The 122,153-nt window shown below is 38.2% G+C and overlaps 1 protein-coding gene across 8 annotated transcripts; it reads right to left on the reverse strand.

Moving 5' to 3' along the window:
- Positions 1 to 24,965: 24,965 nt before the first annotated feature.
- MEF2C (myocyte enhancer factor 2C) lies at positions 24,966 to 103,282 on the reverse strand. 8 transcript variants are annotated; one of them, XM_009696059.1, is made up of 10 exons: positions 103,085 to 103,282; positions 90,601 to 90,804; positions 61,336 to 61,479; positions 54,237 to 54,423; positions 53,054 to 53,101; positions 38,224 to 38,396; positions 36,910 to 36,933; positions 35,837 to 35,966; positions 34,807 to 34,942; positions 24,966 to 26,516 (listed from the first exon to the last, which is right to left on the reverse strand). In XM_009696059.1, exons 1-10 carry the CDS (start codon positions 103,136 to 103,138, stop codon positions 26,195 to 26,197), a joined length of 1,422 nt encoding a protein of 473 aa, XP_009694361.1. In that variant the 5' UTR covers positions 103,139 to 103,282; the 3' UTR covers positions 24,966 to 26,194. The 8 variants fall into 8 exon arrangements, with proteins under 8 accessions (XP_009694361.1, XP_009694360.1, XP_009694366.1 ...); XM_009696058.1 differs by lacking the exon at positions 36,910 to 36,933 and adding an exon at positions 61,137 to 61,274 and having other exon boundaries at positions 61,420 to 61,479; positions 103,085 to 103,138; XM_009696064.1 differs by lacking the exon at positions 36,910 to 36,933 and having other exon boundaries at positions 24,966 to 26,420.
- Between the last annotated feature and the right edge of the window lie 18,871 nt (positions 103,283 to 122,153).

Below are 122,153 nucleotides of genomic sequence, written 5' to 3' on the forward strand. Positions count from 1 at the left end.
AACAAAACCAGAAAAAGCAGGAAAAATAACAATAACAGTAATAAAAAAGGCAGGCGGAAGGGACGCAGGTAAGGAAGGAGGGAGCAAACGCACCCTTGTGCTCGCCCATGTCTGTGCTCTGCGGGGAAAAATAATAATAAATTTAAAAAAAAAAGTCAGAATAAGCCTGAAAATGAAGGAGACTTTCTGCTTTTCAAGAGTTGTCCGAAACTTCGGAAAACCACAGGGAAATGTGGGGGTGGGGGTAGGGAGGCGTGCACCCTCCCGCGGGTGCGGACTGGGGCAGGTCCTCCTGGAGCAGCCGGGGACCAAAGCGAAAAATAGGGAAATAGGATGGAAATTTGGAAACGGCGGAATGCGAGGGGCGAGGAAGGGGAGCAGAAATTTTAGGGAAACGTGGTGGAATGAGAGGGTTCGCACCAAGCGTGGGTGAGGAGGCGGGGACGCGGCTGAAAAAGATGTGAAATGAATAGAAAAAATCACTGGCGGTGGGGAAAAAAAAAGTTGTGTGTTTTTTTTTGATTTTTTTAAATAACTTTTTTCCTTTTTTTCCTCCTCATTTTTTCTTTTATTTTTTTGATTAGATTTTATCCTCTGTTGGACACAAGCACCAGTTCTGTCAGCCGGGGCAGATTTCTCTCCAGTCACCCCCCATCCTGTCCCGCTCGCCCCGGCAGGAGTTCTACTGCTTTCCGTGGGGATGCCTGCCGCAGGGATGCAGCAGCAGTTCACAGTTTGTTGAAAAATTTGTGGTGGTGGGGGGAAAAGTGGGTTTGAAGAATCAAGTGGAGTTCTCAACATCGTGTAGTGACATTTAAAACCAGTGGGACCCAAGAGGAAAGTTGATTCACTGAACCAGACAGCTCTGTAAAGGTAATTAATAAAATCTGAAAGAGACAGTTTATTCCAAGCTTTATCGTAACCACAATTTATAAGCCCCCAACTCACCCAATTCCTTCCCCGTTGCAGGTAGGGCAGAACTAAATTTGGGAAAACAATACCAGGGGTGGCTCAGGATGAAAAATTGTGACTTGACCCCCTCCCCAGGCCCAATCCTGCCCGCAGAAAGAGGTGAGAGTTTGCAGATTCAGGTCTCCGTAGGCGAGAGCTGTCTCGGTGTAATCTCCGCTCGCCGTCCTTCGTCCGTCGGGAAGCACAACTTGAGGAGCAATTCCCTTTTGTCATCGGCCACCTATTCCGTCTTCCATCGAAAAACACGAGGAAAACTAATCCTGGAAGGGAAATCCATGTTTATTAACGGAGATTACCTTTTCTGAGGGGAACAGGCCCCTCGCTCTCAGTGACAGAGTTTTGCTGCTACTGATAGTAAAGCACCAAGTTTGGGACATTAGCAGAAAACAGCTATTTCAGATGCCAGATGACTCTTTCAAAGATGTTTTCATTGTGGCTGTGCTGAAGAATCGGGGTCTTGTTTCTGCTGCCAGGCCCCACTTCCCACACAGCCCTTTTCCTGCTTTGCTTGTGAGTACTCATCCCAAAACATGTAAAAAAATAGTTTTTCTTCTTAAATTATTGATGTGTTTTTTTTTTTTTTGTTCTGTCTGAATTTTCAGACAAACCTACAAACATGAAAAAAGTTTTATCTGGTATCCAGCAGTTGACATTCAAAAGTCAAGTACAATGGAAATAAAGCTCGAAATGCTTGAAAACCAAACCATCTTTCATTTGCCTAAGGATTGTTATAATCAAGATTATTTTCCGGGCTGAACTTTTCTTCGTTCATGAACATGGGTACAGCAGTCTTCCTTTGTGACTTCATGTTTAACAGTTGTTAAATACAACGGTTAGGTGCTCAGTTACTTCTCCTGAACTGTGCCCATCATATAATTTTGAGAAATAGAAAACAGACAATTAATGCACCAGAATTCAAAGTCCGTTCTCTGTCAGACACTTTTGAAAGAGTAAGATCAAACTGGACAGAAGTAACGAGTTTTTTCCCCTGCTGCATCCAGAGCAGTAGAGGTAAATGTTGGACGCTAGATGTCAAAAGGCTGTGTTAAGGCTTGGAGCTACCTCCCCTCTTCTCCACTCTTAAATCTAGTTTTGAGCATCCCCAGGTTTTCTATCTATTTATAATTTCCTTATAAAACAAACTGCAGGCTCCAATACAGACATTCGCTTTCCCAGCCTGAGTCACTCCAACACATGGCACCAGCACTACTGTTGTTTCTGTTATTTAATTACCAATCAAGTAAATGACTATGTTACAAAGGTACAAATATGAAATATCAAAGTTAAGTTTATGCTTCTTTTTCTTTCCGTTCATTTCATTACACATGTTTTGGGCTATTTGTCTTTTAGAAATGGTGAGCAATATTGAGATTACGTATTTTTTATTTAAGGGTTAAAAGGTAGAGCCAAAATATATTCAGTTTTTCTGCCCCATACAGATGTAATGCTATGACCCTTTCTTACAGCATATTGGTATCCTGAGAGCTTCACTTTCTCACCCAGAGGGGATCTTGTAAGGTCACTGCTTCTCTAAATGCAGTAAGGCCTCTTGACTTGTGGCATAAGCAATCACAAAACTCCCACTAAATATCCCAAAAGCGAGAGAAGATCTTCAGTCCTTGGAGTATCATCCATGGCACTCACTAGAGATGAGGAGCACAGACCAGATGGTAACTGTAATGATTTCAAAGTTAATACAAGCACTTTGCAAACATTTACGAGATTCAAAAATTTATTAAGCACACATTTCAAAATTCAGGTCATGTATTTTGTGATTTTACAAAGCAGAAGAAAGAGCAGCACCAGTTTATGTATGAGGATGATGGCCAACAGAAACTGAGTCTATTGGAGAGACTGACTCGTAACGCCTTATTTCAGCTGTGAAGAGGTGAATACTTTTGTTGATGGAATTAGCTTCAGTGGAAGAAGGAAGTATTTTAAACAAAATCACAGCTACATTGTCTTTCCTACTCCCTGATACTTGGTACAGTTCAGATTTACAAATATTTGGTAGCCCAGAAACCAGCAGTTAGTCACTCTCTGGAGTATCAGCTGAGTATTCCTGTAAATACTATTTTTTTGGCTGCATCAGATAAACCAATATCTACCTACTAAATTTCCAGAAGAGATTAACTGAAACGAGCACCTACCCTCAGCAAATATATCTTTTTGCTTTTGAAAACACTTTTAACAATAAACCAATAATCCTTTCAATTTCCTAAAAGTGACCGCTTGCCTCCCTCACTGCCCCTAAAAAAACCTCAGCCTTTAAAACTGGAGCAAAAGAATACAATTCGGTAAACAACAGCAATTAAAACATAAAAATCAACTTGCAGTCTTTGCTCATAAACAGGAAAGAGCCAGATAGTCAAATAGTTATGTTATTATTAGCAATTTTTTCCTATGGAGAAATTAATGCACTCTGGTAATAAGCAGCACTACTGGAAGACAGTGCTGAGTTAAATAAGTTGTTTTATTACCTTGCCTATTTAGTAAAGGTAAAAATGAAAAAAACCAAACCTACCCTGTTCACAGAGGGGCATTTTTTCAGTCATAGACATTTCCTGCTACACACATTTGTTCTCATAGCCTGACTTCGATGTTTTAAAATGAGTTTAGCATGAAGAACAGAGCTATTCAGGCATCCCCGAGGAATCCTTCATTTCTACTTTGAACGGTTTTATTCTTGGCAACCGGGCAGCAGTCTTCCTTCACTAACGAAATTCGGTATCGTTACACTATACAACTGTGTGTGACTTGGAGGGACTGACGAGCAGGGTCTGATGGCCAGACCCAGTCTGTCCTTGGCATCTGCAGGGGTTTCCAGCAGGGATGGTCACTCAGCGGAGGTCTGTCAGAAAAGCAGACTGAGCAAGATGTGGACATTTATTCCCTACAGCAACAGAAAGAAATGACCCAACCGAGTACGTATCACACACTTTTTCCCCCTAATACCTAACAATTAGTGATCAGTTTGTGACAAGCAACCTCTTGCAGTGTGAGATTTGGGGTTGTTTGCAAACCCTCTCCACCACGCTGCCAAAAGAGGGACGTGGCGTGTGCCGACCCTTATTTCCTCCCGACGTCCTTCTATGTTTCCTGTTCTTCTCAGATGGTGCTGATGGTTGGGTTCTCAGTTTAAAACAGTTGACATTCCCCTTCCTTCCCTCAGCATATTGCGCTTGTGACAAAAGGCAGCTTTTCACTACTTCCCACCATATTGTAGCCATTCAACAGCAAAAACAACACCCTCCTCCCCTCACCCTGCCCCACTGAATTGTCCAAACATTGATTCTCACATTTGCTATTGCTAGGTTATTATAACATGTTTGTTTAGCATTCAGCATGGGATTGCTTTCCTGTTGCCCACAGCTTGTCTGGAAGTCAGAGGTGACGCAGACTTTGTGTCCCAAATAAATCACAATGTCTGTCCTTCGATCACCCTTCTTGCCCTCTTCCATGAACTATCGCGTTTCGACAGCCAACTGCTCACAGTCTCCCTCTTCAATCTTCACCTGTCCCAGCTAATTAAGTCTACATTTGTCTTGTCCAGTTCGCTGAATCTACCTTCAGTCACTGACAGATTTCTCCTTAAGAATTCTACCACCTCTATTACACACTCCCTGATCTGCCTCTGTCTTAAATACCGAGTCCTGCCTTCCTTCTAAATCCTGTCTCTCAGGTTGCTTCACCTTCTGGCTTCTTCTCGCTCAGGGGGCCTCTATTTAACATTTCTTTCCAGCTACGCTCAACCTGATGAGCTCTTAGTGCTAAGACGTTAAGACCATCTTTAGCGGCATAAAGTGCGTAATATCCTTAACTGACACTACAAGTAAACTTGTTTTTTCCCAGCAAATTAAACAGAAAAACACTGCTCCCTATTGGTTGCACACACAAGAAAAATGGCAATTATCTTCAAATGTGAGTAACAGGATAAAACTGACAGAATTGTAGGGATTAGAGTAATAGAAACAGCACTGGGTCAGGTTTTGCTTTCTTGCTGTCTTCTATATTTAGGTAGTATGTTTAGTCCACCATATGAAATGAAGATGAACAGTAAGATCTTGGCTTTCGATCATGAGATCAAAGATGGACAGAGAAGACAAACCCTACTTCATATGAAGTCACTCTGCGAAACCCTTGCTTCCTCATAAAAAAAGAAGGATGGGAAGCGTACATACTAAGTGTTAAAATTACTGTTCTCCAGTAAGGTCACTGAAGGCTCTTCGTAGTAATTTGCCTTTTTGGAGGCCATGTCAAATTCAAGACGGCTGTCGGGCACTAAGAACTAGCTGCTTTGCCTTGAAGTCCACTGACGCCATTGCTTCCTCAAGGAAAATGTGCTTGCAGAAGGTAAGTTGGAGTGATGCACCTCTGCCTTTTTCAGCATGAGGGAAAATGTGTGGCTTTCCTAATCCATCCTTGAGCTGATGGAAAACAGAGGCAGCATCGTGACCACCAGACTACCACCTTTTCAGTGTCAGGCAATGCAGAGAGCCATCTGCTTGTCCTGTCACCAGAAGGTCTCTTAACACGATGTTCCAATCCTTTGTCTTTTCAGCAATGTATTGATGAACATTGCAGTTTCACCACTTGGGAACTGCAATAGTCACAGACGCAAAGTCTCTTAGTTGGTTTGCTAAGCAACAAATCCAGACCACAATTTGCAGGACAGAACCAAAATGCAGGCAAAGTTAGTGGATGCCATATCTAAAGCTTTCTTTAGAAAAGTTTTCACTCCTCACTCTCATTTCTTCAAAATCCAAACTTTTGCGACTGGCAAAATCAGCTCTGGAGATTTACACTTCAGTCAACAGATCATCTGTTATCCACCTTCCTTTTATCATCAATTTCTGTAGACTGAAGATGATCTTTTTTGACGGTGCTATTGTGCAAGTGCTCTTAGGTGGAAAAAAAAAAAGGTAATTTGTTCCTTCTTTTCCACTGTATCTTGCTTGCTCTCCAACCTTGCACAAAATCTGAACTGTTGACACATTTCATTAGTTATTTATTGAACAACAATATGGAATAGTTTTGTTTGTGTGCTGTGCTTTTGGAACCATAATTATTGTCTCCCGTGCCAACAAAGACATAGCAAAAAATCTCATTCATGATACATTTTGAAATGAATAATTTTCTAGGACAGCATCATGCTCCCTGTGACCAAAAATTGATGCTTTGCTGTGAAAACTACCTGATTTTGTACACAAACTTTCAGGTCTTTTCAGCCTCAGAACAAGGTGATACTGACTGCAAAGAACAGAAGCATGGCTGTTGCAGAATTGGTGCTCTTCCTGTGACAATTTTTTTTTTTTTTTTAAAGTATATCAGATTGAAGCTACTTGGGACTATTTTTCAGCAAGATCTTGAGTTGTTGTGAATGATGATTAATTTTCATTTCTCAAAAGGTGTACACAACTGCCAGTAACAACACTCTTTGTACTACACAAAGTACCAAGAACAGTTCTGAATTGGTCATGATAAAGTTTCTGTCTTTCTGTATAGTCCTAAATTTTTTTAGAACATCATGTTACTCAGGACAAATTAAATAATAATGAATTTAACATCAATCATCTGAGACAGCATAGCAAAGAGACTGATATATGATTAACCAAGAAGAAACTGAAGGATGGCAGTGCAGCAAGTGCCAACTCACAGTTTTATGGAAAAGGGTTTTAATCAAAGAAACATGACTTTAGTTTTTATGCGATCACTGGGTTGACTCGTAAGAGTAACCGCATAGTTCTGCACAGTGGTGTTTGATTTAGCAGTGCATGACTCACTGAAGACTATCAGGCTATTAATAAAGCACACTTTACTATGAATTAGGAACTGGTCAACCAATAGACCTTAAAAAATTGGCATCAGTGGAAAAACTGTCAAGTAAGTGTCGTTCTGACAGGACTCCCATTGATCAGTTGATGACTCCGTTCTTTCCAACATTTTATCAACTACCTGAAACTAAATAAAAAATCACAGCTGGCAATACTTGCAGATACAGAAGCTTTGGACAAGAGAGAAATAATGTTGGTTATATGGGAGTCATCCAGCTTATTCTAGGTTTGTAGCTAATTTGGGTCAGTTGAAGCATTTTCTCGTATATGCAAGTGAAATGCAAAGTCATGATCATGGGACAACAACTGCAACCAGCTGCAGGGTGGTGGTTCTTTTGAAAACCGACAATCTCGTAGGGGTTCAGAATCAAGAGGCAGCTCAACAGTAATTCTCATCTTGAGACTGCTGAACAAAGACTAATCTGTTCTCAAACAGAGATAAGGAACTACTGTGTACAGAAAGATCATTTCACATTTTTGTACAACTCAGGAACGGTGTGTCACAACCAGGATGCTGTCTCATGTTCACACGTTCTCAGGTCCGCCTTTTAAAACAGAAGCTGAAAAACGGGAGAGAACGCCTAAAAACTATTTGAATGCTGGGGCAAACAAAAGCCTAAGTCAGGCACATAAATGTGTATCTGCCTATCAAAAAAAAAAAAAAAAAAGTCTTGCTTACATGATATAAGTAGCTTTACAGGCAGAAATATACCGAAGGGGTCTTCCTTGGAGGAGGGAAAAAGCACAGATGAAAAGCTGTATTTGTCAGGAGTAGGTACATATCTTGAATGGACAGAGGACACCAGCAGCACAAGGGAAGAGAAGAGCTCTCTAAGCCTTGCTATCCTGCCTCAAAGACGTATTTTAGCATGTTAGTAAGCTTGGTGTAGGGTGTCACGTGAAAATCTACAGCCCGTAAGACACAAGAAGTCAGCTGAGATGATCTCAGGTTCAGTCCGGTTTTCTGACCTGGGGGGGGGATCGCTTAAAACCACCTAACTTTAAAATACCGAATTTAGGAGGCTATTCCCTGTAGGTACTCAACAGTCACTGGAGGGAGACAGAGTCCTCCATGAGAGCATTTAGGGACTTTTCAGACTTTTCAGACAAGCATCTTTTTTTTTTTTTTTTTTAACAGCTGTATGGGGTGTCCAGAAAGAGAACAATTTCCTGATGCTGATGGTAAGGCAGGGGTGATGTGGTGCTGATGTACATACGTTGCCTCTCTGATTCATACTCCTCAGCAGCTGGAGGCACCTGGAAAGCAGTACTTACCCACACAGGGAGGGGAACAGGACACCCCAAAAGTATTGTCCCAAGTGCCCCAGGAAGCAGAGCGGTCTTCAAGAGCAGGTGGTAATTTGGGTGCAGTGTGTGAGCAAAAGCAAACAAAGACAGCGTAATTGAAGGGATAAGCTCTGTTCTGGAACAGCGGCAACTGTCAGCACGAATGGTGTGCCTGGTTATTTGGATGCCAGCTCCACAGCATAAATTTCTGGGTCAGTAGTGTCAGCCAGCCAGCCTGTGAGGCTCGGTTTCATCTGTCTCTGTTGTTTGGGAGGGAGAGGTGGTATTCTGCTGCAGGCAAGGGGAGCCAATGGTAGGCATCCAGCAAGAATCCAGCTTTTCTTCATGCAAAACCGAGATGTAAAATTATCTTCCTGTAAAAGCAAAAATTCCAGCTGCCAAACCACATGGTCCTCTATACAGCAAGGAAAATCAAAACACGCTTATACTGATGGAGAAAAATTCATAGAATCACAGAATCATAGAATCATTCTGGTTGGAAGAGACCTCAAAGATCATCAAGTCCAACTGTACACCCAATGCCATCATGCCCGCTAAAACCACTAAACCATGCGTTGAAGCACCACATCTAAACGTTTTCTGAACACCTCCAGGCATGGTGACTCCACCACCTCCCTGGGGAGCCCATTCCGATGCCTCATGACTCCTACAGTGAAGAAGTTCTTCCAAAATCCAGCCTGAACCTCCCCTGGCGCAACTTACCTGTGTTTTCAGAGTACAAGCAGCCCATAAAGAGGCATGACTCTCCTCCTCCAAGCAGCCTTCATTTTGTGCGACACACAGATCCCCAGGAGCTTCCCCCTTCCTCTTTGCTGAATCATTCACATTCAAAACACGATGTTCAAAATGCAGTTCACAGTTTGGGGCTGAGCCTGCACAGTACCTTGGGCTGCCTGATGACCACTCCAGTGCCAAGGACACAAACCAGTAGAAGTACGGTCCATGGCTACACTGGAGCTGGTAAACCATGCCATAAATAACTGACCTGGTAACACTAGCTCACATCTTGCTCTACCCGAGACTCACAGCTCAGGTCCAGGTTCAACCGTGATCCACAAGACAGTAATGGAAATGGTAAAAGAAGGTGGCAGCGGAAAGAAATCATCCCTTTGGATTTCTGCTAGACCATCTCCCTCAAGATCTCTCTTCAGTATATGCTATTGCTTTCTAAAATTGGACATATTTCACAGAATCCCAGACTGGTGGGGGTTGGAAGAGAGCTCTGGAGATCACCCAGTCTAACTCCCCTGCCAAAGCAGGGTCACCTACAGCAGTTGCTCAGGATCGTATCCAGGTGGGTTTTGAATATCTCCAGAGAAGGAGACTCCACACCCTCTCTGGGCAGCCTGTGCCAGGGCCCTGCCACCCTCAAAGTACAGAAGTTCTTCTTCATGTTCATATTTGAAGAGGAGGGTCCTGTCATCTTCTTTTAGACCTTCTTCACTCTCTTTTCTTCAACTGTGTTGACATCTTCCAGGTGACTCAGTCTTCCCAGCTTGGATTTATTTTTTAGTGCCACCTCTGTCCCCTTCTCATGTAGAAACTTGTCAAAACCTGTCACCTCTCCCTGCACATCAGAGGATGGTGGAAATATGGCACTGCACTGTTGTAATTCCAACTAGTGCTGTACCGTGAGCCAGCTTCGTCCTGAGGAAATGCACACAGCCATACACGCTCAGGTTTTCCCCACAGAAATGGTAATCCAGGTTGTTAGTTGACTGCTTTATTTCATGACATAGAACAATACAAGCAGGTGAGCAGCCTCATATAGATTTTCCCTGTGTCCAGCTTTTTTTTGATAAGGATTGTCTGGTATGTTATCTTAAAACCATGCCCTTACAAACACCATAGTGGTAAAAGAACGGAGTCCGAGTATAAACTTTTACCTGCTACTGCATTTGCACAAAGGTAGGGCTTTTGTATTCTTATAAACACTTCTAAACACTTATTTTTAAGTTACATTATTGTGTATTATGAATGATAAATTTAACTAAAACATAACTATATACCTACACAAAACGATATACTTAATTTGTCTTATTCAAGCTTTGTAAATCATGGAAAATATTGACCATACAGGGTTTAATTGCAAACCCGGATATAATTATGGATGCTCTTTGAAGTCTTTTCAAACACATCACGGGCTTCTCTGAAGAGAGAAGATAATGTAAACTCAAAAAAAAATTGAGTGAGTATGTAAACTCAGAAACTGAGGTTTGTAAACTCAGAAAATCTCTACATTCAGAGATTTAAGGTCAGAAAGGACCGTTGGTATCACACAGTCAGATGTCTCTGTTTCCAAGCTGTAACAGATCGCGCAGGAAGATAACGCGAGTGATATTTTTACCAAAAGCTTGCCAGCTGAGAGCAGCAAAGCAGCAGCACTAGCAGTTTTTATAGCTGCTCTGCCCGACGGGAGCTGCCGTCCTGTGTCTGCGGGCAGAGCTAAGGCCGTCGGGACTATTAACAAGCTGGGGTTTTACCTTGCAGATCCATCAAAACACAGAGTTATTAAACACAACCAGAGAGAAAAAAGCGCATGATTTCTTCCAGCAATGCTAAATGTAGGGACTGTAGATGACACAAACAGTGGGGTAGTCTCACAACACCCATCCTATTCTCCCCCACTTTCACAAGTACCCGCTCCTGAAGAAGAGAAGAAGAGGAGCTCCTGCTGCTTGCCCAGGAGTTGGGAATGGGAGCACTAAGGAGGGATGCAGACTTAAGCTGCCATCAGTGCCAAAAAGCTTTAAAATCACTCTTACACTGCTTTGCCACTTTTCCTTTGTGAAACCCATACATCGGACTCGGGGATTAGCAGACGAAGGGTCAGATTCCACTTTTATGGCATGGCTTAGACTAGCAAAACCAGCAGATGCCCAAATGAGATGCCTGGGTGCTGCTGCACAGAAGGCATTTTATCTGCCTGCAGCAATGGTCAAGCAGCTCCCCAGGCCCCTACTGAACATTAGGGAAGTGCCTTTGGACAGACAGGTCCTACTCCAAAGCCCGCTGAAGGCAACTGGGTCCCTTCCAACAACTTTGGTGAGCTTCAGTTTGAAATATGGACTGCAGACCTGCCTTGACAGTTCAAACAAACTGGTCATATAGCTGTGCAGGGGTGTCTTGAGAAAACAGTTTGATCAGACTTCTATTTAGTATTTCTTTGTCTACGAAGCTGGACTGATAGTCAGAAAGTGGTGCCAAGCCACCACATCTCTCTGCTCCTTTGCAGAAATGGAAGAAACAAATTCTAGCAACAGAGAGGTTTCTCCATCTCAGCACGCAAGCCAAGGCGAGTCTGACATCCTCCCTCACCCAGAACACGGTGTGTAAGTTTACATTCGTCTTTTGCTTACTTGGGGATTTGCAGTTGAAAAGGTCCTGAATGGATCAGGAGTCTCTTTGACACAGGAGAACACTGAGATACAGATAGAACGGCTTGCCTAGGAGGAACTGTGGAATATTTATTCATTTAAATTTAAATGGTAATTAAGGTGAAAAAATTGTTGGACAAGGCTCTAGGCATCTAACACACAGTCAATAATAATAATATAAAGTCCCAGCAGCAAAAGTAATGATTTGAAACAGTATGTTAGCCAGGCAGTTACAAAAGCTTTGCTGCAGTCCTACATCACTCCAGGAAGAATATTCCCACTGCTCTCCAAAAAAAACTTACTGAACAAATGTCTTTTGCAGTATGCCCAGAAAAGCAATAGCCCTAAATCATACACATTACACAACAGAGAGGAGGTTAAGACTGTGCAACCTTAACTTCAACATAACACCCATATGCCGTGGCTGGGCATGCCTTTGCAAACTCCCAGCCTTTTAATGAAGACTTTTAAAAGTATTTCTGTCTTGTTGCCTGTCCATTCACTAACTCGGTTATTAAATTTTTAATCTCCTAGCATTCAGAAAAAAATACTTTGGAATTAAAGGGAGACAGAGTATCAGAAATGAGTGGCAAAAAAATTAATTTTGTCTTTAAAAGCATTGCAAAGCACTTTCGTGCCTAAGCTTGGAAACAGGAAGCGTTTTGGTTGGGTTTTGTTTTTTTGTTTGTTTGTTTGTGTTTTTTTTCCTTTTTTTTTTTTTTCCCTTAAAAAGACAAAAGTCAAGAGTTTGGTAGACAGTTTCTTTTGCTTCTGTACCACACAGGAAGGCAGACGGTGCAACACTGAGACCCAAAGCACTTTGTTAACTGTCGGACAGACACTAACACTTCGGAGAGGGCCCATCCACTGACAGACTGATCTGGCACAGTAAGGAGACCTGGATAGTAAATCCCTGTGTAAAGTCTGTGTATCACAGCCCTTACACAGGGGATCTACATGGGATCTGAATAATCTTTAAAAAATCTCCTCTGCTAGACCCGTTCTGGGTGTCTTCTAAATCCCCTGCCTTTCAGCAGAGGTATCTGTGGATGCTACCCCACCATCAGCTGCCCAACCCTCTGTGCCGGTGTACAGCTCATACTCCTACCTACGAGGACTGAGTCATCTGCTTTAATACTGTCACCACTTTATATACGAGCTGCCCTCCAGGAACCCTACGTGACGAATGCTACGTGTGCCTCCATCACCTGAATACCCTACACAGCAGGGCAAGTTGCTTCCTTCGCTTTGGGCAATGTGAGGACAGGATGAGATTTTTCTGCCTGTTGTAGCCACAGAAGACAGTTTTACACTGTAAATTAAATCCGGTCCTTCTGAGCCTGTGCTGTGGGATAAAAGAGCATTAACCTCAGGGAAATAAATCTCCCAGGAGTGAGGCTGAGCCAAGGTGCTGCTGTGCAAGGGCTGCGTGGCCTCTGCATCCCTCTCTGCCTGATAATTTGCATTCACTAGCTAAGGGGTTGCTAAACATAGTACAGTGAGCAAAGCGTAGGAGTGAGACCACCTACCGATGGAGAGCACGGGTGTATTTGTTCTCCAAAAATCAGAGGAAATTCAGGGAGGTAGTGGTGAAGTATGAGGTTCCTTTAAAGTAACTGGATCTAGTCCAATGAGCAGAATTGGTTTTTTTGGGTAAGGAACAGGGGTAACTGCCTGGGGTCACTGGCTGCCAAAGAGGAAGATCAGAGGAAATCCAAATGCCTGGGACATGAAAAGGAAGGGTCTTCCTGAAGCCTCTCTAAGTCTAATATTCTGCGTCTCCAAAAAATAGGACAGAAAAACTGTATAGGAGAGACGGGTACTTCTCCCTACTGGCAAAATTAGCTTCTTTATAATCTGGTAGGGTGGAGAAATCTGCTGCCATTCAGAAGGTGGGAAGAGAAAAGGTCTGGCTAACGCTGTCTCTTCAGCAGCTATTCATAGATTGTTGAAAGAGACTGATGTTAGCGTTAGCAGAAAAACTATCCAAGCTTAGCTACGTGTCCTGACCCCAACTGGCAGCATAACCACAGAAGTTTCTCAGAAACAGCAGTTGATCTGTTTAGCTTTGTCAGAGGAAATCAGTGTGAGTGGGCAGCTCACACTCTCACAGCTATAAAAACTTTTGTGATAGCAGACTATGTTGGATAAAAAAGATCTGCTGAAAAATTAGCCCTGGTTTAAGACATTTTTATGGTCTTTTATACAGCATTATTTGGCAAACAGGCCAAATAATTATGATGAAACTGGCTCTCCACAGGATAAATATATTATCATGTCCTTTCTTCCAGCTTCTGTCTCGGGAAAAGTAGTTTTTCAGTTAGTAAGGAACCAGAGGGGGGATTTTACAACTTAACACAGAACAAACCTTTTGGCACAACCCAAGCGATGCTTGTTTCTGCAGCCGCAGTGGCCTAGAAGCTGAGTCCTGATGCCCTCAAAGAAGCATGCGATAAGAGCCTTGGCTGAGCTGAGGTGACACTTTGGCTTTTTCTTACTGTAAGCATCCTCACTAGTGTTATTTCTCAAGCAAAGTTTTCTTAAAATGTTAATTTCTAGACACAAGAATACTTTAAATAGCAGAATATCAGGTCTGCAGGAGGAGATACTAAATAAGAGTAGGGGAATTAACTCCGTTCTCTCTCTGTACCTTGTAGTCTTCACTACTGGTCTTGTGCTCCACTCCAAAAGCCTTTGATGGCCTCTTGCACTGTACAATCTTCAGACAATTCCCCTCAGCCTCCTCGGAAATGTTCTTTCCCTCTCTCTTTTCAGTCTTTTCTGGGGGAGGAGATTTCTTGCCATGGTCAGTACCCCACTCCTGCTCAGCCTGCGATTGTACATCACTCCAGAAACTCCCTGCTCAGTCTCTCCCAGTGAAGGCTTCCTCTCCGTGTTTTTCCAGAAATAGTAAGAAACACAACAAACCAAACTGGTTGGCCTCCCAGACACAGCCTTTCAAACAAAGCATACTGCATGCACACAGCCAACTGCAAACAGATAAAACACTCCCTTCACAAGGTGTACCACCTATAAGATATATGATGCAGCAGCAGAAGAGAGAGCCCAGTCAAAGAAATCATCTTATTCAAGAAAATGACTTCATTATACAAAAAACTTGCAAAATCTCAAAATTACAAGCAGTTCATTAGAGTTTCCATGTTTCTTCCTTCCAGACCCTCATTCACCTGTTACTCAGCCTGTGATTTTCAATTAGAGTCTTCTGGCACAGAGTGCAAGTAAAACCAGACCGACTGTTATCACTGAGCAGGTGAACATCTCCCTCGTTATCCTGGCTCGAAGAGGGAGCCTTGATCTGATCTGAGGAGGTGAGGCTACGCTGGCCTGACTGCTACTCCCCAGCATGAACAAGTGGATGGGAGAGGGACCGAGGCAATTAGTGATTCTAATTATTATTAATCACTCAGGAATGGACAAGCTGAAAGTGCTGAACCCAAAGTAAAATTGTGATCCAAGTGCTGCTAAGCAGCTACATAGAGGAGCAATGAAACTCGCACTTGTGCAAAGATGTCCTCAAACTACTACGTATTTTCACAAACCCTTTCTTCATGGTGAAGAAGTATAGACTTGCGTGTGTAGACACACATTTAAGCAGCAACGTGTAGACTGACCACTAATCCTCAGCTTAAATTTTCTGAATAAAATTACTTCTTTCACTAGAACCATATGATTAACTGTTTCTAATATGGCAGTATTCTGCCCTAAATTCTGCTAAGTTACATGGAAATATCACCAGAAAAGTTAAAAAGGAACAAATTGGTACCTCGTATGCATGGCATATTAAGAAAAGGGAGAAATCATGACAAGTCAGGAGAAATTTGGGGTATCACTTCGCGTAAGGAAATATTCTGAAAAATAAATCCATACAGATATGCTATTACATTAAATCATCTCTCTTTTCTGTCTCCCATCTTAAAATGTGTCAGAAGGAGATAAGCAACCCCTGAGGTCCAGCGTAAAAGAAATGTGCTTGAGAATCTTCCTGCCAGACGGCACATCTAAGGCACTGCAGCAGAAGGGGCTGAGGGAAGAAAAGAGATTTTTCTCCTTTTGCTGTTATCCATCAGCAAGGGGAGAGAGGGACAGCTGAACGTTTGTTATGGCCTTGCCTTCACTGACTATGCAAGTTGTTGGAGCACCTATTTTTCTGTGGCCTTCCTGTGACTACCTTTGCCTAAAACAACAGTTCAATTGGCACTGTATTTCAAAGATGCTGCTCGTCTCGCAGTTCTCTGAAGCAGAAAGAATTTTGTTTTCTCTGAGCCATACTGACACAATGATGGGGTTTTGTCTCTGTCTTCACAGCATCCTGAAAGCATCTTAGAATAATGCGAACTGAAGAGAGGAAATACTAGATATTTAATACATTGAGTCAGGAATTTGATTGCAATATGTAGCTAGTATTTAACAGGTGAGAGGCTCACAAAGGACAGCAGTGGAAAGAAATGTCAATTAAAAGCTCAGGAGGTGATTGGTAGGTATCTGTTGCATGTTGGAAGAAGAAAAGACCCCCCACATTGTATCAAACCATAATATACTTCATGTACATCCACATTTCATCCTGTAGAAACAGGGTGAATTAGCCACAAATACTTGTTTGGGAAAACCTCTCCTGTGTTTTCAGGAGGTAGAGTGTGCACTTCCTCCTCTAAATTCCAAAGTTAAGAAAACAGTAGCCTAACGCCTCAGAAATTCTTGCCCGGATCACAGTCCTGCGTTTGCTGATCAGCCATCGCTGTTCTTCCGAAAGCCTGGCCTAAAGCTATGCTGTTCTTCCTCTTTTCAAGGTCCTTTACCTTTAAAAGGGGATTAGAAAGCATTGCACTGGTAACTTCCACTACTTGATCTGCAGGTTGATTCTAGTTCTGCAAACTCCCAAGCAATTGCTGTTTACACTTGTGAAAAACACTGACACAGCCATATGAAAAGCTAGATCAGGACTAGCTTTACAACTATTTAAACGTAACCTCTACTTTTTAACCATTCAAATTTAGAACAGCTGGGATTTCAAACAGATTTCAAAAAGATGGCACTGAAATGATGTTTACTCTTCTTGTATGCTTTTTGATTTGTCCAACTGTCTTCTGCTATCCATCTTCTATCTTGGGAAAAAGTGTGTTTTTCTGCAAGAATCAAACGACTTGACACACTGAATTGTTCAGCTAATACTCAAAGAGTATAAATAGAGGAGAAGACATTGCAGGAGGTTGTGTTTGACAAGGGCTCAGTCTCTGCCTCTGCATGCTAAGGTAATACAAGACAGATTTTTTTAAATGATTGTTATATTTATGCTGCATCTGTTATGAGCATTTCTCACGAGTTGCTAAATTACTCTCACTAAATGATTTTATGGTTAGACTATTAATAAACTCGACTAGTTCACAGTTTCAGAGATACAAAAACCTTTTTGGAAACTCCTAAAATACCTCAGTCTACACTCAGAGATATCAGAGGGAATAGAAACCATCATCTGACATCCCTTAAGTACGATCCGTGTAACATATCCACAGAATTTTGCTCAGGAGTTTCTGCACTTAGCTCTGTAATTTTGACTAAACTGCAGCATATCCTTTGTTAAGTTAGTCAGTCTAGATACAGAAAACAGAGACTACACAGGGATGGCTAACCCAGCATATCCATTTGCACACTGGTCCGATGGGACACTTGCAAAGGCCCTGATATGAGCACATAGAATATATTTCCCGATAAAGCTGTTCCGTGGAATTTCCTGTGTAGCTGGGTACCCCAACAGTGAACAAAGATTTCATTATTTAACCTGTGTGTATAAGTGTTTTCTTAATTAAAGTTTGATGCTTAATACTGGCATATTTACATAGGCAAGCCATTTTTTTTTCATGGTGGGAGCACTTTGCAGACAACTACAGATCTGTCTTTTTGAGCAAAGTTCTGGTGCTTGGTTGAACAGCAGGTGTGTGAAATTACAAGCCCAGGTCTGTATTTATGTCACCTCTCTCTTTTCATGTCCCACCCCCATACTTACACACTGATATTGTCTCATTCCTGTACATGCACATTAATGATATCAATCACGCACTCATGTGTCTGTAATTTATGCAGTTATTCATTTTTCCTGGCTGCTGTGGAATAAATAAACAGGTGCGTGTTTACACTTAAGTCAACTTGGTGTGCCTCGCAATATTGAAAAAGCAAAGCCATACTAAGTGGAAAGGCCTGACAGTTTTAGCTCTTGCTTTATTATGCATGCTGACTGCTTCATTTGTTCTGTATTAATTTCTAACATTGTAAAATCAATATACACAGTCTGAAAAAAAAAAGAGTTTGCAGGGAAAAGAAGGATGGCTATATCATGTGATCTCTAGACACAAGAACTGTCGTATGGGATCAGATTAAAAGTCCATTTATCTCATTATCTTCTCCCTGACAGTGGTCTGTGGGGGGGTTTCAGGGGGAAGAACATAAAAAGAAAAAAAAAAAAAGGCATATATGAATACTCCCCTAGAATACCTCTCATTTTCCAGAAATAAGCTGTGGAAAATCTTCCTTTACTCTAGCTGGCAAGTCTAAGTGTATCGTCGTGCTTCACAGGACAAATGGAGCTACACCTCATTAACTTACCTAACCCCTTAGGAGTTCTTTTGGCTTCCACCATGTTTTATGGCCACGAGTCCCTCTACTTAATTACATGTAATGTAGACATCATATGCCCTTGTGACCCTGCCGTCCAATGGTTTCTTTGGACGTCCCTTCCTTCCACTATTTTTGTGAGAGAGTACACAGTAGTTTCCTGCAGATTTGCTGTCTCCATACCATTCACATAAGGATATACTCTTTCTCTTATTTTCCAAATGGAAAACTCGTGTTTTATGTAATTTATCCTTCCAAGCAGATTTGTGCCCAGCTCATCTTATTCTATATTCTCTCTAAGGTGGAGTAATGTGTACCAGATCATGGCTGCCCACTATAGGAATACCACTGCAAAGGATGTCGTAGTGATGTTTTCTAGCTCTCAGTTCCTTTCTAAAAAAATTCTAACACAGTGTAAAAAGTTGCAAAAAAAGTGACTTGGGCCTCTGCCAAGGAAAGATAAATTTACTTCAGATGACTAAGCGCCACGTGTATTATATTTTCACAAGTTTATTTTTGAAGGTGTAGGGTGTTGCGGTGAGGCAACAGCCGCAGTGCAATCTCCTCCAAGTTTCTGTCTTCAGTTTTGCTGAGTGAAAGTTCAGTATCCATAGTCTGAGAGTACCGCTGTAAATCAGGCTACTTTTCCTTGGCTACTGACTATAAACCAAACATACTTAAGCCAGGAACCTCTTTTCAGCTTTTGCAAGTTAACTAACATGTAATACAGCAAGTTAGAACGAAAGAAAGTAAAGTTTTTCCCGATAAATAAGTGTCAGAGAGAAACAAAACAGCTGCATTTCAAGCACCATTCTTTTGACATATATTCAGATATTTAGGCACAGAAACACAGAAATTTATCTTTTTTCTTTTAACATGAAATTCCTTCTTTTGTGACGGTTTTCTCAGTGGTTCAAAATGCAACACGGTAAATGCAATGAATTGCATTTCTGCTGGCCGGGCTGGTGGTGTGAGTGCTGTGCCTTGGCTTGTCAACTCTCTGTAGATCTCATTAGATTCCAGATGCTTCTTCCTTGTTTCCTCCTTTTGTGTTTTGGTGATACCACACACTTTTGTACATACTTGTCACGAGACGCTGTGTTTTCAGTATGAGTCTGTACAACCTATCCTGAGCAACATTGCTAAATACAGAAAATAATTAGCTATGTAGTGTACCATCATAACAAAATCATGGTTTACACCAATGATGTTTATCATACAAATACACTACCTTGAAGTTTTTTCACCTTTAAGTTTTTCCCATACAGTGAAATGATCTATTACATCACTTCTTGTCTTCAGTCAAAGAAGAGAAACCTTCATAGCTAACAGTGATCAACCAGCACCCCCCAGAATGAGGAAACATGTTTTGCAGCCTAAAACAACTTATGGGTCATTGTCCAGACAAATACAAACGGCTACTTGAGACTGAAAACTCCGGGCAGGCTATGAATGAATCACAGACAGAAGCACAAAGACAAAAGAGGGTAGAATGGACAATTACAGCAGTGCACTTTGCAGCTTTCAGAAGCAATGCACTCACTTCAAATTCATCATTTGCACAAGTATCCTCATGTTAGCTTTAGAACTATCTCTAGCAATCAAGGTGACGCAGAATGGAACCAAAGCATGCTCCGAAATCTGCTGGAAGAGGAGGAAGAAATACCTTTGTCAGTTGAAATACTACTGTTAGCCATAATGCCTGTTAACTACACTTAAAGTTACGTTGGATGTGTTTACATGAACTGCAGAGAATGCACTATTATAGATCTACCTATTGCAGGTGCTCTGAATACTCAATGTAAAGTATCAGGTGCAGTGGATGAATACAAAATAAACGTAACCTCAGTTTGCTATGGCTAAGCAGCCCGAGCTTCCCAAAATCAGACTCCAGAAAACTGGAGTTCCGTTTATACGTGTAGGTGGGAACATTTATGGAGCAGGTAAAGCCTTGCTGCATTGATCTGCATTGGTAAGTTTCCATTGAATTATGTCAATATAGGCATGAACAATGTCTTTTTGCTGTTTATAGACTACAGATCTGACTGATTGTTTTAAAAGCATTCCTCCTTGCTGCTCCTTGGACCCTCTCACTCCCAGTATTTTACCTGTGGAAATGTAGGCATTGCATTTGAGGAAGGGTTAGGTGCGAATGGGTCACATCGAAAATAAGCAAAGGTATAAACAGAACCAACGGTCTGGGCTCTCTTTTGTGAGACGTATGCAGCAACTGTCTCCACATAGTTTTCCAGTTCTAAAAAGATGCTATGATGATTTTTGCTAAAGAAACAAAGAAAAAACTTTGGAGGGAAAGAAAACACTTTGGATGGAGAAGGTATGTGGCTTAGTTATCTCAGACTATACCCTTTACAATCGCTCTTTAGGATGACTTACATGAGCCCAAAGTGAGAAAGGCTCTTTAAAGAACCGGTGACCTCCCACTTCTTTTACAACATACAATTTTAAAAGTTGTTTATAAATATAGTTCACAGAATCTAAAGGAAAGTAATCAGTATGTTTAGAGCTATTTTTCTGGAGTAATAGATAACAAAACAGAGTATATCACAGCCTCTATTGCTAAGTGATCCTTTTCCAATGCACGTATAGCATTATTGGTATTAATCACACAGAAGACTGATTGCAGGAGCAACGACTTCCAGACAACGAATTTTCTAAGATTTCAGAGAGTATTGCCACCCTTTGACTGCATTTCCAGAAACATTCTGCTTATCCTTGCCAATGATGACAAAAAGTGATTTACTTTAGAAAAACATATTATGGAGTAAAACCAATGACATTTGATCTTAGTTTTAGCATCTAATTATTGTGCTGTGTCCAACACTGCAATACTAGAAACGTTTCTCTTCTTTCAAAAAAAAGTCATTAAAAGCAACAGGTAAACAACAGTGCAGCTGTTTTCTTTCATAGACATATTTAGAAGCTAGGCCTTCTAATGTTATTTTTGAAATTGCCACATTCACGAAGCACCTTGAGTTATTAATAGCTTGTCTCACTCTGGCATGAAAAATCTCATTGAAGTAAAGTGATCCTTGTATTCTTAGACTCCAAAACCATAAATGTTAGCAGGGAAAAAAAATTAAACAACAACAAGCAAAAGTACACAAAAGGGAACAAATTAATTCTGACGCAGTCCCTATAAAGTTATCATGTTAGAGAATATATATAAAGCATAGACCCAACAACATATGATTTTGACATGCTTTTTTTGGTAGGGTTTTTGCATGGTTCTCCCCACAGGTAAAACTTACAGGACACGTATACACGGGAGTCTGGATTCCCTGTCAGTGGCTAATTACCTAAAAGCCAGGCATTATCTCACCTAGCTCCCCTGCTAGCTCAGACATCAGATTTGGACTGTCTCATTCAAAATGACAACTAACTTCCAGAGCAGTAATGGGGTTTCTCTGACTTGGTGGGATGATGTGTGGTGGGGCATTAACATTTGTGAGGCACCGAGATGCTCAGGGTGCCATAAAAAGGTGCTTAACTTTCTAGCACAAGTGACAGGCAACTGTCAGTTGTTAAAGTGCTGATTCTTTCATGTGTTACAGTGCAGAACAGTGAAAACGGAACATTACTTAAATTAATAAAAAAATGCACCACAGACACCATATCACTAAGAAAGCCAGTAACTTTACTGATTTGTCTGCAAAATACAAATTATACCTTATTTCCAGCAGGAGAATCTTTTGAAATTTTCCCATTTTTGTTCACTACAGACAGCTGAATTAAGTCCCTTGAGATACACAGATGTGGTTTAACTTAGTTATAACATCTTGTCATCTAGTGGCGACAAAGTCCAGCTTATGCCGCTGTGAGCCTCTACTTTAATATTTGTTGCAAATGCTTGTATGCTCCCATTTACAAGCTATTTTGTTATCACCATTGTTTTATGGAAGCAAATCCCCATGAAAGAGAAGGAAAAAAAAAAAACAAACAAAAAAAGGATACAACAAACCATCTGAAGCAATCCAAGTGTAATGCCTGCGGTAACCCAGGTCTGATATTAGTTACTCCACAAAAGACTCTGGTACTGCATTTTTTTTATATTTTAATTTTTTAATGAGTTACTGAACTGACCTTTTTTGAATCAAACTGAGGTACGGATCAGTCTGAGGTATGAGAAGGGATGGTAGAAATGCAACACCTGATTATGAAAATAATCAAACGGATACTTTTGATGCAGAAGATCTGTGGCTCAAAGCTTGGATTGCTCCACATCTTTGGTTAAAATATATTAACAAAAGCCTTTTATTACATCTACAGTCTGAAGCATTCTAACAGACACCAATGTTCCATCAGTCCTTCAAGAGACCTGTAGTGGCAGGAAATTAATGCCATATAACTGACGACATCACAGCAGATGGCACAAACAGGAACAGATGAAGTATGCCATGTTTAGGCAACAGCCTTTATTGAGGTTTCAAGTGGCTTTAAAAAAATTACAAAGCATTTACCTTCAAGGCGAAGGAAGAAGGAAAACAAAACAGCTCTGTTAGGACTATAGATAAAAGAGGGTATATAGGATAACACATACAATACAAAAGGGTTGACATCCTTGAAAACAGTCTATGAGTTCTTTAATTCTTACGCTAGCTTTACCTGAAAAAGATCTGAGGACAACAGATATTTTTATATTATTCATTAAAAACTGCTAAATTCCTCTTCTGGGAAAAATATAAGCCATTTTGTTATAAAACACAACTTTTGAAAAACACTGAAATGACAAAAGCTTTACTGCGAATGGCTCAATGCATACAATATACAGGTTGTGCAGATAGGGTATATCATATAATTGTCACCAGCAATTAAACACTAACTGACAACACCTTCTAATAGAGGTTAGCTTAGCTATAACAATACTTGCAGATGTCTAGAATGCCACTTCAGGTGTTTGAACTTACAATTAAGAATGTTGCCTAAAACATTATATAGCATGGGTTAAGGTAAAGTAAATGTTAATACTCTTTCAGGGCTCTGCCCCAAACTCCTTAAATACAAAGGAATCACACAATAAACCCAAATTAGCTTTGCAAATACAATAAATGGTAAGGTACAGATAAAGGAACAAGAAAGGTAGACAGTTATAGTTTACAGAAAGTGACTTCACAATCAAAGTTGTGCTTCTTATCATTAGATCAGTTTGCAAATATGCATTATCCCCCACAATTTTGCCAGTATAAGTTAGTTGCCCTCTGCAGCAAGAACAAGAGGGATGACTGGCATTTATTTTCACGTGATTCTGTTCTACTTGTGTTTATACAAAAATCACTGTCAGAGTTAATATAAATTGCCCAGGCAATACTTTTCACGCTACTTTCTGCTTAGTTACTTGCAGTAATATATTACACTGCATCTTCGTTAAATATGATATCTTTCCTTTTTCATGCGTTGCTGAGGCAAATCGCAAGGTAAACTATTAATATGGCTATTCTTCATATATCAATAGACCAAATCCCCTTCCCCACTGACAAGTTTCTACTACAATACTGATAAGGTTGTATTTTTTCTTGAAATGACAAGGTACATTTGTGATATATTTGCATATTTTTGACACACCAAAGTTTAAAATTCTCGGAAGAGAATATGAGTATAGGTTCATCTGAAGGTGAAGAAAGTGGTTTCAAAAACAGGTTTTTTGTGTTTTAAAATTAATTATGGGCCCCATTTTACCTTTTTTTTTGTGTTTTGTTTTTTTTTTTTTTTTTGTTTTTTTTTTTTTTTAAAACATGCGTATCTTTTTCTTTACCCTGCAGATTGCTACACAAGACAAGATGGACGCATTAGTAGCACAGTATTCCGCGTAAAGATTTTCCAGATTATGCACTAGCCCCTGCACGGCTGAGAGTGCCTGTAAGGCAGGCTTCTATAAAGTCATGGTAAGTGAAAAGCATATGTCCTAATGCACACTGTAGTCTGTTCATCATCGTCTACTACAGAGAGGTACACTCCGTCATTGAGCAGTGCACAGCAACTGCATGTACAGGAGGGAAATAAGAGTGTGGATTTCCCTTAACAAAATACTCTGTGTTGATACTTAGCTGTTGCAGCTATATCCTTCATCATAGCGTCGTTGTATGTAGGTGAGAGTTGGAAGAACTCTTGGAAAAAGGAGAAATACAACAGTTTTACCAACATTTTGCTTAAACACTTTTCCCCTCCAACAGAAAGTTTACACTGAAACATTTGAAGATACCATTTTCGTCTAATAAGCAAGAGGGAAAAAGAGGGACTTCAAGAAATTATACCTTCCCTCTGGTCAAGCTACTTCAGTCAAAGGAACAACATGAGGCAGGAGAAAAGGCGGATGCCATATGCTGGAGCAAATCTGGCTGTGAGTGCGAGTACACAGGGAGCGTTGCTCAACAACGTGCCCACTGTGAGATGATGTGACAGCAGATGTCCGTGGGAACCAGGGACCTGATGGCCAATATTGGCTGTGTAAGATCAATCGCCTATTGAATGGTCCTTTAATTGACGATCTCGCTAAGAATTTTAAACCTGTGAGAGAGGGGAGTAATCTTTATAACGGCATGTTTGTGCCAGTCCCTCCCTTTCACTCTCCCTACTGCTTTTGCAAATATTCACCTGCACTCAAGTAACCGACAGCCATTAGAGCTGTACATCCAATTCTGACAGGCAGAATACCAGCTTCATTAATGAGAAAGGGCCAAGTTATGCCACTTTGTCATTTAATCCATGGAAAACTACAAGATACGCAGGACGTTAAGTAATAGAAGGGCCCTTAACTTGTTACAATGCACAAAACAGCATGAAAGAACTAATCAGTATATACAATGGATCGCAGTTCACCCAACTGATTGTAAAATGCTGTATTAAAATGATTTACGTTGTTACACCATGGGTAAATTCTAACTTTTTACAGATCAGTCTTTCAACAGCTGACTTCGATCCGTAAAATGTATACCCAGTAAAAGAAAACTGAAAGAAAATAGTTAAATGTGCAACTGCACAAATATAATTCCCCACTATTAAGATAACAAAAACTTTTGCTATTACCATAATTATTATATATATTAGAAAGCTATACACAAGCATGTTAATTTCACAGATTTTTTTAAAAGATTCTTAATATTTTATATAATTAGAAATACACATTTCAAAAACAAAACTTCTGCAAAGAGAAAACAGTTATCTTGGTTAGCAAAGCATGGAGTTCTTCATGGCTTAGGGTAGTGCTTTCTATACAAAAAGTCCTTTTTGTTTGTTTCTTCAGGACTGTTTAAAAGATTAGCGAAGCTATCAAGGGAAAAAGAACACATTTTGGCTTAAGGAAACTACAAAAGCCACAAATGCTTTGCAAACTCTGTCTTACTTTTTAATATGAAAATAAGCAAAATGTAATGTACATATTTTTATACTTTTTTTATTTAATAAGTGATACAGACCCAGAATTTTCAAAATTAAATATGCTAGCCCTCGAACTCAACATTTTTACAAGTATGGTCCTCTTTAAATGTTTTGACCCTTTTTAACTGAGTGCCATACTCTAATGATATGCCTGCATGTTTGTGAGCATTTTCGGTATGTTGGGTGACCCAGCCTCTTTCTAGCATCAATTCACGGCCACCCAACCGCTGGGTCTGTCAAAACATCTGTACATTTTCTATATGTTGCATAACAGCTGCTTTCTCTCTCAGTAAAGATCTGCCATTTCTGGCAAATGTTTTCCTTTTGTCTATTTACATGTAAATAACGTTGAACCTGCAACATGACACTATCTATTGTAACATACATTTTGCAAGGGAGCACAACAGTGAAAAGAAGTTAGCCTTAAAATCTATTTTGTACAAGTGTTCTGTTGTACAACTCAAGTGCTAAGCTTATCTCAGCATTTCTGTTTATCCTTATACTGTATCACTGAGGCAATTTAAAAGTACTTTTACAAAACAGAGTACCTGACTTTTTTTTTTTTTTTTCCACACACGGCACATATAATGCATATCGACCCCCCCTCCCCCATTAAGGTATAGCACACACACACTGCAAGAAAAAAAAACAAAAAACAAAACCAACTAATAGGTAATAATGTTATCATGTCGCCCATCCTTCAGAGAGCCGCATGCGCTTGACAGAGGGGCTTTCCCTTTCGTCCGGCGAAGGTCTGGTGAGTCCAATGGGGGAGTGGAATTCGTTCCGGTGATCTTCTCGGTCACTTCCATCGTAGGAACTGCTACAGCTGCTCAAACTGTCAACAGGAGATCTCCCCGCCTCATGGCGCGTGTGCTGTGGGTATCTCGAGGGTGTGGTGGTACGGTCTCTAGGAGGAGAAACAGGTTCTGACTTGATGTTGAGGCTTTGAGTAGAAGGCAGGGAGAGATTTGTACTCTGAGATAAATGAGTGCTAGTGCAAGCTCTGTAGGAGGAAAGGAAACCCAGTTACAGACGGAGGAGGCATGGAGCCCCCAGATATGCACAAACACTCACACAAAACACCAGTGTAAAGGCTCGCGTGGGACCAGCCCGTGCAGAGAGCACGAGGGCTGTTTGCTGGGCAGAATTCACAAATTCAAAGAGATGAAAGCATCGTAACAAACGTGGTTGGCTTGAGTGGGGACATGTCCTCAGTTTGAAAGGAGGTCTTGCTTTCAACCTCTCTCTCTTCCTCCTTTTTTTTTGACTCAAATGTCACAACAGATTTTGGAAAGCGAGCCTTTGCACTGTTGGAACCACCTGCAGGTTTCTTTATAACTAATGCTTGTGTGTGTGTATGCACCGGCTGAGACAGGGAGGCACGGACTTTCTGCTGGGATTATTCCAATTAGTTTGAATGCACCCAACTATTTTTATCACTGTTCATTTTGACATGTGACTTCAGGTGCAAAACAGAAACAAAAATTTGGGCCAGGTACGTTTTGCATCTTTAAGAATAGAGTTGAAATTACTGATCCTAGGGTTGACATTAATAAAATAACACAGGCAGGCACATATTTAGATACGATTTTATGGTTTAAATCTATGAATTCATAACTCAATCCAGGATGCTTTTGAATGAACTACCAAAGAGAAGCTGAAGAATAGTGGAAGATGTCAAGATTGTACTGTTAGCCCAGCTCGGAGGATGCTGCTAGCATCAAGTGAAGCTGCTACGCCAAAACTTTTTCAAAGGCAAGCTATATAACTACTCTAAGTTAATTTTTCTTTCTGTGCATTTTTGTGGGCTGGTAGTGGCAGAGGAAAGCTGAAACAGGGAGGGAGGAGAGTGAATACTGAGAATGCGCTTTATCTCTATGGGAGAAATAAGATCACTTGCATCTGCAGGATGCTTTGTACAAAAGCACCACCTCCTGGTAAAACCTAACTTTTCTCTTCGTTATTAAAACAGAGTTCTCAACATGCAGTTCTCATTAGGTTCTACTTCAGGGAACATTTACTAGGATGAAATTAAGGTCTAACTCCAGAGACACAGTTTCAAGTTTTCTACTCGTGAGTATTTATACCAGGAGAGACTGAAGGCAGTAGGGGCAACAGGCCACTCAGCCTCATAAGATTTTAAACTCAAAGGGATGTGCATTTTTACTAAAACCAGAAGAAATATTGGGATTTGGAAGTAATTTTTAAGCATGTAGAAGACACAACTAAGTTTAGATTCAGTCTTTTCATTTATTGAAATATTACATTTTTCCTGATATCTCACCAACTGGGAGTTAAGCTTCAGCAATGTTTACTACGACTTTGATGAACGACAAAATGTTGTTTTCTTCTGACAGATTTAAAATGGAACTATATGGCTTCAATATTGAACAATATCAGCTGCTTTTACCAGGAATTATTGCAGTCTTTAGTCATGGATTGATCTTGTTAGAAAACAGAGAAAACAGGATGTTCTACCTCCAATTGCTTTTATCTACGCTTCATTCCTATACAGATGAATGTGCCAAATTTGCAGTGATCCCTTTCATAAGTCACAGAGTTTGTGAGCAAGAGCCCTCACAGTGGCAAATGTAGGCTTTTTTTTTTTTTTTTTTTTTTTTTGGCAAAGCAGACGTTTTATTTGCTTTTGTAACTATTAAATTAACACATGTATGAAACTGTAAATATCAGACTTTGTCATACCAATCTAGTGAAATATTCCACTCTTTTCCTGAAAAATTGTTGAAAAGAATCCAACAAGAATAAAAAATACATTCCTGGGTTTTTTTGTTGTTTTGGTTTTTTTTGCTTTTCATTTCCAGTGACTTTATTTTTCAGTTGCTTAGGAGATGCTAGGACTTCACTTGGGAAAACAGACTGCCAGTTTATCATGTATGATAAGATTACATATGATTTTAGACACCAAGCGTATAGCTGAACCTGAAAGTCCCATAACAAAGGATGGTGGAGCCTGGGGATTTCATTTAGAAGTGTTTGATACGAGCAGATGACACGTCACTTCGCAAAGCTGGGGACAGCTAAAAAACCCATGCTAGTTAAAACCAACCATATTCAGTCAAATTTGTTCACACGGAACATACTTGCATTCTATTGTGTGACAGCCCCCAAAGGAACAAATCTAGACAGGTAACCTGCACTTTCAATGAAATAGAGCTAGAATTGCTATATGGCAATGTTACTTTTTTACTAGTGTTTCAGAAGTGAGTATGAGAATGCATCGCTATAGACTTTTCTTCAGATTCCTTGTGATTCATCAGTAGGGTTACGTAAATACTTGGCATACATTTTTGTGGCGGTTTTAAAAATGCTACAGCTTGATCTGCATTTTGAACACTTTTTTGTAAACTGAAAAAAGGTTAAGAAGTCATTTCGGCAGGTCAGGACTAAATTTTTGAGGTCTGAACCAATATAAATAAATTAAAGCAATTATTTTGAGTTACCATACTTTTTTTTTTTTTTCTTTTTAAATACAGTCTTTTTCTGCTCAAACTATTTCTGAATTTTAATATCTGGGTTTTGGTGACTATAATTTACATTATTTCATTGAAATTTTCCAAAACGTTTTTACAAGAATCTCATGTAAGCTAAAATGGTCAATTACAAAGGCAACCTACTGCTACACAGAGACATGAATGGTGAAGTAGTACATAATTAGATGCAGTCTTCAGATCCGTATTCTAAACAGAGGATTGACCTCTATTTAGAATAGAAGCCGTATTGTAAAAAATGAGAATTCTATCATCTGCTACAAAATTATTTATTTTCGTGTATGCATGTGTGTGAGTGTAGAAACAGCTGTTTGTATCTATACGTATCAATGTATATTTTACACTGTACTTCATATAATTACGTAATTTTGGTCCAGGCATGCCCTATTTTCATCATTTGAAACCTACACTGAGTTCACTGGAAAACAAACAGGTTTTGAACATGGAAAATCCACAGAGAAAATGAAGTAAATTACTTCAAAGGATTGTGTATGATTATAAGCACTCAATAGGTGCCATGCAGTCCACTCATGTTGATGTAATCACCTTTTTCCATATACTGTATGAGAACATTTCGTTTTATGGGGACAATGAAGAAAATTCATGTTTTAATTTTACTCAGCTGTTCCTATTGAGACCAATACGGTGAAAATGTGATGTTTATTTAGACTGCAACAGCCATATGCAAGAAATGCTCATTCCTATCTGGGTTCAACACTGAAGAACCACACAGCTCTGCTATGTAACAGGTGGGAAGTAAGTCTGCATGCAATGAACTTGCAAGTGGGTTTGGTCCTTGCTGATGCCAGTGAGGTCCTGCTTGACCAATCTGATCTCCTTCTATGACAAAGTGACCCACTTATTTGATGCGGCAAAGGCTGCGGATGTTGTCTATCCAGCCTTCAGTAAGGCCTTTGACACGGTCTCCTACAGCATCCTCCTAGATAAACTGGTTGCGTATGCCTTAGATAGGTGGACTCTTCAATGGGTAAAAAACTGGCTGGATGGCTGGGATCAGAGAGTTGCAGTCAACGGAGCTAAATCCCATTGGTGGCCGGTCACTACCGGTGTTCCCCAGGGCTCAGTTTGGGGCTGGTGCTGTTTAACATCCTTATAGATGTTCTGGACATGGGGATCGAGTGCACCCTCAGTAAATTTGCAGATGACACCAAGCTGGGTGGGAGTGTCGATCTGCTGGAGGGTAGGAAGGCTCTACAGAGGGATCTGGACAGGCTGGATCGATGGGCTGAGACCAACGGCATGAGGTTCAACAAGGCCAAGTGCCAGGTCCTGCACTTTGGCCACAAAAACCCCATACAACGTTACAGGCCTGGGGGAGGAGTGGTTAGAAAGTTGTCAAGTGGAAAAAGACCTGGGGGTGCTGGTTGTCAGCCGGCTGAACATGAGCCAGCAGTGTGCCCAGGTGGCCAAGAAGGCCAATGGCATCCTGGCCTGTATCAGCAATGGTGTGGCCAGCAGGACCAGGGCAGTGATCGTCCCTTTGTACTCGGCACTGGTGAGGCCACACCTCGAGTGCTGTGTCCAGTTCTGGGCCCCTCACCACAAGAAGGACCTTGAGGGGCTGGAGCGAGTCCAGAGAAGGGCAACGAAGGAGGTGCAGGTGGTGAAGGGTCTGGAGCACAAGTCTGATGGGGAGCGACTGAGGGAGCTGGGGGTGTTTGGTCTGGAGAAGAGGAGGCTGAGGGGAGGCCTGATCGCTCTCTACAACGACCTGAAAGGAGGGGGTAGCCAGGTCGGGTCTCTTCTCCCAGGCAACCAATGACAGGACAAAAGGGCATAGTCTGAAACTGCACCAGGGGAAGTTCAGGCTAGAAATGAGGAGGCATTTCTTCACAGAAAGGGTTGTTTCGCATTGGAATGGGCTGCCCAGGGAGGTGGTGGAGTCCCCATCCCTGGAGGTGTTTAAGAAAAGACTGGACGTGGCACTTACTGCCATAGTCTAGCTGACATGGGGGTGTTAGGGCAAAGGTTGGACTCGATGATCCCAGAGGTCTCTTCCAACTCATTGATTCTGTGATTCTGTGATCAGTTCTGTGTGTGTCTCCATCTATTCGAACCTCCAACTGGTGTGGAAGCTCAGCATGCACAGACAGAAGTGCAGGTCTGAGTAGGTGATGAGTGAGGACATGAACATGCACCAGACAGGGTTTTACAGAGGGAGAAAGTGGTCTAATGAAGGAAGAAAGAGCCTCACATACCTTTTCTTTTATGCCCACCCTTGCTTCTCTAAATTAGTTTACTTTCTCACTTCATAAAATTTTCCCCCGTAAACATATTTAAGGAACCACCAAAAATTCATTGCAAAATTTAGTTATGTAACTTTAGTTATGTGTTAGTCTGTAACGAGGAGAATAGAGGATATTTTTGACTTGCTAGCAATGCAACCCTCCTCCCTCCCCTCTGTTTTTTCTTTTAGGTAAAAGCAAAGTTGTTTTTTCATAGTTTTTGATCAATGTAAAAGCAGAATAAGAATTTCTGTGTCAAGATATTTTGATTAGCTCTCACAGGTTAAGGAAGGTCTACACTTCAAAAAGAAATTTCTAAACGAAGAATAATATGCAACTGAATCACTGGAACATCTTATTTACAATGGTGGCATAAGAAAAAAGGCTCAATCTTAAACATATAAGGCTTTTATTCAAAACAAGGAAGTTGGCAGAACTGATACAAATTCACAAAACATGATGTCACTGTATCTAAATTTTTTGGTAAAAATGGTTCAATGGAGAATATTTGTCCATATCTAGCTATGGCTACTACCTAATCAAAATTATTTGTCGTTAAGTAATAAGCTTGCTATGTAAAAGTCACAGAACAAGTCAATAGTATGCATGAATTTCGACAATTTTTTGTTCAGGTGGTTAGAAGTTTGGGGAAACTTCTTTTACATAAACAATTATCTATACTGAAAATTCTTCAGATGAAATACTGTTTCTATGTTTGTACTTATATTTTAGGAAAGCCAAAATTTCACCTGTGGATGATACTTAAGGAAGAAAAGATTCTCTCTTAGACTGTGAAATACGGATGAAAGAGAACATTTTCCATAAAACAGACTTGTGCCTAAAAAATTTAGATCATTTATTTTAAATTTTGGAACGGATTTCACTTCTGGTTAGCAGCAATTAACTTCTGGTAGACTCTTTGGTCTGTGCTAAATAAGCAGTAACCTGCTCTGTAAGAGACATTGCAGCAATATTCAGACAAAATCCCAAAGTTTTGGGAGGGATTGATTTTCAATAGATTTTGTGTGTATATTTTCCAGATGTGGACCTAGTCAAAAGACCATGAAAGTAGTATTTTGCTTTTTTAAACTAAAAAGTTGAAAAGTCGGACTTGTTTTAATGTGCCAATCATATAAAACAGGCTCTGCATTGTTATCCTATTCACCATGCTCAGCAAAAGGCCAAAAACTGCACAGACAGGGAAAGTGGACTACTCCCATGTCCTCGGGTATTTGCCCTCAAGCCCAGTTGCACTTGTATGGTTGCTAATTGCAGAGTCAACATGAAGAGTTAAGAGTTGGGTTGTAGAGATCTTTTCTGATTATCGTAAAGATGGCTCTGACAGTGCTGCTGAAATTGTTGAGGACTTATCTGGAGCAAGCTAATATGTCTAACCAAATCCTATTCTATCACTAATCATGTTCTTCTGCCATGCATTAAGGAAGTAATGCTCGTTCTCACCTTTAGGCTTCAGTGAAAAACAAAATCTACTGGAGAACTAGGATGTCTCTTCCAGTACCTCTGTTTTCTGACAAGTCTTTACAGTCTACTGTTACCAACAAACATCTCACAGTCGCCAAATCTTTCCAGTATATGAGCTCACTCAGCCCAGGGATTTGGGTTGTCAAACGCTTTCTAGATGTATTTTCCCAAATACCTGGGGATGATTACAATTTTGTGTGATTGTTTTAATCTTCCTGCAAATTCTAGCTCAGGTTGACATGGACTGAATATGCTCTGTGTAATTTCAAGTTTTTCAAATAATTCAAAAGTTAGCACAAGTGCTTTGGCATGTAGAACTCAGTAACTAAAATAAAATAAAGAAATGCTTAAGATTTTTTGCAGAGATAGAAGACTTCTCCAGAACTGTCAGTGAAGCAGCTTTCATAGCTGAATTCATTTACAAATCACTGAAAGAATAATAATAAAAGTAGCAACTCAGAATATATTCCACCAGCCACAGCCATTACACTTTGACATTCTGTGATATGAATTAGAAACAGATGACAATGTGTGACATATCTGAAAAGGCATGTAGTTAGTTTAGGGTTTAATTTATACTTTTTTGGTTAACCAAATAGCCTTATTACATTCCTTGGTACACCACTGAAAACAATCAGCTTATTGTAAGGTTATACATTGATATCTGATGTGAGTTTTCAATTTATTTGAGACTTTATGTCTTTAGTTGTACAGTTAGCCTGAATGTTGCCCCAGAAACAGTGCAAAACTCAGAAAGAAAATAGAAGTAGCATAAAAGAAAGGTATTAAGACTATTTTTTCTAGCACAGTAAGTATTTCAGTTGTAAGTTTTTATCTAGTTAGTATCTACAGATTTATACAGAAATGAAGTTTACAAATTTTGATTTCCTCAGAAACACCTGTATAGCTGTCCTTTAAAACCTAAACTGTCTGTACATGGCAAAGAAACTACAGTAAATTACAAAAAGTGGTCAGATAAATTAGAAGGAGAATTTTGAAGTTTAAGCCACATTTATAGTGTTAAATAATTTCACATTATGGCAACTGTCTTCCAAAAAAATTAGTGCATATGTGCAACACCTCTTTCTGGGGAAAAAAATAAAAAGGAGTTTACTTTTCAAATGCATGTGAATTAAATTTCTCCTCATAAATACACTCCAGCTGTTTTCAGCTTCTATTTTTATAATAAAAACTCTTAAAATTCAAACATGTCTAGCCATACCTTAGGCTACATGTGGTGTGCTGGTGAATGCCTATGGTCTTGCTCAATAGAAACTGCAGATACCAGGACTTTTGAAAATCGTACTCTTAAAATTCACTTCAATGAGGCAATATTGCTTTTCCAAGAATGCATTAGGTGACTTCCCTGTGTGAATTTTCACACTTTTAAAAATCCTGAAATGATTTAGCAGTGTGCTTCACCAATCTTGGATAAATGTCTTGAAATTGGCCACTAGAGGGCAGGAATACCTATCCTCCTCAACACAGGAAAATCGCAATGACTTTTGTGGGCATTACAGTTCTTAGGCCTAACTATGCTATTCGCTTGTAGAAAACGTTTCTAAAGAAATGAAACTTGAATTTTAAAGCTGAGTAAAAGGGATTATGTGATTATTATATAAGGTTAAGGCTTAATCTCAGGTCAAATCATTATGTCATTCTGACTTGACTGAATATGTTTAGAAAATTTTCAAGTTTACTGTAAACGTTTGTGCTATAGTAACTGGAAATAAAAAGCATAAATGGCAAAATACAGCAACAGTGAAACATTAAGTGTTTAGTTTGTTTAGAAGTAAAATAAAATGCTATTTAAAGAAAGAGTAAAACATGAACAGTAGTCTCTACTACGCTACTGAGAAAACGTCATGGATGCAGAATATTTCATTGTAGCTACCTACCAAACTTTTCATGAAACACATAGTTTTGGGAAATGGAGCTCTTACACAGCACTTTACATAGTAAATATGTGCTAATATGTTGTCTTGATATATTTCAGGTTTGGGATTACTGGGAAGACTGAAGTCACCATAGAATAATGAAAGAAAACACTGCTTACCCCAATTGACTGAGGGCAGATGGTGGCATGTTATGTAGGTGCTGTTGTTGCCAGCCAGTCACAGAACCAAGATGAAGAGCACTGGCTGTATTAAATCCAGAGAGAGATGATATATCTGCACTACTCAGAGAATATTCTAGATTTGAAAACAGAAAAGACCATAATTAAAAGAGAATTAAAGAGGAAGCAATTAAACAATAACTAGCATCATATTTTTCACATGTCACTTTATAAGCCTTTTAATTTTAATTACACCAATCACATTAAATTGCAACAGAAAAAGTAGACCTTCCTCTTCCCTCAACTCATTAACAAGGGAGCAAATAATGCACTAATAATTACTCTATAATTTAACACGGTTTTTCTGGATCTGGAACATCCAAGGCATTCTTAGCCTGTATATCCACCATAACTACAGGTGCATTCTCACAGATCCAAAGACTTGGAAAACATAATAATATTTTGATCATAGTCTTCCTTGCAGAAACCAGCAGGCGGCCTGTGTCGGAACAATGCACGTCTTCTCTAAGAGCACTGGATCTGTACACCAGCATGCTCTATACAGCAGGAATGTGCAATGGGAACTGGAAAGGATCTCTTCAGGCTTTATTTCCAGTCTCTCCCAGGTAAGTATGTGATAGCCCACAAAGTTACTGAACTCTGTTTTGAAGCCAGTGAAGCTGCTTGCTCCCACTAGCCTTATGACTTTAGGAAGGTGCACTCAACTACATGAAATTACCTGTGGTATTAAGAGGATTTAGGAATGCCTTTTAAGTTACTTATTTTTTATTAAAGCCAATGAAAGAAAGCTATCAAAGCCGTTTTCCATTCAAACAAGATAGCTAACTTTTAAATAGATATGTCTCAAGTTAGTGACAGATACAGAATAAGTAAACGCAGTGCAAAAGTGTATCAGCTATGAATTTTTCAGTTTCTCCAAATGACAATTAGCTAGTTCATTAGTACTGAGATAGACATTTGTCAGCATCTTGCTCCCTCCTCCCCCTTTACATCTTGCACCCATACTTACCAGTACCATATGTTGTTGAGATGGCTGATGGGTATCCTCCCATCCCTTGCCCTGGTAGAGTAGGAGTTGCTACGGAAACCACTGGAGTAGCCAATGACTGAGCAGACTGGGAGTTATTTATCCTCTGATTCTTTTAAAGTAAGTAAAATAAACATATTATTGACTAGTTTTAAGTCAGTTAAGTGTATTAGCTTTCTGGGTATGTTTTGTGCATGAGAAATACAGGCTGATACAAATTTCTAGAAATTAATCATTTAACATGTGGCTTTTATGAACTCTGCCAACCCTATCATTTACAAGCCTTCGAGAGACCAGTTGTCACCATAGTAACCCATTACATCAGTATCTCCTAGGTAACTGAACTCGTAACAAGTAAGATTGCTTTTATTGTGGGTAGAAGAACAGATCGTGTGAAAAACCAATGAAATATGTAAACTTTATTCCCATTGTTTTTCTTTTTACTCAAATTAAAAAAGAAAAAAAAAAGGGGGGGGGGATGGGGGGGAAGTGAAAGAAAAACACCCAAACTCAGCCCTACTGGATTTTACGCTTTGAAAGTGAGGGGGACCCCGAGATGGGTGAACACTGAGCTCTTACCAGCAGATGGCGCTCTGACTACTTCGTTTTAGTGCAATAAAACAAACTTCAGGAGTGTTAGGTAGCACAGCAGTTACACGCTTATCTTTAACTCCTGGGCACTAGATGTTGCACTGTTAAAAATCGCACTAGAGAACTCTAATCCTGTGAGCGGCAGGATAAAATGACCAGAAAGCCACTAAAAAAATGTTGTAAGGCTGCACCATAATCAATAGCACAAGTTTACCTGCTCTCAAAGCACCACCACCAAGAAAGCTTTCTTCTAGCATGCATAATTTGAGTATGTGCAACAACTGCATCTAGCCTTCCATATTGTCATATTTCAAAAATTATGATGACCTTTTTGTTCACGAAATAGTTATGATAAAAGTTTCCACTTTATTTCAACCAACACTTCACCTACACAAGTATCAATGATACAAAAGAACTCATTTTCTTTTCCTCGTTATATTAAGATGAACATCACTACCACTTACCAGAAGCAGATCAACATCCTCAGACTGAGTGCATAGGAAAGGAGCATTAAAAATTAGTGAATATAAATATTTACCAGGATGCAGATTTCTAGCTTAGGGAAGAGCTTCATCTGATAGGGGCAGCAAATTAAACAATTTCTGAGCATAGTTCAGAAAAAAAAAAAACCACTTCACAGATCTCTTCTTTGTCCTTCTAATGGGACGTTTGTCTCAACTGTGAGGACAATCTATCCAGTTTTCAGCACAAGACTTTCTCTAAGAATTCATTATTTCTTCCACAGCCCCAGTGGCTGCAGACTGTGTTGCGATACTTGGTTTCAGGAGACATGACCATTCACAGAATCCCTTGGAAAATATCAGTTTTAAGGACCTTGGAATAAATCATTTGAGGCAGACAGCCTGTCACTGCCTTGGTCAACTTTGAGCATTTCCCTGTAGAAGACTATTTGTTACTTATACTCTCAGAAGGCAGCATCACATTTACGGTGTGTGTGTGTGTGTGTGTGTGTTTAGTTTGATGTCTAAAGTTAATTTATTATGCATCAAGCTGAAGTAGCCAACTTGGAAGTTGTTTTCATAGTGTCTGTTACACAACGGAAAAATGTGTTCATACTGTCACTTAAATTTGCCATCAAGACCCTTTTTAAACTAAGATCACTTTTAATGTTAAATCACTCATGAAAGATTTACTTGCAACCACTAACTGACTTTAGGAAGGGAACTACAAGATACGCACATGACACCTTCACGATTCAACCTTCTAGCATAATAGCCTGCCTAAATTTCATTAATCCTGGCAGCAGACACAGCAGTTTCATGCTCCTGTTTATCCTCCTCCATTTACTACCTCTTATCATTACAAAATTTGGCCTTTGGAGTTCAGAGTCATAGACTTCAAATTAATTTATTTGTAGTTAATCTGCCATCTGCTGAGAGTCTGTGTGGCTAAATATTTAAGAAAAACATAGTAGGTTAGGAATACTCAGGGTTAAATTCAGCCTTTATAACAAATCCAGGAAAGGCTCTTCCAGCTACTAGGAAAGAGAGTGCAGAAGTTTAGACTGTGCAGGACACAGTTCCTATTTTGCAACTCAATAGAAAAAAAAGGAGGAAGTAAATATGACTTCATAAAAGCATTTGAGCAGGCTCCGCCTACATCCTCAGCTTGATGTCAAGCCTTAAGGTTAGACAGAAAGACTAAACAAGCAAGATTGTGGAATGTTATTCTGCTGGTTTTAGTTGCTTGAGCAGGCTTTGAAATTCCCAAGTATCTCTTATCTGAAGGAGATTAAGAAAGCTTTGAAAATGCATTACCACTGATGGCATTGTATTCTTGCTGCCAGGTGGAATAAGCACACGGAGATCTGGTTTACGGTTGTTCATTCCCAAATTCATTGGAGGCGGAGATTTTGCTTGCATATTCTTGTTCAAGTTGCCAGGTGAGACCAGCAGACCTGGTGAGTTGCGGGGGTTGCCATATCCGTTTCCTGTTTAGGTAAAGAAAAAAAGAAACGAAAAAAAAAAAAAGAGAGAAGGATTATAAACTGCAATTTATTTCTTAAGACTGAACACTAAAAATGTTCAATTAAAAAAAAAAATCAAGGTAAATACCCGTGTCATGTAATGTATCTTTATAGGACAATACAACGCATGCCACATTTGCAACAACTGGTCTTAAAATGCTTTTTCTCATGGCAGCCGACATCTCAGTGATATGCTGAAATTAACTTAATTATACCACTCTGTTTACTGCATTATGGTGTATATAGCACAATATACTGTGCACTCAAAGCAGCCAAGATCTCTAACGTTTGCCTTAGAAGAAAATTAGGAAAGTCAGACAATCTTATGGCTTAAAAAAATGTCAAAGCTACTCTGTGTTTTCTTGACAACTACAGAGGATTCTGCCCTGCCTGACTCAGCCCTTTCCAGGTCATGATTTTGTTTTGCTTTTAAACAAAAGATGAGTATAGCAAGGCTATGATTTCCAGAAAAGGCAGGGGGAGGACTAGGAAGATTCTTAAATGTTTTTGGCTCTCTTTCACCACACTTTTTGGACCTGATTCTGTCAACACTAAAGTCAATGGGAGCAAGAGCATAACCTTATTTGGAAAATACCACCGTATCTTTCATCTTCATCTCTCTGCTGCTTTCTGCAAGCCCCAGGAACAATTCTGACAGGCAAATGCTTCATTTTCCTTTTTCAGAAAAGGGTTTCCTTCTCTCACCACATAGTACTGACAAGTGTGTATCCCTAGGGTCACTGACCTACCATTCCACTAAAAACGAGACCTTCCTATTTCATCCGCCTGATTCACATCTTACCCACGCAAAGTCTGGGGAAAGAGATGACTTTTTAGTGTAGCCTTGAAATTCTGGCCGCACAGGCTCAAGAGAGATAGAGAAACTGCCCAGTCATAGAGAGGGAATAGCATGAAAACTAGTACAGAAGGAGAAAATTTTCACAGATAAATACCCATAAAATAAACACTAAGACAGACTTTCTGTTCTGTGCTCATCTTTTGTTCACAGCTCGCAAGCAGTGACACACAACCTGGAAATAGTGTGGGAAGATGAGCTAGCGAGTGTGGCAGAGCCCTATGAGTTAGAAGGCCTGGACTTTCAAATTTCCTTTGTAGTCCCAAACTCTGCAAAGAACTCAGTATCTCTTTTTTTTTTTTTTTTTCCACACATGAAATGGGGTTTACAGCCCTAAAGGTTGTAAATGGATTAGGGAACTAAATTTGATAAAGTCTATAAGGTGGGTATAAAAATGATAGTACACGACAGTGAATCTGTCTTCGGGTTAGGATAATGAAGTGTATCCAAGCATGACTAACATTAAATCACATTTTCAATCTGCAAGCAGATCAGCTAATTGTATTTATCAGATCAACAAATCCACAGGAAAAAAGGTCCATTAAAGGCTACTAAATACAAGAACACCACTTCAGGCTCTGCAAGACCCTGAACTGTGAACACTAGGCTTAGCACACAGCAAAAGTAACACAAAGTGCTCGACCTCTTTATTTGTAAGGTACCTTTGGTCACCGGTCTGGCCTGGCTTGTTTATTCTCATGATTTTTATTATCATGATCTCCCAAGCCTTTGCAAAAAGGAATTAAGTTGAAAACTCAGAAGCATTCAGATCACTTCAGAGACTTTGAATTAAAATATTTTTCATAGTTGTTTACTACTAATCTTGTTTACTTCCTTAATAATATCTTACAGTTAGTGAGATAAAATGAGTTAATGAAAAAAAGTATATTTTACACCTATCCAGCTAAGATAGCAGAACACTGTCAAGAATTTTCCATTTTGTGTCAGTAGGTTTTTTTTTTTTAAATGAACAATTGCTCCCAACATGGATTTGCTACATATTATGCTCTAATTAACACTATGTGTTATTAAAGGTGCCAAAATTAGAAAGGCCATTTTGCATACACGACAATATTATCTTCTAGAAACTACAGTGCCTTTTAAAAGTTGATCTTTTACAAACTGAATACTGAAAAACTAATGACATGGAGAAGTGATTAACAGAAGAAACTGAAGCAAAAGTAGAGTTTCTCTGGTTCTGTTTTCATGCAGGAGGTTTTTTACCAACAGGAAGTACAATTGCCTTGTGAGATCTGTGCCATGACAAGCACTTGTTCAGAGACTGAAAATGAAGCTGTTTGAAGAAGCAGTGTATTTACTTTTAGTTCTACAATATACATCCGAAGATATTTAACAAAACAGCATGCACTGTAACCTATATGTTTGTTTCTATGGTTGTGATTTTTGGAGAACAGAAACCCTTACAAAAAAGGACCCTCATTTTCTGCATAAGATTTACTTAATATAATTTACTATTCAACATTAAGAGAAAGAATGTATCTGTGTAAAACTTCACTCTTTAGAAGCTTTTGTCTGACCTTTATATTATTTACCTACCGATGCAAAATATTTTGAACAGTGATAACATTTCTTACATTTATATTTTTAGAACACCAAATTATTTATAAGAACTACTGTCTTCTCTTTACCAGTAGATTTCTGCTGTTCATGGCATATTATGCCAGCTAGCATTTTGGAGCCATATAATAACCATTTCTCTTTCCAGCCACCAAATTGTTATTCTTTGGGTATAATGTGGATTCAGGAATGTAAGACTGTAGACCTTAAACCAATGATACAGAAACCCATCATTTGAAAATCAATGATGAATGCATGCATGCGGTTTACAGTTAAGAAGAGTCTGCATTTAAACCAGCTCTTTAAACCGTATCCTCTTTACTCAGAAAGCTGTGGCCTGCTCTGAGGCAGCTGTCCCACCTTCAGATAAATCCACCGAAGAGAATGCTCTCATTTACATTCAGAGGCAAAAAAAATGTATCAGACTTCTAATATAGAAATTAAACCTTCCTTCATCCTATACTTTAAAATTACACTCTGCCTGGACAATTATCAATTTAGATGTGACTGTATGCAGAACATCGCATTCCACTATCCACTTGAAAGCGCAAAAATTATATGTCATATATGAATGGATTTCCTGATTATAGATTATAAGAAAATGAAAAACAGATGGATTTTAGAGCAAGTTGGCTTTACATTTATATTTGGTTAAAAGCCATATTTTTGCTGGAATAGAACATTTTTAAACATTACGGATATAACTTGTAATGTATAATGAAAATAAAAACAGTAGATGTACAAGTTTTAAAGGGTGTATGTCAGAATTTGTAAATTTACAGCATTTTCAATTCAAGAAGTTTGCAGTGAAAATTATTTTTCCTTGTGTTGTTTGTTATACTGACTTGAAAGAGTAAAAATATTTTACGCAGAAAAGAGCTTGTTTCTCGACAGAACTAGTGGAGCAGCACGTGTCATGAAATGCAGTGCCAGGCTTTGTATTTGGACTAATGGCAGAATACAAAGACAAATGCTTTCTGAACATAGAATGCTCTTCTTGGTCATGTTCCCATATTCTGCATTTCAGCACAAGTGCCATTGACTTTAGAAGGAATTCTGTCCAAGTACAGACTCCATGATTAATCACTGCAATATCACTTTTTAAAAACATCCAGAAAAGTTATTTTTGTGCACCAGTAGTTAGTCAGTCAAGAAGAATTATTAAAAAAAAAAATTCCTTTACTCATGGAAAACTACAATTTGAACTACGTTACAAAATCACTTACTACTATCTTAAATAGTCACTTCCATGTTTTAAGAATGTAAGAGTATGAGCAGGGTGCAAGTTTATTCAGGACAGGACACAGAGCAAAGTTCACTTCTCTTCTTGCATTCCCCATTAGTAACACCTGTACCTTACATGTAGTTTTGGTCATCGGTGTTATAGTCGTTACAAAGCTGCTGCAAATCTTGATATTCTCAGAGATAGGGTAATAATTCTGTACTGAGCATTTAAGCCGGGAAACTTCCATGTGTTCAGGTAACACAAATGAGGAAAGAATAATTTATTTCCATACCTCTCAACATTATTGAACAGCATTGTCATGATTCAAAGTCTTTAAATCTTGAAAAATTGGAAGATTTTTGTATTTTGATTTCTTGAAATTTTGAACATGTCATGTCCCTACTTGTTTCTTTTTAATTTATGATTTAAAAGATACAAAAGTATAGTGACGTAGAAGAATGAAGAACAAGACACACAATTTATACGTCCTTTCTTTGATCTCTCTGTAATTTACTCTAATGCTTTTTGCTGATCATATGGGTTGAGAATTTATACGACCTTTAGGAACCTGTGATGCCTACCTCCCATTAATTTTAATAGGAAAAGAGTTTTCAAATTTTTGAAGGAGGTTCAATAAATATTAATAGTCATTTCAAGTTTACAATAAGTGTATACTCTTATTTGTGGAAATTATCATAATTCTTCCAAGAAGAATATGTACATTCCCTTTCATGCAGGATTCCTGCTTCTTACTAGGTAATGTTAAATGCACATCCCATATATATGACATTATGACTGACCACCAAGCCTCTCAAAAAGAATGTTAAATTTAGAACGAATCTATATAAACATGAGAACCAACTATGCTGCAATTTACTTCCACTTCAAAAATAAAAGTATATATATATATAAAAGAATAAATGCAGTAATAGAAATTTTGCTAAATTCACACCCACTTTTGCACTCTTCACTCAGTTTCTGGGGGAATGGTAAGTGTTCCTAACAGTAATTAAAAGACAATGAAAGGATTGCTTTTCTCTCTTACATCTTATGTGTAGATTTTTTTTTTTTTAACGGATACACACCATTGGAACAGGCTATGGTTTACCACTCAGACAAAATAGGTACCAACAATAAAGCACTAATGCCAGAAAGCTGTACTGGTGTCCACCTAAACATAATTTTAAAAAGAGATAATTGAAGGTTCTTACTCACATGTTGCTTGCTAGTCATTTCACAGTACATGACCTCTACTAACTGCAAGCAGTAGAAGAAAACCAAACTGCAGATATGCTTACCCAGAAAAAAGAAAATCTTTACATTAAAGTAGCTGCCCATTCCCACAACATTACACTAATGGACATTCTTTACTAAATTACTGGAAGCCAACTCAGACGGATGTGGTATATAAAACCTACTGACTTCGTATGAAAGAATTCTCAAGCATCTTGTGAAGTATCAGCTGCTTTTTGGACTGAAACAGGATGAAAGTGCTGTGAATGCATAGATATTTGGAAGAATGGGAAAAGAACGAGGAGAAACGATCTCAACAACTCTTTGTTATAGTTCTAGAAACCAACCATTTAGAAATAATGTAAATTAAAAGGCAGAGATTCCTACAACAATATATGTTGACATCCAGGTCTCTCCCTAACTCACTCACTCTTGCTATGCAGGTTGTATAACTCTTAACGGGAAATTCTTGCTCTTTAAGTCTAAAGCTATGTAAAAGGCTCTAATGGCAATACAGTTGTTCTGTGCTGGGAAAAAAAGACAGTATTTGGGAATTACTAAAATACTGCTAATGCTGTAGCCAACTTAGGTGTATATGGAGGGCCACCTGCACTGGGACTGCACAAAGCTAAAGGTTACACTGTGCATCCCATTTCACAGTTCTGGGTGTTAGCCAGATCTCATTTTGGAAATCAGGCAAGTCTCCACTACTTCCACTGCAGCGGAGGTAAATGAGCTCATGAAATTTCCCAAGGAAAATTATGATCTGCTTATATTATGAAGAAAGTGACTGTTCTGTGGCTCATCGTTTTCAGTTTTGCTATGTCCCTGGGCTGGTTCAAGTACTTAGGCTCCAGATCCTACATACTGAGGCAGTACGGGTCTTACTGCTCAATCTCGTGTTTAGTGTCATTAACAGCCCTCTAACCAGTGTTATGGTTCCCCTCACCAGGCCTGATCCAGTCCAACATCATGGCCCATCCGCATCCCCATGGAGGTGCCTGATGCCTGGGGCTGGGTCTGCCCCGGCTGCTCCCTGGCTGGGGCAGTGGGAAGGGTCCTGGCTGCGAAGCCCTGCCCCACCACCCCCAGGAACCTCCACTGTTCCCGGCCCCCGGCTGCCCCCAGCCCCCAGGGTGTCCTGGCAGCGTGTTCCTCATCATCAAAGAGTTAAAACCCAACTCTTCCTCTTTAAATCTTCACATCGAGTACTGTCAGCCTCCTTAATGAACTGTTTATGTGGATGAAGCAGTCCAAATAATGTCTAACCCTTGGGCTAGTGCCATATAACATTTGGAACATCCTCACAATCTACCCTATATGTGGAGTATTTGCAGGTGCACACAACTATTGCTGCCAAAGGGCACGTGTATCCCATACTGCAGCAACTGGGCTCAGATTTCCTTTAGGACAGAGATGATGCTTCTCAGGCAGAAGCTGAAAATAAAGAAGGGGCTCTTTGGCCACTTGACAATGCAGAACACATTGCATAACACATTTCTGGAAACCTAAGGACATGCCATGAATCTATGAGGCTAGAAATCTCAGATGCTTTTTCAGCCAAATGGAGAAACAGATGAGTTTATCTGGATGTAGAATGAAAGACCATGAGAACAGAAACCTGACCTGTGTATCACAGACCATTACACTTCATGCAAATACTTTACTGCTGAGTCAAGTGCGTAACTAAGTACATGGCAAACTAACCTGATCACCCATGCTGCGGTTATATTTTGTTGCTATAATAAGATCCGGATTTAAATGTTTCTAAAGCAGCTCTTGCATTCAGTATTCTCCCACTTTAGGGGTTCACACCTTAATAAAATAAATGTAAAGGTGGCACCTGACTCTCTACAGAATTAGCCTGTGGCTACCCACATAAGGAACTGTGAGCAACCCTTCAAAACATTTCTTACTGCAATTAGGCTTCCCAAGCTGCAGGCAGATATTTCAGCCCATCTCTGGACTCCCACCTTGCAACCTCTGGATTAGGGGTACATCTCACAGGCAGTGAGGGTCTGTTGCAAACTATACACTGAGAAGGAGGAGTTCTCTTCCTTCTTCAAGGATGATCATCCTTATTCCTTCCTTTCTTGCTCAGCAAAGAGACAGAGCAACAGATGATCCAAGTCCAGGTCCTGTCTGTGTTTTTTTGATTTTGCAGTACAGTTGCTGTTGTCAGTGTGCTTCTATTCTTATGTTGTCTGATCACAGCATCTTACTGTTTGCTTTCGTAATTCTTTAATAGCACCTCATTTCAGGAATCTCAGAGCGTATAGCTTTAAGGCAGAAACGCTATCTTTCCTGTATCTTTACTTCTGACTGTATTGATTCATTTATTTCCACTTCCACAACACTATTTTGTTCTAACATGATTATTTATCAATAGCTATACTCATCTCAGAACCCATACATTTCAAGTTATCTTATCTTGTTTGGCTTGAAGATTCACCTAATCAGCACAGTAACTAAGTTGTCATTATTGAGAAAAATGACTGAAGAAAATTACACAGTGGTCTTCAGTTTCGTGGTTTATAAACATTACATGTCTGTAGTTCAAACACGTGGGCACTGCACAATAAGCATCAGTACTATACCCCTGTGTGTTATAAGTTTTTAAGGTCCAAACAAAATGTCAGGGATCAGACAGTCATTTAAAAGCATCTTACCATGGCAAAACAGGTACCCTGCCCCTGCCACTGGTGTTGTAACTGCTACCATGAGGAGCAGGCACGGTGCAATGTCCCTGACCTCACGTAGCTCTCCCTCCTCACTCACTGTTCACATTTCCAAAGGTTAGTCCAAAACAGGAATGTGGTGACCTCCCACACTAAGGTTTAGTCTAGTAGGAGAGGTCAACACCAAAAATCAAGGGTGGTTTTCAATGGTGCTGGTCTGAAACTTAGCTTTCATAACAGCTTTTCCAAAAATCTTGCAGTAACTGGCAGTAACTGATCTCTTAAGATGTGCAGCATGCACAGTCATATCTGGTCCCCACCCGTCTGAGATAACCCCCTCTCCAAAATGTATTTTCAGGACTTAGCTGGCCTCTTATTAGAAGTTAATTCTTATTCCAGTAAAGCAATTAAACAACGCATATTATAGCATGCATCTTCCTTCATCTTGTATGCTAGCTGAAAAGATGCTCTATTCCAGTCCTGTTTATGCAAAAAACAAACCGTATTTTTTCATGTTTTTATATGGGCTTTTCTGGAGTCAGAAGAAAGGGGAAAAAAACCTGACTTATGTCAGGGAGAAAACATATTACTGAAAAATAGAATATTTTCTGAAGATATATAGGAGAAAGATAGGAGCTTGGGAAGAGCAGAGGACTCATCTCTCCTCCTGACTGCCTGGGTGACAGCCTTTGACAAATCATCTGCTTTTAACAAAGTATTTGCTGATGACAAATAATTTCTTTTTTGGGTGTTTGAAATCAATTATAACTTTTTGGGAAAATGCTTTTTAAATGAAAAATATTTCAACATAAGAAATAATTCCAATTATAAATTGAACAGATTATTTGAAAATGTACTTTCTTTCTTTCCCAAAGAAATTTTAGAAATAAATGTTAACATTTTTTTTTTTCATAAATATATAGGTAAACTGTTGATTTTTGTTAAACACACAATTTTGAAAAATGAAGAATATATAATTTAAACTTCAATGTCAGGAAAGTTTCAGGACTACACATATTAAACACAAAAGACACATACTTTTATTTTTAACTTACCAATGTTTGTAGAACAGATATACACACAAAAGGAAAGTGTTTTGAACATAGATAATACTACTTCGATTTGTTCCAAAATTTAAGCACCCACAAAGAAAAGATCAGTAACTAACCCACCCCTGTCTCCTCTGGCTTTTATTTCTCGGAGATTGTTCCAACTGTTACCAAAGGAAAAATCAGCTTGCAAGAGATTTGGAAAACAAATGGAATTTATGGATTGAATATCTTAATTGGGAAATCATGTTAAAAGTTAAAGGACAGGGGTCACATTAACTTAATACTGCCAGGAACTTCCACATGTGGCTGCAGTTCCAGCTTCAAGAGGTTAAAAGCATTTCTTGCTTTCTTTCTCAGAGCAAAAGTTGTTGCTGCATTCCGAATCCAGAAGGCATCAACTATCTCTTTCAGGACACAGGATAGCCATGAAATCCAGATGTTTGCTAATTTGCAATGCCTTCTTATATTTTCTGAATTTGAGCAAGAATATGGATTGCAGCGTGTAACAGAAGACAGTGTGGTGTCTTAATGCGCAAGAATGCACAGACTGAAAAAACAGCGAAATCCCTGTCTCATTGAAGTAAAGCATAAAATTCGCCCAGAGTTCACTAAGAAAAGGACTTTATCTAGAGAATCCAAATTATTCTTGAGGAACATTTGAAACTGCTTGTCATAAAGGAAAAGAAGTCAATCATGCCTGTCTTTAAAATCCCACTTAAAAAGAACCACAGTTGTATGACTCACTTAATTGTTCATTACATCTGAACTCAGGGCTTTCTCCCTTTCAATCCTTTCAAGCTGTCTTTTTATAAATACAAATATTGAGACACTGTTGATTAGAGAGATGATGAGACAGAGACTAACTAAATAAATTACTAAGTCAACACTTACACAACTGATGGAAACCTAATAAAGGCCAAATTTTCACAGATTTTCATTGAGGTCTACTTAGAATGAGCTTAGGTGGATCTCTTCACTGGTAAGAGGTCACACAAATTAGCTGAAACTACACGCATCCAACCTTTGCATATGACATCCATTGCAAGATTTTTTTTGATTTTTACATGGACTGCAGCATCTATCCTGTCAAACTTATTCTCAAAGTTTCACGAATGTGTTTTTTACCTGTATGAAAAGAGTCTGAATAATCTGTATAAAACGGATCGGTTGCTTAGGATTTAATTTTGGAAAGGCCTGTGATGACTGCCTACACAGATAAGAAATTTAGGTACTGTTAGATAGACTATTTCCTTCATACTATGTATTAGAGCTGTCAAACAAGTTCTAGTCTTCTTCCTGCTTTATCACAAATCTCCCACCTGTAGGCATTTCCCTTAAAACCCTGAAAAAAACCCCAGTATACAGCCTCCTTATATAGACGAAAACTTGGAAAAGGAACGCTTAATGGCATAATATAAGTAGAAAAAGGGAAAAGAAAAGGACAGCTATTATGTTTTTCATTTCTTAACCCTCTCCATGGTTTTAAGCCAACCTGCCAATTTATGAATTCTTATTGTTTGGATTTGGCACTATTGCATCACAAACTCTGTTATGAATGACTGAATGTTCTTTCTTTTGGACTATAAACTTCCTTGGACAGGAACTATTGTTTACCATACTTTTGTACCACATCTTGCCCAATCTTTGGATCAGAGGTCTGTGGGTGACTGCACTCATCAAGTAATAAGGGAAGGGCAATGACTTATCATGCTCTCCCTGGCAAACTCAGTCCTAACAGGTTGCCCATAAACTGTGGTTTAGGAATCATTGTTCTAAGCTCACTTTTTATTTAACATATTCCACACTTGTAGCCTAAGAATTATCTTCTCTTGACTATGCCAAGCATGATTTCAGGGCACAGTGGAGAATATTTATGCAACCTTTTAATTTTTTAATTTTTTAATTTTCATATTTGCTTATTTATTTTTATTGTTTCAAAAGACACTAATGCAACTAAGTGCCTCTGAAATCATTACTTATTTTTGGTACTGCTTGTAGGCTTACTGTGGCAGATTGCTTCTTTTTAGTAAATTACTCTTTTTTGAGAAGATACAATCCAGATTGCTTCTACCCTGAGGGCTTATAAACTAAAAACCCCTACTATTACATATATTCCCATGTGGCTTGAAATACTAGTAGAATATATAATACATTCACCCACAGTCAGTATACGACTGAGAAAAGAAAAAGGAGCAGGAAAGCACTAGAAGATTATGATACTGGCTGGCAGATCCAGGACCTCAGCCCTCAGAAGATGAGAAGGCAACTGTTAACTTGTGGTTAATTTCCAGAAGGAAATGACTGGCTCCTGATTTATAGGTAAATATGCGATTCAGTTATTAAAAAGACATGGGATGAATTTTTCAAAATGCGCTACTGATCTTTTCAGTTTCCAGTGATTTTAAAGAGTAGGTTTAAAGGTATTTTGAGGATGCTTCATTTAAAGAGAGCAAGCACTTAGTCCCTCTGACAGAATTTGTAGAGTACCAACTACTCTTGAATAACATGCTTTTTTAGTTTAATATTCCTGTCAAGATGGAAGAAGTACAGAAATCAAATAGTGAAACAAACAAGTTACAGAAAATGAATAAACAACTAAAACAAGTATATTTTTTATTACACTCGTCCTGGATTTAAAACTTGAGATTGACTTTTTCCTTCGATTTGATAATTTATAGTGGTTTAAAACATAAAGGAGTTCTGTTGATTTAGATGAGCTTATTCCATTCAAAAGAAAACTTAATTATAAAATACAAAATGTCATAATCTGAAAACCATATGAAAAATGAAAAATATAACTCAGTTTGAAAATCAAAAGTTTAAAGTACATGTAAAGATGCAAAGAAAGACATCTCCCAATACTGTTGTATTTTGATTTCAAAACTATTGAGATATTTTTTAAGTTTTAATCTTTTATCAGGCTTTCAAATAAATACTGAGCCACTGAATAAAACTAGCATTGAGACAATTTACAGTACTAAAACGTCGTAGATATTATTTATTTCTGGTCAAATTACTGTTAAGTGGTTTTGTTAAAGACTACGCTCCCAAAAAATCCAAAGAACTTCACATAGTCTATTATATAAACAGGTAACATGTCACTTAGTCTTCCTATTAGTTATGAGGTAAGACAGAATGGTTTCAGAGCATACCAATTTGGGTCCAAAAAGTTCTTGTTCTCTCTTTCAGTTAAAAGCCTTTGGTTTGAGAGAATAGTGCCAAGGACATTGCTGTATTTATAATTTAGCAAATATACTAAATGTGAAGTTCACTCCAATTTTCTTGGCAGTTGCTACTATCACGTGACAGAAAATATCCAATTAGAGTTTGGCTAAGAGCAAATTTACTTTAACAAACCTGAGATAACCTTAGTTTAACTTAAAAATACCACTGCTGGTGTTTAGTTTCGTAGGATAATAAAGAAATAGTCAGCTTTTTTAAGTTCTATTTATGTCTTGGGTTGACTCCCAAGGTAAATTGCGGATGATTTCAGGGTTATTACCTGAAATAATCCAAACCAACAAAATAACATACTTCTCAAAACACAGGCTTAACTAATCTTTTTCCATTTCTGATATTACAGTTATAATGCAATTTGCTATAATGTAATTTGTTAAAGTAGTGTAGAAACTGAGGCCTGGTGTTAGTAATCAGAAGTAGTTTCATTTTATGATGGCAGAAATGAAACTCTTTAGACTCTTCTTCGTGGAGCATGTTATTTTGAATATATGCTATTTTTGGACACTGCAGAAAAATGCAAATTCATAATGCTCTAATTTGGCCAGAAATATGAACCCCAACAGATTAAACCACATGATCATGCTACCAGCTTCTAAGATGCCAAATGCAAGGAAACACAGAGGTCTCTGTTCCTCGCGAAGAATGATGAACAAAGAGAACTTTTGATGTTTAGTCTTCTGCACCCTAAAGAAAGAGGACTGTCCAAAATAGTGTCATTGTGGAATGATGCAACTAAGACAGAGGATTCAACCTTATAGTGACCTTTTCATCTTCCTACAGCCCTGTATCAAATTCTTCCTATTGCTCTGCATTTAAGAGATTTAGAAAACACTTCTTTAATGGTGTTTAAAGCTCTTATTGCCAGATAAAGAACAAAGAGTAGTCATATGATTAAATATTTATGCCGCATTCCTAGCAATGCCCCTCATATATATACCCCTCAAATCAATTGCCTACTCCAAAGTTACATTGCTTGAGAGCTTAATGCATAACACTGCACGCAGGAAATACAAATTCTTAATTTGTGAGTAAATAATCAAGCTATCTCTCTTCCTACGCTTATATATGCTTTTAATATATTTCCAACAAAAAAAAATGTATTTAGAAAGAATACAGATTTTCAACTGGTGTGTTGATATACAGGTTTTATTAAGCACAAGGATTATGAAGCCAAAGGCATGTGCAGACGAACTTTTATTTTAGTATGTGCCTCTTTTAAAAGAAAACGTTGCCTTCTTTACTAATTGCTTTCCGGCGTCTTTTTAAAGGAGCAGGGAAATCAGTAATGAGGCAAGGAGGTTTGTTAATTGGCCAGTAGAGGGAGCCCCTTAATAGGGCAATCCACTTCCTACCCGACTCCCTCCGCTGCCCTTCCTGAAGTTTCTACTGCACACGAGGTTAAAAGGAGAGGAAAAGGGAACAGGGCCAGAATGAATCTCGCTCTAGCTGTGTTTCTCAGGATAACCAAAGATAATTAACAAAACTATAATTTTCTATCATGCTTTCTTCTTTTTTGAGAACAAAGGAGACTAATAGCTAAGTTCCCATGGTCTGCCTTCCCTACTCCTAAATTAATAAAAAAATGACCCCTCAAAGCTTCAGCATGTGTTTAAAGTGCCTTTCTGATAACAATGCTGTGCAGTTTCAATTTTACTACAAACGCATCACACAAACATCTGTGACTTGTCTATGCGTGAAGATAAAAGCAGGAGTGATCTAACATAGGCTGAGAAGAGCCAAGAGAGAAAAGATCACAATATCCAGAATTTCTTTATAAGTAATTTTATGAGACAACTTTAGAATTGGCATCTATATCAGTCTTGATCCGAATATTTTTCCATACAGTTCTTTCTGAGAGCAGTTAACCCAGTAAAATTGGATGTGCTCCATGTTTTACCACTCAGCTTATTTTCTTCGAACCTATGTGTTTACTTCTCAAACTGAAACAGTAATCTTGCCATTGTCTTTTGTAATCCGTATTTGTAATAATGCAACATTGCTGACATTGCTAACAAACCACTGAGTTTACTGAGCAAAGGGGACTACTCTGACAACATTGCTTTGATAACACAGACCTTAGCAAGTACAGTTCTCATTACTTCTATGGGAGCCGGACTAAAGGGGCTAATCTTTTCCTCTGCATGGGTATTTTGAAAATCCTTTCCCTGTTGTGTACCAAAGCACTTAAGCAAATACATAAAACTAAGCTTAAGTTAATTACTGATTATTTAAGTAAATGCCAACAGATTTTGCTGACTAGTAATGGTCTTAGAGCAGGGGCTTGAAATCATATCTGTGCTGTGTAGATTGAAGTTTAGTGAGCAACTCAATATTGAAATCTTTACTCAAGGTTAAATTCATAAAACAAAACCCCAGTTCCGCTCAGGTCAATGGAAAAACTTCCCGTGACTTAGAAAGGATCGGGGTTTCCGACACTGGCCTTAGTAGGAGTTTTGTCTGAACAGGGCTGTGCAATGGACCCAGAAGTTTTTACGGAAAGGCTAACGTGGAAGAAAACAGACATTTGTATCTGTGGAATTTGTTGAGGTGCAAGATTTTTGACATTGCTGAAGACAAGTCTTGTCCTATTAATAAGAGAAGCACAAATATCAACTCCCCACCCTCCAGCTGGGGGAAATAGACTGATCCTGATCACTTTCTAATATCCCACCTTCAATATGGAGCTATTTTTGGACTCAGCCTTTGAAGGAAGTCCTTTGTTCACTTAGAAAAATAAATATAAATTCTTTTCTCTTTACCTGCACTGGTGCCTGCACCGGTTGTGAGGTCCCCACCCATCAGGCCACCTAGGGTGTTGAAATGAAATACTACAAGTGAGCATGATAAATTATAACAGGCAAATATTCAAAACATTTTCTCTAACTTCAAACTGCTTGGTCCAGTACCCACCAGTGTTTTTGTCTGACTTCAACAGGCATCAGATCAGACCCATAGTCATAAAATTGTAATGTTTAATGTTACCCATATAAGACACTTGCGTTTCAAGGACAAACAAAATATGTAGTACACAACATTTCATTATTTTATTTTCATATTTCCATAGCACAGGAAAAATCAATAATATTTTAAAATTAGTCCTTCTTTTGAAAACTGTTTTTAGTTCAGTATTAGTCAGAAAAGCAAAGGCTTCCACATAGGGTTGGGAGGAAGAGAGTGAAGGTTCCTGGACGAGAACGTAACTCAGAAGCTATAATAAATATTTACATAGATTTCATTTTAATTTCCTCAGCCTTTCATAGCCATTCTCTCTAAGGATTTTTAAAACTTCTCTTTGCACTTGGGGACCTCTTTGAACTCGGTACACTTAAGGATCTTGATGTTGCTTCAGTCAGACAGATTGAATGAACTTAATCCCCATTTATCCTATTCAGAGGTGAGCCCTCATCATCACCAGACCAAAGCACAGCCTCGTGCTATACAAGGCACTCAAGTACAGAGCTCAACTAGCATTTACCCATCAAGGAACATATGAATGTGTAAATAATAATAATTTCTGCATTTAGCCTCTAGTCCAATGATTTAAGTAATGACTGTCCTATTTTACTTGCTTCAACTTGTTTGCGTTGGCTACATTTTCTCCCCTACCCCTTTTAGCTTTATGGTATACTGAGCTCTTGCATGAATTAAGTAGACAAGCTGCCTTTTTATGAAACAGCAAATTGTCTGCCCTTTTATCCTTTATTGATTTCCTTTAATCTTAGTCAATATTCAGCTTCTTCTAGAACTTTTTTTTTTTCCAATTTTTCTAAATTGGGAATAGAAACCCCTTTGGCTCTTCTTTTGATTTTTCAACACAGCAATTTTGGACAAATTGTTACGACTGGTAAAAGCAGAGTTCTTGTTCCTCAGTTTAAAGTGACCTAAGGCATACGATCCGCTGATAAAAGAGCATTTAAAGGGATGGGATTGAACAGAGCCTACCTGTGTTACCTGCACTCGGAGGCCGATGTGTCACGCCAGGAGACATGCTATTTCTTTGCAAAGAAGGATGAGCCAGCGGCAAAAGGTTGGGGTTTCCCAGTGAGCTGACTGGGTTGCTGTATACCAAACTGTTGTGGTTGGACACTGGGATAGAAACCGGCATCTCAAAGTTTGGTGGTGGAACAGCCTGTACAAGCAAAAAAGGGAAACAAAGACGAGAATAGTACAGAAGCACAACAGCCTTCAAGTACAGTTACTCTATATTTAGTTCAAATATTTTGTAGTTGGTGGTTAAAATATTTACGCTTGCCCCCCTCCCCCAAGAGTCAGGAGAAGAGTTTCAAAAGAGTCAGCAAGGCTTTTAAATACGATTTTTCACATCATGATTCCGTCTTCCTTTAATGCACATTTACTTTGTAAGAACTGGAAAGATTTTTTTCTCTTTTTTTTTGTTTGTTTAAAAAACTCCTCTGTTTTATGAAGCTTAGTTTTCTTTTTCTTTCATTCCGTGAAGTTGTAATTGTTCACTTGTGATATCTTAATCTAGTGTCACAGATGACTGCAAGATCAAAGGTACATGATTAAGATGACTTCATCGCATGGAGAAAAATCAGAAGGTGTGGAATGTAGAAGGGAAAGCTTTAATTTCAGCTTATGTTGCTTTAGCAACCAGAATGATCCCAAATCATGTTAAAGGCACCAACACAATTAATTGCTTTTTTAAAAGTTTCTATCTTAGCTTGGAGGGGCTTAAAAGAAACAAAGTTCTACTCAGGGACAGGTAGCAAATAGAAGAACTTTAGATACACACCAGTCTTTGGATTCTTTGTGGGATTTGGAGGTGTGGGTTTTTTTTTTTTTAATTATTTTCTTGGAGGGTGGTGGTGGTGTTTTGCAATATCTTTTCAATATACTGTTTTCATACTTTTAAGGCAGGTTCCTCTCCTCAGCCGCTTTCCTTGGCAAGAATTCCTTTCAAAAAAGAACCAAATTATGGACCACTCTGACAGACGATGTGAGGAGATGCACTACCTGATTCTCATTATGCTCTTAGAAAGGCCAACTCAGGTTTTCTTTGTTGGTTGGTGGGTTTGTTGGTTGGGGTCTTCTTGGGTGGCAGTTGCCTGAATTTCTTTGAAATTTATGACTCTGGTGGCATTCATTAGAACTCCATATTTAATCTACTTGTTTTTAACATAATTAATTTCTTGCCTTTGTGAACAAAAAGAAAACTTTTGCAGAATTATCTGACAGCATTTTAAATATTCCAATACCTGAATGCAAACAAAGTACCCCTTAGTTTGCCATTTAAAAATCTTATACTCTTCAAGAGTTTAAACACATAAAAAATTTCTTTAAACCAGCCTTGTAACATCTTCAAAGGGAAGAAATCACAGATTTTAATTTTGTTGTTGGCAGTTGATAGTCCTGGTAAGTCTTCAAGGACCTAGAGGGAGTATGTTGAGAGCTGGACACATAATCTGCTGTGTCAGGCAACAGAGGCACCCCGACCTTGTGCCTCCCACATGTCTCTTCTCTGGCTAGCCAGAGCTGTTGGCTGTGCCCTGTGTATTACAGCTTTGGCCATCAAATTACTGTTATCCCTTAAAATTTTTTTTGACTTCTCTCCTTTCTAGGGGCAGACATAATTTTGCTCTAAATATAGAAGAATCGTTTTGCTTAACCACTGAAACACACAGCATGATTTTAGTTCAGGGTATGATGTGAAGGATACATTACACAAATGCCTCGGGACTTACTTCAAGGTGTTAATTTAGCTCTGTAACCCTCTACGTAGCCTGTAGCCTGGTTTTGTGAGAGATGGGCATAGCATAACAGCTGAGATCAGGTAGCGCACTCAAGTGGGTGGACCTGCAGCAATGCTCCCCAGCCAACGGGGCGGCACGCTGGGACTCGCATCCCTTTGCCGAGAAGCTGAAGTGCACCCCAAGGGCTATATTTTCCATAGAGTTAATTGGTTTAAGTTGAGGTGGGAAGGGGAGGAGAGGTGTCTTGGGAATCTAGGGTTCAGGGTGTAGGGAGCAAAACAACAACAACAACAAGCTGCTAGTTCTGTGTAGGGATCCTGAAACATACTAATGTTTATGTCTCACAAACAGAAAAAAGAGAATAAATGATTATGTGATGAAAAATGTAATTGATGAAGTATGTTCTTTATTTCTTTCAGGAGGAACCTTTTTTTGCCTGCACGTGTTCTTATAGTTGAAGTCCAGTTTGCTAGCTGCATGTGTGACTTGTCTTTGAAAGGAAAGTTTACAAAGTGCGTAGGACAAGGAGTACCAGTGTGTATTGCAACTGAGGTCTAGGCTCCTTGGAAATAGGTTCACATAGCATAATCTGAAATATTTTATCAGCCTGAAGGTGTGTTTTTAAGCAAGACATTCTCTTCACTGTCCACAGAAGGGCCCAAGAAGTTCCCAAATCCCACGTAACTGAGAAGTGCACGGCTGCTCCTGGAGCTTAAAGTCAGCTGCTGCTGCTGGTTTCTGCCTTTTTAAAAGGTTTTAGCCAGTGAGTTCACATGAGTGTAGATGTCTTAGCTCCACCTCCAGTCTGATGCGAGAGGTGAATAAGCCAATATCGAGTCTCTTGTTATTGCAACCTTCACGACTGTGGTGGAGATCTCTTGCTTGGCGGCTTCCAGTGCATGATCCTCCTTCCTTGAGTGCCAGCCCATGTCAGGTGGAGTGTCAGCCACTGGGGAGCACCTTGCACAATGTCACCTCTGTCACGAGATCTGTGAAATCTGCCCTCTGGGTCTGGGTAGACACCAATATTGCCTCTATTTTCTTAATCCCAATCCCAATTTCTATTGAGTTCTCTAGGCTAAAAGATGGGTACAAATGCAAATCTGAAGGTCTTGCCGATCCTCGACAGGCTTGTCTGCTTTCATCATTATGCTCTGTCTTTTCTCCATGTACAAACCAAACCCTTTAAGGGCTGGAATCTTCTTTTTCTACATTAGTACAGCACAAAAGAGCTCCAGTCTTGGTTGCTCTTGTGGCTGCCAGTCTCACTAGTCATCACTGAAACATACAAAGATTGCTGAAACAGTTACTTAGCTTTCATTTTGTCATTTTAAATTTTTTTTTTTTTAAACTAGTTATTTTCTTAATTTCTGTAGCAATGGTTTCATTTTCACCATTTTACCTACTGTCTGGATATACTTCCATCTCTTTACAGAGCGATTCATTGGCAATTTTATCAGAGCAAAGACAGTTTACTCTCTGCTTTGCAGCACAATACACACTATATCTGGAATATAGTCGGTTTTATTTCTTCCCCTCAGTAGTCAAAGGTTAGAGAGAGAAGTTTGTCTGGATAAACACCAGTATTAAACAGTAAGACTAGCTACAGTTTTACTGTGGTCGTCCAAATTCTGTTACAGTCTTGCATGTCCTTCACCAAGAACTGCATCCTCCTGCAGATTCCCTAGTTATTCTTGGTGGTAAATCACGGGGCATATCTATTCCAGCTAGGCCTGATGGACATTGGAGCTCATGATGCACTTGCATAATATCTATATTAGTAAATTAAACTTGCCTAGGAACTGAGGCCATCCAAGGCCACAGAGCAGTCCATATCCATACTATTAAGCTTTCTCAACCTCAAAAACATCATGACTACATATAAACTGACAATTGGGAATTGTTCCTGGCCTGGGCTAACAACCAAACAGAGCTAAGCAATTGTCTGGGAGAGCGTTATTTGGCCGGTGCCGAAAGCATGCCAGGGACTGCTCAAACAATTCAAGGCACAGATAAGCATCTCCCGCTGCCTTGGTACGTCCTTTGCCATTTGCTAACTTACATAGACGAAGCCTTACTGTAACATGTATGCAGTTTGCCAAATTTTGCGGTTTTTTTCTTTTTTTTTGTCTCCTCTGACTTTTCTTCTTTGGACACAACTGCCAAAGAGGACAGATGGCTCACCTGAGAGGATTCCCCCAGTGTACAGCACACACCATGTTAGATGTGGTATGTTGTGCAAAGCAAGGTGTCAAGGACTCAAAACACTTGGAAATTAATGGACCAAACATTCTGAGTTAAATATTGTTTTTATCCTTCCCATGTTCAACCAGGCCTTCATTTATTTAGAGACAGAGATACTTATAGCTCCCTTCTAGTGGACTATTTCTGTCTCCTCTGCTTTCATCACTTATGAAAACTACAAATAAATGTCTAATTATTATCAGATGTTTTAGAACAATATACATACTTATCCCCAGAAAATTATCTGAGGAAACATTATTGGCCTGAGCTGTTAGGAGCAAAAGCCAATTTTGTTTTCATTTGGCAGCAGCTTTATTATGTTACAAGACCAGGCACAGGCATTGCATTGTTTTATGCATTTTGTAAGTAATGATTTAATGACTCGACTTGGTGACTGTGTTCAGTTTTGCTTTCTTCCCCTCAGCTTTTTTGGCTACCTTTGACAATCACAATTCCCTGGCTTTCCTGAAGTTATACTGATTTGTACAAGTAAGGATGTTTTTGTAGACAATATAGTACATAAAGTATATATATAAAAATATGTATTATATTTACAAATTTCCATTATGTACTAGCTTTGAGCTCCATCTTGCCCATTACATCTCAGCTTAGGCCCAGAGAAGGAGGTCCTGTTGCATTAGGGGAGAACATCTACTGATTCTTGCTTGTGTGGTAAGCAGCTTGATGGAGCACACAGACCTTGAGCTCTGTGTGTGAACTATTCAAAGAAGGGATATCCTGTCTTACATGAAAAGAAATGCTAACGTTTTGCAGTTCTGTATCTCTGAAGCATCTCTGAAGCAATTTCACAAAAAGATAATACACCGTACCTTGTGACATCCCTGCAAGGTAGGAAGTTACATTATACCCAAAATACAGCTCAGGAAACCAAGTTAATCACCAAGTTAATAGCTGAAGTAGGACTATATTCGATGGCAAAAGGTTAAATTTAATGAAAGTAACTAGATGGAAAGTCCATTAATTTTTGAGAGGACAAAAGTGATGTACCATGTTTAGATTAACTGTCTTGTTCCTAATTCCTAGTTTTACAGAAAAGACGATTTTCCCAAATGCTTATGGAGGTAAAGAAAGTGACAGAACTCACTACCATGGGAATGAGGGTTTTTCCCAAGGTTTTTTTTTTCATGTCTTAAGTTTTCAAATGGTTGTAACGTGCTGCTTTGCTGGAACAAAAACAAGTAGCATGAGATAAATAGAGGAGCTGAAGGACCATCCCAAACACAATTTTTAAGATGGAAAAGTAGCTTGGTTAAATACTACCTGACTGAAAATTCCATCACTTTGATCTGAATAAGCCAAAGGTCATCCTTGAAAGAGGAAAGGGATGGCAACTGGTAAGATTTTGACATGAAAAAGGCTTAAGCATTCCAACTTATAACAGTTACCCTAATTACTGCAGTCATCGTTTGTCAAACTGAGTTCCATCCTGAGAAACCAAATTTGTGGTGACAGCTTTACAGCTTTTTTTCCTGAGAAAAACAGCTATGCAAAAGAAGCAAATAAAAAGGGAGGTAAAAAAAGATTGAACTTGTATGCATTCCTCCCTGATATTTCAGATACATGTTGGGCATCCTTAACCAGCCATTGCAAATATTAATTTATCAAATTTAGTGCCATTCTGGCCTCTGGGAAAATCTTTCTTATTTTTTTGCAAAAATGTGTTTGCCATGATGTGAGAACATCTTCAAATTTTAATTAACCAGAGTGAAAATCTTTCTGCTGAGAATTAATGGAAAGAACACTTACACTGCATGAGACAGAATCTGAGCATCCTTAAGAGGTATCCTTAGCTTAGCTATCAGATTTTTGTAAGCACAATTGACTTGCACTACAGAAGAGACTTTGCTTACTCTGGGTATACAGACATCCTTTCTGGCAGCTAACTGTACAACCTACATGTGGGAATGAGGAATGAACACATCCAAATGATCTCTTTTAGAAGCAAGCAGTTACCTATGCAAATTCAGATGCTTCTTTGGACCTGGGCAGATCTTTGGTTTGCTACTTTCTCTTCCACACACATTTGGAAGAAGAGCCATATATAACCTCCAAACCTCCACATTCTTTTTGTCGGCTTTATAAATATAATGTTAAACATAATGACAAATATTCTCCCCTTGTATGTCTTGTGCAAACAAAATAGCACATGCAGAGTTATTTCTCTTAGGTATCTGGCAAGGCATATGACTGATGGTTAGAAATTTTGACTTGGTTAAAACAAAATTTAGCTCATGTTAAAGCATTAAAGAAATGCTGATGAGGTCAAAGCAAATTCTCTGATAAAGCTGTAAAATCACCCCAACACACAAACATGTCTGAATCCTGCCATTAGGCTCTCATGCAGCCTGTTTCTCTGCAGCGAGCAAGTAGCTGTAACCCTTCAGTGCTGCAACTGAGTTTAGCAGAGACACTTGAGAACTGAAGTGACACGCACAGAACACACTGATTACTATATATAAAGGAATTTCAGTTCTACATTGTTTTTTCTATATCACCACAGAAAGTGTTCTGTGGGTTTGTTAGCCTGTCCACAAAGAAAGATTTCCATCGTTATTTTTTAGATATAATTTGGGCGAGTGGTGTGGTAAAACAGTTCTGTAAATCAAGTGAATATAATGTATATATGTATATTTCACTTCCTTCTGTAGGTTTCACCTATAGTAGGCTTTGTCTGTGTGTCAGAGGTGGAGACTTGGAAGAAAAATACGTTGTGTGAAATTTTCTGACCACAGTGTTTAATTATATATTGGGCTATTAAAGGCTGTTTCCAGCTGAAATGTTTTCCTTAAGAAGCCAGAACTGAAAGGGTTATGGTTTGTTACTGCAGCAGTTATCAGCAGACAGCCATCTAACCTTTGGTACTTACAGGTATTTTATGGCTCTTGATCATATTATCAAATTCTTCATTAATTTTTTTGTATTTTTCTTCAGTGCGTGGGGTGAGAGCGTAAGAGGAGTCAGGATCGGGGCTTTCACAACCTTTGTTTTCTTTCTTGTTCAATGCCTGCCAGGTTCAGAGAAATATCAAAAAGTAAAAAAAATGAAAGGAAGCGCAGAGTACTTACACATAATCTTTGCCTGCTGATCATTAGATCAATATCTTCATTAATTTTTCTGTACTTGTCCTCAGACTCAGGGCTGTGACCTACTGAATCGTCTGCATCGGGGTCTGGACTGTCACAGCCATTAAGTCCTTTCTTTCTCAACGTCTGAAATACATAATTTGGAAAGTTCAATCCTTGACACAGGCTGCAAGAAAGACTCAGCAGTGTTACAGCAACACAAACTACCCAGCAGTGGAAGGTTTTACATTATGCTTTAAGGAAAGAAAGTGACGAGAGATCCACCGTACTGATGCTGTAGGTCTCCAATTATGAGCGGAAAGAGAGGACCACACAGACCTATTTCTTCTGAAACTAGAGCCAATCAATAAAGAATGAAGCTGGCAATCTGGCAAAGTGCCTGTGCTACTACCCCCCACCCCACCATATCCGATAGCATTAAGGGATTAAGATACCCACACAGAATGCAATTTACTTTTATATATTTATCTATTTGAAATGAATGAACATTTAAAGCAGAGGATGCATACTGTTTACAGTGCAATACCCTGGTGCTCTCCTTTTCTCTAAAGAAAGATACAGGAGGAAGAAATGGAAAAAGAAACTGCAACAAATTTAGGAATTCATGTTCTTCACAGAAGAAGAAGGAGGAGCACCTAAGTTGAATTCTTCCTTTGAATTGGATGTAAGGGATGACATTAGCAATGCTCTGCCATTCCTAAGTGTATGCTTTTGATGGGACAAGGGTAAGGACAGAGTTGCTAATGTGGCCATGAAATACCGATTAAGAGCTTGCTGTCATGGTGTTTACTTTTTATTGACCCCAGTTACCATGCTACAAATGCACAGTGCTGAAGCTTAATGTACAGGAAAAAGCACTGCTAAAACAGATGCTTAGTGAAAAGTCAAAACAGATGAATTTCAGGTTCAGACACTCACAACCATGATCATGATCACCAAGATAAATAATGGAGGTGAAAACACTTAAAACCAGAATTAAATCAGTAGCTAACAATTCAAAGTCATTGCCTGGCCTCAAATAGGTTTTAACTGATCTACCTTGACGGGTCACCACAGAATAATCATGGGCTTCATTAAGGTAAAGAATACGAGAGGCAAGTCTTTGTGGGCTCCCCAAGTACAAGCAATAGTACACAAAGTCAGTATTTGTAAGATTTCTCAAATTTAGCTTCAAGAATGTCTCGGTCAAAAACTCTTCAAAGGGTCCATTTGGCTGTCTACAGACTTTATTAGACAGTTTGCTGTTTATTCTGAGTTAAAACCTGGCTAAGCAATCTCAGTTAAAACATATAGATTCCATAGCACTCTTGTGTTACTAAGCAGCTATGCTTGTGCTGTGCATTAGTGTGGGATGCTCTAACTGGTTTCTTTTTGCCTTCTCAGAATGGCTGCCTCTCATCTAAGCTTTTTGTTCCTTTTGGAAAAGTACATTTCCTAATTATTCTCTTTATGGCAATGCTCAGTTTACCACTGTTAAAGCCCTCAAGTACTATAATGTCATACCTTGTTTCTGTACTATTGTATTTATTTATTAAAAGTTAGACTTAATTTTCTGCATTTTACCTGAGACTTAAGAACAGAGGCCTCTTATTCCTGCAAAAGCTAAAAAACTGTTCTCCCTATGGAAACACACTCCCTGAACCTCACTTTTTCATCAAGTCAGCAAAGTGATGGTCATCTGCCCTAAGATCTGAGCCTTCCAAACTCACGTTGTGGACCTCTAAAACAGATTCACGCAACTGTGGAAGGGTGGCTCAATATAGATCTTTCTTTTTAAACTTCGTATCTATTCAGACTTGACGTCTAATCCCATGAACTACTACTGACACACAAAGTTATAAATCCATTGGAGTCATACCTTAAGAAGCTAAAACAACCTGAATGATTCTCTACAGTTTTTCTCCTCTCCCTCTTCTCTCTCTCTTATCTTTTAAATGATAACTAGCAGAACAGACATAGTCATGTATGATTTCTACTGCTACTAGCTTGAAGCAAGCCAAATATAAAGAGGGCTTTTGAAATCAGCTGTTGTTTGATAGATTTAATAGATAGAGTATGATATATTGAAAGTGAAAATTCTCTTTTACATCTGAATAACTAATCTCAACTAACGTTCTTCTCTTCATATAAGTACAAAACGGTTGTGCTCTGAATACATAAAATATTCTGTTTCAAGATCCATTGGATCAATCTGTCCAGACATGAAACTCAAATCAGCACTCTTGGGACCTTTTCTTGAGCTCATCTAGGTCACTGATGGAGTCCTGCTAATTCACATGCAGTCTCTGAGGAATGATGCTGATGTGAGCTGGACTGGATGGCATCCTCAACTCCAAGCTTTGAGATGACAGTCTAGTTCCTCTATTTACAAATGGTCAGTGATCTCATTTCTTCCCAGAGGTCAACACAGCTGCAACTGAATGGGCATAGGTGAAGGCAGGGAGCTGCACAACTGTTATCCTACCAAACAACCCAGAGGAAGAGCAATATGAAAAGATAAGAGGGGGAATGCTTTGCAGCCTCTGTGAATCTTTTCCTCTCCCATCATTCCCAAATCCTTGTCTGTTGCCTTCACAAGACCATGTCCAGGTGAAAGAAGATGCACCTTGTCCTCAGCACACTCACAATGCCCTAAAGCTCTACGACTGTCTACTTAGCACTCATGTGAAACAGTCACTTTGGTGGTTTGTAGAGGTACAGGAATGCACTGCCATCTTTCAGATGTCCAGAGGCAGAAAGGCAATGTAATTCAATGAATGTCTTGCAACAGTCTCCAAAAAAAGACAAGATTCCCTCCCAACATAGTAATGTTTTTATTTTCATACATATTTCTTTTTATTTTCATATCCTTAGAAAGCAGGTTGCCACCACACCAGGTGGAGAAGAAGCAATCTCTATTTTCACCAGAAAAGCCAAAGACCAAATTTAGTAAAATCACGTTGGTATTCCACCCACAATTAACTTTAGCCCTAAAGAGTAGAGGCAAACCTTTACCTTGCAAAACCCATCAGTCCAGTGTGTTTGGCTGGTACCTTGGCTGACATGGCTAATCAAGCTCACTAATGCAGTGTGCTTCTCCCTGCTGCCCCCCCCACAAAAAAAAAAAACAAACAAAACCCCAAACAAATAAGCCAAACAAACCAAAAACTTGAACAAAACAAACCCAAAAAACATGCTTCAATGAGCTAGAGTAAGGTTAGGGAACAGAAATTTTCACAAGTGTGCTGCAATCAGACAGCTCCTGGCTTTGTGAGTGCTGGAACTGTGACTTGCATTTTGGGGTGAAGTGCAATATCCAGAGGCTTCCTATTGCTGGATCTCTCAGGGCTTTCCTTGCCCCCTACCCATCCTTCTGCTGATTCTTTTTACTTCTGTGTGTAAGGACTCATGCTGCAATGCTGCCTTCAGCTGGAAGTCTTTCTGGGAATAATTTCTGGTTCTCTTTTTCTACACAAGAACATATAACTTTGATGAAACTTCTTGGAATTTCGTTGTCTGTGAGACCCCTCCCTTTGAGCCAGATTTACTTGGCACTGAATAAAAAATGAAGACTTTCAAGGCAAAAGACTGAAGAACACACTGATAGACCGCACAGGCACATGGACAGACACACACTCACGTACAGTCCTCCTCTGGAGAGGAGAGCAGGCTTAAAGTGACATACTTATCATCTGCACTATTGTGGTATTCAGGACAAATATAATGATCCCGAATATCTTAGCATTATCTCTGGCTTCTCAACATGCAGGCTGCAGTTTTGCCTGTTCCATTGCCTTGTTTGTTACTTGACTCTCCTCCACATCAGTACCTACCATGTTATACCTCTCATAAAAGTCCTTTATTGTCATGCTTCAAGACAATACAACACAACACACAACACAAGTTGGTACAGCACAACTAAAAGTGGCACTGACCAATATCTAACTGATCCATCCTTATTCACAAGCTCTCTGGACTCCATGTCCATTTTCTGGTTCTGGACATCGGAGAAGACTGGAGTTACTAAGAAGACCAACTGGGTTTCAGCAGGCTAGAGTCTTTGACCCACTCTTGCAGTGATTTAGAAACCATTTTTCTTACCATATTAAGCAGTCATAGCCTCTTGCAAACCCTGGAAAATAGCCAGACCTATCACATCCTCCTGGAGATTAGCTAGTTTCCAAAGATTAAATGACTATTCAGGGAATTTTTAAGAGGATAAAATTACACAATTGTATAGTGCATTGCATTCTAGAGAACACCAAGCCAGATTTCAGTTATTTTTAAAGAAAATAAGCCATTTTTGAACTACGGAAGCTCCACTTCTTTCACGCAATTAAACAAGTAATTACATTGGACTCCAATAACCTAAAATCAGCCAAGGCATTTGAAAAACAAAATGGTTAAAGGAAAACAACCTTTGGCTGAAATCTCATATGCCAGCAATTTAGCTTAAATCCTGCTCTATAAATCTCAGAGGAGAAGTGCTGACTTAGTGACATACTGGCTGCTCTAAAATGAAGTATAAACAACTATTTACTTCCATTTCATGCAAAATTTATCATCACTACAAAAGCACAAAAGAAAATATGGCAGTAACAGCCAGGTCTGATTTTATCAAGGCAATGGAAATCATCGCAATTTGAAGGCTTTTGAGGAGGAAAAGCCTTTCATTTTCCTAATCCAGTCGCTGCTTCTGCGGTATTATCCTCTTCTTTTAGCATTTATTTAACAGGAAGAGTGGAGAAGGTTAGAAAAGCATTTTTTTTCTCATTCTATCCTTTAGTTTGCTCGTCTTTGTAGAGGGGTATCTCCTTTCTTCTTAATAGGTTCATCTGCTGTGGAACTGCTCCCCACAGCACTCCAGGGCTTGAGAAACCACAGATATTTGGGCTTGGAAATGCTCACAGTATACCTGCCAAATTAAAAAGACCAGGTGGGTCAATAAGGTCCCCAAAAGGTGCAGACCAGCCCACTCTGTCTGTTCCATTTTGATGTCCTCTGCAACAAATATCTAACTATTGCAAGGTTAATCACTATCCTCATTTATGTAATGAAAAGTGTGATCTTACTGGTTCTTCCTCTGTAATCAAAATTTACAGTATGGAAAAATTCAGAATTACAGGTCTACTGCTACAGATTCCTGTATCTGTTATGCTGTCTAGAAGACACCACAATGATCTCTAACTGATAACCCCACTAGCGACCATGACAATCCAGAGTTGTAATTTGGTAAATTATATTCCATTGTCAGAAGACAAAAAACACAAGTGCCCTCCATTTTCCACTATCACTTTCTTTCCTGTATCTGGATAGGATAAATCTTTTAGCCACAAATGAAAAATAGTTTGGTCTCTTTTTTGCTCGCTGGAGTCACATATCTACGTGGCAAGGCAGACAATAGCCAATTACAAAGGAATGATATGCTATTGTGTTTGACTACTTTATTATTTATAGCCATTCCAAAGAACTTGACCAAATTTATGGAGGTCCCCCAAAAAAGTACAAAATATTTAGATCATGGGCCTGATTCATTTAAGCATCTGTTCATTCTCTTTGCAACAGAAACATTAAAGTTAGAAAGTGTTGAGTGAAGACAACCTTCACTCTCTTCTCTTGCAGAGTTATATAATGATGAAATTTTATGATGAAATTGCATGATACAATGTATGGTGCAATCAAGTAATGAAAGGTTCTAGTGAAATGAAAAACACAGAGAGGAAGAGATAGGTTGCTATGGGAACCATCCATCTGAATTCCCTGACTTCTCTGTAACTAAAATCTCAAATTTTATGTTCCATTAATGTAGACTTCATAGATTTTTACATTTAATAATGAACATAAACTAGTATGCTGGTACTAATGTACTTTAATTGCATGTTTAGGAGAATCAGATAAAACATTATTATACTTACTGTTATCTAACAAGCTCCAGACAAAAAAAAAATGTATACCAGTAACACAGAAAAATGGAACATTTCTTACCTCTTTTGTATAAATCATGAAATGCTTTTGTGGTTTATACTCTTTCTGAAAGAAGATACAGGGTTTATATAATAGCTGAACTTCTATAACCACATGTTAACCTTTTTGTTACTATTTTATTTTTACCGAAGTTTCAAAGAAAAAAAAATATTTCCATTGTCTGGTCCTGTAGGTCTGTCTTCTTCAAATGAATACATGTAAGTCTGCTTTTTTTGTAACAATACACCAAACCCCCTGCTTGGATCTGCCTCTCATTTTTGCATGCCAAGTGATTATTCTCTCCTCCTTCAAGTACCTTCTCTAATCACACCTCTTGTGAAACCAAACAACGCCGACACCCTTTGCCAGTAACATCTGCTTCTCTTTGCTTACGATCGATCGACCAGCGTGTTATGAATGTTTATACGTGTGTGCTGCAAGCTCATCAGGACACAAGGTTTATACCTGCTTACAGAGTTCTGTCTGTTCTCTGCCACTCACGCCCTTGACATGCGTCAAGGCGTATCTACAGTACTTTGTAATACTATTATAAAACTAAATGAATCTGTATTTTCTTTGAAAGGGCACGGGGACAGGGGGACTGTTGCTTCTTTGTTCCCCATAGATGTGCTATGTAACTTGGGCGCGGGGGGAGCTTTGCAAGGCAGAGCAGCCCCAAAGCCAGGTCGACGGCAGAGCCCTCCGGAGCTGCAGTCTGTTGGCTCTGACGCTGCGGTCTGTAGCAGGCTGGTCAGCCCCACCACATCTTCTGCTGCCTCTCTGCAGAGCATCTCCTGCCTCCACACGAGAGAGCACGCCTTGCTGTCTCACTGCTCTGCCTGGGTTACTCCTCTGGAGAGACGGGGAAACTGGAGATGGGGAGGTGGCAGAGGTTTGCCCTCTAAAAGAGACCAAGCACAATCCCTTTCTTTAATGTTCAATCTTACCCACTTGCCGAGGCTTTTCTATTTAGTATTGACTTAAATTACACAGGGCGACTTTGGCTTTGTAAGTCTAAATAGAAGAAGGATACGTCAGATTCAGAGATCTCATAGCAGCTAATCTAAAGCATGTATCTTCCTGGATTTTTTCAGAAAGAAACAAAACCAAATCACATGAGGACTCCAGCATTAAAGCTTTGTATTAAAATTTCCCTTTATGCACGCAACTAAGCTTAACCCCCCTATGTTCACAATTATTTCATGAGACACGCAAAATACTTCTGTCCAACACTGCCCTTGTAAACTGTTTTTTGTTTTAAAAGAATTTAGATCTGAGTAATTCCCAAGCTTCTAAGTAAGGATATTTCCTCATCCTTCAGGCTTACTGCCATCCGTCGTCGTGGTGCAAAAGGTCTGAAAACCCCACAAATCCCCCTAGGCAGCTGACGTAGGATTCCTACGCCAACCCTCAATGGAGGGGGATCACATTTCCTTGGCCTTGACAGAGGAGACGGGTGGCAGAGCACCCGCTGAGCCCAGCCGGCCGGGAATCCACGGGGGGAGCGGAGCATCAAGTGACTGTCGGTGCTGGCCGGCGCGATGCGGCCACAGCCCGGCGGGGAGCAGGTCCCTCCCCGCCATCCGCAGCTGTCAGTGCCGACACCTGCTGCCCCATGGCCATAGATGGCTGTCCCACGGGGCCGAGGCGCTGATTGGGGATGCTCTGCTTCCAGCCCTGCCGGCCGACCGCTTTGGGTTTGGTTGTTTTTTGTTTTCTTTTTTTTCCCTGGGTTTTTCTTCACCTGTGCTGCTGTCACACTTCTCGGCTCTCATGTCATCTCAGCCTAAAGGAATGCATCATTTGTGCTTTACAGATATCTGTACATAAATACACACATATATATATATCTATGCACATATTTATATATAGGCATATACACCCTCTACCAGATCACTTCTCAGCATCTTTTTTTCAAATCCAGAGGGATTTTTTTAGAAGTCTTCATGCACAATCATGACCAGCCCTGCGTTTGCGATGATGCAGTGTAATACCAGCTTAATATCACTGGTGTGTTGGATTAGCAAAGATAAAAAAAGCGATGTGCTTTTCCAGACAAGACTGGCGTTTCCTAAATAATGGATTCACATGTGAGATTAATTGGAGGTGTTAAGATTAGGGACATAAATGCAATGCTGACCCAGTTGTGATTACAGCTTCTGATAAAATCACCTCTACAGATATGTGAGATTTAAAAAGAAAAAAAAAGATCAGCCTTGGACAAACAACATTCCTTCCAAACATTAGGCAAAATTTACTCTACTGACAAATGCACCCTTTACGCTCAAAGGCTGTGTTAAAATGAAACTTCTGTGCAGCTGGTTTTTAAACCTGTACTTTGAAATGACAGTCAAATTCTGCTCTGTTGTGTTAAAAAAACCCTGACAACTTTCCAGAGACTGGCTGTCAGTGCTTCACGCACAAAATTAGCAGATTATTTACTTAGATCAGAGATATTCTCAGGATATTTGTGGTTTTGGAATGGAATAGTTATCACCACTTTTTGAGCACTCCAATGATTGTAATCTCTTACTGAGGGTTCAAAGGCCTGTCACAGGCACTGTTTTTGAGTAATGGAAATAGTCAAGAAGATGTAGGTAAGGGCAGAAAACTCGATCTTGCTCTGCTGCTCTTCCCACCACTCCTTATGCATGCTGCCCTGCCCATAAATGTGTGTCTTCTCCTGCAGAACGAAGGCTAGCACCACAACCTAGTGGAAAATACATCGTTTTCCATCCTCTGTCTTGGAAGCTGGATTTACAGAAAATAAACTTCCACTATTTCTCAAGGCTTAGAATTTATGGAGTGACTCCATGAAGACAAAACTTCTATATTCTGGCTACTTCCACTAGTTCACTGGCAGGAGGACCACCAGTCTGCAAGCGGTCCTGGTCTGCCAAGGGGTGCAAAGGTGGACTAGAGCCAGAATAGATGCATCTCTGACTTGCCTCTTGCCTCCTTCGCCACAGCATAATATCAGTCCATTATACCCTTTACTGATTTTTCAAAACCGTTAAAGTGTATGAAGCATTTGAATGGCCAGGTTTTCTCTAAGCTTTATTGAGCATATTTAAAATAGAATAAGATATTAGTGAGACATAGTGTATTTGATTTGTACTAGGTTTTGCTGCCAGACACAGAAAGTATATGAATGGAAAAATAAACTTTACAGTAGTTCAGCAGAATCATCTCAGCTTCTTTAGGGAATATGAGGCCACTTAAAAATAAACGTTGTAATCATCAACAGGTTGTTATTTCCCTTCTTCTTTTTATGTTCATCTATCTATAATCCTTCTCCACTGACTCCAGTCCTTCCAGATGGAGCACTGCCCTCAACATTTTCATTTGTGTCTAATTTAGTCAGATATATACACAAATACAAGGCTGAAGTCAGATCTCATTTACACTAGTGTAAATCTGTAGCTGGATTTGGAACAGCTGTAAAGACACCAGCTGAGTTATTCTAGATGTACAGTGGTGTTACCAAGTCTGTTACATCAGTGTTACTATCTCTTCAAACATACAGTATTTGAAATATGCGGGGCTTAATATAAATGACTGTAGAAACAATTAACTATTTCAAAGGCAGCTGGTGTTTTTCCATGATATAAATGGGAACCTTTAATACTAAATGCCATATTCAAAATACTTGAGAAACGTGACATACAGAGTAACACATATATTTTACAGAATCTTTTGTCACAAAAACTTATTACAGAAAGAATGGCAGTTGATAGGAATTATACTTTGCATATATTTTGAGCATTATCTATGTTCTAAAAGATCCCCAAAAGATTCTGAAATTCTACATTTAAGGACAGCTTCACACATCACTGAAACGCAGCCATCCTGGGCTGTATCCAAAGCAGCGTGACCAGCAGGTCAAGGGAGGGGATTCTGCCCCTCTGCTCCGCTCTGGTGAGACCCCCCTGCAGTACTGCCTTCAGCTCTGGGGTCCTGAGCACAAGAAGGACATGGACCTGTTGGAGCGAGTCCAGAGGAGGCCACGGAGATGACCCGAGGGCTGGAGCACCTCTGCTCTGAGGACAGGCTGAGAGAGTTGGGGTTGTTCAGCCTGGAGAAGAGAAGGCTCCAGGGAGACCTTAGAGCAGCCTTCCAGTACCTAAAGGGGCTGACAAGAAAGGTGGGGAGGGACTTTTGACAAGGGCAGGGAGTGATAGGACAAGGGGCAATGGCTTTAAACTGGGAGAGGGAAGATTTAGTTTAGATATAAGGAAGAAATTCTTCATGGTGAGGGTGGTGAGGCACTGGAACAGGTTGCTCAGAGAAACTGTGGCTGCCCCATCCCTGGAAGTGTTCAAGGCCAGGTTGGACTGGGTTTTGATCAACCTGGTCTGGTGGAAGGTGTCCCTGCCCATGGCAAGGGGGTTGGAACGAGATGGTCTTGAACATCCCTTCCAACCCAAACCATTCTATGGTTCTATGATTCTGATATATTGTCAACTTATGTAGCCAATGAAGTTTTCAGGAGCAGAAATGATGTGCAGCTCACACAAATAAAATGGTAACGTATGATAAAAGTTAATTGAGATGGAATTTTTCCTAGACCATGGGGCAAACACCTTCACCCTTAACCATGGGGCCAGGGACTCTTTGATGACCACAACATTTTGCTTTTCCATTTCATCTGAAACAGAGCACCTCCAGCAGCACTGAACCCGTGCAGTACTGACTCAGCAGTGAAAATGCCACCCACTGAGACAAGAACACCACTTCCTTCAGCACCTGGGTTTTCTTTGGAGGTCTCCCATTAAAATCTTGAATGTATCAATGTTCTGAACAGATTTTTTTTTTTTCCCCCAGAATTCAAACATTTATTTTACAGCAGATCAAATTACATGGTATTACAAAAAATGGTACCAATATGACGATGAGGAAATGTTGCTGAATAGCAGTTCCTTTTAGAGGAAAAAGAACATTCCCTTTTATTTTTATAGTACCATAATCATTTTATCCATTGGTAAAAATGCCCAAATCAATATATTTTTCAAAAATGGTTAATTATAATAGAGGCTAGATCTCCGAAACTCTAGCCTCCTGTTTCAGACCTTAAATAGCACAAAGCAATAAACATCAACTCACTGTTCTGCTGATAGAGTCAAGTTTTCACCAAGGGGGGAAGAGAAGGAAGTCTCTCCACTAAGTTTAGAGTGAGCAAGCACTATTTGAGGAGAAAAATTGGCCCATGGTTTTAACTATGAAAACAGATGACTCAAACGATGCAGACTTTCATACTTGATTTAAGATGGCTTTGTTTTTTTCTGTTAGACCAACAATTTATATAAGTTCTGTTATTTACCAGAAACATTTGTGCAAATTGTATCTATCTATAAACAGCTGCTAGAATCTCTAGACTATGATATGCATTTGTCTGCTTACCCAAGTGTCATCTGCTAGAAACAAAGAACTGGGTTTTATTTTCCTGTGGAAAATCCTACAGAAGGGGTAAGATTCAGACAGAAACTTTGCAAGTTGAAACTTGCAGATAACTCAACCAAACAGCAGCCAAAAAAGGAGTGAGAGGGTACAGTCAGGAGTTGTATGAAGGAGCTGGATGAAACTCCAGAACTTCATGATTATCCTAGAAAGCTGGTTCTTCAAGCAACTCTGCTTTCCTGAAGCGTAATTTTTTTCAAGTCATACTGCTCCTATCACTCCGCTCTTTCCTTGAGAGCAGTAAGCACTTCTCAAAAGGAAAGAATCAGAAATGACAGAATTAGCAAAAAGTGGTCAGATTTTGAAAAGATTTTTGAGAATTTAGGAAGCTTTCCAGGCAAGGGAATTCTAAATTTCCATTACTGCAAATTGGGCCATCGCAGAGCCAAAAGATTAGCCCCTTTACATAAGATGATCAAAGGGTTGAGCTACTACTGTATACCCCAAGAAGCTGCAGTTTAACTTCCACTTCTGACACTAACTTCCTGCATGGCCTTTGTTAATTCACTTTTCTATAGTTCTCCTTCTATAAAAAGCTGAATGATAGTAACTACCAGTGTAACTGGGGTGCTATAAGAAGGAAAAACTCAAGCAAACTGTAACACACTCAGTAACGGGTCTAAATTTAGCATAGACAGACAGACCCTCACATACACCTGCAAAAACTGGCATACATGCTGCCCTCTGTAGCTTTGTTGAACAGAGGCTATGTTAAATTAAGAACATAATGGTCAGCTTCAGTGCTTTTTTTGGGAAGGAAGAAAACTTGAGAAACAGAGCAACTTCTAGTTCTTATCACTGCTTGATAAAACAGAAGCAGCAGAGGCAGACTGAAGATCTAGTCAGAAATTTTGAGCAGAAGTGAGGACAGAGTTTACAGAAATATTAGAAAAATCATGGCTGAGAAGGTAAAATAGAAAACAAAAGGAAAAAACTCCTTCATTCAGAAATGAAGCGTTTTTTAAAAAAATTTCAGCTTCTTCCAGAAGCAGCTAAAACGTATTTTAAATGTTAGGGTTTTTCATTGTAAACTGGATTTCTTTTTTTGGACAAAATTATAGGTTTGTAAAGAGGAATTGGTATATTGGTCTGCCAAAGCCCTACTGTCTGAGATCTTCAAACCTTTAATCATATGGTATTCCCACACAGAGAACTCTGTGGCCTACAAAAGATGTTTCTACTTGGGTCCCCTAATTCTTCAGGAGAGCTGGACAAACGGAGGAAGATTTCATCCCATTTAATTTCTTCCGAGACTTGGTAGAGACAGGCACAAAGGGCGCTGTGATGACGTGTATGACTGGTACTGTCTCAACTTGGAGAAGACTCAGCTATGGGCTCTGACCAGCTTTGGTGGCTCTTGCCGCTGCGATATAATTCACGGTGCAGGGCTGCCTGCTATGCCCAGCCATCCGAGATTACTCACCCCATAGCAGAGCTGCGGAGGTGGAGTGGCCAAGGGGTGGGCGTGCATTCCCTTCTTCTGACTCTGCTGTGAAGGTGGTAACCTCCAACGTAGGAAAGGCAATAAATAACTTGGGGGTACTCACATCTTCAGATACCACAGCTGTTTCCTCAGACAGCCTCAGTCAGAGTCTCAGAGTCACGTTACATACAAGAAAGGGAACTTTTCTAATTGGGAATCCCAAATCCAGAGCAGCCTGAAGGTCTGCATTTGTTTTAAAGAACTGACCTCCTTTGTGATTTATCACTTCAGAGTGTTTTTGCAACATGGACAGAGGTAGTGTTTTGGAGACTGCATTCCTAAGAAAAAGGTAAATCTTTATTGACTTCTGGCTATCTGAGAAAAATGTTCAGAAGTCACTAACGTTCTGACTTTTTTTCTAACAACTCACTCAGCTTGTGTACAAGGAAGAACCATACCAGATGCCGACCTAGCGAAGAGCTGAAATCCACAGGCACACAAGCACTACTCACAGTCCCAAAACCTTGCTGTGCTGAACGCTTGGACAAACTACAGACCAAACCTGAAACCATCATACTGAGAGATGGAACAACAGTATTTCTTATCAACATTATTGTGGCAAGAAAACTGAGCTCATTTACTTATTCCATTAACTTGGCTATCTCCTAAGCCGTTTGCAGCCATCAGCCTGCTGTCACAGTAGGGAGAGCTCTTTCCTAAGCTGTGCACAGCATTTACAATGCAGTAAGACAATCTAGAGGAAAGGTAAGGAGTATTCCATGGAATGATAAAGGAATACTTAAGGTTTGGTAACATTTGTTTTATGTTTGAATATGAAAATTCAAATTTAGAGTCAATCAGAAGCTGACTGTGCCAAAGAAATCAGAGACTGTAATAAGACTGAAGATGAGATTACCTCAAAATACATGTGGCTTTGCCTCTTACTATTGATACATTAAAATCAAAGATCTGGCAAAGAGATCCTGGCTGATTTCAATGGGCTCAGACTTTCACATGGCAGTTACAGTAGCAAAAGGGACCAGCAACTTCCTAAATAACCAAAATGTCAGTGAGAATCAGTAATGCTGCAAGATTCTTTCCATGAAGGGGCCAACAGGCCTATAACCAACGAGCATATAAGAATTTCTTTACTTCAGAAGAGCACAATTTTGTTTCGAGTATCTGCAGGGAGGTTGATGGTCGTGAGGTTTGCCTGGAGTTTCTCAACAACCTGAAACTTTCAAATAAACTGCAGCAAAGCTTACTTACATTGATTCCAAAGTTTGGCAGGATTCCTGTTTCTGCCTGGGGTATGACAGATCACAAGACCCCAGAATAAAACAGCAGAAATGAGTACTTCTTTTATTCTTGCTACTGAATTGGTCACGGAGATCAGTAGGAAGCAGACTTAACTGCAGAATGTTTAGTCAGCTCTTTTGCTCCATCACTCTCCGTGAAGGAGGAGGTGGAATTAAGAACATTTCTCCCATGAAAAAGACTGTACAGAAGGAGTAGGAGGATTTCTCAGACTTCTTAACGGGAAAGGAATGAAAAATTTAGTCTGTGGGAGAGACAAGAGAGGCTTCTCTAACCCTTGGGGATCCAGTGCTTCACCGTAAGTCCAAGCCCAGAAGCATCTTACTTCTGTTCAGACTTACAGCTGTGAATCCCTCATGGGCATTACTATCAGGCCAGTTTAGTCCTACTAAACAAACTCCTTACTACTGATGCAGGTCAAGTCAGAATTGTCAAATATAGTTATCTGCCGAGGTTCTAACAGTTCAAGGGTTCTCCTAATGAAGCCAATTAGGCAGAACTCCCTATACCTGCCAGCGTTTGAAAGCTATAAATGAAGACATCTCTGGGACAGAGAAACAAGAGCACACCTTCCTAAGCATCCTTTGGAACAGAAGCATTTTTTAAAGCGACAGGGTAGGAAAATGGTCAACGAGGAGTGTTTGCTCTGAGCCACATTGCTTTGAGCTTACACTGAAACCATGAAGAGCAGTCCACACCCTGCTGCAATTCCCTCGCTGCAAGGAAGGGCCTTGTGACAGGAAAGGGCTATGGAATAGGTCCAAGAAAGGACTTAAGGACACAGAAAGCTCTATTTGGCAATACTTACTATCTAGGCACCTGACCTCCAAAATGGAATTCACACTGTGTTAGGATCTGAAGCTTCCCATGCAGGGCACTGGAAAAGTTTGATACTACAGAACAGGATCCAAACCTAGCAGCATATGATGAAGTTGTGAGTGACCTAGACCAAGCAAACAGGATTTTGGAAATCCTGTCCTCATCAGAAGTGACACTGCTTACCCAGGGCTGCAGAGACATCTTCATCCACAAAGCTCTCCTGGGCATTCAGGCATTGACCCAGGCATACTGTCCCCTTCCTAAGACTTGAGGGAGAGTCACTCATCCCTTTTAAGAAAAGGCTGTTGTTGCTGATTTTCTGTACAACAGTCAGTGGTTAGAAACCTGCTACAAAAATGGAAACAGAGGTTCTGTTTCTTCTTTGATCTGAATGGGCTCAACTCTACTGTCTCCCATATCCCCATAAGGGATAGGATTTACCTGGCTTCCCATGCTCAACGCAGTTCTAGGTAGGTTAAACCTCTGCACTTCCCTGTAATATTTTGCTTTTGTGCATTAACGAATGCAACATTTCTTGGGTCAGAGAAACAGATCTCAGTAGGGGACAGAGCTCTGTGGCTTGTTACAGCATTTTTGTTTGAGGGAAACATCTGTTGAAATCTGAGTTCTGCTCCAGAGCTGGTGTTTGCATTTTATGTTGTATAGACTCTCGAGAAAATGCAGAAAGAATCCTTTAAGAAAGGAATTAATCTGAAGTCTCTGTCCCTTTGATAGCACACAAACACCGACAATATTTTCTGATTTTGTTTTGTGAAAAGCTTGATCCTCTACTTGTGCATTGCATTAGGAATTGCTTCCCAGGGATATTTTGTTCATGGAGGACTCAGAGTTCCTAGATCTTTTGGGGCTTAAACTGGAAAAAGACTCTCCATTTTGGCCCAGATGGAGTTAATACTTATTAAGCACAGTACAGGCCCCCAGGAATCTTCAAGACCAAATAACGAGATCTCTCACAAAGTTCATGTGTCTCCAGATTAGGCTTTTGGACAAATGACCTTAGTTGCCATATTTTAAAGTTTATGTTTAGTCATTTCTGTGAAACACTTTCAGATACAGGATAGAAAGTACTGAGCATAATTATGAATTTTTATTCATGAGTTAAACAATATGTGTGGGTTGTGTGAAAATTTACATCTGAGAAGGCAAGCTTCTTTTCACATAGGTTACAAAAATACAGATTAAATGCTAAGGCACATACTGGTAACTGCTGGAGACAGAAGTGTAAAGCTTCCATTTTACTGATATATGTTTAAACATGCTAGAAGTATGTAATAACCAAGACTTGGATTATAACAATGAAAGGAAAAATTATGCATTTTTATGTTTTTCATGTTACAGCCATGATTCTATTGTAGTAAGCTAAATATATTTTAAACACCATACACTCCATTAGGAACAGCTTTTTTGTCAAGATTTTGATCTCTTTTGAATCAATCTATAGCAGCTGTGTGTTGTGTAAAGTAGTCTTATTGACTCTTCTATAATTTGCTTTCTTTGAACAGCCTGTGCGCTATAACATTTGATCAAAGAAATAAACGTATTCTTTAACAACCCAAAGTAAAGTGCATGCACATTTTTATAACTCTGCACTATAAAATGTAATTATAGTTGTCTATACATCACACTGGATGATAGAAATAAATGGGTTTGAGATTTGTTTTAAATGCAAGCCTATCCAATATATCACGAATTTTTCCCTTTAACACCACTGTTTATCATGCAAAAACACTAATGAACTGTTTAGAACACAGATGATGCAACTTCTTTTAATAAAAGTTTTTACTCCCTCACTAACTGGTAACCATATATGAAAACACTTACAGCAAAATTAAGTAAGGAAAACACAACAACCCAAAGCTGTGGATTTATAAATTACTGCATAAGGAAAATGTTGATTGAAACTCTTGTTTTAAAGGCTCTTTTTTAATTCAAAGAGCAATGGCTATTCAATATTTAATTAGATTCAACAGTTCTGGACTATGGATATTAATTCACAGCTAACCACTAGACTTGTGCTTATTAAAAATGTAGAACAATAAAGCATATGTGTTTGAGGTTTTATAGACCTGCAAATTTGGTAACTTACATTAATTTCAATTGTCTTTTATAGAAAAAACCACATACAGGCCTCCCCAAATTCAGGGCAAATGCAGTCTAATCAATATAAACTACATAATACATAAAGGATGGATGCAAATTCTATAGCACACAAATAAATAATTAATTTATACCTCCTTACTGTAACAAGGAAGAAAAGTCAGCATCTTTTGAAGTTTAACAGAACTTTTGCCAGAACTGTGGAAACTGTGGAAAGGCATCTCAAGAACAGACAGCGTTATCTGTCTGCAGTCCAGGGAAGGAGAGGTCTGGAGATATTTTGCTTCAGGCAAAACAGAAGGCTAAGGTGCCCTGGCCTGAGCAGAGCATTTAAAATGCCAGCTCCCTAGCAGGTGGAGTGAAGTATGCAAAAAGCCAGGATTAGACTGACTTTTTGTATCCCCATACTCCCTGGTGATGCAGCTCCTCTTGCACAGTTGCCTTTGTTACACAGGGAAGGGGTTTCACTTATTGCCAACTCTCTGTGGCGTGGAAGGGAAGTGGATGTTTTTACTTCTTAGTACAGATACATAAATGCTACTCATGGTATGAACTCTTTACGTCCCAATTCTGCCACCCTTACTGACACTGGAACTGCTTCAGAAATAAAGCCATGGTTCTGCAGGTATTTGCAGGAGCATTCAACTTTCTTCTTGTGAATAGTTTCACTGTCTGAAACAGGATTTCGATGAATCTTCATAGAAATAAGGCTTATTCGAGCATTGCTTACTGCAAAAGGTGGCAGAATATGTAGAAATTGGAGTCTGTGCTAGGAACTGTAACCAGACAGTTTTGAAGTTAGTCAGAAAGCTCTCATTGACCACTCCATGTTTTAAATCAAAGGTCTAATTCAGCCTGAATGGTGGACTTTATATGTCAGAGTTTTTTGGCTTTTGATAGTGTAGGGCTCTTTTTACCTGATACAACTATGAGCAGTGGCTAAAGGCCCACAACTGGAAATGCTTATACAGTAAAAAAACCTTTGCTCATGTGTAAGTATATGAAGAACTGTGCATCACTTGCCGATTTTGCTAGAAACTCCGTGCTGCATAATCTTCCAACATTTATTTGACAAAGAACAGTTGACGGTTTATGGGAGCCCAATAAAACAAAAAGTCTTCGAGGAAAAGAGGGCAAGGTCAGTAGTTTGCATTAAAGATAGCTGTGAGGTAAGAGAAGATGTGGTACTTATACACTTGTGATTATTACTACTGTGTAAGAATCCAGGTAAATAACCACATTTTTTATTTACCTTACAAAGCAGGGATGTCTCAACGATGAAAATGAAAAATGGGTTTGCTCACAAAAGCTTTTGTGTCTGGAACATAGCTCTAAGTAGCTCACTATCTGGGCTGAAAATGGTAATGCAGGGTAGTGTGTCCTATTTTTCCATGCTTGCAGTGAAGATACAATATGGGAATTCAGCCTTGGTAATTACTAATACACCACACAGACACAATTACACCCTGTGTACTGCATAAAGGAATCACTTGTGGTCTGCCTTCATTACAAAGAGCAGTAGGGGGCCAACATGCAAGAAGACAAAATGCTTTACAAGGAGGAAGGAGACCAGAAGAGTCGATGTACCCAAATACAAGGACCTTGATTCTTTTGGAGTGATTTAAGTCCCTTTCCATCAATTATCGTCCTTTGTCTCCAGAGTCTTATCACAAGTAGCATTACAGGAACTGAACAAAACAATACTCAGGCTCAAATAACCCTGTGAACTGTGCTGACATTTCCACACCCTGTTGCTGTGTTTGACCAGGTTACTCAGATTTAAAACAAAACAAAACAAAACAAAAAAACCAAACCCCAAAAACTCTATACAGAACAACAACAAACATTCCTGTTTTAAATAACATGCTCAACCCTTCCTGGTGTCTTTTCTGTCGTCTAGTATTACTGATACCTCGCACTGCAATACCACAGTAGCATAAAAACATCTGTAGCACAAACCAAGATTGACTTTCTTTACTATGCCAGCTTTTCAAATAAAATTTTTTGCTTTGCAGGGCTCTCCACAGGTTTATTTTTAAGTTAATGAGATCCTGCCCCTTGCCATTCCTATCTCTTCTACCCTCTTGGTGAAATTTGAGTTTCAGATAAATGAAGAATTACAAATAAAAAACTTCACTTATATATACGCAGAAGTGCTCTGCAGCTAAAGTTTGATTTCTCACTGAAATAAATCAGCTGTCTACTCATTCACTTTTACTGCTCAGAATCACAGTAATACATTTTTCTTTCTTACTCATATGTGAAGTTTTGAGGGCACAATTTAAAGTATGAAATCAATGAAAAGCATCTATTTTTTCATTCATTCACACTAGATATGTGACATTTCATGGTAATTTTTGACAGAACATTGCAGTCTTTGCTCATCTGAAAATAAATTAAAAAACATGTGGAAAGTCAAAAAAAAAAAAAAAAGGACCTTAGGAAAGTCAGCTATTTTTGACAGTAAGTCAGCTTCTGTGAAACAAAGCCTTGTCTTTCAGAAAGTGTTTACGATCTATGAGGAAAAAAAAAATATATATCCTTGGGCTAAAATGTTTATTGGCACCTAGGAGTCTGAAGAGAGTAAGTCAGGCCTGTGGTTTTTTGAGGGCACTTTATCATCGCCTGCATTCTCAAAGGGATCTGTGAATGAATAGAGCTGGATTACTCAGCCTTCTATTCCACGCCTATTCCTCTCCATTTTCCTTGGCAAGACTGAGAGCCAAGCTATTTTTAGCTAGGCAGTTTTCTATTTTTAGACAACTATCAGTTAAAAGACATTGTTAGGAAAAATTTAAAAAAAGCAAAACACAAAGGGGGAGGGGATGAGGCTTCCCATCTCATATTGTGAAGCAAGCCCTTCAACCTGTAACTCCAGGCGTTTCAGCTGCTTCCAATCTTGGAAAAATAAAGAAAATTCAGAGTTCAGGGATTTAAAAATAAACCTACCCTCTGGCAAACAGACCAAAATACAACAAGCTGTTACTATGTGAAACAGTGACTACAAAAACAAAGAACATTCTCCAATGACTAGATTGGGATAAAACTTTGGAGCTGTTAAGTTATAAGAACGTTACACTGACATGTAAGATTTTTCCATCTTCTCAGCCAGATATATCATGTTTTGGAGAAAGAAACAGTGATCTGTGAAATAGACCTTGCTCTAAGAAATACAGATTTAAGTTCCCAGTTTGACAAAGCAAGGAACTATGAAGAGAGTTCGAAACACATTTATATTCCACACATATTTTTGACCTTTGTCATTATAGCATTTTTACATTCCGTCCAAAACACCTCCTAAGTTATTAAAATATTTTTTAAATTGTTATTAAGAACAAAAGAATAAAAGAAAAAAAAAACGTGGGGACAGGACTAATAACAACAACTGATCCTCAATAACTAAATCAGGAAGTCCAGAGCTCCCTCAAAATACACCCAAAAGTAGCTTTTGCTCTACCATGTGCTTTGGAGTAACTAACTTTGCACCCATTTTAGTTTTCTCTTTTTCCAAGTATGGAAAAACAAGTCACCAGGTGAGCTACTTCATTTTCATTTAAGAGACATCAGGATTACAATCTCTATTGCACGTCAACCAATTCCTTGTTATAAATAAATCATAGAGGAAAACTTTTTTTGTGAGAAAGCACAATAAAACAACTCATTATGCAATTTTCCCCTAGCTGCATTTTTCACATACTAGATTAATTTGAAATATATTTGGGGGAAAAAAAAAGTGTCAACACTTCACCCTGTACCTTTCTTCTTCTAGCCTGCAAAGCATAAAAAAGTCTATCACTTATTAAATGCACAGCAACAGGATGCTGCAGAGTTATCAAGGAGAGCTTAAACAATAAATAGCCTGGGGTTGGAAAGATAAAGAGTCAAAAATCTCATGTGGGAGGAAGGGAATACATTGCTATCTATTGGATGTCATAGCAGGACTAATTTGGACAGTCCCACTGACTGGAACAGCAGTCCCATTGAGGGACTACTTTGGACAGAATAGAACTGCCTTCCACAGTTTTCCAGCTTTGAAGTTTTTCTTGTGGTCTTGTAATAGCTAATGTTTACATAAAGCCAAAACTGATGGAATAATTAAATTAGGTACGAATATCAGCTTCTGTTTAAAAAAGATGTATTTCTAAATTAATTGCTTGGAAAAAATGGAATTAAGATTGATAAAGTGGAGAGTTTTTTAGTGTTTTTGAAAATGGGTAATTTCCCCTCCAAGATCTTTTTGTACTAATTGTGGTTAGGAAAAACAGAAAAAACTGACATGATATTAGGTTACAAACAAGTTTTCCAAAGGCTCAAAACTCAGAAGGCAAACAAAGAAAAGACCAAAGGAATATTACAAAAATGCTGAAGATCTTGAAGTCAATCCCATGATTTTGTCATACATGAGGTTAGCAATAATGGTTTGGCTCCCTTTTACTAAAAATGAAACAAGAAGTAAGCATTTAAAAAGCCTAAATCATCAGCCAAAGGAAATTCTTTGGCCAGTTGACCCCGTCCAATCATCTCCTGGCCTGTGGAAACTGGTAACAGGGACTGGTTTTTTAACAAGCTGGTCTTCAACCAATTTACAAAGGAAATCAATAATACTATCCCCATTTTACAGATCGGGAAACTGAAGCATTAGGAGGAAATGTGACTTGTCCAAGGTCACACAACAGTATTTGGCAAAGCTATTAATAAAATCCAAGTCTCCTGAGTCCTAGTCCAGGGCAGTATCCAATAGACTGTACTGTCTTTAGATCACCCTGAATAACCTTTCTTACATACAGGCTTACTTTCTATACTGTCCCAGATCTTCAGCCCATGGTAGCTGAAATAATTCCCCTGATTTCAACAGCTGAAGAGCTGACTTGATGTGTATTTCACAGCTTGTTTATATGCAGCATTATGTTATGATGACAAGAGAAGAAAATACACTTACTACCTTAAACAAGCCACAACAGTTGCCTTACTTTTCCTAAAAAGAGTGCATTTAGAGGGTTATATGGGCTTATTTACTACAAATATACAGATAAGAGTCTTAATTGATATGAAGAGGCTTTCAGAATCTAATTAACCTCCCAGCTAGTCATTAGCTCTGTGACCTTTAGAAATAATTGACAGAAGGAATTTTTTTTCCTCTTCATCTTATTCAGAACTTCCACACCAAGTGACTAATCCTACATGTGCTATAGGACCTGCAGCACACCTGTAAGAACTGATGGGATAACATGCAGTAAGTGTGACATTCCTCTTGGGCACAATGTACAGCCCAGGTAGCACGTCGCATGCATGCACCTTTTGCTGCCTGAGTGCCATTCTCATCAACTCCAACCTTCCAATGTGCTAAAGCTGTACAGAGTTTTACGTCTCAAGTCCCTCAAGCCTGTAAGAGATTTAGTAGTCTTTCATGCCTATTAACACTCTGTTGCTGGTCACACTAAAAGTGATTGGATTTTCAATTCAAGCTAGTTCTACAAACCTGTGGAAGTATCCATCGTTATCTATCATTAGTTGCATGTTTTCATTAAACACTTTTTTTTTTAAGAGCAAAATGCTTTTTTAACAAGCAATAACACACACACAAATGCAAAATTCTGAATTCCATACCCCACAGGGCTTGGTATTACTTTGTTCCCTAATATCTTAACATTAAGGTCTGTAAAGATGTCTCTATGTGTTGTAAAACACAAAGAATGTGCAACCTGCAGGGAGAATTTCACATGTCCACAAGCTCACTTCTTCCCCTCGGGGGAAAATGCTGCTGCAAATGGCACTTATCTCTCTTGCTATGTTCAGTTCATTCTGCCTCACCAAATACAGGAGTCCACTGGGGAGGGGAAAATACTCTGCAAAAGGTCGATTCATCACCAGTTACCAGAGCAATGAAGATGTATGACCCTATGCAAAACAAGTTAAAAAGACAATGCTAGATGCTGATTATCTGTGAAAAAGAATCTATAATTTGTAAATTATTTTAAAATCTGACATATTATTGAAAATCAGAACTTCTTTTTTCCCTCATGGCCAACCAGTAACCCTATCACAATGGCTCTAGGATAATTATAGTCTCCTAGAGTAGCTCAGGCTAATTCTTGGTGAAGTCTTCAGTATCACTAAAAGCAAGAGTTCACCCAATGTGAGCTTCTCCAAACCTACCCAATTTCAGTGAGAACAGAGAGGGAAAAGAGGTTGAAGGGGCATCAAATGTAATGGAAAAGCGGTCCCTAACAGACAGACTGAAAAGGCAGCTGGTGAGACAAGAGACAAATGACAGCACAACTGAATGACTCTTTCAGGGACACAAAGACAGAAAAAGAAGTACACATACTGGAGTGCAATTGGCAAGAGATTAAGAAGAATGAAACTGAGGATGAGTTGAAGATGAGCAGACCCTCAGAAATGGTCAAAAGATGGTCCTTGGTACCAGAAGTATAAACATTGTTTGATGGAAACAGGATTGACATATCTTATGTCGAGAATGACATTACTGGATCATCATCACCTGCTTTTGCTACCTGTTCTTACTGTGGCATGTCTGAAGTAGGGCTGTAGGTACTTTGAGGTAGGACCTGTTAGTGTGCATTAGAGTACAGCAAAATTGCAAGAGTGAGTGGAGAGGTGGGTGAAAGGGTATAGTAAACTTGATAAATATTCAGGGGAAAAAAACCACACAGAGTAAGATAATGTATAGCTGAGAAGCCAAATGAAGATAAGGTTTTATTGAAGCAGAAGGATATGACAGGGTATTGCAGAAGCTGACATCTTCCCATATGTAAAAGTCTATGTTGAGGACCCTGAACTGCTTCTAAGTGTAAAAAACAAGAAAAAAGACAAAAAAAAGGAGTAGTTGAAGCCAGCTGTCAGTAAAAAATAGAGCCAAAGGCAGATAACAAGAGAGATCTTGCAGAAAAGGAAAAGACACTAAGGTCATGGAGGAGTTTCTTGTAAGATAAAAGACAGCTGCAAAGATCAGACAGATGTGTGTGCATGCATGCAAAGTAGCAGTTTTAAGCAGTGAACTTTACAAAATTCAAAGAAGATTTGGTGGCACTGATAACACAGAACCTCAGTTAGCAAAGAGAAAAATGGAGGAAGTTTGTGTTGTTCCTCTTTTTTTCTGTACCAGTGATTAGTGGTATGGCAGAGGGGAACTGAGGAGGTGGATGTATGTTGGCCAGAAAATGGAAGATATGTTTAATTGGATGAATTTGAAAGGGCTGAACTAGTAGTAGAACTTGAGTTAAAGGTAGTGACCACTGAATCAGCAGAGAAATAGAAACCAGTTGGACAAAGAGGGACAATAAAAGCAGCAGGGTCAAAGAAATTGATGGATTGGGGGCTTAAAAAGAGCTGAAAGATGAAGTGGTTAGTGATTTGTGGAGGAATGATTTATGTGCACACAGAGCGAGGATCAGCGTATCAGTATCTAAGACACAGATTCAAAACCAGGACTTAGTAAAAATTCACTAGAGGTCTGCTGAAGCTGAGGCAGTAGCCGATGCTTTGACATGAAAGACGTGACAAGGAAGAAGGGACGGTGAGAGAGAAAACGGGCAGGAAGTTTCACCTTAAATCAGCAAAGGTTTGATGGCTTAGCCAAAGAACCACAGCAAATTTCTATAATATGGTTAGGGTTGTAATTACATTTGCAGCCAAGATGCAAAACATTTCCCTGTCCTCCTACTCTGAAACAGGTCCCTTACAATCTAAGGGTGATGTACTTTCTGAACTCCTCAGCAGTGGACTTACAGTGCTTTGGCACTGGATGCTCGTTACTCACAACAGCGTGGCAGTGAAATAACCACTGAAATAGGCAGTGTCACAGCCACTTCTGTTCTACAGAAACAAGGAGAGGATCTGGCCACATTTTAAAGAAATGCAAAAAATGCATAATGCATGTACTTGCCTGTTGTAAAACTCTGACACTTACTCTTCCCCATTTCCTCATTGCCGTACGAAAATTATTGCCTACTCCTGTAGAACTGTGCTGATAATGTTAAACAACTAACTCATGAGTTAAGTTTTTCTGATAGAGCAGATAGGAACTGGATGTATTGACAAACTTCTAAGGACAGATTGGAACTCTAGTTGTAAAAAACCACTACTTCTGTACCAAAGACTGTGTACCAAATGCCATAGGATTTTGTAATGAGAGAAAATGTTAATCCCATTTTAAAGTAAAGAATTACAAATCTTCTAGCAATTATATCACAGGATTTTAAATGACAGCTGCTGAATGTATTGTTGTTGGTATTTACATACAGTATTTGGAAGTTAGCATAAAGATGAAATTAATCTTTTTTTCCTCAGTGATGAAGGAACTCGGCACAGGTTCTGCTATTCCTCAAAATGAGTTACTTTATCCAGCAACCAACATGCACTTTTTAACTGAAGCAAAATTGAATGAACAACTGTGGTGTGAGTGGTTTGGTGGGTGAGGACATAAAGGCTTCAGTTTTAAGAATTCAGGTAATTTTAAACAGAAGTCTCAGAATGGACATTTTTTTTCAGAACTAATACACATCATAAAACCTCCACACAGATTTTGGTAAGACTCACAATAATTGTCACTGTTGCTTAAAATGGATAAACTTGAGTGTGAATGCGAGTATTTTCTCCTTCACAAGTACACATTGACTTTTAGTTACCTGCAGATGGCATATTTACTGGGTAATAACTGAAACACACTCAGCTGTAGATAATTTTTGTGATCTAAAGAACTCAGACATACTAAATTGCATGTTATTGAACTCCATTTTGAGTGAGGCAACTGGAAAAGACCATCTCAGTTCTATTTATTACATGTAAATAAAATTACTGCATGTGAAAGAAAGTATAACCTATTTGTTTACATCATTAAACAAAAAGAGCTCAAAGAGCTTCAATTCTCTTAATATTAGCCACTCCATTTTACATCATGACAGATGTAATCAGATCATGTACCTATAAGCTGGGTAGGACCAAATTGCTTGGCTTGCAGTTAATACAAGTATTAAAATGAATGTAAAATATTTTTTCCCTTGAAAAACAGTGTAATGTTTGTTGGATGTATGACACTTGGTGTTTTCTAATACTTCAAATAACAAATTATGGCCTGAAGACTCATTCCTTCAGAAATGCTAAATATAATTAATCCCAGTAATTAAACTGAAAACATTTGCTTAATAAAATTAACAGTTTTAGCCAGACCTACATGAAAATTTATGTAATTTTTCCATTTGGATAGCAGTGGTTTAACTTAAAAGTAATTAACTACATATTAGAGACCTACTCTTTCGATTTTCTTTGAATACAGATTCTTCAAAGAAGTTGTATCACATTCTAACAACTGATAACACAGTTCTACCACAACCAAAAAGTAATTAAATAGTTAACACTATGCTGAATGGGAACAGAAATTGGATTCTAAATTAAAGATCTTCAGACGGTTGACAGTTATATTTCAAATTTTCATAAGACTACCTGAAAAAGTTTTCTTTCTCTAATACTGTGCAGAAATCTGTGAGCACAGCTATGCCCTTTTCTTCCACTGAAATATAGTTACTGAACAGTCATTTAGTTGAAAATGATCAGATTTAATAATACTGTCTGATTCTCAGCTGCTGTTGATTGCTCTGGAAGAACAAGATTAAAAAATTGTAAATGTGAAATCTAGCTGTCTGAAAGCGAAAAAAAAAAAATGGACTCCTTAAATACGTGTAATGTAGTCAGTTTAACTGATCAATTTAAATATTTAATTGTGTGGCAGATTTATATCCTGTATCTAAAAATATATCCAAACTACACGAAGAGTCAAGCCATTTCTCAGACTGCATACTTTCATGGGCTCTATTCTTGTATTGTACTTGTAACTGTGATGTTAATTACCAAGTAAAGGCACGATAATATGAAACCCTTGTTCAAAACCTACACCCTGCACAAGTACTCCTTTGATCCTGAAACAGGATTGACATTGGCGTGGCTTAAGTATTTTGCATGACATGCAGAACAGTGAAAAACGTAACAGCAAAATGATCAAATGACTGAATTCAGAGCTGACAGAACATATGGAAAAATTATAAACATGCAATTAATTTGGCCTTTTCTGCCTATTGCTGATTACTCAATTCCAATAATGTTTATTTCAATTATCTACTTTTATTGGTTCCTTTTAGAGGACCAAAAAGGAATGCCCATCAAATTTTTGGTATAGCTAGAAAATTACATGTCTGCATGCAAAATTTCCTATCAGCCTATCCAAACTGGCCCACTATTTTTGCAGGAAAGGGACTTTGCTGGGTGCTCTCTCTGAAAATCTCAAAGATACAACAAAATAGACACTATTTTAAATTTTACATTTTCACTCAAGTTTCTTGAAAAACCATAGTCCTCATGATCAAAAGCATTCATTCATTGTGAGGCAAGTAATAAATCCGTAACTACTGGCATACTCACCTATTCCCACAAGAAAGCCTGCAGGAAGAAGTAAAGATATCACAGGAAACTTTTCCTGCTAAGAATATTCTGGCTTTTTGCCACTAAAAGAGGACAGGGCATTATTTTGGGGACAGAATTTGAACTCTGCTGGACAGGACATGGGTTTACCAGGGCTAGGTGACAGGAAAGGCTTCATGTCTGTATAGGAGATTTGAAGTAAGAGAGGAAAAGAGATGATGGAGAGGAGGAAGAAATTATCTACTTTCCTCTTAGTCTTAACTCACATAAATTTTTGTTCTGCTGTCAGAACCTCATCCTCTCCTAATGGGGGAGAAAATCTGCTGGGAGATCACAAAGGAAGCAAACCAGTATCATCCAATATGTTGACATAAGGATAGACAGAAAAGTGATATATATTCCTGGGTTGCAGTCTTTGCCAATCTATGGTGGTGTGACTGTGACACCTTGTAACAAGTGTAACAATGTGTCTTATACAGTATTTTTTCTCCATCACAAACATTTTATACGTAATTCTCACACTTACTTTCTTCCATTGCTAGTCTCAAATACATTACTAAGTCAGGTGAAGATTCCAAAAAGCACCAAAGTCTCATTTCGGACAACATCCAGGATATTTAAAAATCTGAAACTAACACCTTTAAAAAGATCTGAAATAACCGAAGTGTACAGGCCAAGGTATGCAGTAGCGTTTATGAATAAATTTTCACTGATCTTTAAGATAGGACCTCATCCCTTCAATACTTTTAAAAATGATACCGTTAGATGCCTCATCATTTAGGTGCTTTGAAAACAGGAGTTGCATAAGTCACATAATCGATTTTTTAGATATCACTCTGAGTATTTTGCTCGTACAACAAAATCATTGAAAGCTTCATTTATTTTGCATGGATTGAATCCTAATGTGATTGTAAAGTAAATTGACTTTTCTGCAAATATTAGAAGAATAAAATTGAAAACCTTAAAATTTAATTAATAATTTTCAGTAATTGTAAATAAAACTTGCCCTATATAGTTTTTAAAAAAATAATTACAAGGTGTGTCTAGCATTCTGATAGTATTGCTTTGATACTGTTATATTATAGTAACAACATCCTGTGTGAGGTAGCTGAAACATTTGATATTGGGCAGTTCCTAAGCAAACTACTTTTCTTGCATTTTATTAAACCTCCTTCCTCTGCAAATAATAAAAATGTTAAACAAGTCAGTCAAATGCCTTAAAGCAGTGATTCTAAATCTTTTTCTTCCACATCTTTTACAATGTATTTTTCATTTCCTCCTGGATGGAGGACATTATAACTTCTGGAGTGAGGAGACAAGGCACACAATGTTTTCTGGAAAGCACGTCACCAGGAGCGACTAGGAGACATGGGGCAGGTTCAGCTGGGAGGTAGTGGCCAAGGCATGGAGAGGACTAACGGGACAAAGGGACAAAGCGGCACAGAAAGCTGGATGACAGGGAGCCAGAGATCCCATCGTAGGGGTTTCTGCTGAGCCTGTGAGACTCAGCAGGATAAAACTTACAGCTCACAAAGGACATGGATTTCCTTCAGTCTCTGTTGCACCATCTCCAACACCCAACCCAACACTCCGTTGTCCCTGTTCTGCTCTCCTTCTGCTGTCACCTCCAGGGTATGTTCTACAACCCTCGAGAAAGATGATCGGGCCTCTCACTTTGAGTACCTCTGTCTCAGAGCAAAGTAAAAAAAGAATCCCCACAGAACACAAAATCTTACCTCAACAATATCCGAATTCGTTCGACTCTCATGCGGCTCATTGTACTCGGTATATTTCAGCAACACTTTGTCCATGTCAGTGCTGGCATACTGGAACAGTTTGTTGGTGCTGTTGAAGATGATCAGAGCAATCTCACAGTCACACAGAACACTCAGCTCATAAGCCTTCTTCATTAACCCAAATTTCCTCTTTGTAAATGTCACCTGGGAAAAAAAAAAAAAAAGAAAAAAAGGTCTGGCAAAAATCCTCAAGCTGGTCTTTATAGTCCTCCTTTTTTAAAAAAAAAAATATAATATGTGACTGCTGTAGTTTTTGAATTGGACACATTCACAAGGCAAATGTAATATTTACAAATACAAATACAGTTCCAAAATAGAATATAAGTGTATGTGTGTGTTATGTAAGTGAGGAAATATACCTAATTCTCACTGCACAAAACTTTAGGTACAGGTAAAGAGCATGGGACGTTTTCATTAAGTAGCACTACGAAGTGTTGGTACTGCACCTTTCTCTGTAACTTTTAAATTCATATACTCTTTATACTGCATACATCTTTCCCATCAATATTTTAAAACTGCACCTCAGATCTGCAGCTGTAAATAGTTTGAACATGTGCAGTTAATTCGTATTTTTGATAGTGATTGACTTTGACTCCATGCCCCCAACCTCCTGCTGGATTTTTAGTGAAGAAATTATTTCATACAGCAGTTAAGTAGTGTAAAAGAGACAGGCTGTTCATATAAACATGCTCACAATAGTTTTGAAGAAATATCTAGTGTTAAAAATTCAAATACTCATGTGAGAAATGAGAATTATAAAGCATGAAAGAAGAACAAACAATAGCTGGCCAGCAACAAATACCACATTTGAAACAAGGTCTTTTCTAAACACAGAGATAGCATATTTCATTTCATTTCAAATTAGATGCTTAGAAATATGAACTGGCGTTTTTTAGTACAAAGGACTTTGGGTCATACTATATAGGAAAAAATCAGGATGTGCTTATAAGTTCTCAGTAGGCCAGCTAATGCCCTGACATCATGCAAAACCTAGGCAGTATGAAAAATATTGTTACTCTGAACCAAACCATAATTTTCCACAGGGACTGTTTTGACAACGAAAGACCTGCACATCAAATAAATTGTTGTTGTTTTTTTTTTTTTTTGCCTCTTCTTTTCTGCAGTGGCTTACAAGTTCCAGCAAGATATGTGACTCAGAATAAGAAACTACTATAGGCTGTTTAAGCTAATTGTATGGTTAAATTATTCTCCCTCTTCTGTTTCTTCATATATGCGATTTCCATTAAGTGTATACAATGACTGTGATTTTTTTTTACATTTATTTTTTTCTCTAATAATATTCTTTTTTTTTTCTTCAGTACAAGAATTTTTAAGACGAAAATACAGTTTTACTAAGCCTATTATTAATAAAATTTAGTCAAGGTATTTAATATGTCAAGGACAGGCATGTAACCAAGTTTATAGGTCTGCCTAATCCTGCACTTGTTGCTACCACTCCTTAATACCCATAAGCAGTAGCACCTCCGCACTTTCACGCTGAGGCAAGAAGATTCATCTGTACATGGTTCATATGGCTGCTGTTTATCTTGTCACACTCCTAATGCAAGTTAATGCTAACTGAGACCCCAGACTACCTTAAAACCCAGCACGTCAGGCTATGGAAAACGTGACCTTTAAGTATTGCTAATCCCTATTTGCTAGTCCATCTCAGAAAGATGAGGCTCTGTGACAATACTATGAACATTTATTCTCCCAAATGTATACTGAATGTTATTCCTTTTATTGTCATTTCAATCTCTTTAGCCTCTGTCAACGTACTGTTAAGGAAAGATGGATTACCATTAAATACAATTATTCAAACATTTTAAAAACGCACTTTCCACAGCACTGGTCTCAAGTATGCATAATTGATAGTAAGCTCTTTCTAAATTTGTCTGTCTCAATGGCTTTTGATATTTGGAATGAATAACAAGATAGGCAACAAAACTTCATTCAAATTCTGAAAAAAACCCTAGTCTTTCAAACACTTCTTTAATGTTTGATTACAGAAAACTGCAATGCATTTGTTGAAACATATATATATATAAGCATGTTTTAGAAAAAGCTAAACATACAGAAAATAAAATGTACTAACTCAACATATTTTTCTGCATCTAAAATGCCTTTCAATCAACTTTTTGACCACAGTGCTGTAGGTGGAGTGTCTCTGTACAGTATGGTTTCTGTTGCACAGAAACCTCAGAATTGAGCATGTTACAGCTTCTTACCATCAAAGTACACTCCAGTACAGAAATATCTTTAAAGCCACTGTTTGTGTTTACTGTTAGGTGCTCCTGAACATTTAGAATAACCACACAGCTGTGCTGCATAGCACATACTTATTTCATAATACTTATCACCAGAATGATACTGGTTAGAGTTCCTTTTTGTGGAAAGCCGAAAAAAGAACAACAAATCAGCTAGATCTGTTTTTTCTTTCTGTAAAATATAATCTTAATTGCTCTGAATTTGATTTAACTCCTTGATCTTTCTAACATTTTCTAAATCTATCAGATAATGCTTTTTGCTACTGCTGATAAATGCATTAAAAACAATTATATCTACTACCGTTTCTATGGTGATCTGGAATATTACTTTTTAAATAGGCCATTCATTGTGGCTTATCTTTACATATCCATGTTACACATATATATATGTAAATTTATCATGATTGCACAACAGTTTATAGTAGGAGTGAATTTGTATTTTCAAATGTGTAGTGAAAGGTCAGTAACTTCAGAAAAGATTTAAGAATACCGTTCAAGCCATTTAAAGATAAATGATCTTTTTACATACTTTCCTCTACATGGTTACATAAGGAAGATTAATATACTTCTCTTCCATACACCAAAATATTTTTGTGAGCAATATAAGTAGACAGCACCTTTATTACCTAAATTTTTTGGTGTCTCAATTTGTTAACCGTTTGTTATCTTAACTACACTCACCTGAACTGAAAGTATCTAATAAATATTGTCTAGATAATATTCTAGTATCGCAGAAATTTTGAGAGGTAAATTCTGACAGGTAAATTTAGCATACATTATTTAAAACCTTTGGCCTCTTTTGCCTAGGTGGAAGGCAGTGTGCAACCTACACTTATGAAGCTCTGACCACACTTGAACCGACTCAGTACTGAGAATGAACAAGACACACACAATCCAGATGAACACAAGCTTTTGAGTAGCTGTAGCTACAGTACCAAAAAATCCAGATGGTCACACAGTCTTACTATTTATTATATGTTGTGTCCAAAGTTCCCAGTGATGATAACAATGGACAATGTTATTTTGTCATTTGACATAAAGAACACTCATGAGACAGAAACTAAATGCACTTACAGTGAGACGATTCATCAACATATTTAAAAAAGGACATCTAAACAAGTGTGTGCATTTCAATATCTGTTTAATGTTTAACATTTTTTCAGCAGCAAGAATCAAATCGCTACATGTTCTTTCCTGACAATTTTAGTCAAGATATCATTAATTACTCCTGCTGTCTAAACCACTGCTAATTTGTAGGTGTTTTTCAGTTCACAAATTTTCTCCTCTTTAGGAGAATGATAGGCAATTTAGGAAGTCTGTCTCTTTTGGGGATATAGTATTTTATAATGACAGCGTGAGAATTGGGCAGAATAGAAGTGGAGTGGATGGAGGAAGTACAACAGATGAGAGGCCAGCATTCAACTGTCTTTAAAACCTTTTTAAGCATGTGTATACAAAGTACAAGGTCTGAAACACTGACACAATTTCTAAATACCGTTATGAGGCGCTTCTATGTGTAGTTTTATATGCATTGCAAAAAGAGCAGTGTGCGGAGAGTACCACATTTACCTCTGAAACATACAAAAAAATAACCTAATTCCATTCCTTCATGTTAACTGAAAACCTACTACGCTATTATATTTGTCTTAGCCCTATGGTTATTTTACTTATTTAAAGGTTATTTTTAAACATTTAAGAGCCAAACTGCCCTGGTAACAGGAACGGCGGTATCAAGAAGGTAGGTTACTGAAGCCTGCAGCATTTTTGTATATGAAGAAGTACAAATGCTGATAACTTTGTAGGCTGTGAGCAAATCAGATGCTGCTTTCAAGTACTGGAAAAACTAAAACAAAAAAAACAAACCCAAAAAACAGGCGAGTAGCAAGCTTCCAACTTCCTTGATATAAATCAAGGTGAGCTTTTCATGCATTTTGGATGAAATTCTAACTAAAGGTGAAACCCACTGCACGCTAAAGGAAAGGCATTGACACAAGAGGATTGTTAAAAGGACATTTTTGCACTTCAACTCTGGCTCTTCTTCAAAACCATGGAAACACCTCTCAACTAGCTTTTGATGCATAAAGCTGCAGGAGTCTTCTGAGAGACGGTTCACGGACTACTCATTGCAATGTCTATAACTGGGGCTGTAGACAGCCTGAATTCAAGTGTGCATACCACACACTGTGACGTGCTCCATGCAGACCGTAATTTGGCCCAGAGCAGAGTTTCTTGTTTAATCGCTAGCAAGCAAAATTTACTTAAACTAAATAAACTACAAGGTAATGTTGCTTGGTTGAGAATATAAATTATTTCATGTGATGAAACTGAAATTTAAATGTGTGCGTGCATGTGTGTAAATGGTGATACTGGCCACTGGTAGTAGTCTTTATTTAGCTAAATTTCTCACAAGAATTGTATACTTCTTATAGATGTTAATATATCAGTGGAGGAACAGAAGCAGCCATAAATGCTTCCATATAATGAATACAGCCTTCAGGATACATTATTTATCTTTGTCACAATGTAGCCTTTGTTTCTTTCTGTATCTTTTGGTGGGAGTTAGTTCGGGATTATTTCATTTTATTTTATTTTTGTTTTTAATTCAGGTCCTTCTAGAACTTTTTCTGAAGTCTCACTCACTCCGAGAGGCTGAGCCATAACAGCACTCCATATTTGTCACTAACAGTCACAGCGTATGTGCTAACATTTTACGTTTTCAAAGTAGCAGTCCTGTGATCTTTCAAGCAACTCAGTCCAGCCAGTGGCAAAATATAAGTGTTCTCTTTACTTCTTCCTTATCCTGATTATAAAGATACATGCCACTGACAAAGGAAAATGAGAGAAACAGGGCATTTGCACATAAACCTTCCCTTATACATTTCCTGCCATTACAAATGTATGAGTGACTAGTGAAAAACAGGGACCCCTGATGCACAGAAATATCTGATACACGGTCTGGTCAAGAGGAAATATTGTTCTGTTCGTCCCTATTTCACCTGGAATGTCTAAATTTCTGACACAGAGACTACAGCAAACATGGTAGATATGATGTATATGACAAATAGGAGTAACCTACCCAACTTCAAACAAAATAAAGTCAAATTGGCCATGTGTAAACCAAGGGCCTCTTGACTAAAATGTCACTGCCAGGCACATAATCCCATCGTACGTTGAAACTCCAAATAAATACTGGAGAGACAACAGCTCTTGTCATATTCTCTCTTCCCCTTCCTCCTATTTGATTTTTGTTTAGATCTCTCTGTCATATGAAGAGGCCTGGCTGCAACAATCTTTACAGTCACCCTCACTGCAGGATTCGCTCTAGAAAAACCTTCCTTTATGCAATAGCTGGGCATGACATATTAAATGAAAGAGCCTTTAAAGAGTAGTGAAGGACCTTCAGCAGCCTGCTTCCATGTTCTTACAACCCTCCAGCACAACTTAGAGGGATGAGACAGCAGTGATTTATGCTGGTAAAAGAGCTATTGTCCTGGAAAGCCTCAAGCGTATTGAGCTACAACTTGCTGAACAGTCCAGATAAAGAGGAGTTCTAGGCAGCATGCCCTAAAATTATAGCTATAACAAATAAGATGTTCATGATTAATCTGTAATTAAAAAAAAAATGTTTTTGTACTTGTGTGTTACACTCCATTTTTAGGATATTAGTACATAAATAACAGATCAAATACTTAAAATAGTGATATTATTCAATCTGTCCAAATCCAACACATGATGGTGGGTCCTTCATATGAATTTTTTCTTTGTAAGTAAAGACAGGAGGGATAATAGGAAGATGTGTTAATCAACAGATGATACAGCAACTCAGAAATTAGCAAGTTAGGCAGTATCAATATGCTTCATGCTTTAATTTACAAATTAAGATCTAAAACCAGACAGGGATGCAAGAATAACAATGGTTAATCTCTGACACTTTATTTCCTTTTGTTGAATCGGAGAGATAAGATTAAGTCCATTATATATAGATGCACAGATACGTACGTGTTTTAGGCAAAAAACATCATCAAAACCACAGTAGCTAATACAATATACAAGAAAGCCAACTTATTTTTTTTCGGTGTGCTATCGCCAGTTCTGGCAGGTACAAATAGATGTTTAGGGTAAAAAACATGTTTACTAGTTCTGTGCTGCTAAAATGTTCGTAAGGTAAAGGTCAAAGAATATTTCATTCCCTGCTGAGCAAATGGTCAGGAAGCACATTTGTCTGCATTTCCTGTCATAACAGGAAGAGTGTAACTTCTTCCTCTCCACAATGGCTTCAGTTCTGCTTCCCACCTCCAGCTCCTTCTCCCCCAGGGCTTTCCAAACCATTCCTTGCAAGACAGCAAGGCTGTGCCTGTGTCTGCAGTGGTTTTCAGCTCTGCTGTGTTGGCAGATGCCTCATTCACTACTGCACTCTTTTTATTTAGGCTTCTTGCTCATACTTCAAATTAAAAGTAATTTGACCTAAATATTTACCTTATGCTAATTCACTCTAAATTATGCTCAGAACATACATTTGTAATACATGCACACTTAACCTTAAATATAATATATTCTAGAAATTCACAGTTCAGTTCAGCAGCTCTCTTAAAACTTTGCTTCTCAGATAGTCTGGCGTAACATGAAAAGGGCTGCCAGCGTTGTACAGATCACTACAATTTAAGAGTCATGAAAGCTTGGGTGTATTCTTTGCTTTCAGAAACCTAACTTTACCTCTGGAAAAAAACAGGACCAAGGCCTAACTGTAATGCTGTATTCCAAGTATATGTCTTACTGTGTCCAATTTAACGTAAGCAAGAGAAGGAATTAAAATATGTAAAAGATATAAAGCATGTGATGCTTAAGACAAAGGTTCATTGAACAGAATGATGCTTAGTTGCATAGTTAAGCAGTTACGTTTTCATATGAAAACATCTCCCTGGGGGAAAAAAATCATAAAATCTCAGATCTTGGATAAAATTAAGACATCCCATGAGGGAAGACTGAAAATATCAGGAAGTGGGTGGGAAAAAGTTTTCTATCTAACTTGGGCTCATGTTAGCACTAACACACAAGGCTCTTCTCTCTTTCTACAGGGGAGTTTCTGATTCAGACGATAGTCTCTTACTCTTTCCTTTTAAATAGAGCTGAAACACAGATAAAAATAGATACATGAAGCTGAAATTAGTTTTGAAACTAGCAGCATAAGGTATCGAAGTCAGTAGAACAAATCTAGGTCTTCCTGCAAATGGTCATTTCCCTCCAGGATATTCTTCCCCTGCCCCATAACCTCACTTTACTTATCTGCTTTAATTTGTTCTCTATTGAGCTGATAACTGCAGTCAGTCTTGGTTTATAGCTTTACAGATTTGCTCAAATCAAAAAATGATAAAAAGTCCATGCATGAAAAAGTTAAACAGCAAGTGTTTGTTACTGTTGTACCCCCCCGGATTACACAGACATGATACTTTAAAAAGGGTGTCTTACTATTTAAGCACCTTAATACTGAAATGTGCGATTCCTATGGTATTTAATAACACTTAAGCTCCCAGCAGGTCATTACAAATTGAAAGAGATGTTTTAGACAGTACGTAGAATCACTAGCTAAACTGAACTCAATTTTAACTGTGATTCTGCCAATAGCATGCTGCACACGCAAGAAAAAAATTGCAGCACTAATGATCAAGATGATCAAAGGGATAAAAAATGGTGGATTGCCATATAAGACCTGATATTTCTTAACAGTAACTAGAAAAAACAGTGGATTACAAGCAAGATAGACTTCTAGACCCGATACCAGGATGTCATTGGGTCAATATGCCCTCTTTTCTGGGTCAATGTACCTCTGGATTTAGCTCACAGACCATGGATTTAATGAGATATTTTGTAAGTGACATTGTATAACAGTAATACAATATCACTTACATCATTACACCTATTTATTTTAGGCCTGGGCAGCCTTGCCTGGACTGTTGCAAAGAGAGTTTCAGATGATCCCAGTCTACAGCAGACTACAAAAGGCCCTCATTAAAACTAACAAAATATTTCAAACTGATGAAAAACAGGTAGAAAAAATACAAGGACTTTTCTGAGGTGGATGAATGCCATTTTTCCTTCATATGTTGACCATAACAGGGCTAGTTGAATTATTTCTTTCAATTAAAAAAACACATGAAAATAAAGTTCACCTATGTTTTTGCAAATGCCCTTCCTCTTTTCTTTTCTCTTCTCTTTTTTTTTCTTTGCTTTGCTTTTCTTTTTTCTTTTTTTTTCCTTTTTTTTTTTTTTTTTTTTTTTTTTAAAACAACCCAGAATTCTTCACAGCAGCCTTCTCCAATCTGCCCAATTGAAATTTCTGCACAAAGAACTCGTAGCTGTCAGGAGCTTCCAACATCAGATGTCAGGGCTAATATTTTTGGCTATCAGTTCTATTGGTGGTGCAACTAATATCATGTACGCAGTCTAGTTGAATGGGCTGTTGACAAGGCTACCACAATCTCATGAGCCTGAGCAACACCACCACAGATTCATTCCACATTTATGAAGACTACATTATCCAGTGTCGTAATAATAAAAAGAAAGTCTCTGGTTACATTGGCTGCTTACAAGAAGATTCTCTTGAGAGTTCACATTTCCATTTACTATCATGATAGTAACTAAACCACACAAATAAATACACATTTACTCTAGCCCTGGTAGTTATTCATACTCCTTCTCCCTGTGGCTAAAAGCAGAGTGAAAAGGAATTTTTCAGATGGACTTTTCTGAAACCTTCACAACCAAAGAGAACTTGTGATCACTCACGCAAGATTCAAACATCCTTGCCACCTTTGTCACCACAGGGTAATTACGAGGGCCAGGAAAATGCAGCCAACTGGCAGCCCACATGAAGCAGCATTAAATTAATGGCTCATCCTAGTTAAAAGCCTGAATTCTATGCTCACTGAAGTCAATGACAGAGCTCTTACGCAGTCCAGGGTAAAAGGACTGGGCCTCTAATGTCTAGGTTGCAGTAGTTTTCCTTTAACTTATCCCAAAATGTCAAAATTCCAAATAGTTTTTGGAAAAGTGCAGCTCATATCCCCATATTGCACATTTTTATGAGATTTGCAGCCAGACATCTGACTCTGGACAGTTTCAACTTCCATTTATTATGAATATGGTCACTAAAGCACACAAATCCAACCAACTAGACTTGCTCAGAAGAAATTCTCTTGAAGGGAGGTCAGCACTATTTTTGTCCTTCCCAATCCACTCATACAAGCACTTTGAACAGTAAGGGAGTCTCCTAACATAGCAGACAGTAATGTGGAGAAAACAGCTGTTATACTGTTAGAACAAGCACTCCAGTCAATGGTTAACATAAATAGCTAGTCAGTACACTGTGCAAATGAGCGGAAAAGCAAGAACAGAAATCACCTTCCACAGGTCTTGTAACAACTTAAACTCTTTTGCAAAAACTCTGTTATCCAAGCAGATCACCTTCACACTGGGAGAGGGCAGAAGAATTAAACTGTTGCTACATCCCCTTGTTCGATATGTGTTCCACTTATTTTTCCCTGCATGGGCTGTCCTGCAGAGACTTTACGTGCTTGGAAACAGCTGAGGATGCACTATCCATGTATATCATATTCCCCTCTAACATGCCTTGTATTGTGAAACCACACAGAGTCTGAATATAAGCAACAATAAGGCAGTTTCAAGTCAACAGATTTGCTGCTGTTCTTGCAAACATCTTTCGGTGAGGTAGTAAGAAAGAAATCAGTCTCCATCCATATCATGGTAAATGGAGTTACAAATAAGCTTTGTGGAACCGTGCTTCAGCTGCTATCTTAATTTTATCAATCAAAAACTTTTAACCTTTTTTTTTTCCAGTGCAACCTTTTAATCTTTTCTGTGCATTCAAATAAATTTATGTCATTAAATATATATATAAAAAAGGAATATCAATCACTTACTATTTTAAGATTACTGGAAGTGTGTAAGTTAGAAAACAAAATGATGCAGCTTCACTGAAGCAGCAATAGATCATGGAATATATTATATTTTAAGAAACAGTATGGCTTGTGAAAGAGTACATCTCATAGAAATTGTTAAAAGATCAATCAGCTATTAGTGAAAATCCAGTTGTATTTAATCACATATATATCTCTACAACTAAAAAGCCTGATCCCACAGTCCAAATGAATCGATGGAAACCTTTTCATTGGCTTCACTGAGCTTTAAATCAGGGCACTAAATGCGAAGAGGATGAAACCAGTAAAAACATTTTCTAAATTATATTTCAATATATTAGTAGAAATAAGAAGCAAAATCAAGTCAATTATACTATGTGGAGCGTAAAGTAATGTAAATCTATACGTTCAGCCTCACAGTGACTAATCAACATGACGGATATTATCAAATGCTAGCAAGAGAAACACTTCCTGCGCTAACACTATAGTTGTTAGTATTCTAGTGTTACAGTTTTATTCATAATTGCTAGTTCTGAAAGCTGTGCTAGAGGTCTTGAAACTCTACTGTGAATGACTTGAAATACTAGCTATCTTCATTTTTAAAGTAAATTTAGCCTCTTGAAAGATATCTCTTGGGCAAAACTGGGGATTAAGTTCTCTGTAAATCCTGTATTTGAGTAAGCAAGTTGACACTGAAGCTATTGTATGAACTAATGTTACTAACCACAAAATTTTGTAGTATCATTTACAAAATAACTCAGGTTCACTTCTAAAAGAAACCATGGTAGTATGGGAAAGTTCCAAACAACTACGGTCTTAATGTTTAACGATAACTTTGGTTCGGTATTTCAAATTCAATTTCAATTCTAAGCCATAAACCAATTGAAATAAATATGGTGATGGTTTTATATTGATAGAATTATTGCGTTTTGACTTTGCCCACAGCTATAGGCAACCTTTAGGGAAAATACCAAATGTATCCATCATAAATATAATTTCGCTTTTATACATTATTTTCTGCCATGGAGAACACAAGTGACTACTAACATTACAAGATTTAAAAATTCTTGGCAAGCATATTTAAAGATTATAATTTGTTGTTATGCCTAGGCTGAGTTTTTTTATGGCTTTATAAAATCCTTGAAGACTAACAACATAACTTCTTGAAAAACAATCTGAATATATGAATAAATTTATAGATCAAATGAATAGAACTAATATATTAATAGTAAGTCAGTATCAACTCCTTAAAAAACAGCTACTGACAGGTACTCCTAAATAGCAGGCACATGTATGAAGAACACTCATCATAGTGTTAAATAATTTTTTGGAGAGTTTCTCACATTTGTGAATCTCCAGTTTCAATACAACATCCATCCATTTACATCAAATGTAAACAGCAGCAGTTTCCCCCTGATTTTAAGATGCCAATTGTTGAATTTTATTTTTCTGAAAACAGGAAAGCAGTTTCTCTAATTTATGAACATATTTTAAGTAGCAGAGATAGTGTTGATAATATGTGACAGATACTTAGCCATTTTATCTAAAGCAGTACTCTTAATTAATTAACCAGTCCTGCTACACCTATTTACCCACAGCATCAGGAACAGAGACTTTGTTTCATAACTACAATATGCCAATATTATCGAATGTGGGGTTTAGAATGTGTTAGGCTACTCAAATTCTTTTTAAAATTCAGACAGGAAAAGATGAGATTTTTTATGAAGTAGTGCCATTTGTATATGAAGGAGGTAAAACTAAAACCACTGCAAGCATGTAGAAACATAAATAATTTGGATCTATGAGTTTAAATGCAAGTCCTCCTGCAAATAAACTCGTATTATAATAGTTCACAAAATACAGTACTAAAAGCCTGTATCCTCTAACAACTTGCAGTTGCGCCTAACCATGTATACTACACATTGAAGTAACAGCGAGTGCAGAGGGGGCCCAAAGTAGAGCATACACATCAATCTTTGTAGAATCAAGGCCTCAAGTAATAAATTCCTAACTACGCATGTCACTAAACTTGAAAAAACTGTGTGTGAAGTTTCTGGTTGCTTCCAAAAGTGCTTTTTCTTTGATAGTCTTCCATATGTTGTGTATATGTATACTTATATGTAGGTATATGTACACAAAGTTATTAACTTTTTAATCACTTATGAAAATAAGTAATCTTAGTAATATAATATGATGTTCAAATACAGTATTTTTGCTACTCACCTGTCTGTTACGTTCATCCATAATCCTTGTAATCTGAATCTTTTTTCTCCCCATAGTCCCCGTTTTTTTTTCTCTCCTTCTTCCTTAAAATTACGTATTTTTCCCTTCTGTAGTCTTCCTCTTTCCCGTTTCCTCAAAACAAACCTCCTTCTTCAGCACTTGCACTACTCAGTTCACAGTCCCCTGCATCCGTTCCTGCTAAACACAGAAAGGAAATCAAACGTTATTACAAAACTGATAACTAGATGAAAGTTATTATATGGAGCTGACCAACCATCCTTATTATAATTCAGTGTACAAGTAAATTGTAATAAAAATTTACTGCATCTATAAAATAATTAATGCATAGAGAAATAATAATTTAATTCAAAGGCTTCTTTTTATGAACAAACCTACTGATATATCAAGAAACGAAGAAAAGGACTGAAATACACATTGCCAAAATTTGTAATGGAATTAGGTGTCTCTAGTTTTAAATATCACTCACCCTCTAATATGAAGAATTACCTAAATCAGTAAGTTAATGAACCTTTCTGTACCTACGTATGCTAAGTAGGCCAGCTAATTCATTTCTGAAGGGAAAACAATCTTGTGTTTTGACAGCAGAGGTGATAATGTCCCTCATTATGCAAATAGGATGGACCTTTATTAAAGTGTTAGTTGATATATGAGAGATGTCAGCTACTTTAAATCCAAAATTTTAAATCTTATTCTTTAAGAATATAGATTAGTGCAAGTATTACTGAAGATACTTGAAGAAAACAGTAGTGCATTTTCCCTCATTTCATTTCAATGTAAATTCTGAAACATTCTGACGAATGATTTATAACAAGCAAACATGGATATCTTTCCTTATAAAAATTCTTGCACCAAAAGACAAGCTATATAGCACAGAATAATAGGGATAGATGACAGTTTTAAGAATGTTTTGAAAAATATTTTCACAGTTTTAGTAATGCATGGATACTAGCTCCCTGAAATTTACAATACTGGTTCTGTCGCAAAACTAAGGACAGTTAAATGCAATACTTAAAAATATAAAACACAGTACATGTTCCATATTTCACAAAATGTCATAAATCACAAAATTAGTTTCTATCATATGCAAAGCATTCTTAGCAATAAAAGACTTGATAGAAATAGAAGAAAATACAGAAATTACGTTCAGTCTAGTACTAAAGGAACATATGCAGGTTTTTTTCCCTTTTTAACCTTTGTTTAGCATATGTTTACATTTACATATTTTGAACAAAACCACATAAAGTTCTTTTAAATACAGAGGAGAAAAAAAAACTGAATAAGATTAATGTAAAATGATTTTCTAAAGCTTTTACTCTAAAACCATAGTGTATTAAAAATGTTGCCTTGGAAATAAAAATTTAGTAATTTTAAAACAGAAGCTGGTGTTCCCTTATTTATTTTAAGCTTGTAGCCTCGCAGCCAACCTGATAAATTCTCACAATATGTTACGTAACACTAAGCCGATGTCCTGGCCATTTAATCCATTATTTGGCTGTGATTCAAAGCTACTGAGGTAGAAAAGCTAGACCTCACTCATTCTGATCTTCAGTTCTCTCTTGATTTTCTTTGCATACATTAAACTTAAAGCTGCTCTAGTGTTTTATTGCTCTAAGAAAAAAAACCAACAAGTTAACAAATCAGCAGTCGGTCTGAGTTTCCTAACTAGCTGCTATGATATAACTAATCTGCCGGCAAAACACATTTTCTAATATAATACTTTTTTACCTTTCTGTGCATGAATGCCTTTTTATATTATTTGTTACCCATATTTATACATATGCCTAAATCATTACCATAACACAGAACATGGAACATGGAACAATTCATATTGCCAATTTAATAAAGTGCAAAAGCTGCAAAATTTTTCTGATGCTTTTTACTTGTTTGAAAACAGTTCAACTTCTCACTGCTTAAAAAAACACAAAGGTGCTTGATCATATTTACAACAAAAACCAGAAGTCCAAAACTTTGAAATAAATTAAGTTGATTAAATGTATTTATAAAACTTTCTTTTCCAAACAAAGCTAGGAGACAGTCTTATCTGATATTCAGTGTTGACAAACAAATCCAGCCTATTTTTAGAAACAGTTTTAAATTTCCTCAGACTGGGTTTCTTTCCTGTTTTTCCTATAGTCTTACCTCCGATACAAAGAGCAAGTTAGAATGGTGTTTCCCATGCACATGCAGGACCCAAAGGAGTCTAACAGGCTTTCTCTGTAACAGTAAGCCAATACGCTAATCCACAGCAAATGCATATGGAACAACTTCCTTTCCTTTCATTCAGCCCAAGCCAGGGGCACTATCGGCTTACAGCACTACGCCTGCCTAAGCTCTTGTTCACTGCAAGGTGGAAGGTCAGGGTGGACAGATTAGAGCGGTGGTGACAGGTTAGGAAGGATGAGAGCTGCTCTGCAGATCAAGATGCTGGTGCTGAGGGAGTTCAGCAAAATCACTGAATACTGAGAAAAATCTACCAGGAAGGACAAAAATCTTAGTGGAGGAGCAATATGTTGAGTCCCTCCCGCACACTTACCAGTTCCACAGTTAAGATCAGTCTTCAAACAGCAAAAGCTTTTATAGATGGTTTAAAGTCAGAACAATTAAAACTCATATGATCTACACAAAATTATCTTAAATTCATGCAACACGAAGCAGAATTTTGTTCTTCATTAACTGTAGTAATCCACTAACTATGCTAGTTTTATTTTAAGTGGAAAAATAATGTGCAGGAAAATAAAGTTGAAAGGGAGGAAGGGTGATTTGGTTGTTAAATATTATCGTGTAACCTGAGAGAACCTGAGGGAGAAGGCAGAATGTGTTATGTCATATGTATCCAACATACAATTTGCAAAGAAATACAAATTTTCTTCAACAGGCAGCGGTTAAGTTTTTTTTTTTCAGGGATGAAAAAAATCTCTCTCCCGTTTACTTTTAGCTTACTAGTCTAATTTCAAACAAAAGCTTTTCAGTTTTCCTAGCAAATTTATTTATTTGTAAAAAAATAATTTTCTGCTATTTTTACTGCTACTAGAAACAAATTGGGAATGCTGTGGTATTCTCTATCTCTTAAAAGTGTACTCTTTTACACATATATACGTTTCAACACATATTGTTTCATGTTTCATACTCTTACTATGCATTTGCCTATAGTTCTATTAATTTCATTAGTACACATATATAGCAGATAACTGGACTGATTCCAAATCAGTTAGATTCAGATGAGTAAATCAAGAGATCTGGTTCAAGGGCTATAACCTTCAAAGGCTGGTTACTTCCGAGTCCAACAGAACGTAAAGAACTGTGGAGACAAAAAAATCCCCATGGCTGCTTAGGACTGCACCAGTGTTCTCAATACTTTTTGAAAGTTCTTGCAGGATTAAGGATTACAGTATTAAGTATTTAAAGTTCCTGTTAACTGCTAAATCATATTTCCCTAACACTAATAAAGCACACAAGTTAGAAAAGTTGAAGGTACTACAAAACTCAAATAGTACTGCAGGCGTTCCTTATCCAAGAGAATCTAAAAAGAAACTTAAAGTAATTCCAGAAGCTTTGTTGAAGTACCTCTCCACATAAAAGAAACCTTCCAACTTAATGACATAGTCACATGCAAACAAATTGCTCTCAGAGAAACACATAGTTACATGCTATGGTGTTACAGTCTTCAGCATTTTTTCTTTCTGCAAACCCAAACATAAAAAAAAATAAATCAGACTGCTTACAAAAAGAGGAACTTCATTTTTTGGCGGGCTTCTGTTCACTATATGATTTGGCAGAGGCAGTGGTAGCTGACAGAAGATTGATGTGAGCCTTGAGAAGGGAAAAGAGCTAATGGACAAACGCAGCAGATCACTTGACCGTCCTGTCTCTCTTTTTGTACGTTCACACACAGACACATACACGCGTGCACACATACACATACACACATGCACACCCGCTATCCCTTCTCTGCAAGACAGAAAAATCTTGATAGAATGGCAGGAAACACGCACAGAGTGGTCAGGGAAGGATATGATGTCAGCAACCACGAACAATAAAAGGTGTAAAGGTGCTTCCTTCCCTAAACTGTTCCAGAAGTGCAAAATGGGAACCAAAACTCTCCACTTCCTTCTCCGAGCAGAACTGTCTGAATCTGCTCTGCTGCAACACCCGAGACAGAGAGTTCTTTGAACAGTCACACCAGGGGCAATAAGGAGTATCAAAACAGGAGAGTCAAAATATTTAATTTATAAACAAGAAGGCAGCCAGAGAAAAGCTACGTTAAAATGTGCTAGGGTTTACTATTTTCATGGTTGCTTTACAAAAGAAACAAACTTGCCATAAAGATGTCCCTATTCCATTAAGCAGCTTGCATTCTGAGAGGATTAATTAGGTTAAAACTAAAGAACCAAACCAAATATTTTCTTATTATCCTGAGGTAAGGAAGCAAACAAAAAAATACTATCCCCATTCTCTTACCATTCTTATCTTGATAAATAAAAGTAACTTCAATGATCTACGGAATCTTTTTATGCAAGGCTTTCTGTTTACTCAAAAGAGTTTTGAATCAGATTCTAAATAAAAATCTAAATGTACTGAGTAAGAGTACATCAGCTACTTTTCAGGTGAAAAACTAGCTGCAAAAACTGCAACCTAACCATGAAAAATCCGTAACAGCAGGGAACACATATTCAAATAAAATGGTCACTCAAACGTTTTCTGTAAAAGCCCTGGCTGACTATGTTCTATATACAGACAAAGACAGCCGCATAGTGAAGAAACAGCTGGGCATGCCGCATCAAATAAAGACACCAATCATTTTGTGTCTGTCACCTTGAGCTGGATAAAGTTGAAAGAAATAAAGAAAAGGGTGAAAGTGACGATCATCTCTCATGTTATCCGACCGAGATCAGCTGACATTAAAGATAGAAGTGGTCCTTCACATTCCGTGTGGTTTGCTTGCATGGTCATTATGGAAGACACGGTTTGGGTCATTAACAGGAAGATTATGATAAAATTATATATGTCGTCACCACAGCAATACATCAGTAAAGCAGAAATGGCATGATCTACAGTATGGTTATCCAGGCAGAAAGCCATGCAACAAACGAATCTTGAGTCATCTCAAGGTTTCAAACATCTGTCCACAACACCCTGATTTAGAAATTAAACATAACCTACTTTTATGCGTTTTGATCTAACAGCCACGTTGCCACATTAAAAGATTGGAAGGGAGTTCATTTTAATCCACTAAACTTAACTCTCAAGAGATCATGCATTTTGCTACAGGAAGAATAAAACAAACATTTAAGCCATAATGGATATAATGTAACACACGAAATACTACAGACTATTAGAGAGGGAGTACATGAAACTGAAAAAGTCTGTATTAAAGAAAATATTTGTAATCTTTAACTACCAAAGCTTATTCATCTTTTCATTTATCTAACCTGACTCTTGATTTATGGCATGGGTTGAGTTTATAACAGAGAGCAATTCAAGGGCAATGAAGTTCTGCATCATCACAGGAGTAAAATGTTGATAAACTTGCAAACTGCAAAATCATTCACAATGTTTACATTGTTAATTAAAAGCTTTACAGAAAACTTGACCCATTTGATCTGAATTCATATTTCACTAATTTTACTACTGATTTTGAAAGCATTTGCAAGATTCTGTATTCCAACTGATACTCCATTTATTTATTTATTTATTGGTAGAGTATAGCAGAATCTGTTTATTTTCAAGCCTGAGCTTCAGGAGATACACCTTATTTGCTTTTCCCATTTATATTTGAACATATTCGTATAACACTGACAACACAGCAATGAATTGTAGAAAATTCCTCTCTTTCAGCCAAGTTTCAGTCTTATAATCAATGTCATTATTTGTGTGCCCGGAAGGAAGAGGCATAAAAATACCTAGCATTGTGGATTTTTTGGAATTTGGAGTTAAATACTTCTGAAAACTAGCTGTTAGAATACGTCTCCCTTGAATCAGACAACTGTGGTCACTTACAACTCAAATACAGTACCAAGTTATCTCACAGACCAAGAACTTACACAATGTGAGTGGAAGAGTTTCACTTGCTATTGTTTTGTAAAGTTCCTCAGAAAAGTTTTTTTGGGCAAACTAAGCATCATTGCCAAATTAGTGGAGAAGATGGTACTTCCTAATAGTTGTCCTACTTCATTACACCACGCTTTTCAAAAGACTGAGTTATCCAGATGCTGAATATCTAGTCTGTAGCCACGTATCTATTTAAGCTGATCCATGCCTATATGAAAAGGAAAGGAGTGACTTCAGCTTACCTTCCAGAGGATGCTGAGTTGTCCATCAGGCATGGTGAATGAGGGTTTTCTGAATAGTACATGTGTGTTACACCAAACCTGGACATCGTGATAAAGATCCATGATAGGAGGCCAAAGGCCTCCCAAGTGATTGTGGAATTTGCCACAGATGGTGAGTCACTTCTTGCAGCGGTGCACCAAAAGAGGAAGCAACCACTGGCAATCTAGATGAAAACTGATTGCCTGCAGCCCAGTAAGAAGAGATATGTGCCTGCTACGCTTGATGAAGAAAGGAAGACTTGGCTAATTACAACATTTTTAAAGAATAGATGAAGAAGAATATTTGATTTGTAAAGCAAAGCATGCAGATGCTAATGCATATTTTAAGGAAAGCAATTAGATGAAATGTTAGTACACTAAAAAAAAATACCTAAGAAAAGTTGGTTTTAAATCTACAGTGACTAGCAGGTGATATTTCAGTGTCTACCCATCACTCAGTTGAAAAAAAATACAAAGCAAATAGTTTGAAGAAAAAGTTTACAGGTTTACAATTAAGTTCATGACATACCTTTGGCAGCTAGACAGACATAATGGAAGTCTGACCAATAAATATGGAATAGGATCCTTGAAGTGCTTGGGAGACTGGCTCAAGCATTACAGTTTATTGAATCAGACAAGCTAATAATACAAGGGAAAAAATAAAGGACTGAAAACTGAATCACTTAATTGGTCTGAAAGGGAGACAGTGACTAGGAATGGGAACCTGACTGAAAATGGAGTAGGGAAATTGGGCTGCTGCAATTTCAGCTAGGAGTCTCGATAGTTTTGAGCTAATAATTTGATTGGATTGCATTATAGTTAATAGATGTGCAATAAATACTAGGAAAGATGTTTTACAAATTCAGTCTGTTGTTTACTGAGCTGGAGAAAAGGAAGCATTTCAGTGGTCAAGAGAGTACAATTTAGCACCTTCTGTGTTGAAAACATGTCTTGGAACTACTCTGATCTTGGTCTACCTGTATTTAAAGACATCTTTCATACTGGGTAAGATACTAGTGCTTACAGTTTGGGAGCAGTCTTATATACAAATACAACGGACTTTGGAGAGTGTTGGCTTATTACAGGAAAAGTCGAAGATCTCTAGAGTTAAGTCATTGCATCACCTGAAAGCAGTCTCTGGCTGTGGTTAGATCTAGATTTACAGATTTCTTGCTAGTGCTTGTATGTGAGGAAGTCTGTGGTGAGGAACATAAATCCTCACAATGGCTTTTAAGAATCAGGGGACCCTTCCAGGTACTATTGGAAAAAGCTATGTAATGCAATATCAGATCACAGCCTGAACCTGAGCACAAGTGCTTGGTAATGCCAATACCAGTGGCAGACAATTTTAGATTGTTCTCTATTGAAGAAAGTAAGGATTGATTCTCAAAAAGATTCCTTGTTACCAGAAAAGATTTTTTATTACTTTCTGCTTATAGCTTGCTGAATTGCAGAAATGCAAGGGAGCTTGATACAGGCACTTTGACAAGAGAGCTGGAGACAGTGGTGTCTGAACTATGGTCAATGATCAGTCTTGAAGCAATAGACAGAGTAGATGGAGAAAATAATTAAATTTGGGGTAAAACGTGGATTTGTTCAGATCTACACAGACCTAGTCTCCTTCATCTTTATCCAACAAACTTCAGAGAAATTCTATACACTCTGACCCAGGATCCTTCTTTTTGTCACTCAAAGGGCACTGTAATCATGCCTATCTATGTTTAACAACACAAGCTGAGTTCTGCTATTCTAGGTTTGTGTTGCACCACCACTTCATCCCTGTGAGCAGGAACAAAGATTTGGATTGTAGAAACCTAATCATCATATTTTGAAAAGGGCTGTCTTACACATCTACAAATGAAACTTTTCAGGAAGTTTTTAGAGAAAAGAGAAAGCTTTTAGAAACAGGAATTTTGTGGCATGAATAAACAGGACAAAACAAGTCTCTTTAAAAGTACTGCACAAACAAATGAGTGAGCACTGTACTTGGTTCAAAGACTAAGCTGAAAATTAGGAAGGATCATCTGAGGAGGTAGAATAGGGACAAAACTGACGGATAAAGTACCTTAAACCTGGGAACAGAAGTGTAGAAATTAAGAGGAGAAAAACTGAGGTGTGAATAAGTTCCTCATGAAAAGAAAATATATGCCTCTGCCAGACAACAGATTCTATAGAAAGATTGTAAAGGGCATAATAAAAGGAATCCTTTCCAACATGACCAAAGTGAGTGACAAAAATTGTCAAGGTAAAGCTTGAATCAAAGTAAAACTGTTTTGGTTTAGTGATGGGAAATACCTTGACAGGAAAACTGTATAAATATGTTACGGTGGTATAATATTTTTTCTGGCTGAGAAGTGCTGCTCATGGTGTTGCCATTTTAAGAGTAATTTGAGTAACGGTTGGCAGATGAAAGAAGGCAGAAGGGGCAGGATCACTGCTGGTAAGCATAACTTCTGTGATCTTATAGACCTGGACACTTGAATAAAAGACAGCAAAGAACTTTGTTGGGTATTATTTTATGGAGGTTTGCGATTTGTGATCATGAAGAGAAGGTGAAAATTGAGAGACATTGGGAGACAGCACAGTTATAGAAAATACAGGGAGTAGACCCCTGAAGCAAAACTGACACAGAGAAACGCCTTTGGAATTAGTGCTGATGGGAAAGAGGACTCAAACATTAATACTTGATAATGGACATTAATTCTCGAGTCTTACTACGTTTAGAGATACAACAAATCTTTGTAAGCAAACAGTGTTAAGAAAATATTTGAGTCACTTGCCAGTTTCCTTGCCCTAATGGAAATAATCTGTAATACCCTGAATTTGGCTAGCTAGTCAAGCCAAAAGGGGGCAATATCTCTTAAGCATATCCCCTAACATGGTTCAGCTTCCTACCAGAAAACTGAAGCAGTCAAATGTGAAAGACTTCAGGCAGGTATCCCTGAGCCACAGAAATTCCTCAAAATCTCACCAAATCTTGGGAGATCCATGGAAGCAGTATGTGCCAGTCTCTCAGGCTAAAGAGCTAGCAGTTTGCTGTTATCCTTCTCAGGCTTGAAAAAATTTGATTCTGTATGGATTGACTAATGCCTGAAACATTTATTTGTGTGTTTGTTTGTTTGTTTATTTATCACCAATATATCTTGTGTGATGCAACCAGTCACCCAAAGCAATAACTGACTTTTCAAAGATGGACTGAGTCTCAGGCAGATATGATACCGAATCTAGACGATGCCACTGATTTCTATGTAGCTACTCCTTTGTAGTAAAGCAAACATGAGAATAGATTCATCACTAGTACTGAAAAAGAAGTTCGACAAGCTTTGTAAATAGAGTTAGTATCCAGTCTAGATTAACGGAGTTGGAAAAAATAAAATTGTCCTTATGATATACAAGCCCTTCTCTGGATCCTCAGTGTATCCAAAACTCATCCTTTTTTTTCAGCTATAGAAGTTAATCTAATGAAATATATTACCTCTGCCTAGAAACTGTCTCTTCTGGTGTTAGACCATCTCAGTTACAACTATACTACCACAGGAAGAGAAAGCTGGTTTTCCTACAATATAGACCTAAACACATAACTTTCATCTTTAAGTACCTCTATTAGTTTACAAAAGCAATCTCAGATCAGTACACCCTTCATCTGGCAATTCATTTCTTAGAGAGGAATGATTAGATATAGAGAAGTTCTGCTCCTTTCTTTTGCGTACCCAGCTCTAGAAACACCCCCTTTTCACTTTAATTCCTGACCTTCCCAGAAATGTCAAGAATTAAATATAGTTCTTCTGAAATGTAGACTGCACAACATGGTGGTGGAGAGCTGCTGAGCCACTAACTGTTCATTCATTCTGTGTAAATGTTAATATGATAAATACGGGTATAAAACCTGTGACACTCCCTGAACTCAACTGCTTGCCCAGAGACAGCTGCAGGCTTAAAATGAGGAGGAAGAAAGAAAAAGAAAAAAAAAAAAAAAAAAAAAAAAAGGCAAGGGAAATATATCAATCTTCCCAATGACCATGACAGCTGAAAAGTCTACATTAATGCTTCCAATCCCACTCAGACATTTTTTTTCCCAAGGACAAAAGGAGATGAAATGTATGTCAGGTACATAACAAGGCTAATAAAAAAAAATGAAAACACCTGCATTTCACTGAATAGAGGTGAGGAACTGCCTCTGTCTGAGAAATATATGTCTTTTTCCAAGGGCAAAGCTCATAAATTAAGACAGGTTGCTGCTTTTAAATATACAAAATACACATGATTTAAGTAGGAACACATGAACTCAGAATACATCTGTTTTAAAAAAAAGGAAAAAAAGTACAGTGGCAGTATAGCAAAGAAGCACGTACATTGTGATTGCAAAGATCTGATACCTCTTATAAGCCACATGATAGGAAATAAACCCTGCACATACATTGTCTAGTGCCTTATGACTAGAATTTTGCTTGTTCAGGATGAGGCATCTGTTAGAAAAATGGAAGGTTCTGACTACCAAGAATCAAAGTACACGGCCCTATCTGCTAGTGCTAGCACACCATCACTCATTTGCTGAAGCTACCTGCTTTCTACCTCCTGGCTGTATCTTGACAAGAGGCATCTCTCTACGGTGGAAGACCCAACCTGGATCCCACTGCTTTGGAACTAGAAAACATGCAGAACCAGACAAGCCTATAAGAAAGGAAAGATAACATGGAATTTGCTATGAGGGAGAAAATAGAAAAAGATGCCTTGTGGGAGAAGAAATGGGCAAGGTGCCTGAAACAACTGACTTACGTTGTCTGTTGAGGAAGGAATTTTCTGTTGTTCTGGTTTAGTGGCATATTCTACAGATCTTTTTTGTCCTTGGTGGTGGACAAAAGGGAAAGCAATAGATATATTTCTGTTAACAATATTCACATGGAAGGAGAGAAAAGAGAGAGAATGGAGAAATGTAAGATATACAGCACACTGACTAGTTACGCTTTGATATGATAAAGACCTAAAGGAGCTGCACTTTAGATACTAAAGATCCATCCTGAATCAGTTAAAAAGACATAAATAGCCTCATCTAATTTAGCGTGCTATTCAATCACATCACAGTTCACATTCAGTTTTTTAAAAATTGGATTAGGTAACTAATTCGTAGTTTCCACATAAGGATTGATTCTTCTAATTTTTCACAGAATAGGAGTCTAACAAGTCTCACCTCAAGAACTGTAAAAGCAAATTTTCTACAGAAACAGAAGGTTTTCCAGAAAGGAATTTTCTACAGAAACCACCGAGGTACACCTACCACTGTCTACAACTACAAAAACCACAAGTGAGCATCACACCCTGCATAGTGAACCTCAGCTGTAACCACTCCATTAGCACATGCAGCTGGATTTATTTATTTCTTACACATACAAAACACACTGCATTTGGCAGTAGCCGATGCAAAAAGTCAACATCCTTGACAAATATCAGAAGAAAACAGACGTATGAAATGTGCTTAATTTGCAGAGGGAAATACAGTGCAATTTGCTTGATAGTCTCCGTTCTATCTTGAATGAGCATTTTTTTCCTAAACGGATCATTGCCAGCATTGCTTATTTTATTATTGTCCTAGAAGCATGCTGAAAAACCAAAACATAATCAATACAAAGATACATTAGCTAAATCTTTTTGTGGCCTTGAATGTACATTATGTTTTCTCAGAAACGGCACTTTTCGAACTCTATTGATATGTAAGGTGATTTCTGACAAAAAATATTCTTAGAAACAGACAGCTACAGCAAAAGTAGCAGGCAGCATAGTGCAAAGAATTGAATCCGAGGTTGGGATGAAAACACGGCTGAGATCTGGTCCCTTTTCTGCCAAAAATATTTCATGCCACCTTCATTTTTTACTCAGTTTCTCTGTTGGAAACCTGGGGATTTGTTCATGAGAATGTTCTGAGAACTAAGTACGGTGAATATTTATTACACAACAGAGAAATTCTGAGGGCTTTCAGTAACTATACTATAATTCTCATTTGGTGTAGTCAGTGAGAATGTAAACAACTAGAGATCATTTAGCAGATTTAAAAATGTATGAAAGTAACATTAAGGGCAAGATTATGATCACAAAAATATTAATATCTGTGTTTAAGATCACTGATTTCAGAAAGTTATAATTATCTTGTATATCTAAAGCATTTATATACACATGTTGTTCTAGCACTATAGCCCTTTATGCTAATGTATATCTTCTTGAAATAAAGATATTTGACAGTACTGTCATATAAGGTCCAACATGGTACACAGCAGATTCATCAATTTCCTGTTTCTTACCCTCTCTCTCTTTCAGCATCCTAATCAACCTAATTAAAGCTTCGTTCATTTGAAACCTCAGATGACAATTTGTTTAACTCTATCCCACTGTGGTCTTTTTATAAAGAGAATTAAATTTGATCTTCTGACAGCAATTATTAAATGATCCCAACTGGCCCCAATTAAGACACATGGCTCACAGGCCTCAAAATCCAATAAAGTGCCAAGCCCTCTCTTTCACTTGTACATCTTCCTTTACCTTGCTTTATTTCTTAAAGCCAATTAAGCTCATCTTATTAAGTGGAACTGAATGCCATTGTGTAGACTAATTCAAGATACAATGCATCAATTTACTTTTACACACATACAGAAGTAGGGACAACATGCTCAAAATCTTCCTTTTGAAACCCCTCCCTGATTCAATTCACCTAGCTTTAATGCCTTTCACTGTGCTGCACATGACCTACATATGCTTACTTTTAAAACACTGCCTACAACGAGCAGTGATTAGAGAAATACATTAAATATCCATGGTACGAGTTTTGCACTGCTTACAATTCTCCTTATACATCTCTTCTTTAAGCATTTCCACTCAGTTATCATTTCTTGAAATTCAAAGAAATGTGACAGTCCTGTAACTTCTGAGGTTAACCTTTTTTTAACTTTAATTTCTACTCTGATTTTTCCACACATGTTCAGTAATATGCTGTGAAGAAATGTTCCCATGATTTCACGTAAAGGCAGGTAGCCCCAGGATTTGGAACTCATTGATTGTGTGGTACTCCAGGGAAATAGCTGAATTAAAACCAGCCTCATGAGACCGAAGTAGCTTCCATACACATCTGGCTCTTCTTATTCTAAACTCTAACACCTGCCTGGAAATTTAACCCCCATCTTTTCTCTGAAGAACAAATGGGACAGATTTATCTACTGCCATTTGGTTTAGGTCAAAGCTGAGCTGTGTGGTGTTCTGCTAAATTAATTGCAGTGTAATTGATATTGTTTGACACAGTTTTTGAAAAGATGATGCTCTATCCATTTTATGACCAGACTGCTCTCTCTGTATTAAAATATTTAAGATTTCATATTTCTGCACATTCACCTGAAGTACAGCTTTGAGTAAAAACATATTAAAATACAGCACGCATTTACTATCTCAATATTTCTAATGAATTGCTGTACAAAATAAGATTATGTACACAATTATCATCAAGAGAGTAAGTAACAAGTAAAAAAAGCTCAAAGCAATACTACTTCCATTGTGGTGAATGTTTTCTATACTTCATTAATTTACATACTGAACAAATGTAAGCATGATATTCCTTAAACACAAAAAAGATAGACCCTAAATTTCAGTACAATATTTTCTTTACTAGCAGGAAGACGTGCAAGTTTATGTAAAACATAATTAGACACATTTCCTGTCCTGCTGGGAAATATACATTTCTTTGTAAAAATTTAAAAAATTACAGTGATGCCAACCGCTCCCCAAAAAGTAAAATAAATGTCTTTTTAAAGAACTTGCAAATGTTACATTTAGGAATTAAAAAAATACTGACTTCAAAAGGCAGGCAACAGTTTTACTCCCAGAAATGCTACATGGCTCCAGTAAATTTGAACTGTAACATGCAATAACAGTTGACAGAGGATTTCTAATAGCGCACTGAAATTTTTGAAGATTAATAAAGATTTCAGTGTACTGTGCTGCAAATTACTTCTCATTGTATTCTAATAATCCCATACAAGATGTTAATTTTAGATCATTCTTTTGCTAAAAACAGCAAACCCTGTAACAGATTTAGTGCAAAGAGCCGAAAATATCCTGTGGAAAAAAATCTGTACAGAAATCAGATCAACCCAAATCCTGCCATTACTCAGCACTGCAGTGACGTGCAGATGTTTGTAGTGGTTTAAGGAGCCAGCGGGGGCTGGAAACTCTACATACTCAACTCCAACATGATTGCAATTGAACCTCATCAAAGTAAGAGCTCATAATTTGTCACAGAAAACAGCCAATTAACATATGTTAGAAAAAGGCTCCCATAAAGATAATATATGATTAAAGATCCAATGCAGCTGTCACAAATCAAAATTCTGCATTTTAAAAAGAAGTATCAGTCTGGGTTTCTGAATGTTTACATCGATAATAGATACTATATTTTAAAAAACTACAGAAGAAAAAGCCCTTAATTATAGTATTTCCTCCAGGTTGAGAGTTACAGCTTAAGGGAGATCTGGGTACTAAAGCACTATTTACACTTCTGGCTGTTGTGCTGTAAATAGTTAAGACCCTTGCCAAAACACAACCATTATTTTGTTTTAGTGCTATTTTAAAAGACAGACCTTCATTGTGAGTGAGATGGCCTTCATTGATGCACTTTGTTGTCAAGACATTCCTCTGAAAACACAGCATGTCCTTATTGCTACAAAAAATACAGTACTGTAAAACTGCACACGACAGCCCCAGGGCCAGCGCTGTGATCCTAGCTATTCAAATGCACGGCTGTGAGTAAAATTGCACTGCGGCCAGTTCCATTATTTCACGTCTACATTGGTGAAAATGAGATCTCAATGTAGCCTGCAACCATCCTTTAAATAAATACATTGATTAAAAATAGTTTTCACATATGTACGCATAGAAAATGATGCCTGTTGCTTTATTAACACAGAGCCCTGACTGTGATACCTATTCTGAACAATAATCCTCATTCCTTATATTTTGAACAGCAGTATTTTAGGTACCCAAACACTGCATAATTAAGCTGCTATTTTTCACAAGCATTATGCTATCATGTAGGATCCTGTGTGTCAGCCAGTAACCTCTGAAGTGATTTGAATAGCACCTTGTTTGTATGTGTGTGCAAATGTAAGCGCGTGTGTCCTTGTCTTGACATCGTGTTGTAAAAGGAAGTGCTTCCTCTTTTCTGTTTGAAAGAGACCCAAGAAAAACAAAGTTTTGAAACTCAGTAGTCTGACTGGACATTAGACACTGTATTTTTAAAAATGCTTTAACTCCTATTCAGTCAAATATAATCTTATGTTGATGAATAAAATCAGGGACAAATTTTAATCAATGCTAACAGAGAATAATATAATCGAGACAGTATTCTCCGCAAGTGGAATGTGATAATTTTTTAATGGTCTTTTCTCCCCTTTAAAGTCCTTCAGTGACTTAGAAATGCTGTTTCATCAATGCTAAAGGCTGTAACTTCTGTCACCAGCACAAAGTTAATTCTTTTAAAACAGAATTACTACGTTGGTACTGAAGTATCTGTTGACTTTAAAGCTATGGTTTCAAAAGCCTTGAATAGGCACAGAATTTTGAATATCTAAAAACTTAATATGCTGAGAGGTCAAACAGAAAACTTCAGTGTTTAAAGCTACTCATGTGTGTCAGACTGTCTCAAAAAGATCAAAAGTACTGAACATTTCTGATCCATTTACGTGGAGCAAGAATTGCTAATGTTCTGTAATATTCTTCACTATCCTATATTAAGATAAATAAATAATCATTGTGAATCACTATCCCTTTTAACAAAACACTGTGAATAATGTTAAGGTTATGCTGCCTTTTTTTTCCTCAGGAGTGTGTTCATTGATTCCCAAGCAATCAGTAATATTTTTGATTAAGAACTCAGAAATAGCTGAAAATCCCAAGGCTTCTCTACTATTGAAAATTCACGTCTTTGACTGTCCCCAACTAATGACAGTAAACTATGCAGCCTTAAGCTAAAGAGATTAATTTCAATTTTGCAATGAATAGACAAAAAGACTGGACAAAATCCCTTCCATATCAACTACATTGTTATGTCTATTAAAGAAAATACACTTTTGGCCCTAGAGACAGTTTGAGACGGGAATAATAAAACTCAAGGTGCAAAACAAGTAGTACTTAACAAATGATACAACAAAAAAGAGTCAGATAAGAACTGTATTTTTTTAATCATACTTTTTTTTTAGAATAAAACTACATGTTTGGGATAAACCAGCTTCAAATTTGGTATTTATTCCTGATAATAAATCTGCTTTAAAAAACTGCTGTTAACAGTAACAGCAGAATAATTAAAAGCAAGTTCTTCATTGTAAGGAAATATTGTGTCAAAGTGATTTCCTACTCTGTAAACCTAAATTTCCTCTCTTCATGGGTAAAATCAGATAATTTTACAATTAAATCATGCATAATGACAAGAAAGTATCAGTCCACTTCTATTAATCAACATATTTCCAAGCATAATTATAAAATTGACCTGCTGTTTACTTATCACAATATGTCTAGCTAAGAAATCTCCACCATTCTTTTTTTTCACTTCAGATTTAACTAAGTATGCATGATGAAATACTTAAAAAATGTTAATCCTCCTGTCTATCCATGTTGTGCTGCAAAAGTGAAAACCATCTGAGTCAGTAATGGCTTCTACTAAATGGAAATGTCGACAGCACGTCATAACCTAATTCAAGAAGTTATAGGGTTTTTTACAATAATTAAAAAAATCTGATTGTAGACCTGGGAGACAGAGTTCCTGAAAACACTGTCTCACTTTCTGATTGCTTCTGTGCGTATGGAAGTTAGCAGCAATATTTCTATTTACTTTAACAATAGTAGCACTGAGACTTTGGAAGAAAAAATTGAGAATATTGTATTAAATGTCAAAGACCATTTTAAAATCAAGGCTGCAGACTCTATATGGTCTTACCCACACATCTCTACAGCATTATCCTGTTTAAATGAAGGAAAAATATAGTGATGTTTCTCAGTCTCTCAGATGAGTTCACTGGGTGGTTCTGGAGAGGAGAGATAGGTTACCATGATGTGGAAGGCTCTAAATTCTCACAGGCTACAGCAATGCTATACAGTAGCAAAGCATCATAAAAATGAAGCACAAAACTTTCAAAGTAAATTAAAAAAAAAAAGAATAGTGATAATAAATAATAAAAATAAAGACTCTGTACCAGCCATGTTAATACAAAGGTGTTAGTCCTGTATGTTACTTAGAGATGACCACTGAGGAATCAAAGGCTCCATTTTGCAATTTTGCATGAAAAACTATATTGAGTAAGTTCAAGTATAAATTAAAAACTTTAAGAACAACTTCAGCTTTTGCTGTTAAAATTTCTAAGTTACTGAAAACGTAAAGGGATACTTTCAAGTCATTTTAATCATCAAATATTTTCCCATACCAGCTCATGGATTTATTTTTCAACACCAGCAGCCTGAGACAAGAACAAACTGATTTATTGCCCATGTTAGAGGAGCTGGCTGCTCAGTTGTCATTTTTTTCTTGGCTCCATTAAATGGAAGCAACTCTCTTGCTGGGTTTTAAGTTTAGTGTGGTTTTGGGGCTGTTTTTTAGGCCAAAATCTTTATTTTTGTATTTATTTTGTTGTCTGTTGATCCTTTGATGTTAGATTCCCAGATAATTTGTTCCAGTTCCCAGAGCAGTTTCTTCAGATGAGAGCCATGCGTTAGTAAGCCTGTAGCTTGCGCTGAAACCTCCTGTAGGGATAAACAGAGGCTGTAGCAAATCTACATGAGCTTGCCTTTGGAAGCCCCAGTGCTGCATGGCTCTGTAGAAATAACCACTGACAGGACACATGCAAGAAATTCTGATATGGATTCAGGTGTGTACAGACCGGTAGTTGTCAGTCTTACAGTACAATACCTTGTCTGATAAAACAAACATGGAAACATGACATCCTGCATTCTTCTGCTATTTCGGTTAAGCCAATGCATCACTCACTTCCCTTCACCAGTCAAAAAATATGCTGACCCTGACATTCAGCATCATGCCCATGACAGGCAGGCGTTAGAAGGATTTCAAGTACAGGGTTTTAGGACCACAACCCACCCTGTTCAAGCTGGCTTGTCTGACGAAAAGCAGAAGAGCGGCAAGAGTAGAGAGTCTGACACTACATGGAGCAGAGTCCAAGGGTTCCTTCAAAATTAAGCAGGCTTTGCACCTGCCACAGACAAATCATGTTCTGTATCAAGACAGATATGCATCGAGGAGAATACTAATACTTGCCCCTGTTTCCTCAACCCGTAAGTCAGTGCCACGCTCTTCTGCCATATAAGAGGGTGAGATTAGAAGTTCTATCTTTTTAAAGACTTGTCACCCTCAATTAAAGAGGTGTCAACTGCTCTTAACCTGTGTGGCATATGGTCACCCTGGTTAACAAAAGAGACACTTCCCTGAATCGCTGCAGTCAAACCAGCACACGCTGTGATCCTGTTGATTCTCACAAGCTAATCGGGGTCAAGCAGGGTCAGATTTATGTACTGCAAGGACAGGGACAATCTCTTCCTATAAGCTTCTATGGTCCAAAAAATAACAGGTAAAATAATGGACCTTCAGTCATAACTGGAACATCAGGATACTACTGAACTCTTTTACATATTTAACTGTGGCTAACAAAAGACCTCCAAACACATATAGGTAATACATGAATCATAGAATCATTATGGTTGGA

This window comes from Cariama cristata, unplaced genomic scaffold (assembly GCF_000690535.1).
Source record: "Cariama cristata isolate BGI_N322 unplaced genomic scaffold, ASM69053v1 scaffold14352, whole genome shotgun sequence".
In the NCBI taxonomy this organism is placed as follows: domain Eukaryota; kingdom Metazoa; phylum Chordata; class Aves; order Cariamiformes; family Cariamidae; genus Cariama; species Cariama cristata.

Coding starts and splice junctions, on each gene's coding strand:
- MEF2C (XM_009696058.1), bottom strand. CDS start 103,138: ATGGGGAGAAAAAAGATTCAGATTACAAGGATTATGGATGAACGTAAC. Junction 54,424..61,136: donor TCAAGAGCCATAAAATACCT/GTAAGTACCAAA, acceptor TTGCTTGTACAG/GCTGTTCCACCACCAAACTT. Junction 38,397..53,053: donor CGGTGCAGGCACCAGTGCAG/GTAAAGAGAAAA, acceptor TTACCTAAACAG/GAAACGGATATGGCAACCCC.